The following is a 127,114-nucleotide window of genomic DNA, read 5'->3' as shown; positions in this document are numbered from 1 at the left end:
ATGCATCGGCCGATTTCTTTTGGGGGTTTTAAGAAGATACTGTTTCTTTTCTCAATGGTCTCAACATTTTTTGTGTTTTTTCTTTTCAATTTTTTCATATTACTTTTTCATATGCTAATTCATGATTTTTTTTAAATAAAGAATGTTATAAAGGAATATGAATATCTTTTTAGAATTCATGAGTATTTTTACAATTCCTAGACATATTTAAAGTCCTAAAAAACTCTTCATGCCTTTTCCAAAATTGTGCACATGTTTTGAAATTTATGAATATTTTCAAAACTTACACAACTAATAATTTCTAGTTTTTTAATTTGCAACGGTTTTAAAATCCATGAAGGATTTTTCGAAATTTATAACATTTTTACAATCAAGGATTTTAAACTATGAGAACTTCCTTTGACTTAATATAAACTCCTTGAAAAAAGACTATAATCGATTTTTTCCATGCTTGCAATGGAGGGAGCGAAGAAAAAGGTAAGCAAGCAAGCGGACTAGGGAGCCGAGATCAACGAGCTAGAGCTTCATGAACCGTTGGCATGATTCTTAACTATGCAGTGATCTATTAATAAAGAGATAATCTACCAGATCGCTGACTAGGTGTTTTTCCTATGAGAATGCCCATCACGTATCTCTATGTTTTATGTGTTGTACTTTCAACATAGAACTGACTGGTTATATTTTCACCCTTCTATTAGTGGCTTATATGCTGAAAATGCCAAATGGACACCGAGCTCCATTGAGACCTTAATATGAAAACTTCAACTGTCAAACTTTCTAGTGTCAATAAATTCTGAAAACAAAGATACACATACACCTAAGACATAATGTACGTGTGTGAAAAAATTAAGTCAAAATGTGTTAAAATGATAGCTACAAAAAAAAACAAATCAGGTGCTTGTAAGCATAGGTACAGTTCCTCAAAGTCCTTGATTTTGATCCTTTTTTGCTGCTCGCAATTCATGTTATTTAATCCTGTAATTTTACATGTATCACATTACATCCTTGTACACATGTGTATTATTTTTATATTCTTTTAAACTTAAAATTTGCAATTTGGATTTTTTAAATTATGGCTTTCGTGGAGCTCGGTCTCCCAAATGCCTCACTTAAAACTTAATAATTCAGATTTCAATTCCAATATTTACTTGACCCCTTGCATAAGATTTTGGAGCTGGCAACGCGGACAGGGGTCCTTCATACAATCTGTGGTCGGGGAGCTACGGTACGTACCTCTCTCCATGCGGAACGATGCGACGGTCTTCGTTTCCCCCATCAAACGAGATATTGACAACCTTGCGGCCATCCTCATAGGCTTTGGGGAGGTTACAGGTCTCTGCTCCAACTTCCAAAGAAGTTCGGTTGTAGCCATCCGTTGCAACCATATTGACCTTTAGCAAATCCTTCAGAGCATGCCTACTACACGTGTCAGTTTTCCGATCAAATACCTGGGCCTGCACTCTCGGTGTGGCAGATGAAAAGGCTAGACTTTCAATACCTTGAGGACAAGGCGGACGGAAAATTAGCTACTTGGGAGGGGCAGAGCATCACTATCATCGGACGTACGACGCTTGTCAGATCGATCATCTCCTCACAAGCGGTGTTCTCCATCACTTCCCTCATTGTGCCTCAGAGTTCGCTGGACAACCTTAATAAAATTGAGAGAGCTTTCCTTTGGTCCGGTTCGGACAAAACAACGGGTGCTAAGTGCAAGGTAAACTGGAAGGTGGCCTGTCGACCAAAGGAATATGGTGGACTGGAGGTACTCAATACAGAAATGTTTGCCCGTGCCCTCAAACTTCGGTGGCTACGGTATGAACGGAACGAGCCGCGTAGACTATGGGTTGGTCTTGGAAACCCGTGCACCAAGGAGGACATCGACTTCTTCTATGCCTGAACGACTATGAGCATGGGGGATGGCGCCAAAACACCTTTCTGGGATTCCCCTTGGCTCCTCGGGCGCAAACCCAAGGATATTGCACCACTCATCTTTGAGGCTTTGAAACGGAAAAATTGGAAGGTCTGTGAGGCTCTGGCGGGGAGCGCGTGGATTTTCAAAATAAAGCATAACACGGTTGTTTCCATCGATCACATTCGAGAACTTTTCATGCCCTGAACACTCCTCAATGATGTCCACCTCGAGGACAAGCTTAAGATGTCATCATCTAGAAGCACGCGAACGATAGAATCTACACGGCGGACACTGCTTACAAGGCCCAATTCCTTGGAATGACCCTCTCCCCCTTGGATCGCATGGTGTGGAAGCCTGGGCACCTTCAAACGTGAAATTCTTCGCATGGCTCACGTTGCAAGATCAAATTTGGACCGCCGATCGTCTGGAACGTCGTGGGTGGCCAAACTGTGGCGTGTGCATGTTGGGGAACGTCGCATGGGAAACAAAAATTTTCCTACGCGCACGAAGACCTATCATGGTGATGTCCATCTACGAGAGGGGATATTCGATCTACGTACCCTTGTAGATCGCACAGCAGAAGCGTTAGTGAACGCGGTTGATGTAGTGGAACATCCTCACGTCCCTCGATCCGCCCCGCGAACCGTCCCGCGATCAGTCCCACGATCTAGTGCCGAACGGACGGCACCTCCGCGTTCAGCACACGTACAGCTCGACGATGATCTCGGCCTTCTTGATCCAGCAAGAGAGACGGAGAGGTAGATGAGTTCTCCGGCAGCGTGATGGCGCTCCGGAGGATGGTGGTGATCTTATCTCAGCAGGGCTCCGCCCGAGCTCCGCAGAAACGCAATCTAGAGGTAAAACCGTGGAGATATGTGGTCGGGCTGCCGTGGCAAAGTTGTATCAAATCAGCCCTAAAACCTCCGTATATATAGGGGGAAGAGGGGGAGCCTTGCCTTGGGGTCCAAGGACCCCCAAGGAGGTCGGCCGAGCCAACGGGGGCAGTCCTCCCCTTCCAAACCGAATCCTACTAGGTTTGGAAGGAGGAGTCCTTCCCCCTTTTCCCACCTCCTCTTTTTTTCTTTTCTCTTTGATTTTATTCCTATGGCGCATAGGGCCTTCTTGGGCTGTCCCACCAGCCCACTAAGGGCTGCTGCGCCACCCCCAAGGCCTATGGGCTTCCCCGGGGTGGGTTGCCCCCCCCCCCCCGGTGAACACCCGGAACCCATTCGTCATTCCCGGTACATTCCCGGTAACTCCAAAAACCTTCCAGTAATCAAATGAGGTCATCCTATATATCAATCTTTGTTTCTGGACCATTCCGGAAACCCTCGTGACGTCCGTGATCTCATCCGGGACTCCGAACAACATTCGGTAACCAACCATATAACTCAAATACGCATAAAACAACGTCGAACCTTAAGTGTGCAGACCCTCCGGGTTCGAGAACTATGTAGAGATGACCCGAGTGACTCCTCGGTCAATATCCAATAGCGGGACCTGGATGCCCATATTGGATCCCACATATTCTACGAAGATCTTATCGTTTGAACCTCGGTGCCAAGGATTCATATAATCCCGTATGTCATTCCCTTTGTCCTTCGGTATGTTACTTGCCCGAGATTCGATCGTCAGTATCCGCATACCTATTTCACTCTCGTTTACCGGGAGTCTCTTTACTCGTTCCGTAGTACAAGATCCCGCAACTTACACTAAGTCACATTGCTTGCAAGGCTTGTGTGTGATGTTGTATTACCGAGTGGGCCCTGAGATACCTCTCCGTCATACAGAGTGACAAATCTCAGTCTCAATCCATACTAACTCAACGAACACCTTCGGAGATACCTGTAGAGCATCTTTATAGTCACCCAATTACATTGCGACATTTGATACATACAAAGCATTCCTCCGGTGTCAGTGAGTTATATGATCTCATGGTCATAGGAACAAATGCTTGACACGTAGAAAACAGTAGCAACAAAATGACACGATCAACATGCTACGTCTATTAGTTTGGGTCTAGTCCATCACATGATTCTCCTAATGATGTGATCCCGTTATCAAGTGACAACACTTGCCTATGGTCAGGAAACCTTGACCATCTTTGATCAACGAGCTAGTCAACCGGAGGCTTACTACAGACAGTGTTTTGTCTATGTATCCACACATGCACTGTGTTTCCAATCAATACAATTATAGCATGGATAATAAACGATTATCATGAACAAACAAATGTAATAATAACTAATTTATTATTGCCTCTAGGGCATATTTCCAACAGTCTCCCACTTGCACTAGAGTCAATAATCTAGTTCACATCATCATGTGATTCTAACGAATCCAACACCCATATAGTTGTGGGGTCTGATCACGTCTTGCTCGTGAGAGAGGTTTTAGTCAACGGTTCTAAAACTTTCATATCCGTGTGTTCTTTACAAATCTTTATGTCATCTTATAGATGCTGCTACTATGTGCTATTCGGAAATACTCCAAACATCTACTCTACTATACGAATCCGTTTCACTACTCATAGTTATACGGATTAGTGTGAAAGCTTGCATCGACGTAACCCTTTACGACGAACTCTTTAACCACCTCCACAATCGAGAAAAATTCCTTAGTCCATCAATTACTAAGGATAAATTTTGACCGCTGCTAGTGATTCAATCATGGATCACTCTCTATACCTCTCAACAGACTTTGAGTCAAGGCACACATCAGGTGCGGTACATAGCATGGCATACTTCATATTCTACGGCCAAGGCATAGAAGACGACCTTCGTCTATTCTCTTTATTCTGCCGGGGTCGGGTTTTGAGTCTTACTCAAATTCACACCTCACAACGCAACCAAGAACTCCTTCTTTGCTGATCCATTTTGAACTTCTTCAAAAACTTGTCAAGGCATGCATCTTGTTGAAACTTCTATTAAGCGCTTTCGATCTATCTCCATAGATCTTTGATGCTCAATATTCAAGTAGCTTAATCCAGGTATTCCTTTGAAAACTCCTTTCAAACAACCTTGTATGCTTTACAGAAATTCTACATTACTTCTGATCCACAATATGTCAACCACATATACTTATCAGAAATTCTATAGTGCTCCCACTCACTTCTTTGGAAATACAAGTTTCTCATAAACCTTGTACAAACCCAAAATCTTTGATCATCTCATCAAAGTGTATATTCCAACTCCGAGATGCTTGCACCAGTCGATTGAAGGATCGCTGGAGCTTGCATACTTGCTAGTATCTTTAGGATCGACAAAACCTCCTGGTTGTATCACATACAATGTTTGCTCAAGGAAACCGTTGAGGAAACAATGTTTTGACATCCTATGTGCAATATTTCATAAATAATACAGCAACTACTAACACAATTCTAACAGACTTTCAGCATCGCTACGAGTGAGAAAATCTCATCATAGTCAACTGTTTGATCTTGTCGGAAACATCTTTGCGACAAGTCGATCTTTTCTTAATAGTGACTTATCACCATCATCGTCTGTCTTCCTTTTAAAGATCCATCTTTACTCAATAGTCCTATGACCATCAAGTAGTTCTTCCAAACTCTACACTTTGTTTTCATACATGGATCCTCTCTCGGATTTCATGGCTTCCAGCCATTTGTCGGAATCCGGGCCCACCATTGCTTTCTCCATAACTCGTAGGTTTACTGGTGCTCAACAACATGACCTCCAAGACAGGGTTACCATACCACTCTGTAGTAGTATGCGACCTTGTCAACCTACAAGGCTCGTAGTAACTTGATCAGATGCTCGATGATCACCATCATCAGCTTTCACTTCAATTGGTGTAGGCGCCACAGGAACAACTTCCTGCGCCCTGCTACACACTGGTTGAAGTTATGGTTCAATAACCTCATCAAGTTCTACCACCCTCCCACTCAATTCTTTCGAGAGAAACCTTTCCTCGAGAAAGGATCCGTTTCTAGAAACAAACACTTTGCTTTCGGATCTGAGATAGGAGATGTACCCAACTGTTTTGGATATCCTATGAAGATGCATTTATCCGCTTTGGGTTCGAGCTTATCAGACTGAAACTTTTTCACATAAGTGTTGAAGCCCCAAACTTTCAAGAAACGACAGTTTAGATTTCTCTAAACCTTAGTCTATACTGTGTCATCTCAACGGAAATATGCGGTGCCCTATTTAAAGTGAATGCGGTTGTCTCTAATGCATAACCCATAAACGATAGTGGTAATTCGATAAGAGACATCACAACATGCACCATACCAAATAGTGCGTGGCTATGACGTTCAGACACATCATCACACTATGATGTTCCAGGTGGCATGAACTGCGAAACAATTTCCACATTGTCTTAACTGCGTACCAAAGCTCGTAACTTAGATATTCATTTCTATGATCATATCGTAGACAGTTTATCCTCTTGTTACGACGAACTTCACTCCGAAACAGAATTGAACTTTTCAATATTTCAGACTTGTGATTCATTAAGTAAATACTCTTGTATCTACTCAAATCGTCATTGAAGTAAGAACATAATGATATCCACCGCGTGCCTTAGCACCCATTGGACTGCATACATCAAAATGTATCACTTCCAACAAGTTACTATCTTGTTTCATCTCAATGAAAACAAGGCCTTGCTCATGTGGTATGATTTGGATGTCACTAGTGATTCAAAATCAAATGAGTATAAAGATCCATCGGCATGGAGCCTCTTCATGCAATTTATACCAACATGACTCAAGCGGCAGTGCCACAAGTAAGTGGTACTATCATCATTTCCTCGTATCTTTTGGCACCAATATCATGAACATGTGTAACACTACGATCGAGATTCAATAAACCATTGAAGGTGATTATTCAAGCAAATAGAGTAACCATTATTCTCTTTAAATGAATAATCGTATTGCAATAAACACGATCCAATCATGTTCATGCTTAACGCAAGCACCAAATAACAATTATTTAGGTTTAACACCAATCCCGGTGGTAGAGGGAGCGTGCGATGTTTGATCATATCAATCTTGGAAACACTTCCAACACGTATCGTCACCTCGCCTTTAGCTAGTCTCCTTTTATGTCGTAGCTTTCATTTCGTGTTACTAATCACTTAACAACCGAACCGGTATCCAATACCCTCGTGCTACTAGGAGTACTAGTAAAGTACACATCAACATCATGTATATCAAATATACTTCTTTCGACTTTTGCGAGCCTTCTTATCTACCAAGTATCTAGAGTTGCTCCGCCTCAGTGACCGTTCCCCTCATAATAGAAGCACTTAGTCCCGGGCTTGGGTTTAATATGGGGTCTCTTCATTAGTGCAGCAACTGCTTTGCCGTTTCACGAAGTATCCCTTCTAGCCCTTGCCTTTCTCGAAACTTAGTGGTTTTACTAACCATCAACTATTGATGCTCCTTCTTGATTTCTACTCTCGCAGTGTCAAACATCGCGAATCACTCAAGGATCATTGTATCTATCCTTGATATGTTATAGTTCATCACGAAGCTCTCACAGCTTGGTGGCAGTGACTTTGGAGAACCATCACTATCTCATCTGGAAGATTAACTCCCACTTGATTCAAGCGATTGTCGTACTCAGACAATCTGAGCACACGCTCAACGATTGAGCTTTTCTCCTTTACTTTGTGGACAAAGAATCTTGTCGGAGGTCTCGTACCTCTTAATAAGGGCACAAGCATGAAATCACAATTTCATCTCTTTAGAACATCTCTTATGTTCCGTGACGTCTCAAAACGTCTTCGGCGCCTTGCTTCTAAGCCATTAAGTATTTTGTACTGAACTATCGTGTAGTCATCAGAAACGTGTATGTCGGATGTTCACAACATCTATAGAGGACGCTCGAGGTGCAGCACACCGAGTGGTGCATTAAGGACATAAGCCTTCTACGCAGCAACGAGGACAATCCTCGGTTTTACAGACTCAGTCTGCAAAGTTTGCTACTATCAACTTTCAACTAAATTTTCTCTAGGAACATATAAAAACAGTAGAGCTATAGCGCAAGCTACATCGTAATTCGCAAAGACCATTAGACTATGTTCATGACAATTAGTTCACTTAATCATATTACTTAAGAACTCCCACTCAAAAAGTACACCTCTCTAGTCATTTGAGTGGTACATGATCCAAATCCACTATCTCAAGTCCGATCATCACGTGAGTCGAGAATAGTTTCAGTGATAAGCATCTCTATGCTAATCATATCAACTATACGATTCATGCTCGACCTTTTGGTCTCATGTGTTCCGAGGCCATGTCTGCATATTCTAGGCTCATCAAGCTTAACCCGAGTGTTCCACGTGTGCAACTGTTTTGCATCCGTTGTATGTGAACGTTGAGTCTATCACACCCGATCATCACGTGGTGTCTCGAAACGAAGAACTGTCGCAACGGTGCACAGTCGGGGAGAACACAAATTTCGTCTTGAAATTTTAGTGAGAGATCACCTCATAATGCTACCGTCGTTCTAAGCAAGATAAGGTGCATAAAGGATTAACATCACATGCAATTCATAAGTGACATGATATGGCCATCATCATGTGCTTCTTGATCTTCATCACCAAAGCACCGGCACGATCTTCTTGTCATCGGGGTCACACCATGATCTCCATCATCATGATCTCCATCAACGTGTCGCCATCGGGGTTGTCGTGCTACTCATGCTATTACTACTAAAGCTACATCCTAGCAATATAGTAAACGCATCAGCAAGCACAAACGTTAGTTTAAAGACAACCCTATGGCTCCTGCCGGTTGCCGTACCATCGACGTGCAAGTCGATATTAACTATTACAACATGATCATCTCATACATCCAATATATCACATCACGTCGTTGGCCATATCACATCACAAGCATACCCTGCAAAAACAAGTTAGACGTCCTCTAATTTTGTTGTTGCATGTTTTACGTGGTGACCATGGGTATCTAGTAGGATCGCGTCTTACTTACGCAAACACCACAACGGAGATATGTGAATTGCTATTTAACCTTATACAAGGACCTCCTCGGTCAAATCCGATTCAACTAAAGTTGGAGAAACTGACACTTGCCAGTCATCTTTGAGCAACGGGGTTACTCGTAGCGATGAAACCAGTCTCTCGTAAGCGTACGAGTAATGTCGGTCCAAGCCGCTTCGATCCAACAATACCGCGGAATCAAGAAAAGACTAAGGAGGGCAGCAAAACGCACATCACCGCCCACAAAAACTTTTGTGTTCTACTCGAGAAGACATCTACGCATGAACCTAGCTCATGATGCCACTGTTGGGGAACGTTGCATGGGAAACAAAAATTTTCCTACGCGCACGAAGACCTATCATGGTGATGTCCATCTACGAGAGGGGATATTCGATCTACGTACCCTTGTAGATCGCACAGCAGAAGCGTTAGTGAACGCGGTTGATGTAGTGGAACGTCCTCACGTCCCTCGATCCGCCCCGTGAACCGTCCCGCGATCAGTCCCACGATCTAGTGCCGAACGGACGGCACCTCCGCGTTCAGCACACGTACAGCTCGACGATGATCTCGGCCTTCTTGATCCAGCAAGAGAGACGGAGAGGTAGATGAGTTCTCCGGCAGCGTGACGGCGCTCCAGAGTTTGGTGGTGATCTTATCTCAGCAGGGCTCCGCCCGAGCTCCGCAGAAACGCGATCTAGAGGTAAAATCGTGGAGATATGTGGTCGGGCTGCCGTGGCAAAGTTGTATCAAATCAGCCCTAAAACCTCCGTATATATAGGGGGAAGAGGGGGAGCCTTGCCTTGGGGTCCAAGGACCCCCAAGGAGGTCGGCCGAGCCAAGGGAGGGAGTCCTCCCCTTCCAAACCGAATCCAACTAGGTTTGGAAGGAGGAGTCCTTCCCCCTTTTCCCACCTCCTCTTTTTTTCTTTTCTCTTTGATATTCTTCCTATGGCGCATAGGGCCTTCTTGGGCTGTCCCACCAGCCCACTAAGGGCTGCTGCGCCACCCCCAAGGCCTATGGGCTTCCCCGGGGTGGGTTGCCCCCCCCCCCCCGGTGAACACCCGCAACCCATTCGTCATTCCCGGTACATTCCCGATAACTCCGAAAACCTTCCGGTAATCAAATGAGGTCATCCTATATATCAATCTTCGTTTCCGGACCATTCCGGAAACCCTCGTGACATCCGTGATCTCATCCGGGACTCCGAACAACATTCGGTAACCAACCATATAACTCAAATACGCATAAAACAACGTCGAACCTTAAGTGTGCAGACCCTGCGGGTTCGAGAACTATGTACACATGACCCGAGTGACTCCTCGGTCAATATCCAATAGCGGGACCTGGATGCCCATATTGGATCCCACATATTCTACGAAGATCTTATCGTTTGAACCTCGGTGCCAAGGATTCATATAATCACGTATGTCATTCCCTTTGTCCTTCGGTATGTTACTTGCCCGAGATTCGATCGTCATTATCCGCATACCTATTTCAATCTCGTTTATGGGCAAGTCTCTTTACTCGTTCCGTAATACAAGATCCCGCAACTTACACTAAGTCACATTGCTTGCAAGGCTTGTGTGTGATGTTGTATTACCGAGTGGGCCCTGAGATACCTCTCCGTCATACAGAGTGACAAATCCCAGTCTCGATCCATACTAACTCAACGAACACCTTCGGAGATACCTGTAGAGCATCTTTATAGTCACCCAGTTACGTTGCGACGTTTGTTACACACAAAGCATTCCTCCGGTGTCAGTGAGTTATATGATCTCATGGTCATAGGAACAAATACTTGACACGTAGAAAACAGTAGCAACAAAATGACACGATCAACATGCTACGTCTATTAGTTTGGGTCTAGTCCATCACATGATTCTCCTAATGATGTGATCCCGTTATCAAGTGACAACACTTGCCTATGGTCAGGAAACCTTGACCATCTTTGATCAACGAGCTAGTCAACTAGAGGCTTACTACGGACAGTGTTTTGTCTATGTATCCACACATGCACTGTGTTTCCAGTCAATACAATTATAGCATGGATAATAAACGATTATCATGAACAAAGAAATATAATAATAACTAATTTATTATTGCCTCTAGGGCATATTTCCAACAGTCTCCCACTTGCACTAGAGTCAATAATCTAGTTCACATCATCATGTGATTCCAACGAATCCAACACCCATATAGTTGTGGGGTCTGATCACGTCTTGCTCGTGAGAGAGGTTTTAGTCAACGGTTCTGAAACTTTCATATCCGTGTGTTCTTTACAAATCTTTATGTCATCTTATAGATGCTGCTACTATGTGCTATTCGGAAATACTCCAAACATCTACTCTACTATATGAATCCGTTTCACTACTCATAGTTATTCGGATTAGTGTGAAAGCTTGCATCGACGTAACCCTTTACGACGAACTCTTTAACCACCTCCATAATCGAGAAAAATTCCTTAGTCCATCAATTACTAAGGATAAATTTTGACCGCTCCTAGTGATTCAATCATGGATCACTCTCTATACCTCTCAACAGACTTTGAGTCAAGGCACACATCAGGTGCGGTACATAGCATGGCATACTTCAGATTCTACGGCCGAGGCATAGAAGACGACTTTCGTCTATTCTCTTTATTCTGCCGGGGTCGGGTTTTGAGTCTTACTCAAATTCACACCTCACAACGCAACCAAGAACTCCTTCTTTGCTGATCCATTTTGAACTTCTTCAAAAACTTTTCAAGGCATGCATCTTGTTGAAACTTCTATTAAGCGCTTTCGATCTATCTCCATAGATCTTTGATGCTCAATATTCAAGTAGCGCAATCCAGGTATTCCTTTGAAAACTCTTTTCAAACAACCTTGTATGCTTTACAGAAATTCTACATTACTTCTGATCCACAATATGTCAACCACATATACTTATCAGAAATTCTATAGTGCTCCCACTCACTTCTTTGGAAATACAAGTTTCTCATAAACCTTGTACAAACCCAAAATCTTTGATCATCTCATCAAATTGTATATTCCAACTCCGAGATGCTTGCACCAGTCGATTGAAGGATCGCTGGAGCTTGCATAGTTGCTAGTATCTTTAGGATCGACAAAACCTCCTGGTTGTATCACATACAATGTTTGCTCAAGGAAACCGTCGAGGAAACAATGTTTTGACATCCTATGTGCAATATTTCATAAATAATACAACAGCTACTAACACAATTCTAACAGACTTTCAGCATCGCTACGAGTGAGAAAATCTCATCATAGTCAACTGTTTGATCTTGTCGGAAACATCTTTGCGACAAGTCGAGCTTTTCTTAATAGTGACTTATCATCATCATCGTCTGTCTTCCTTTTAAAGATCCATCTTTACTCAATAGTCCTATGACCATCAAGTAGTTCTTCCAAAGTCTACACTTTGTTTTCATACATGGATCCTCTCTCGGATTTCATGGCTTCCAGCCATTTGTCGGAATCCGGGCCCACCATTGCTTTCTCCATAACTCGTAGGTTCACTGTTGCTCAACAACATGACCTCCAAGACAGGGTTACCGTACCACTCTGTAGTAGTATGCGACCTTGTCAACCTACGAGGCTCGTAGTAACTTGATCAGATGCTTGATGATCACCATCATCAACTTTCACTTCAATTGGTGTAGGCGCCGCAGGAACAACTTCTGCGCCCTGCTACACACTGGTTGAAGTGATGGTTCAATAACCTCATCAAGTTCTACCACCCTCCCACTCAATTCTTTCGAGAGAAACCTTTCCTCGAGAAAGGATCCGTTTCTAGAAACAAACACTTTGCTTTCGGATCTGAGATAGGAGAAGTACCCAACTGTTTTGGACATCCTATGAAGATGCATTTATCCGCTTTGGGTTCGAGCTTATCAGACTGAAACTTTTTCACATAAGTGTCGAAGCCCCAAACTTTCAAGAAACGACAGTTTAGATTTCTCTAATCCTTAATCTATACTGTGTCATCTCAACGAAATATGCGGTGCCCTATTTAAAGTGAATGCGGTTGTCTCTAATGCATAACCCATAAACGATAGTGGTAATTCGATAAGAGACATCACAGCATGCACCATACCAAATAGTGCGTGGCTATGATGTTCAGACACATCATCACACTATGATGTTCCAGGTGGTTTGAACCTCGGTGCCAAGGATTCATATAATCCCGTATGTCATTCCCTTTGTCCTTCGGTATGTTACTTGCCCGGGATTCGATCGTCAGTATCCGCATACCTATTTCAATCTCGTTTACCGGAAAGTCTCTTTACTCGTTCCGTAATACAAGATCCCGCAACTTACACTAAGTCACATTGCTTGCAAGGCTTGTGTGTGATGTTGTATTACCAAGTGGGCCCTGAGATACCTCTCCGTCATACAGAGTGACAAATCCCAGTCTCGATCCATACTAACTCAACGAACACCTTCGGAGATACCTGTAGAGCATCTTTATAGTCACCCAGTTACGTTGCGACGTTTGTTACACACAAAGCATTCCTCCGGTGTCAGTGAGTTATATGATCTCATGGTCATAGGAACAAATACTTGACACGTAGAAAACAGTAGCAACAAAATGACACGATCAACATGCTACGTCTATTAGTTTGGGTCTAGTCCATCACATGATTCTCCTAATGATGTGATCCCGTTATCAAGTGACAACACTTGCCTATGGTCAGGAAACCTTGACCATCTTTGATCAACGAGCTAGTCAACTAGAGGCTTACTACGGACAGTGTTTTGTCTATGTATCCACACATGCACTGTGTTTCCAGTCAATACAATTATAGCATGGATAATAAACGATTATCATGAACAAAGAAATATAATAATAACTATTTTATTATTGCCTTTAGGGCATATTTCCAACAGTGCAAGCTATGCAATAGGGAGAATGAGACGGGCATCCACCTATTCTTCAATTGTCGATACACAATCAGGATTTGGAAGTCTATCATTGAAATGCTGCGGCTTGCTCACATGGACACCTCCATATGGCTCTTGGATGATACAGTGTATGAGTGGTGCGATAGGAGAACAGACCATCGCAACCCCAACCAGCAGGCGATGGCCTTCCTCACCATGCTTGTTTCGTGGACCATTTGGAACGAAAGGAATGCAAGGGTGTTCCGCCACAAGAGCTTCCCACCGACTACCCTGCTTTCCTCAGTTATTGAGGAGCCCAAGCTGTGGATATCCGCGGGTGCGAAAAAATTAGGAAAAAATTTCTCGTGCGAGTAATTGTTAGGCCGAACGTTTGCATGTGTTGTAAAACACTTAACTATATTCCTCCCTTATTTAATTGATGAGACAAATCTTATACCTTCGTTTCAAAAAAAATCTAATATTTACTCAAGTCACTAAAGACAAGGCGGGAGAAAAGAAGATAATTGTACATGTATAATTACACAAATACTTGTCTTTTCTTGCTATATGAATATACAATCGCTACTCAATCTTGCGTCCGTTTTCAAAAAGAAATTCAATATTTAATCAAGTCACTAAAGACAAGCGTGCTGCCCTGCGGTACACGCGCTGGGGCTTGTCGCCGTCGCTCCTCTGTCACGAGACAGAGGAGTATGACCGCGCGTGCGGCCGCCTCTTCTCTGGCAGCTCCTCCGAGGCGTCGAGCTCGCGCTCGTCCCCCCCCCCCCCCCCCCCGGTGAAGAGGGAGCTAGAGGAGCTCCCGTCGGTGAAGATGGAGTCGGATGCCGAGGCGGGGCCGGAGCGATGTGCCAGGGGCATCGTCGGACCGGAGGACTTCCTCCCCCAGGCGGAGGCGGACACCCTTTTGCCCGCGCTGCTAGCGCGCAGTGCGTGGGAGGTGGAAAAGGACCGGCAGCGCCGCCGAAGGGACGAGGAGATCGACATCGTGCTCTACGAGCAGGGTGTCGCGTCGGGCCTCGCCTTCGGCGACAAGGTGGAGAAGTGGCGCGGCAAAGCCACTGCTCAGTACCGTATCTACGTCGAGCTCTCCTCCTTCTGCAATGATGATCGAGCGCTGCCGCATGTACTACTGCACTGGTGAGCTTAATTTTGCGTAGTGCAGTAAGGTCGTTATTAGCTCCGGTGAGCTCCGGTAGGGTTAGCTTAGCTCTACCCCATCTACTAGACGTGCAGAATAGAATGTAGTATGTATGATCGTGTAGTATGTGATGAACTATGAATTAGTGTGGTTGCAATTTTTTCCGCAATTTTTTTTAAATTATATAGTTTCATATAAAGGTTTGTTCTACGGTGTAAGATTTCGTTCCGCAAAACCCCGCCTTGTCGAACTATAAACGACTTTTCCGGTCGTAAAAATATGGAATTTGCTAGAGATGTTCTAAGGTTCCCCGCTACGGAGATAAAAGCCTTTATTCTTGTACAGTACTATTGTTCTCGAATCACGCTTTCGTTTCCACTACTATTGTTCTGTGTTACGAGACACTGCATGCTTGCCTTTATTCACTGGCCATTTCAGTTGTTAGATGTATGGAATATGATTCTTTCGACCAAAGGGTAAAGTGTGATTCTTATCTTAGTTTGGGCAAATTGACTTTTGTTCACGACTTCCTTCACGCAGACCTTTACACATACTTTTACCGTCAAATAAAACAAGATTTTGCAGACCTTACTTGTATTTATTTTATTTTGTGAGATTTGGTGTAGGTTATACTCAAGAAGCGACAGCAACGGATGATACTGGCCAGAGCCACTGAGCCGTGTCTTCTCTTTAGAAAAAGGCAAGAGATACAACTTGAAACTAATGAAAACACTTTAGGCAGGCATGTTAAATCAAATGTTTTCCACGTTAACTTATATTGGCGCGATGATGTTAAATTTAGTTTGCAAGCACGGTAATTTTGAGTTATCATGCTTGTTAATTAAATTTATTATCCTTGACAAACGTAATTTTATCATAAAAATGTACGATTTTTGCTATGCTAAAAGAAATTCTGACATCAGATTTCTGCTGATGTCTAAAGAAACAAATGTAAGATTTATAGATGGCCATGGCGCTAGTACGGCCACGGGAAAAGGCGATAGCAACCAACAATTGAAAGAATAGTACAACATATCTTTTCTAATTTAGAAGGAAAAAATCCTCTTTGACGTCTATGCTGCATATGACATCTTTTATCCAAATTTAACAATATATAATACATGTTCATAATATTATACCAAAGTTGAACATACCGTGCGTCCCCTGAATCTAGTATGATGAGATATAAGTTTTTATCCATCTAGATGCTGCCATCACACTTGTCTGATTTGTGCTTGCACAGTGGACACTACGAATGAATACCCTCGAATCAGCTACAAGAAAAATTTATCGCCCACCATTTCCCCTGGGTGATTGACAGGGACACACGAAGTGAGATAAGTGATGCTCAAATATTTCACAAAATTAATTACCTGGTTCTTCATTAGAAAAAAAAACAATCAAGCATCATCGAGAAAGTCGACACCGATAGGCATCCGCGAGGGGATGAAACAAAATGCAGTCGCATTTTTGTGCAGTACTATTGTTCTCGAAACAGGCTTTCTCCCGAGTACAATTGTTCGGCCAAGAGACAATGCATGTTTGCCTGATAGGCATCCGCGAGGGGATGAAACAAAATGCAGTCGCATTTTTGTGCAGTACTATTGTTCTCGAAACAGGCTTTCTCCCGAGTACAATTGTTCGGCCAAGAGACAATGCATGTTTGCCTTTATTCACTGGTCATTTCATTCAGTTGGTAGATATATGGAATGTGATTCTTCCGACCAAAGTGTGAAGTGTGATTGTTATCTTAGCTTGGGCAAATTGACTTTTGTTCACATCATCAAATAAAACAAGATTTTGCCATTCACGGCTTTCTTTGCACAGACCTTACTTGTATTTACTTTATTTTGTGAGATTTGTTCTAGGTTATACTCAAGAAGCGACAGCAACGGGTGATACTGACCACAGCCACTGAGCCGTGTCTTTTCTTTAGAAAAAGGCAAGAGATACAACTTGAAACTAATGAAAAAGGCAAGATTTCTGCTGATGTCTAAAGAAACAAATACAAGATTTATAGATGGCCATGGCGATAGCAACCAACAATGAGCCATGCATGTCATTCAAGGTCTCACCATGTGACATCAGGAGATCACGGTCACGGCAGCATCACCACGTGATTAACACATACATTAGCTTTACCCAGTAGGGCTATAAATTCACGTAGAGAGGCCGCTTGCAGCTTACATACGTCCGGAAACAACATAAACTATTAAATCATTCCGAGAGATGGCCTTGTTGCTCGTGTTCATGTCCTCGCTTCTCTTCATGCTCCTCTCTTCCTACGCGCTCCAGCTGCTTACCGACGTCCGGCGCCGCCTTCCACCTGGTCCGAGGCCGCTCCCGGTCATCGGCAACCTCCTCGACGTCCTACTCGTAGGCAAGCTCCCGCACCGCTCCCTTGCGCGTCTCGCCGAACAGTATGGCCCGCTGATGACGCTCCGGCTGGGCACGGTGGTTGTCATCGTCGCCTCCTCCGCGGCCACGGCCCGGGAGGTCCTCCAGACGCACAACACCGCCCTGTCCGGACGCAACCCGCCGGACGCGTGGAACGGCATGGGGCACGCCGCCAACTCGGTCTTCGTCCTGCCTCCGCGCAACAAATGGCGCGCGCTGCGGAGGATCGGCGCCGAGCACCTGCTGTCGCCCAGGCGGCTCGACGGGGACGCGCTGCGGCCTCTTCTGCGGGACGCTGTCCTCGGCATGCTCCGCCGCGTGTCGGAGCTGGCGGCGTCCGGCGCGCCCGTGGAGGTCGGCCACGCGGCGTTCGCTTCCGTCATGGACCTGCAATGGCGCGCCATGTTCTCTGTCGGCCTGGACGAGCCGACGTCCCGCGAGTTGCACGGCTTCGCGCGGGAGGCCGTGGCGCACTCCCTCAGGCCCAATGTCTCGGACTTCTTCCCGGCGCTCGCCGCTGCCGACCTCCAGCGCGTCCGGCGCGGCTTCGCGACACACTTGGCCAGGGTTTACCAGCTCATCGACCAACAGATCGAGCGGCGGAGGGACGCTCGGCAAGCCGGCGACGGCGATGCGCGCAAGGACGACCTGCTGGGCGTGATGCTCGACATGTCGGAAGAGCAAGGGAAAGACGCCGTCGACGCCTTGGTTAACCAGGATTTCATGAGGGCCTTTTTCACGGTAAGCAATTTTCTTTTTGCATGGCAATATTGTCTTAGATTAGTACTCCCTCCGTTCCTAAATATAAGTCTTTTTAAAAATTCCACTAGTGAACTATATACGGATGTATATAGACATACTTTAGTATAGATTCACTCATTTTGTTCCGTATGTAGACGATTAGTGAAATCTCTTAAAAGATTCATGTTTAGAATCGAAGGGAGTATTTATCATGAGAATTACACACCGACGCATAATCAAATCTCGTATTCCCAAGCGCATGTGTCGTTGTAGTACAACTTGTCTCTTCGCTTCCAAATACTTGTCGTAGTTTCAATTTAAATTTGAACTAAAAACACAATAAATATTTTAGAACTCAGGGACCGAGGAAGTATTCCTTCGTTCTTAAATATGAGTTTTTTTTAGAGATTTCACTAGATAACTACTCCTTCGTCTTAAATTTTTTTGTCTTAAGTTTGTCTAGAAATGAATGTATCTAAATATTAAATCGTGATTAGATATATTCATATTTAGACAAATCTAAGACAAGAATTTTGGGACGGAGGGAGTACAGACGGAACAAAATGAATAAATTTATATTTTAAAATATGTCTATATACATCCGTATATAATTTTCTAGTGAATGAAACCTCTGAACTTATACTTAAAAATGAAGGAAGTATATTCTTTTTTTTGAAACTCAACGGAGGGTGTATATTCTTTGTGGTACTTCCATATGTGTGCATGTTACATTTTTTTCAAATTTATATGCTCCCGCTGATTCTTCTCGCTCAAACGGATGAGCGGAAGATAATATGGATCGGAGGGAGCAAAACACGCATGCATAATTGAATCGCCTAAGTGGTATTACCTGTGAACTAAAACCACGTTAAATATTTCCGAATTGGAGTAATAAACACATGTGTATAGTTTAGTAATTTTTTGTCTAAAAAAAGTTTATTACTTTGTTTCGGGTAGGTGGAAGTAATTGATCTTATATTTCACGCGTGTGCACATGAAATTTTTCCGGATTTACTAATCTTTTGATATATATTTACAACTGAGTTAACAGAAAGATACCTCTCTAATTCAAAACACAAATTTAAGCTACTTCTTTGTGTGTTGTTAATTTGTTTTCATTTCTATATAATAAAATATACTATTATTTTTGGCACATTGGATATTTAAATGTTCAAAATTGTAAATGAAACCTATAAAGTCCGTATCTAGTTTAAACGTAATGAGTGAAATATAAATAAGCGCATCCAGTTTTAGTTAATATTTTTTACTACTCCCTCTGTCCCAAAATTCTTGTCTTAGATTTGTCTAGATATGAATGTATCTAGTCACGTTTTAGTATTTAGATATATTCATTTCTAGATAAACCTAAGACAAGAATATTGGGACGGAGGGAGTATTTAATAGTTTTGTATAAGGACATAATTTACTTTCATATTTATAATCCAAGTAAATTATTTGTAGTTTAGATATTGACATAAATCCAGTAAATATTTTATCACTGATTTTATATGCTAATAGGAAATTTAACATGATATTTTTATACCACCAATTTTGTTTATTCTTAAGTTAATTCTTCCTTTTAAAAAATGTTAATTAATCATTGTAAATAAAACATAGAAAGTCCAAACATGTGGGTTAAGAATAAGAGCAACCAGTTAATTAAAATAGAAAGTTGTATAGAATAGTTTTGTATAAGGACGTAATATAGCTATATAGTCCTAGCAAATTAGTTGTACTTTCAGGCGTTGACATAGTTCCAGTAAATATTTATACCATTAATTATATATTTTAGTAGAAAAAAATCAAAGCATAACTTTTGGTTTACTAATTGTGTGTATTTATAGTTTGGCCATTATTGGTCTTTTCTTTATAGTAAATAAATATATTAGTGTTGGCAAGTTGGAAATTTAAAAGTTTAGTATCGTAAATGAATAGTATGAAGTTCAATGATGTTGTCTAAACGTAGTGGATGAAATAAGAATAAGCATGCCAATATTAAATTAAAAGATTGTACTACAGAATAACTTCATACAAGGACCCAATATTGCTTTTATAAATATAGTCCATGTTGTTTGCGTGAAAACTAATAAAATCCCTCCTTCTATAAAATTATCGTTTTAGGCACTGGCATAGAGATCCGGCACTGGCATAGAGATCCAGTAAACATTTTAATCATTAATTTATATATGTTAATAGACAATTATAAAAAGGACATAAATCCAATACTATATAATAGTGTTTGCAAATTTCAGGACATATTTCTTGCGGCCAATGACACCATCTCAGGTACAATCGAGTGGGCAATGGCAGAATTGCTACAGGACCCACAGGCCATGACAAAAGTACAACAAGAACTCAAAAATGTCCTTGGCTCAAAGATGCACGTTGAATACTCTGACATCAACCAGCTCCCGTATCTCCAAGCAGTTATCAAGGAGACACTCCGTCTGCACGCGGTGGTGCCGCTGGTGCCCAACAAGGCCGAGGCTACGGTGAAGATACATGGCCACACCGTCCCCAAGGGGAGCACCGTGTTGGTGAACGTGTGGGCGATCCACCATGACGCCGAGCTGTGGCCGGAGCCGAACAAGTTCATCCCTGAGAGGTTCCTGAAGCAGCAGGAGGAGGTGAGTTTCCAGGGCGCGGTGGACTTGAGGTTCGTCCCGTTCAGCGCTGGGAGGCGCACCTGCCTCGGCCTGCCGATGGCGACCAGGATGATTCACACCATGCTCGGCTCGCTACTGCACCGTTTCAAGTGGACGCTACTACGCGAGGTGGAGGGAAGTGGTGTAGATATGTCGGAGAAGGTTGGGATCACGATGGCCATGGCTAGTCCCCTCCAAGCTATGGCTAGGAGAATCTGAGAGCTTGGCATTGGGTGTGCTTTGCTGTTTCGTCCGCCGAATATGCATGCATGTCTCTTGTGCATATATAAACGATCGAATAAAGTAATGGGAAGCAGATATATACTTCTAGAATTTTATGTAACCTCCTCGGTGGAGATTATATGCTTTCTAAATGCATGTAAGTTACGTAGGTGATTGTGATAGGATCGGTAGATGGTGTAGGCTAGGATCCCAGTAGTGTAGACGGTAGATTTACCTTGTCCTGTAATTGAGGAGCTCCGACCGGCTTGTCCTGCACTTGAGGAGCTCCCACCGGTCTCCATCAGTGAGGTGGTGACGGTGGCGGCGACAGAGAGAGATGTCGTGGCGGTAGTGCTTTCCATGAGCACCGCACTAACCCTAGATCCATAGAGCGTGTAGGTGGGGAAAGTGGCGGCGGGGAACCTCGTGTCTCGTGCCCCGGCCCCACCTCTGTTAATATAGCGCATGTCATAGGGGCCCACCAACCATAATGGGTTGGTCGCCCTAGATCAGGGCGCATGGATCAAGGGTCCGGTGGGTCGTTGGGCCCACGCGGAAGAGATCAACCTAACATTCTCCCCCTTGATTTCAACTTTTACTTTAACTTTATATTTCTAGTTTATTTGTTCCATCACATATTAGTACATAGAGCATGTCTCATCGTCACAGCATAATTGCCGATAGAATCATACAGGTACAACATACGTTTTGTTCAGAAACAAATTTCGTTCCTTTTGGGCCTCTTATGATCCAGGAATCATAGGCTTTTCATTAACCCCATGCCGGCTAAGTGTTCCTTGAACACATTGGATGGTAAGCCTTTCGTTAGCGGATCCGCAAGCATATCATTTGTCCTTAGTTGCTCGAGACTTATAGTGTGATCCTGGTTTCTATCTTTCACAACATAATATTTTATATCTATTGTCTTGGTAGCATTACTCGACTTGTTGTTGTGAGCATAAAATACTGCGGGCTGGTTGTCACAGTACATCTTTAGTGGCTTGTGAATACAATCTACCATTTCAAGTCGGGTATAAATTTCTTTAGCCATATCACCTGCCTGGTGGCTTCAAAACATGCTATAAACTCTGCTTGCATCGTGGACGATGCAACTAGAGTCTGTTTGGAGCTTTTCCATGAAATAGTCCCTCCAGCGACAGTGAACATGTATCCTGACGTGGATTTTCTATCATCTCTATCTCCCGCAAAACTGTGTCTGAATACCCTTTTATCTCTAGGGAATCAGATCTTCTGTATGTTAGCATGATATCCTTTGTGCCTCGTGCATAGCGCAATGCTTTCTTTACCATCTTCCAATACTCTAGGCCTGGATTCTCTTGATATCTACCGAGTATCCCGGTGATAAAGGCTAAGTCAGGACGGATGCACACTTGTGCATACTGTAAACTTTCAACAGACGATGTATATAACACTGCTTTCATTTCATCGTTCTCGTACTGGTTCTTGGGACATCGGAATTTCCCAAAACTGTCGCCCTTGACTATAGGAGCAGGCGTGGGCTTACTCGCATGCATATTGTACTTTTTAAGAACCTTCTCTAAATATGCTTTCTTCGATAGTCCTAAGACTCCATTTTTTCTATCTCGGTGAATTTCAATGCCCAAAACATATGAAGTATCACCAAGATCTTTCATATCAAAGTTTGAGGATGAAAAGTTCTTTGTTTCTTGTAGTAGACTAACACCATTGCTTGCAAGCAAGATATCATCCACATACAAGATTAGGAAAATGTATTTCCCATTTTTGAACTTTGCATAAACGCAGTTATCCGCAACGTTTTCTTTAACTCCAAATCTTTTAATAGTATCGCTAAACTTTAGATACCACTGTCTAGAGGCTTGCCTTAGTTCATAAATGGATTTTTTTAGGTGGCATCCCATATCTTCCTTTCCTTTCATGATAAAACCCTTGGGTTGTTTCATGTAGACATTTCCTTCTAAATCTCCGTTTAGAATGTCACCTTTACATCCATTTGATGCAACTCTAAATCAAAATGTGCAACTAATGCCATTATGATTCTGAAGGAATCCTTACATGAGACTGGGGAAAAAGTCTCATTGTAGTCTATCCCTTCTCTTTGTGTAAATCCTTTTGCCACGAATCGTGCTTTATACTTTTCTATATTCTCATTAGAGTCATACTTTATTTTGTAGACCCATGTACAGCCTACTGTTGTGGCTCCTGTAGGAATAATTTCTAAGTCCCAAACATCGTTGGAACTCATCGAGTTCATCTCGTCTTCCATTGCCTCCAGCCACTTTGATGAGTGAGGGCTTCTCATGGCTTCTTCATATGAAGTGGGATCACCTTCCATATGAACTAATTATGTGTTATAAACTTTATAATCAGCTGAAATAGTTGATCTTCTAGTTCTGTTAGACCTTCTAAGTGCCTCATTCGCTGGCAAATCCTCTAAAATTGGCTGTTGTACCTCCCTTTCATGTTCAAGAACAGGTTCAGTCGGATCCTGAAGGACAGGTTCCGGATCTTCTCCCATAGTTGTCATGGTTGGAGTTACAACGGGTAGTACAAAAAATAGCTCTTGAATCATCGGATTAGGTGCATGCACCCTCTTCCCCTCAAGATCAATTTTTGGAGCTACCATGCTCCCCCTCATCATTTCGTCTTCTAAGAAGACCGCATGTCTCATTTCTACAAACTTTATGTATCTTTGTGGACAGACGAAACGAAAACCCTTTGATCTATCAGGATAGCCAATGAAGTGGCAACTCACTGTTTTGGGATCTAACTTGCAATGTTTGGATTAAACATCTTGGCCTCAGCTGGGCACCCCCACACTCTAAAGTGTTGCAAGGATGGTACTTTTCCTGTCCACAGCTCGTACGGTGTTTTGGGCACTGGCTTGCTTAGTACTCTATTGAGAATGTGAATGGTGGTTTTAAGTACCTCCATCCATAATCCTAATGGCAGGTTGGAGTAGCTCACCATGCTGCGCACCATATCCATAAGGGTACGGTTACGCCTTTCAGCTACTCCATTTTGCTAAGGCTCGCCCGGCATTGAATACTTGGCTACTATGCTAGTCTCCTGCAGGAACTTTGCAAAAGGTCTAGGGACTTGGCCATATGGAGTGTGTCGACCGTAGTACTCCCCCCATGGTCAGATCTCACTATCTTTATTCTTTTGTCAAGCTGATTTTCAACTTCAGCTTTGAAATTTTTGAATTTATCCAATGCTTCATTTCTTTCTTTGATTGGATAAATATAACCGAAACAGGAGTAGTCATCTGTGAATGTTATGAACGAGTCATAGCCATCCACGCTTTTCATAGGAAATGGTCCACAAATATCAGTGTGGATGATTTCTAGTGTTTCGGTGCTTCGTTTGCACCATTTTAAAAAAATACATACTTTCCTTTAGCGCAATCAATGCATTGTTCTGAATTTGAGAACTCTAGTGGAGGAAGTATCTCACTTTTAATTAATCTTTCTATCCTCCCTTTCGAAATATGGCCCAAACGACAGTGCCATAACTTCGATGAGTCGTGAGTTCTCTTTTTTTCTTTTGTTCTTTGTTCGACGAGGAATCTTGCTCATTCACATTACACACGTAATGCTCCTTTTTACAAAGTGATAACAAATAAATCTCATTGTGAAGTAAAGCAACACCAACATAAGCATTATTATACCATATGACACACTTGCCATGTTCAAAATAACATTCATAATTGTCTTTATCTAAGCAAGAAACACTTATTAAATTTCTATTACATGAAAGAACAAACAGGACGTTTGTAAGAAAAAGATTGAATCCTTCAACCAACTCCAAGGAGATGTCGCCGACAGCTTCAACTTCTGTTTCGACACCATTTGCGACTTCAATACTTCTTTCTCTTCTCTCCATAGTCCTCGTCGAACGGAATCCATGTAAAGAGTTTGCAACATGAACAGTTGCAGCTGAGTCAATCCACGAAGTAGATTTCAAAAAATGTGAATACAGGGATTCATTAACAAAGGAAACGATGTCGTTACCTTTCTTTGCCATGATGGTCGTTAGCTAGTCGGGGCAATCCTTTTTGTAATGCCCTGTCTTCTTGCAGTGGAGACAAGTGTCCCTGTCCACTGGAAGAGGCTTTTGCTGATGCTGAATATGCGAGGGGCCTTTATCATGTGGCTTTGAAGGAGAACCCTTGTTGTTTTGACTGAAATTATTTTTCTTATTGTCCTTCACATAGTTGATTGAACCACCATGTGAGGCTTTCAGTCTGTCCTCTTCTTGGACACACATTGCTATTGTCTTTGTCCCATGTTTCAGGTGACAAGTTATAGTTTACAACAAACGTTTCAAACTCCTTTGGCAGTGAAGCCATGACCAAGTGGACTAGGAGTGCTGGTTTGATTTCCAGGTCCGTGTCCATTGGCTTGAGCTTTGCTGTCATGTTTCTCATCCGAAGGATGTGCTCTCTAATGCCATGGACACCGTCAGTGTAGTTCTCTATAACCAGTTGTTTTATCAACTGGGTGGCATATGTCTTTGAAGAACCAGTGAACTGACTCTTTTATCTTTGTAAGTATCTCCCCTGCGGAAGTGCACTCTGCAATTGAGCCCACAATGGCGTTCTCAATTGTATTCTTTATAAATGCCAGACACTTTTTGTTGGCGTTGATCCACTTTTGATTGCTGAAGCTGTAGGACATCTCCACTGGAGCATGATCCCTCTACTTTTTCTCCCATACAACATCAGTGTATTTTGCATCTCTCACTGGCTCTAGAAATTTAGCGGGATGTGGTTCCTCCAGAAGCCAGTCCACCTCAGCACAGACAAAAGTCATGTCTACTTTCTTCCTCCACTCAGAGTAGTTATCACCTCTGAGTATCGGAACATCTTTTAGGCAACTCATCACGTGGAAGCCTCCTGAAATCACAATTTAAGTGAGATCAGTATGACAATTATATGCTTTAATCTAACATTGGTCAAATTAAACATACAACTGTCTATGCAATTAAAACTATATTACCGTTGGGAAAAAATAGAAATAAATGCACCTTTAGTTCTAATTATGATAAAACATGATTATGTTATTAACAACGTTGGTTAGAAAATAACAGAATTGTATTCTCTTTTAATAAACAATCACTTTAATGTGCTCTTTTGATTTTAGTTCTTTCTTAACTTTTATTTTCTTTGTTAAAGAGCACTAAAATAAGTACTTTGCAGCGGAAAGCGTGAATATAAAATTCATGTACTTTTTTTACTTTGCAGAAAAATTTTCTGTTACTAAATAAAAAATTCATGAACTTTATTATCCTCTTTATAAAATCCATGAACCTTTCTTTTTATGAAAAATCTCTATTTCTATTTTCAGAAACTTTTATTTTTCTTTGGAGAAAAATTTCTATTTACCCACTGGAGGCTAGGGTTTCCCCGGCCGCTTGATCGGGGCTGTCAGATCTAATCCGACGGTTGCCCGCCTCTTTCGCTTGGGACAAAAAGCCCTGCAGCCACCAATGGGGAACCCTAGGGTTCATTTTCCCCCACCGCGCCGCTCTGCTCCCGCGGCTCTCTCTCTCTCTCTCTCTCTCTCTCGCCGGAGCACTCTCTCTCTCTCGCGGCGGCTGCTCTGCCACGCCGCCGAGCTCTAGGGATGGCCGCCAGCAACGGCGACCAAGGGCCACCACACCGCGCGTGCCACCCTCTTCCTACCCCCGCGTCGCTCTCCTCCTTGGCCCGAGTTGCGGCTCCCTTTTCCCTTCCCTTCCTACGACCACCGCGACCAGAGCCTCCATGTGACGGCGTCAGGAAGCAACCCCCTCTGCTCCCCTTGCCGGTGCGCGCGAGCTCCCGAGGGAGAGCGCGCCGCCGTCAAGCGGTGTGGTGGAGTGCCCTTTTGCTCGCCTCCTATTCTGTTATAGAGAGAGGGACTCTGCTTTGTATGCCTTCGCGTCGTTGCCTCCCCTTCGCGGGTGGCGCGTTTCCCTTAGCGAAAGCGCACCGCCGTCGAATGGCGTGGCTGCGGTGCCTTTTGCCTTGCAGTGGTGTTCTTTGCCCCCGGAGGGGTTGGTCTCTCTGCAATTCTTTTTCTTTTCGGATTTGATCCGATCTGTTCTTTAGGTAGCCGAGGCCGCGCTCCCATATATAAATGTGCATTAGTCATGTAGGGTTGGTCCAACCCCCTAAATTTAATATAATTTATACAAAAACTTTTACATTTCTTCCCACTTTATTTTGATAATAGTGCAATGTTAATGAGTATAATTATGTATTGCATAACTAGTATATGGTTAATAACATAATAATGTTTGTAACATATTAATTATAGTATTTTCTTATACATATGTAATGTAATCACTGAAAATATAATCGCACTTTTCTAAATTGAAGTTGTACTTTATTCTAAAAATATATTGGTTTTATCCTCTTTCATGTTGTCTCCGAAAAGGTCTTGACGCTGTTAAATATACCAAGAATAAATAACAAAATATCTGCTCCTTATTACACTATATGTATGAGTATGTATATTTGAAGCGTGTACATTTTAATAGCCATAAATATCTTGTTAGAGATATTTAAGGCTAGTCATAGTGTGAGTAACTTAGCTAGTAACGTAGTGCACCTTACCGTAGCATAGTGCTGAATATGAGTCTACAAACTAACAAATGAAGCCACTACTACTATGATACTTTGCACTATCGAATCCTTGGGGTGTTTGGATATTTACAATTGCATGTGCATCCATTGACCACTCCTCAAGGCGCTAGATATTCCACGGGATACTGACATAAAAAAATCCAATGAAAAAAATAGCATGCTATGACAAAATAGAGAGGACCTTAAATTACGATATTATCGTGCTGTATTGCGCTATAGCATTGCTATTAACAAGGCATTATACATCAATTTACTTAGCAAGACATTGCGCAGAACGCTATAGCGTGCTATTTCTTTCACTGATAAAATCTGAAACCTGGTTGAACCCGCAGTTTCTTTTTAGTTTTATCAGTAGGAAATCATGTCCGCACGGTATCCATGGATCACGCCAAATTCTGATTGAAACGCCATCTCCCACCCTCCACAAAATTCCTTTCTTCACTAACTCCAGGCCATGAGCAATTCCCCTCCAAATTGCAGAAGTATTACCAGAAAACACCGTGTCATGGATATGAGCATTTGGATAGTATTTGGCTTTAAGAAGCTAGGAACATAAACTAGCCGGGGTAGCAATCAAACATGAAGCCCATTTGACCAATGGGACCTGGTTAAAAGCCAGCGCTCGAAACACATACCACCTTTGATTTAGGTAGTCGCATTTTATCCGAGTCGAGCCAAGCCATATTTTTTTTCTTCACTCCACACTCCATCAATGTTGCCTCATTAAACGAATAAGATCATCACATATTGAAGCCGGTATCTGAAACACACTCATCGCATAGGTGGTTATAGCCTGCGCAACAGACTTAATCAAAATCGCTTTGTTGCCTCTCTTTTTTTTTTTTTTGACTAGGCGCTTTGTTGCCTGATGAAATGTAAACTGATTGAGATCATTCCAGAAACTGCTTCGATTCCAGCACCTCACAAACCAAGCACATTTCGTTGGATCATACCTAATTTTTCTTTTAGAAATCTTCCATTGTTATATTTGACAAATTTGGTTGTTGGCTTCTCAACCCACGCCATACGATTCATCATTTGTATAATCATCCGAAATATTGCGGCATGGAGAATACATTGCTAGGCTTATTAGGGTACCATAAAACGTTTGGAGCGGATAAAATTCAACAGACAAAAGAAGTGTGTGTGACCTAGGACAACCACTAGTGTTGTTACACATATGGTGGCGACTAGCACGAGATGTATCATTCAAGTTGAATGATTAGAGAACAATGGCAAAATAATGATGATTGAATTATATATAAATATAAACAAACAAATAAGACGATAGTGCGTGGAAGGTATTGCATTCCGGTCTGGTGGAGTTCAGGCAACATGTTGAATTGTAGTGGAACAAAATATGTGCTGCGCCCATGGATAAACAAATGGCCAACAAATAATGATTATTCAAGATGAACAACGTAGACGCTATAAAAAATAATCTACATACCAAAATATGCAAGGCACAAGCATAAAAATATTGTATCCATGTGCAAAAAACTGCTCTTACATAAATTAATTTGAAACTTAAACAAGGAATAGTAAATTAGTAATTTAAATCTTATGTAGTATATGTAATAGACATACAATATACATTTAAAATATAAATGTAGCAAAAACATATCATATCTAGCGGCCCAAATACACAGGTCATCCAACTAGTTTTTCCTTAACATATAGGAGCCAGATAATATTTCTACATTTTGACTTTTTTGACGGACTCCTTGTAGATATTGATTCCCTGAGTAAGCAACCAAGACTTTTTGACCAGTGACACAAAGTACATCAGCTCTTAGAACAAAATGAATTAAGTAAAATCGATAATGATCTGAGAGCAGTGATTTGGAGCCCAGGCTCAGATGCTCCCGTGCATGAACAATAAAACTGGTAAAAATAACAACAACAAAAACTGAAATCTATTTGGCGTGCACAATGGTCGAGTGCGCAAGGTGCATGCAAATTTCCGTCATATTTGGGCATTCAACGGGCTCTCGGCAAAATAAAAATAAAAAGTAGTTTCAGGTCTCTACGAAATTTTGAAAAAGTGCAATGTTGAGAGCATATATATTTTTATTTTTTTGCATGTGCTCCTCGAATATCCGAACACCACAAAAAAGTTGCACAAATATTGTACTCCCTCCGTTCTTAAATATAAGTCTTTCTAGATATTTTACTAGTAGGCTACATACGAATGTATATAGACATACTTTAGAATATAGATTCACTTGTTTTGCTTCGTATGTAGACTTCTAGTAAAATATCTTAAAAGACTTATACTTAGGAACGGAAGGAGTACATCCGAGCATCTTGCATGCCAAAAATGTACATATTTGTTTTTTATTGAATTTATTGTTTGTCAGAAGCAGATGAGCTTGGGTTCAGATGGCAGCTACCGACAAAAAGGGCATTTGCATGATGATGACTATCAAGGAACAGTGTGTAGTATCCTGTCAGGTAACATCTTTTAGTCCATTTCAGCAAAAAAAAACATCTTTTAGGCCGGCCATAAGGGGTGTTAAACATGTTTGCACGTATGTAGGTTCAGATTTATATGTCGTACATGTAGTGTCTATCTCATCTCTGTATTTACCTCTTTCTTGGGAGACAAGACACCGATCGCAAACCCTTATACCTATATATGTGCCTGTTGCACGATCAATAAGAATTATCGATGCACAATTCCTTCTCTCGAAAACTAACATGGTATCATTCACCGTATCGATCCTACCCTAGCTTCCGCAACCCTAGCCGCCGCCTCGGGCCGCCGCCGCTCCATGCCGCCGCCATCTACCCTAGCCGCCGCAGCCATCTGTTGCCGCCACGGCCGTCCCACGCCGCCGTCATCTTCCCCATCACACGCACCGCGTCGCATCTGCCACGCCACCTCTCCCAGCCGCCGCGCTCCTCCACTACGCGCCGACGCCCTTCTCTCCCTCCAACGCCGCCATCATGTCCATCGCCTCGTCCCGCACCAACCCTTTCGCCGGCCCTGATCCCGCTGCTATCCGCGACATCAACATCAAGGATAACCTACTCCTCACTTCTCTTCCGCAAGGAGAACCTTGTGGATCACACCGACGACACCCTCGACTCGCGTGCCATGGGAGACGATCCTGATTGGACCGCGATCGAAGCCACGCTCATCTGGTGGTTCTTCACTACCATCTCCAAGGACCTGTTCTACACGGTCGTGAGTGATGGTGATGACGCTCGCACCGTGAGGGGAAAGCTCAACAGACTCTTCACCGACAGCAAGCTTCTGCGTCGTGTTTTCCTGCAGCAGGAATTCTTTTCCTGTCATCAGGATGACAACAAGCTTCAACGTCATGTTTTCCTGCAGCAGGAATTCTTTTCCTGCAGCAGTACTCTTCACCGAAGATTACTGTCGCCGTCTCAAACAACTTTTCGATGAGCTCCGCGACATTGGTGCCAAGGTCGATGATGATCTCCTTCTCAGCACGCTCACCGTCGGCCTTAACGAGGACTTCGGCAACGCTGCCGGTAACCACACCTTGATGTCGGATCCCTCCTTCCCCAAGTTTGTCGCATACTTGAAGTTGGAGGAACGCCGGATGAAAGGCGTGAAGAAGCGGGTGCAAGACCAAGCTCTCGCCGCTGGCACCACCCGCGGCACACCGCCGTATCCCGCCCCTCCCGCGCCACGCCAACAGCCTCCCCACCCACCTCCGGGGTTCTACCCTGCGACTCCCCCCCCCCCTCGTTCCACAACAGCAGCAGGGCGGTGGGCGGCGTGGCAACCGCCGAGGCGACGGTCGCAAGCAGCAGCAGCAGCAGCAGCCTGGGGCCGGTTCAACGTCCGAGTGGGCGCCTTGTCAGCATCAACCCTCTCCTCCCTGGACCTACGGCACCAGCCCATGGACAGGCGTTGTACACGCATACTCCATGCCGGTGTCGCGGGCCCCTACTCCGAGCCTCCTCGGGCCTCCTCCGCCAAGCCATCAAGCCTACCTCGCCGGACCAGGCGCCGCCCCTACTGTCGCGCCGTACCTGGCCCTCCCTGCATCGCCGGCTCCAGAGGCCTACGGCGCCCCCGCGTCACCATACGGCGGGTTCTACCCGCACCAGGTTCCGCCCCCATGGGACCCCTCCCTCCTCGCTGCTCTACACTCAGCACCGACGCCTGGTAACTATGGCGGTGGCGGCGACTGGTACATGGACTCGGGGGCCACTGCTCATATGACATCTCATCCCGGTAACCTCATATATGCTATTTCTGTCTCCACCCCCACCCACATCACCATCGACAACGACGCTTCCTTACCCATTACACATGTCGGTCATACGTCTTTTCCCTCTAATTCCACTCCCATTAGCATGTCTAACGTCCTTGTTTCTCCCGACTTAGTCTCAAACCTTTGTTCAGTTCGTTGTCTTGCTCGCGAGAATCCACTTACTATTGAATTTGACGTTGTTGGTTTTTTTGTGAAGTACGCCCGTACCCGGATGGTTCTACACCGATGTGATAGCCCCGACGATCTCTACCCGATGCATCACTCCACCTCCACCACCGCCACCCGTCTAGCCGTCCTCGCCGCCAGCATTGACCTTTGGAACGCTCGTCTTGGTCATCCCAACTCCACAGTTTTACGTCAAATTCTTCAGAGTTTTGCTTTCTCCTGTAATAAGGTTGACAATCATTCTTGTGAGGCATGTCGTCTCGGCAAGCATGTTCGTCAGCCCTTTAGCGAGTCAACAACTATTTCCACCTTTCCGTTTCAGTTATTGCATAGTGATGTTTGGACATCCCCTGTTGCTTGCAACAGTTATTGCATAGTGATGTTTGGACATCCCTTGTTGCTAGCAACACTGGTTATCTATATTATTTAGTGATATTGGATGATTTCTCTCATTACATGTGGACATTTCCTCTCCGTCGTAAATCCGACGCACTCGCCACACTCACCGCCTTTTATTCCTATGTCACTACACAATTTGGTCGTCCTATTCTCGCCTTGCAAACTGATAACGAAAAAGAGTTTGACAACACCGCCGTTCGCCACCTCCTTGCGTCTCACGGCACTGTCTTTTGTCTCACTTGTCCCTACACCTCTCAGCAAAACGGTCGAGCTGAGCGCGTTATTCGCACTCTCAATGACTGTGTCCACGCGTTGCTCTTCCACTCCAACGTACCACCTCGATTTTGGTCGGATGCTCTTGCCACCGCTAGCCTACTCATTAACATCCGCCCGTGTCGCCCTCGCTGGAACTGTGCTCCTCATCAACTCCTTTTTGGTGCGGCCCCATCCTATGATGGTCTTCGCATTTTTGGGTGTCTCTGTTATCCTAGCACCGCGTCCATCACCCCGCATAAACTTGCTCCCCGTTCGGTTCCTTGCATCTTTCTTGGTTACCCTCCCAACACCAAAGGTTACCAGTGCTATGATCCAGTGTCCCATCGTGTCTACACCAACACCAAAGGTTACCAGTGCTATGATCCAGTGTACCATCGTGTCTACACCTCGCGACACGTTTACTTTGATGAGTTTGTGTTTCCATTCCAGCATGTCCCGCCACCGCCCGAGCTACCCACGGTGCCTTCCGCGGCCAGGCTCGCCCCTACCATCACCTTTGGCGAGTCTGCTACCCCGCCGAGCACCACTACAGCCCCGGTTGCGCCTTCCTCCTCTGGGGATTTGGTGGCCCGGGATCGGCTGCTCCCCCTCGCGGCCCCGCAGACGCAGTCGTCCTCCTGGACGCCCCTGTTGCCGCCCCCGCCGACGCCTCGTCAGTACCCTTGGAGCTCGGCTCGACATCCACCTTGCCGGGCTCCCCCTCTAGTCCGTCGACAGCACCTGCACCTCTCATCGGTGCGGTCACTCGGGCTTGGACTCGGACTTTTCGTCCCAGCACGCGCTACCCCGATACCGAGTACGCCTGCACAGCGACTACCTCGGCGTCCACTTCGACTACCTCACCACTACCCACCTCTGTTCGCGCAGCCATTCAGGATCCGAATTGGCTCGCTACGATGCATGAGGAGTTTGATGCCCTACAGCACAACCGTACGTGGCAGCTTGTCCCGCGGCCTCCCCATGCCAATGTCATCACCGGCAAGTGGGTATTCCGTCACAAGACTCGACAGCGCGCAGGTCTGGACTTCACCGACACCTTCACCCCGGTTGTAAAACCAGGCACGATTCGCGCAGTGCTCCAGCTCGCTGCTTCTCGTGCTTGGCCGGTTCATCATCTTGACGTGTCCAATGCATTCTTGCATGGCCACCTCGAGGAGCATGTGTTCTGCCAGCAGCCTACCTGTTTCGTCGACGCCACTTCTCCAGACCATGTGTGCCTGCTCTCCCGTTCCCTTTACGGGTTGAAGCAAGCTCCTCGGGCTTGGTACCAGCGGATTGCAGCCTTCCTTCAGGAACAGGGGTTCCGGTCCACACGATCTGATGCTTCTCTGTTCGTTTACCTCCAGGGAGCCGCTACTGCGTACCTTCTTCTGTATGTCGACGACATCATCTTGACTGCATCATTGCCGGCCCTTCTGCAGCAGATTACAGCACGTCTTGGCACTGAGTTTGCTCTCAAGGATTTGGGGGCTCTTCACTTCTTCCTCGGTATCGAGGTTGTTCGCACTGCCTCTGGATTCTTTCTGCATCAGCAGAAGTACGCTCATGAGCTGTTGGAGCGAGCGGGCATGCTTAACTGTAAGCCCGCTTCTACGCCTGTCGACACGAAGGCAAAGGTGTCCGCCATCGAGGAAACTCCGACGTCCGACGCCCCCTTCTATCGCTCCATCGCCGGTGCTCTCCAGTACCTCACGCTGACGCGGTCGGATCTTCATTATGCAGTTCAGCAGGCGTGCCTTCACATGCACGCCCCATGTGACACCCATTGGTCTTTGGTGCGTCGCATCCTTTGGTACATCCGTGGCACCACGACTATGGGTCTCACCCTGACGGCTGTTGGGGAACGTCGCATGGGAAACAAAAATTTTCCTACGCGCACGAAGACCTATCATGGTGATGTCCATCTACGAGAGGGGATGAGTGATCTACGTACCCTTGTAGATCGTACAGCAGAAGCGTTAGAGAACGCGGTTGATGTAGTGGAACGTCCTCACGTCCCTCGATCCGCCCCGCGAACAATCCCGCGATCAGTCCCACGATCTAGTACCGAACGGACGGCACCTCCGCGTTCAGCACACGTACAGCTCGACGATGATCTCGGCCTTCTTGATCCAGCAAGAGAGACGGAGAGGTAGAAGAGTTCTCCGGCAGCGTGACGGCGCTCCGGAGGTTGGTGATGATCTTGTCTCAGCAGGGCTCCGCCCGAGCTCCGCAGAAACGCGATCTAGAGGAAAAACTATGGAGGTATGTGGTCGGGCAGCCGTGAGAAAGTCGTCTCAAATCTGCCCTAAAAGCCCCATATATATAGGAGGAGGGAGGGGGACCTTGCCTTGGGGTCCAAGGGATCCCCAAGGGGTCGGCCGAGCCAGGGGGGAGGACTCTCCCCCCCCCCCAAACCGAGTCCTACTTGGTTTGGTGGGAGGGAGTCCTTCCCCCTTCCCACTTCTTCCTTTTTTTTTTCTTTCCTTTGATTTTTTCTTTCTTGGCGCATAGGGGATTGGTGGGCTGTCCCACCAGCCCACTAAGGGCTGGTGTGACCCCCCAAATACCTATGGGCTTCCCCGGAGTGGGTTGCCCCCCTCCGGTGAACTCCCGGAACCCATTCGTCATTCCCGGTACATTCCCGGTAACTCCGAAAAACTTTCCGGTAATCAAATGAGGTCATCCTATATATCAATCTTCGTTTCCGGACCATTCCGGAAACCCTCGTGACGTCCGTGATCTCATCCGGGACTTCGAACAACATTCGGTAACCAACCATATAACTCAAATACGCATAAAACAACGTCGAACCTTAAGTGTGCAGACCCTGCGGGTTCGAGAACTATGTAGACATGACCCGAGAAACTCCTCGGTCAATATCCAACAGCGGGACCTGGATGCCCATATTGGATCCTACATATTCTACGAAGATCTTATCGTTTGAACCTCAGTGCCAAGGATTCATATAATCCCGTATGTCATTCCCTTTGTCCTTCGGTATGTTACTTGCCCGAGATTCGATCGTCAGTATCCGCATACCTATTTCAATCTCGTTTACCGGCAAGTCTCTTTACTCGTTCCGTAATACAAGATCCCGCAACTTACACTAAGTTACATTGCTTGCAAGGCTTGTGTGTGATGTTGTATTACCGAGTGGGCCCCGAGATACCTCTCCGTCACACGGAGTGACAAATCCCAGTCTTGATCCATACTAACTCAACTAACACCTTCGGAGATACCTGTAGAGCATCTTTATAGTCACCCAGTTACGTTGCGACGTTTGATACACACAAAGCATTCCTCCGGTGTCAGTGAGTTATATGATCTCATGGTCATAGGAATAAATACTTGACACGCAGAAAACAGTAGCAACAAAATGACACGATCAACATGCTACGTCTATTAGTTTGGGTCTAATCCATCACGTGATTCTCCCAATGACGTGATCCAGTTATCAAGCAACAACACCTTGTTCATAATCAGAAGACACTGACTATCATCGATCAACTGGCTAGCCAATTAGAGGCATGCTAGGGACGGTGTTTTGTCTATGTATCCACACATGTAAATGAGTCTTCATTCAATACAATTATAGCATGGATAATAAACTATTATCTTGATACAGGAATTATAATAATAACTATACATTTATTATTGCCTCTAGGGCATAATTCCAACAACGGCATCCCCGGACATCAGCCTAGTCGCCTACTCCGACGCCGACTGGGTTGGGTGTCCCGACACCAGGCGCTCTACCTCTGGCTACTGCGTCTACCTTGGCCCCTCTCTGATCTCGTGGTCGTCTAAACGACAACCCACGGTTTCACGATCGAGCGCCGAGGCAGAGTATCGCGCTGTGGCTAACGTCGTCGCCGAGTGTTCCTGGTTCCGACAGTTGCTCCAGGAGCTGCTATGTGAGGTTCCCAAGGCCACGTTGTCTACTGCGACAACGTCTCCGCGGTCTACCTCTCTGCTAATCCTGTTCACCATCGACGGACGAAGCACATAGAGCTTGACATCCACTTCATTCGGGAGCACGTTACGCTTGGTCGTGCTCGTGTTTTGCATGTACCCATCGTTCAGCAGTTTGCCGATGTGATGACGAAGGGACTTCCTACCTCGACATTCGAGGGGTTTCAGGTCCAGTCTTTGCTTCACAGGCAACGCTTCGACTGCGCGAGGGGGAGGGGGGTTAAACATGTTTGTACGTATGTAGGTCTGGGTTTGTATGTCGTACCTGTAGTGTCTATCTTCTCTCTGTATTTACCTCTTTCTTGGGAAACAAGACACCCATTGCACCCCTTGTACCTATATATGTGCTTGTTGCACGATCAATGAGAATTATCGATGCACAATTCCTTCTCTCCAAAACTAACAAGGGAAATAACTTAGCTAGTAACATAACATACCCCAAAACAAATTTGTTTATGTGACAAGTAGTTAATGAGGAAAGTGGTGTTTGTGATAACATAATTTTTTGCAACAAAATAAGTCTACGTCTAAATAAATGAAGACTTACATGATACCACAACCAATTACGAAGGTGCATGTTACTAGTCTAAGTAACTTCCCCCTGAGACTAGTCTTATCAATCTTATGGTAAACATGCCATCTACTTTCTTTGTTTTTAAATATAAGTCTTTTTAGAGATTTCATTACAAGACTACATATTGTATATAGACATACTTTAAAATGTACATTCACTCATTTTGTTTCGTACGTAATATTCTAGTAAAATCTATAAAAAGACTTATATTTAGGAACGAAGGGAGTAAGTGACTTCCCACTTTACTAGTGTAAGAGCATTTCTAGAAGACCCCGTATAAAGTCAATCCGCAAAAGTCGTTTATAGTTCGTCGAAAAAGGGTTTTGCGCACCGGCGCAGGCGTGGACAGAGTCAGATCCCGTAAATCGGACCCGTAAAAAAGGATATTCACAGAAGATTTTTTTTACGATTGGCAATGCGGGGTCTGCTCGGGAGGCACCGCCTCGACCCCGCAAACTGAAGACCCCGTAAATCAGAATTACTAATGTGCAATATAAGTAGAATGTTAATATTACAAATACAGTAATCATCCAAAATACATTAATCATACGATACCTTCTGCGAAAGAGGTGCGGCGGGTATGTTGGATTGGCGACGAAGTAGTCTTGCATCAACATATCGTTTCCGAGATGGCGATTTCGAGGAATGCAAAGACGGCCGACAGTCGATCCTCGCCGCCTCTTTCGGTGCTCGTCTTCGTGCTCCTTCACGGCAAGGGCCATCACCAAACTCTGCTGGCAAAATGTGAGAAGCATCGTCTCAACATCTGAGTCATCCGAATCTGATGAATCCTCGAGTAGAAACTTCTCGCACATGCTCAACTCCATCTCCGACGGTGGCTCTCCCTCCGCGGTGGATTGGCGAATCCAGAGGAGACGTTACAGCGGCTCGACGGAAGAAGGCAGGGGCGCCCCAGCGGCGTGATTCACCCCGCAGATTTGGCGGGATCGCCGACGACGGACTGGCGGAACCAATGGCAGGGCGGCAGCAGAAAGGGCGCGGGCTGAAATGTTCATCCCGCCAACCGCTTCCCCGGGATACAGGGCATCATATAGGTGAGGTGGAAACCTGTGTTTTCGCAGGTCAGGGGGGAATTTGCTGCGCCCCTCAAAAAAATTACGGGTCAAACGTGTTTATGGGGTTTGGTCTAAGCAGCATTTTCCGTGCAAACTCTTACTTTGGCGATTATTTTACAGGTCGGGGCATTATATGGGGTCTGCTAAAGATGCTCTAAGTATTTGGGTTTTCTTCTTTCATTTACAAGGAAAGATTATGGTGACTTCTCCCTTACTTTGGCGATTATTTTGCAGGTTACTGAGTCTGCTAGAGATGCTCTAAGTATTTAGGTTTTCTTCTTTCATTTACATGGAAAGATTATGGTGACTTCCCATTGTAACTAGTCTATGTTACTAGTCTAAGTGACTTCCAACTGGTCTAAGTATTTGAGTTTTCTTCTTCCATTTACAGGGAAAAATTATGGTGAGCACGCCATCTGCAAAATTAAAGCTTTCTGACAAAACAAGAGAATAAGATGAACGAGGCTCGCTCGATAACTGATCATTTACAACGTTCACCTGCCCTACACAAGTACACAGTAGTGCTCACTCTGAATCAGAACCAAAAGAACAGAAGAAGAAGAAAAAATAGTTCATATATAGTAGATCTGGCCTACGTTGAGAAGGCTTTCATGAGGAACATTGAATATCACGCTGTGTTCTCTACAGACCTTCCTGAGGAAGGCATACAGGTGATCCACAACAATCCTCTTGATGATCCCTGAATCCCTGCGGGCACGGACAATGGTGTTGCCGAGGATGTGCACGACACCCGCGTCCTTGCAGCTGTTGAGGAACTCCAGTTCGTCGCCGAATGTTTGGCTGGAATACCTTGTTAGGCTGTTGTTCCCTGTTGGCGGCGACTTGGCCAGCACAATGGAGGAATCATGTGATGAGTAGCTCAGGTCGCTTCCAGCCTTTTCGCTCATCAGCAACGCATTGGTGGATCTCTGGACCTTTCGCTCCGACATGGTGAAGTCCTCAGAATCAGAATAGCCATCCATCATGCTCTCAAGTCTCACAAAGATCAGGAGCCTGTCAAGAAGCATCTTCTCGAAGTCATCATGCTTCTTGTGAATGTCTTTGTACCCGTACCTCGTGACACAGCGGAACATGTGAAAGTTCTTTGGCCCGATCCTCTTCATGATAAACCGTTCTTCAACTGGGACAGTGTACACCGGAAGGTACTTGACACACACAAAGACGACAACAGAGTGGATGGCAGGGAGGTTGGTGATGAAATGGGAGAAGATATGTGGAACACCACTTGCCAACTCGGTGTATACGAAGCCGATCCCAGGAACCCTAACAAGACCGAGGCTCGGCCCGAGTCCTAGAATCCAGGCCATGGAAACCTTGCTGTGCATCTCAAATTCATAGCGCTTCACGGTGCAGAAATGCCACACGTACATGATGATAAAGAAGGTGATTGCAACGGCAAGTGGGACCCAACCACCTTCATCCACCTTATTGATGCAGGCTATGAAATATGGAAACTCCACCATCAATGAGAGCACAAGAAAAGTGACAACAAGGATCCAGTGGCTCTTCCATACTAGCAGCATTATTGGGACCATGAGGAACGTTGTTACCAGCATAACTATCACAACTGCTGTGCCTGTTCAGATAGCATGACATGCAAATAAGTAGGGCGTAATCTGCGGAATGCGGAGTGCATTATAAAGGTTCAGCTCCACGACATGTGGATGCTACCGCTCAGTAGTTGATGCTGGCCCACTTCACTTTTCAGCAAGGTAACCTAATTTATAGACCAAAGGCCATGACCGTCTTTGTCAATGAGACACCAGGTCAGGCATACCAACTTAATGAAGGGGAGAATAGAAATTCAAAGCATAACACGTTAACAGAGAGAAACATAGAAACCTAATTTAGCTTAGACTAAGCTTGCAATGGAAACATAGTAAATGTTAGGCTAGCCTGAATCAAACATTACAATCCATAGTGATTGAAAGTCCATTTAGGATTCTCCAGCTATCAGTTCTCGCTTTAGTCGTTTCTTTTATTCAATTGTTATTGTAAAATCGGATGCACTGGATCATATTATGTGACAAAGTTCTGGCATGTTGTTAAAAAATGCTGGTTCTGTTTGTCCAGAAGATACGCTAGCTATCCTCTGTTTCACAGTAACGTGAAAACTTGATTAACTTACAAACTGAACCGAGTAGCATAGAAAAGAGAAATAACAAACCTTAAGTTTCCTTATTCCGTTATATGTTCAGAGATGCAAAAGAAGCTGTGAAAAGTAAAGCTCACCGTATGCATTTCCGATCTGGATTTGGTTCTTAAATCCAGCAGTCACAGCAATGCAAAGAATCATAAGTACCCAATTAATGTCAGGGATGTAAATCTGCCCAAGGAATTTTTTTGAGGTGTGCACAACACTGACACGGGGAAAACAGCCCAGAGCAAGAGCCTGCTTTATAATCGAGAAGGTAGCAGAGATGGTGGCTTGACTTGCAACTATTGCTGCAAGAGTTGCAATGATGAAGGCTGGCCAATATATGGCATCTGCAGTGATCAATCATCTTACCATGAGCATATCATATTGCAAACAGCACTAGTAAACAGAAAGAATGGTGAGATATGCACTATGTCAATCTGCATATCGTGTAATGATGCATTGATATTGTTTCTTGACATAAGATGATATTTTTTGTGTGGGGACCTGGAATGGAGCGATAGAAGGCATCAACCACATGATCCTTGTGGACAATAATATAAGCAGCCTGCCCAGTGTACGCAAGGAGAAGGCAAGGGAACACCACTAGCGTGAAAGCAATCTGCACATAGAAATCATTACTTTGTCCAAGCAATATACCGATCATAATTGATCTAATGAACGTGCTCGTTACCTGAATAGCCAATACAGGGAAATGACATAGGTCAGCAAATAATGCTTCGGTCCCTGAAAAGGAAGGTGATACAGGTAATTCTCCTGTTTCTCATGATCACTCCAAATGTGATTAATAAATGGAATGGATATGAGAATTGCCAATGACCTGTGATGCTAAGCATAACTCCTCCAAGAGAGGTCCAGATCTCAGACTTCCCTCGTCGGAGAAACCGGTAGATATAGACTGGATTATATGCTTTTAGAACTGAACTGTTATACTTGTGGATGTTGAATGCCCCGAGGCTCCCAATAAGAATAAACCAAAGGAACACTAAAGGCGCAAAGAGCCACCCAACTTTATCTGTACCATAGTGTTGCATGCTGAATAATCCGATTAATATGGCCACCGCGACGATTACAACCACATCTGTCAGATATTGAAGAAACAAATATCAAATGATTTGACAACCATACGAGAACAACGGCTAGAGCGTTCCTCACTAGATCACAAGAAAAATGATCAGATCAGGCCAGCTACTGAAATTTTCAATGTTTGCCTATGGATCTTTTTAGATATATTACAGACACTGATTTCTTCCTCTCATTATGCTCAAGTTGACGTTGTTATATAATATCACTATGCAAGCTCCACTTAAAGAATTAAACAGAATTTTCACACAACACTTGCGCAAAGATAACCATATAAAAGAGTAGAATTACCTGTACTCATCTTCGGATTCTGAACTCGTATTCCACCTGTTGCAGAGAGAACTGCAGAACATGAACATAAAAGTTACGATCCAAGTTCCAGTTGTATTACTTGGGAAAAACTGCGTCTCCAAATACCTGATATAGCAGGAGTAAGGATCCCATCTCCAATGGCAGTACAGGTACCGATAAGAACAAGAATAAGAACACAGTTCTTTTTATATCCATGCCCCTCTAGCCATCTCTTCACTTTTGCTGCAAGTGAATTCTCCTCATAAGTTTGTCGGCTATATGTTGTTAGTTCTTCATCGGTCTTATGTTGGTTGGGTATAGTGCTGACCTTTGCATGCCGGCAAAGTAGAGAATAAAGAGCAAACGTGCCACCTATAAATAGAAACAAAGTTGTTACCTTAAAGTTGTGCAAAGAAATTAAAAAACCCAAGGAGGCAGTTAAGTATCTGTCGCCCCAGCACAAAATAAAATGTACTCCGGACTTCGCCTCTAGAGATATTCATGATTAGTAGAGTTTGTATTCTTGCAGAAACCTGAACAATCATAAAGATAATGAATATGGATAAGCTTGCGAGAATGCGAGATCTCACCTTGACCATTATCATTTGCCCGTAAGACAACAAAAACATACTTCATCAGAGGAATGAGCGTGAGGGTGTAAATGATCAATGAAAGAGCTCCAATAACATCCTCGTCATTGTCGACCCCGTGCGGAAATATATTGTAGAAAACATACAATGGCGATGTACCTAAGTCACCAAAGACTACACCAAGGCTCTGAAATGCAAGCCTTAGTAACAAAACTGATGAAGACTTCTGCATGAACAAAAACGAAGAGTCGTTTTAGGTTCAGAAAGGGCAAGAACATGACAGAGATACAGAGGAAATCACAGTTTACACCAATTAAGACCATCCAACATATGGTCCCTGGTCTTCTTCATATTAAAAACATTCACACCAAAGAAGCACTCAACTTTGTTTCAGATGGATACAAAAAGACATGTGAGATACTCTGCACTCACTAAAGCAGAGTTTGCAGAAATATAATATTAAACTCAGCATGCATATACCAATATCCAAATGTACTACTTGCAGACCTTTTCTATGTACATGTTCTTGAGCCTGCTAGCCTCCTCATCCATGGGCACATCAAGATCCTGATCCAGCTCCCACAAGCTCCCGGGGTTGGTCGTCTCGATGTCCGATATTGATGCCATTTGCCTCCTTCAGGCTCAAAACACCAGGAACTTTCCCAACGGCCCAAATCGGTCCTTGCAGCGGCACAACAGAATAAGAGCCTTTTTCAGGCCCACCAAAAGAACTCCAGAGTCAATGTCTCGCTCTCGATTCCACCTCAAATCCTGAAAATACGAGAAGGGGAAGTCAGAATGCCACTTGAAATCTCTACAGCAAGCTCGGCACATCGGAGGGTCCAATCTGTGGACACATTGCTCACGAATCAGTGAACAATGGAGGACAGGTGGGTAACAGGAGAAAGGGCATACCTCGAACCCTCAGCTCGGTGCTCTGCCCCGGAAGGCCGAGAAACAGCGACCCCGCACACCGCGATTGGGGAGAAGCAGCCCCACCCCCACCCCGTCTCAGCCGTCTGGCGCCCGTGGACTCGAGCGGCGGCGGCAGCTGGCGGAGGTGAGGAATCGAGCGGGGGCGGCGAGGAGTTGAGCAACGCGCGGCCTCCCGTGGGCCCGAGCGGTGGCGGGAGGCGATGGGGAATCAAGGACGGCGATCCGTGGACTCGGCACGCGGGCTGGCGGCGGCGGGGCCGGCAATGCTGGGATCGGGTCTCAGGTGGCGGCGGGCATTGGGAGGAACGGAAGCAGAGCGGCTCGGAAACCTAGCTCGCGGTGGCTTTCTTTTCTTTTCTTGCTTCCATCGGTGGGTAGAGTCGAGTCAACTGAGGGCGACCGCGGGTCCGCCGCTCGGTCTGAGCAGCGGCTATTGCTGTGGGATTCGTGCCATGAAATGTTTTGAGTTCATTTCATACAACAACTTCAAAATCGGGACAAATGGGTTTCTATGCTTGCACTGCATGGCGAACCAACCCGTGGTTGGATGGTTAGGGGGATTGTGGTATTCCCTGCCTGTCCGAGTTCAAATCTCATGTTTAACATTCGGTGCTTACTTTCGAAGATGTGCGTTCAATGGGAGGAATCATTCCCGTCTCGGAGGTGCTCGCATGGGTAATGTGTGCGTTCTTAGTGGTGGGTGAAAGTGCGTTATATCAACTAGAGGGGGGATGAATAGACGATTTTTACAAATTCGTCGTTGAGGAATTGCTGCTGGAGGAACTTGCTAAGTGACGAAATACAAACGGCGGATAAAGTACTCGAGTGCATGCATAACATGGCAGTGGCATAGCCATCATGATGAAATGAAAGATACACATAGCACAAGTAGCGTGTAAACAGGATAAGCAGGCGGAAGACAAGATCTATTCAAGACCAAATATAGGCTTACTAAATGGGACATCATATGTAGACCAAAGGACCAATGGGGGTTTAGGGATTGAGAATTTAGAGGTTAAAAACATATGTTTGCTAAGTAAATGGCTCTTAGAATCTCGGTGGAAACCGAAGGTATGTGGATACAAATTCTTAGAAATAAGTACTTGCAAAATAAGACATTAGCTCAGGCGACAGTTAGGTCTTCTGATTCGCCTTTCTGGAAAGGATTGATGCGATCTAAAAACGCCCTTTTCCACAGGACTAGGTTCATCATTGGTAATGGAGAATCAACTAAATTCTAGGAAGATACATGGCTAGGGGAAACACCCTTAGCTATGCAGTATCCGCAGTTATACAATATTGTATAACGTAGACAAGCGTCCGTTGCGACAATATTAAGGGAGACGCCTCTAAATATCCAGTTTCGTAGATCCTTGATTGGCCAAAGATGGGTAAGCTGGCTTCACCTTGTTAGAAGGTTAATGAATGTCACTCTCTCCGATTCACCGGATTCTATTCGATAGAAACTGGCTAAAAACGGAGCTTTTACGGTAAAATCTATGTATCTTCATCTCATAGATTTGCTGCCGATTCCAATATCCAAGCATATTTGAAAGATCAAAGTTCCGCTGAGAATAAAGATCTTCCTCTGGGTTGTCCACAAAGAAGTTATTCTAACTAAGGACAATTTAGCTAAACGTAACTGGAAAGGCAACCAAAGATGCAACTTCTGTCAGGACAAAGAAATTATTAAGCGCCTCTTTCTTGATTGCCCTATGGCTTAGCTTCTATGGCGTTCGATTCACAGTGCATTCATAATCAGCCCCCCTAACAGTATCAACACGTTATTTGGGACGTGGGTAGAGGGTGTTGATTTTCATTTGGCAAAGCTTATTCGTGTGGGAACCTGTGCATTGTTGTGTGCTATATGGAACTGCAGGAATGATTTAGTATTTGATAGATGCAACTGGATCAATTTTTTGCAGGTTATTTTCAGGGCTACTTCCTTGATCCGCACGTGGTTATTACTGGGTGTGTTCGATGGGAGATGGTAGCTCAGGGTATCTTCAACCGGTTTAGATGACGGCACAAAAATAGGATAGGTGGATAGTCATCTAGGTTATTATCATTACCGGTTGGGCGCGGATGGCGCTTTGTATCTTTTTTTTTTGTTTTCTCAGATAGATGTACTTGTTTTGGACTCATTTTACTTATTGAGTTAAAAGGATGCATGCATCACTCGATGCAGAGCCCGGGGCGATGCCTCTTTTTCTAAAAAAAGGTCATTGCACGGTTTACCTTGTGAAAAAGCATGTGATGCAATCAATTTTTTTTTTGTTCCATGTATCAAGAGAAAGAAGAAAAGAAACGGGTGGTCGTGTATGTGTGGATGAGGATGTTTTGTCGTGTGGTCGGGCTGGAGAGCATTGACTCTTGCCTCTTCGCCATGTAAAATCGATCATAGCCTCGTAGGGACGCAAAGTTTCTGCTTCGGAGCTCAAATGAGCTATGTGAAGAGTAAACTGAAAAACAAACAAAAAAGAAACCAAAAATATCTAATTTTATTTTGTGAACAACGTTGACAAATGTTTCAAGTGCGTGCAAAAACTGGGCATGTAATGATATTCCTACAAGGCATTTTTTTAAAGAAAGAAGGATGACCATCGGCCTCTGCATCTGGAAGATGCATACAACCATTTTATTAATTATTCATAAATATCTTACAAAGCAATACATCAATATATCTGAAGCCGCCCTCTTGACAATATTTGTCGCTACTCCTATCCAATGATGAAGGGGTGCAGAAAGTGTGAGCCACATACCCAGACCTCTCGCCTAGCCTAACATCTAAAGCCGGAGGTCCCGATCGAGCCACATACCGGGTCAGGAGGACAAACCGGTCCAACGCACCCTCATAGGTCGTCGCCGTCGCTTTCCATCAATCCATCTTCAGAAGAGTTACTGATGCATCGACCTTGCAAGACCTGCCGTCGATGCCCCCACGGCGCCAGACAGCGCCTCCTCCCTACGCGCGCTCATCATCACGCATCCGTCGCCGAGACTTCGCTGCGCCTCGCCGCCGAGACTCCACGACGTCGATGTGTCACAAGGAACGTCGCTCCACCGTAGATGCCGACCAATGATCCCTCGAGCCCGTGTGTACCTCCATGAATGGCGCCCCTAAAAGGAAAACGACACCAGAGAGTCGCCATCATCCGATCTACTGATCTAGGGTTTCCCCCGAAGGTAGCAAAGAGTGGCCTTGAAATTTTTCTCGGCGATGCCTTCTGGAAGGGAACGACGTAGACAACGCCGCCATCGCCGGCTTTGGCAGTAGCCGAAAGCAAGCTTTTACCCAGATGTGTTCGAAGAACCCATCTCTCCTGCACGGGCCACCACATCCTGCGACGTCCCCGGGAGCGGGATCCCAAGATCCGCCGCCACCGGCAACGCCACAAGGACCCACCACCTGACCATCATCCCTGACGAAGGGGATGGCGCCACCACCTTGTTCAGATCCAGCATCATCCGAGGAGGAGAACAGATCTGGGGTTGTGAACCCCAGATCCGCCGGCAGCCCCCGCAGTGTCGCCAGGATCCCATCGGGCCGCCGCCCGAGCGCGCCAACTCCGCCTCCATGCCGCATGCCCAGGGAGTCCGTCGCATCTCAGCCAGAGGATCCCTTCGTGAAGAAGGGAGGAAGGCCCGCCGTCCGCCGTCCGTCGAGCGAGCTTCGCCCGCCGGCCTCCTCCGGCGGCGGCGGGGAAGCAGGGGAGGAGGGAGGTCGAGGACGGCGACGGCTAGGGCTACGACAAGGCATGGCAACAATAACTAAATCGATACTCGAAGAATTATTCTAGTGTACAATTTGGAAGTGCTAGACAATAGAAAGAGTTTGTGATGATTGATTTCTACATGCCTCCATGGTCTTCTGGTTCCAAGCGGAAAAAACTCGGCTGACGGTGACATTTACAGGTCGGTAGACCACCAATTAGCATAACGCTACATTATTCCATCGCGTGCCTGCACTACATGTACGCACCCGACATGAACATAATATGATTTGCGAGCATTTCTTTCTCCTGCTGTAACACACGGCCACATGGGCGCAAGCAATACATTTGCTTATAGTATTATAAAGCATTTGCTCATATGTATTCTTTTGTAGACCACCTTCTTCCTCCCCTAACAATATTATCTATCAACGTAGTTCAATGGGAACAGGCTGGTAAACCGATGATCAAGAATAAGGAATAAACCGTCGGCACCCGCAGGATTGAACATAGAAAATCCAAAGTAGTAGATGGATGCTTGTGAAAGCCCATCTCAGGTTCTGAGATCAAAACTTGGCGATGAAATCGTAGATACGGTCGCTGACTTCCTGTGCCCTCTCCTGCTGGATGAAGTGGCCGGCGCCAGGAAGGACGACCACCTCCTCCAGCAGCGGCACATTCTCCTTGAACCCGCCCCCGTGGATGTACTCCTTGACCCCCTCGAAGTGATACGTGATGTCACCGTCGCCCACCACGTACTTGGTCGGCACCTGGACCTTGGCGTCCGCCGACGCCGCAGCAAGCTCGCAGTTCCTGTCCACGTTGCGGTAGTAGTTGATGCCGCCGGTGAATCCGGTCCTCTCGAACTCGGCGCCAAAGTAGCTAGTCCATGTCTTCCTCGGTGAGCCAAGGAGGGAGCGTCGCCGTCGGGTACTTGTCGTCGTGCATTTCCTCGTCGCACTCCACGCCGTGGCTGAAGCAGTGGCACATGATCTGGCGTAGGAGCCGCCGGGCCTGCGCCGGCGCGAACTGCCGCGCCTCCGCGACCCCGGGCTCCTGGAAGCGGCATATGTAGTAGTCGGGGCCGTAGGTGCTGTTGAAGTAGTCGGTGGGCTTCACGAAGTCGGGTCCGGTGCGTGCCATGATGTTGCGCATGAAGGCGAGGCTGATGCTCACGAGCGCCGTGACACGGTCCGGACGGAACAGACAAAGGTACCATGCGATCAGCGCTCCCCAGTCATGCCCCACCACAAACACCTGCAATGGCATATGCAGGCGTTTTTTTTATAAAAAAAGGCATTTTAAACACGTTTGAAATGTCAAAAAATGCAAACATGTTCGCAAATGTGTGTGTCTGTGGTATAAAATTTGTGAAGAAATGTCATTTTGTTTTGTCTCCACAAATGATAAAATTTCACTGCTTCCAAATAGCGTTTCACGACACTTTTTTTTTTTTTTTGCACATGGCACAATTTTTTTCCATGAAACTTTATGCACTCACATAAAACATGAAGACGTACCCATGCAACTTTTATTAGATATTTTTAGCATTTAGAAATGTGTTTTCAGAAATGGGTTCATAAGTACTCGGATTGTATCGATGCACTTCGCCAAGGCTCATTGTATATGCATTGGTTCTCGTTTTGAACCGGAGACGTTGCCAAGTTATAGTAGTTCAAAATTAATTAAGGCTTCGTTTCCACATTCATACTTTTACCTCCAGCCATTATCCATATTTTCTTTGCAATAACGGTCGCTTTCATTTTTATCACTAAATTTGCAGAATTCATAATGTAAATGACATATCATTAAGAGATCTTTCCCTCTATCTGGAAAACAAAACTGATATCGATGTAAGGGATATGTATAATTCTACAATATAAACAATTGAAATATATGAATAGAAACATTACTATATCTATGTTTGAATTTAGCAAAGTTTGATCAACAAAAGTAGTTTGGCTGATGTTTTTGTCCAATCTACTTAGCACACGAGCATGTTCTTTGTTTGGTCAATAGACCAGAAATCTTGAGAGTTTTTACGGTACATCATACTACACAAAATAATGCGTAGTATTTAGTTAATCCAATGGTTAATATAGGTTGGTGAAACTGCTGAGAACGGATATGTTCTTTCTTACTTCAATTTAACCATAATGATTAATCTAATTAACTAATCACATCCCGTCCGACGCCGCGTGCGTGTGTTCTCGACGAGATAGGATCAACGGGCTCAACGTGCATCTTGTTTGCATCTCTGGCGGGCAAAATCAATACGTATGTGTAGTGTGTGTGGCAATCAAAAGAATCCATCCAACGCAAATGATAGGATGGTTAGAGGTACTCAAAATCTGTTGGAGTATTGGCCTGAAAAGTAAAACAAGAAAATGCAGTATTGCGTGACTAGATCTGCAACATGTTGGAAATTATACGGACCGAAGAGCGATCGGTCCACTGAATGGTGGCTCGAGAATTTCATACGAAGCCAAGTGTAAAGCATACTTTGGAGTCAAAGATGTACAGGAGAGTCAGCTTTCAACCCTGTGGAACTTTGGGTTATGGATCCACCATGTGGGCAGGGAGTATGCAGAGGGGTGACATATTATACGGTCTTGGTAGCAAGACATGCCAGATGATAACCTGCTAGTTATGTCGGCAACAACATCGGTACCAAGGGCGGGGAACGAATAGAACCATTTTCCTGCTCGTTGAAATGAGGCGGACCAATAGGCAAGGTTCTCGTCCACCGACGGCTACCGGTATGTTATCCACAATAGTAACAGGGTCTTACTGACAGAGTTGTATACCAAGAATTTTACCTAAGCAGGGAATTAACACTGCTTAGATAAGTTATGCCACAAGAAAGGTTAAAGAGACCAATGGGAAGGAAAATGTGTTCACACACACAAGAATTTAAAATATACCATTCCTGAGGAGAACATAGAGTATGGTATACATGATATGTCATCAAGTACTTGACCATTTAGATAAAGAGGCAAGAAGAATCATAATGTTTATCCATACCATGCGGTTTGGATAATTGATCAGGAATAATTTAGCGTCGCGCTTTCAATGTTCCTGTTGAAATTTAAAGTACAACATCCGAGCTTTGGGTTAGTCTCGACATGGCCATCAGCTAAGGGCCAGACCAATAGGCACACAAAGAGGATCCATGAGGAACAACTTGTGAAATAAGTCATATAGTTTCTGAATGAAAGGATGGCAAATCTTTCATATGGAAGAATTTATAACGATAGGTCCTTCGGCCCGATGTGCCAGACAAGACACCACCGTACCGGGTTACATAAGACCAAAGTTATAATTATTGAAAAAAATGTTCCAACCATCATATCTGTCCGGGATTCAGATCTGGTTGGTGTTAGGATACCTCAGACTCAAGATGCCTGAGAAAAAAAGATGAAGATGCAAGATTCTCATGATATGAACTACACAGGCAATTCTTGAATCATGAGTTCGACTTTAAGACATATGAACACAATGTCAAGACATTCGTGCCCACGTGGAATTCTTACGTCAAAACGCAACTGAGTTCTCATTTTGGGAACCATCATCGAGGATGACAAGGTTCCATATGTAAGTCTGGATTAGTTCTTATGAAGGAACTTCTTTTCCTTTGATCAAATCAGTTAGTGGCTTGGTGTGCTAAGAGAAGTTATATGAAGTTAAGATAACAAATCTTCATAACATATAACACTTCGCACATGCATGAATGATTTGGTATTTCACGAGAGGAAGCGAAACAAAACTTTCACATATTCACGGCGGAAAGAGTGCACATGAACTTTGGGAAATACACTTCTACTATCCACATATTCTTCATGAGCTAGGCACAAGGATAATGATTCCAAGAGCTTCATCGTGAACCATGAATATGTTGAGGGTGTGGTCGATGTGCTCAGCATCAATCCCTCAAGATTTTGACAGGGATGAATTTCCAAAGTTATAATATCAAGGAGATAGCATTTTTCAAATCAAATGGTATAATGTCGTATGCTCAAGGGAACATCAACAATTAAACATTGGCCGAAGGGTGCACTAAAAAATATGTAATGAGTAGCACGACCAATGCTGGAATGGTGAGTCAACAACCAATACTCCAAGAATGAAATAATTAGTCGTTAACCTCAAGGCAATAGGGTTGCCAGAAGTATTGGGATCACACATCAGAGTTCACCTGTTGGTATTCCGGTCTGAAACAACACATGACCAATAGATGAATGATGAGGGCGAGAAGTATTATTATATCAAGAATTCTTAAGACGTGTGCGACATCCTTGACATACCAGATAGTGATACTCCAAGGTAGAAGATAACATAAGCTGAATTAGCAAGGAGCTCAAAGTTCAACACTAAACATGAACACGTTTGTGTTGGAGGGAAGGCAAACAAGGATGTCGATGATGATACTATTCATCGAGGGGGAGGGATGGTATTTGTCATCATGCATTCGATTGATACCCTGCAAGAGCTCAGAATGCTGATGATGATCACGACACATTTGTTGAGAAATTTCATGAAGATGTAATCATTTAGTGACGACATCAAGCAAGGGAATTGATGAAGCAAGAGGTTGTCGGAAACACAGATAAGACTGCTAGCTTAGAATTGAGATTGCCTTTCAAGAAAACCAACATGATGTGGAAAGCTCGATGCAAGCTTAACGCACAGTTGGAATTGTGTTCCAGGGATGAAGGGTATAGATAGCATGGTCGAGCTACAACATGACGATGATGATGTAGCTTAACAGCTTGGAATGACAGTATCGAGTACAAACTCGTAAACAAGGAAGATTACTAAAAATTGTTGAATCGCAATGCGTACTCGATTCAGTTATCGATGTACTCTCGTATCCAACAACTCAAACACGAGGTAACTGGAATTAAGGAAATTATCATAGTTGATGAGGAGCTCACAAGAAGTTCCATAGCTCCGCGATATCCTCGAGCTACAAGGGATAATACTCGGAGGTAGATCAACTTTAAGGTTTGTACCGGCGTGTTGATCTGAAAAAGACAAGTACTTTGACTCGTCCGAGAATGAAATCAAGGTAGGACAACATGGTCGGAACCACGATTGCAAAGGATAAGATCATAGATACCAAATTTAACCAGAGAGGAATGATTATTGATATGAGAAGCTTCTATGGTAAGATCAAGGTCGTTTCCATGGGCATGAACACAAAGTTCAAGGTCGACTCCCACTTCATCAATGCATCACCTGCCATTTATTCCTCGCCTTTGATCAGGTTGTAGCTTTGAAAGAATATCCGTCATAACACCAGAAGAGTAAGACTCGTGAAAACTCTTCGGGTCATATTGATTTAGGAAGGCATAGGTTCAACCCATCGGGGCATCTTAGGAACATATACCACAAACTTCAAGAGTAATTAACACATGCTTGAAGGCCATGGTTGACAAATCGTATGGTACAACTTATAAAAGGGAGAAGACAAAATTTACCAATGGCATCATGTGTGAGGGGAAGCAATCACACGAATTTTCTAAAGCAAAGGATGTCGTCGGATAATAACTCAGAATGAGTCTGGCAATCAACAAATGATCTGATGTGAGTATTGGTACTCAATCAGAGGGAGATAGGATGCAATGCATCGGGTTATAGAACATCTGAAAAATATCGATACTTAATCACCAAAGGAATTATGATTTCCAGGTTGGCGTATCATAATCAGATGCTCCGATCAAATACAAGTAGGTTGAATGGACTTAGATGGACAACCAACCAAAAATTGATTTGTCGAGAACCAGCTCGGTCTGGAAGGACGTCTGAGCCGGCAGATAATTTATGAGTCACAACAGATGATTGTGTGCATTGACACAAAGGTAGAATCAATAAGACCATAGGAAAAAAACAAAGGATTTTAATGAATGCTGCTAGACATATGGATTTAACCATAATGCAAGTAGGTGAGAAAGGTCATGAACATTAGGCTACGGAGGATTTCGGAAGACTGAATAGTAAGTCGAAGAACTTTCGAAACCCATGACAACTGATGATGGACGAATCCCCGATAAAATAATTCGTTGCATCTCGTAAAACATGAGAAATTGGAGAAGAAATTATGAACGACATTTGTATGCAGTCATCCACAGGGGTTGAAGGAGGAAGGGAACTCGCAAGAGCGATGGGCACAAGTTCTCGAGAGAAACATCGGAGAGTACTATCGAAGTCTTCTGACGGATTAAGCCATCGTCTGGAATTACGGGGCTCTCCGGGTAGATATGATTTTGAGAACCTAATGTTAGAGTTAGTAAAATATTTAACCCGAAAGAGAAGAGAGAGTAGAGCCCAGAGTATAGGAAAGGAGTAAAAGATACTAATATCACCCAATTGAGATGTGTGCCCGTAAGCCACAACATCAGTGTTAGTACAGTTTTTCAAACACTAGACTCAACTTCGGCCAAGGAGTTGGAAAGGGGGCTACCTACAGGCAGTCGGCTCTGATACCAACTTGTGACGCCCTCGTTTTAATCGTACGCTAATCATACACGCAAATGCGTACGATCAAACCCAAGGACTCACGGGAAGATATCACAACACAACTCTAGACACAAATAAAATAATATCAGCTTCATATTACAATCCAGGGGCCTCGAGGGCTAGAATACAGAAGCTCGATAAACACACGAGTCAGCGGAAGCAACAAATATCTAAGTACAGACATAACATGGGGTGCCTTAGAGAAGGCTAGCACAAAAGAAACACGATCGAACGAGGCGAGGCCTCCTACCTGGGAACCTCCTAAACTACTCCTGGGCTTCAGCGGCCTCCACGAAGATGACACTATTGGGGCGGCAGGCGTCGGTAGGAAACTCCACTCCTAGGCACCACCATCTGGTCACAGCAACGGATCAAGGGGACAAAGGGGGAGCAAAGCAACGGTGAGTACTCATCCAAAGTACTCGCAAGTCTTACATCAGAACTATTATAAGTATGCATCAGCATCAAAGAAGGGGGATGGTTATATGTGGACTGACTGCAGCAATGCGAGAATAGATAGAGAAGGCCTAGTTCTATCGAAGACTAGCATCTTCAGGGTCTTGCAGCAATAGACAAGAGTAGAACAGGTGTAACACAGTTAATAGCCATATTGTTGCAGCATTATTAAAGTGAGGTCACGCCCAAAGATCCTCCCTCGACTCCCTGCGAGGAAGCAATCCCGAGGCAAACTAATCCCAATTAAGTAACAATTGTAGTTGTATAAGATCAGGGCACAACTCCAAGTCGTCCTGTAACCGTGGACACGGCTATTCGAATAGTTAATTTTCATCCCTGCAGGGGTGCACCACATGTCCCGTCACGCTCGATAACACTCTAGCCGGACACCCTTTTCTGGGTCCTGCCCGGCCTCGGAATATCGACACATCGTAGCCCCACCTAAGACTAATCAGAGAGGCCAGGCCGCCGGTCTAACTCCTAAGCACAAAGGGTTCGTGGGCCCAGTTCCCCTTTGCGCTCCTGCACGTGGCGTGGGCGGCCGACGTCGGTCCTAGCATCCCTTAATCACAAGCACGATGCATCTTGGGACCACTCGAGCGCGCGAAGCTACATTGCAGACATCTGAAAAGCTTCGGCTGATACCGCGACGCCGAGTACCCATAATTCTTCCCGCGTAGCCGGTTAGTGCGAAAAGGTCTTCGACCAACCAAGATCAAATACCCAAATCCATTAATATTTTAATTAGGCCATCAACAGAGTCTCGCGGGAATCCACCCGTCTTAACAACTAAATCACCTATGATCCCAGTAACATGGTCGAGTAGCTGTGTGGTTGTAACATCGTGGGGAATCCGAGGTATCACCCTTGTTGGATTCCGAATGATGTATCCGTCAAGGCGGGCTTAGAGGAATCACCCTTGGGGGTCCCACACTTGAGGGGTTGTTCGACGGAGGCATCGTCGGGAATGGTGAACGAGGAATCACCCTCGATAACCACGACCGACTAGCTATACTACAGAGATATCATCAGGAGTACTTAGCGAGGTGTCACCCTCGGTACCCGATAGTATCTCTGTAGCGTCGTACAACTAAGGGGGGTGTATGTGTTGTGTCGGGTCTGGCTCGTCGATCAGGGATCGAGATTTGAAAGCAAGCGGGGCAACTGAACTACGGGGTCAGAGGGGATGATTGCTCCACCTATACTAAGCATATTAAAGGTACAAGACTGAAAGTAGCAGTTCATTAAAAATAGGCTATGCATCAGATATAGGAGCTAACTACAATAGTAGCAAAATACTAATGCAAGCAGTAGGAAGAAAGACATAGGCGATATAGGAATGATAAAGGGGGTTTGCTTGCCTTGCTGCTCTGCGGCAAAGGACTGATCGGCAGGGTCGTAGGTGTACCCGGTAGCAGCGTCAGTCTCGGGGTCTACCGGTAAGAAGAGGGGGAAGAAACAATAAATAATAGCAACGGTGCAACAAGGCATGACATGGCAAGATGCAGGCTAGACATGAGCTAACGCAGCAACATCCGTGATAGACGGGTCGGAAGAATATCTGACGATATTTTCCGGGTCTCGGGCTACTACCGGTAAGACTAGAAACGATGAAAATGTTCCATGTTTGCTATGCTAGGGATGCGTGACACACGAATGGACCGTGTATCCGGGTTCTTCTCGTTCAGCTGATCAACTATCATGTTAAAAATATTTTGATCTGACTTACGGATTATTTTATATTAATTTTTAAAGTTTTATCCAATAATTAGGAATTAAAAAAGATTTAAATAATTTAATAAAATGTTATATTGACATCAGCATGATGTCATGCTGACATCAACTAGCTAGTGGGTCCCGAACTTCGTAGGCACAAGTTTTAATTAAGATTAAACATTAATTAATGAGATTAATTTAGTGGGGGACCCAGGTGTCATACTCTAATTATTCTAATTACCAAATTAATTAATTATATAATATATCTATTTATTTATTTAATAAAAACATTATTTTTATTTTATATTTTAATTTTTCACTTTTCTTTAAAAGAGGGTGTTGGGCCTCCCTGTCATAGACAGCAGGGTGCGCTGGCTCCACCGGTAAGTGGCTTTAGGCCAAATACACATTTTTACTCACAGATACATAAACAAACAATTAACGTATTCTCCATATACCTATATACGCAAATACATACATCGTGCATCTCATACATACAAAATACATACGACGTTTATACATACATACATACGCAATACAACATTTATTTTTATTTCTCCTCACATCTCACATCTGACATATCCCACCTCCCTGTTAACACAGAGAACTTCACGGAGAGAGAGCTATATCTCCACGATTTCCTACACGAACCTAACGGCGTCGGATCGGAACATCGTTTGCCAGAACGGAACCGGGACGGCGCAAGGAAGGAGATGGTGGGAGGAGCACGAGGAGGGGCTCACCGACGTTGATGAGAGGGCCCGATGAAGCCGGAGTTCTCGTGAGGCGGAGGTGACGGCGAGGAGGAAGACGAGGCGGTGACGGTGGTGGCGCGGTGGTGGTGATGCCGGTGAGGACGGTCGCCAGAGAGGCCTCCCGGAGATGGCCAACCGGCGTGACGAGGAGGAGGGTTCTCCCTGCCCGGTCCCTCCTGGACCAAGCGGGAGGAAGGGGCCGGCGAGACGGGGTGATGTTCGTCGGCCGGCGGGGCTCCTTGGGGGCCTCGGCCGACGGGGAGAAGACCAGGAGGCCTCGGTCGACCTGGGAGGCAGGAGGGGCCGACGGGAGGTTCTTCTCGGCTCGAGGTGGGAGGAGCCGAGGGAGGAGGGGTAGGGGGGCCGCCGACGGGAGGACCTGGAAGGGAGACCGATGGGGGAGGGAGTGAGAAGCCGATCTGGGGGAGGGAACGAGAGGTTGTCGGTGGAGAGAGGGGCTCGGTCCCGACGAGGGGAGCGCAGGGAAGGGGGGACGAGCTCGGTCAGGGGGGGGATCTGGCGGTTGCTGGAGGTAACGAGAGAGAGGGATATTTCTCATGTGCGGGGGGATAGTTCCGAGAGGTGAGGCAAGGAATCGTGGGGAGGGGCCCCCCTCAAGGGTTGGGGGATCGAGGCGGGAGCCCGTGGCGGCGGCTGGGAACGATGGGGGGAACCGGGGTTCCTTAGGGTTTGGTGGTCAGGGAGGGGGACTGGTGGTTGCGGGAGGGCTGTGTCGTGGCCGGCTGGGCCACTAGGCCCAGTTGGGCCAAGGGGTGGGGGGTTCTTTTTTGCTTCTTTTTTTAAAATACTTTTTTTATTAATTCTTACTTTATTTTACAATTTACTATATACACTCTTAATACTTTCTTTTGTTTATTTCTTTTACATTTACCATATTTCTCTTTACTCTATTTTATTTAAGGATCCACTTTTAAATATATTGGGCTTACCAATATTTGCGTGATTGAGTTTTATACTTCGCTAGGGAATTTTTATAACTCCCCGACGTTTGACTTAATCTCAAGGTTTCGAATTTTGATTCGGTTTCAACCAACATGACAACGATGACGTGGAATCATTAGGGCGGGATCACTCATGCTTAATTACAATCATCACTGTAGTTAAAGTCGAGGATGTCACAATCATCGTGTTGTTTTTGAGTGCTGAAACAAGTACTGAAATATTGACGTGGTTAGTCACTATACTCAATTTGAATTCTGTAACTATTGATATAACACTCAGTTGGGTGACTTTGGTGTTGTTTTTCAGTACTCAAATCAGTATTTAAATATTAACGTGTATACTCACATTTTTATATTTTAGTACCGAGATTACTGATATAGAACTGAGTCAGGTGATTCTTGTATTCAAATAAATACTGAATTATAGAACTAAGTCCGGTGATGGTGGGGATATTTTTCAGTACTGAAATCAGTATTGAAATATCAATCCAAACAATCGCAATACAAATTTTAGTACCAAATGTAGTGATATAGAACAGACTCAGTTGATAGTGGTGCTTTTTTCGAGCACTCCAATCAGTATTGAAATATTAACGTGGATAGTCACTATACCGATTTTTACTACCGAAACTACTCATACAGAACTGAGTCAGTTAATCATGGTGTTTTTTCAGTATTGAATAGTTAATGAATTTTAGTACCCAAATTAGTGATATAGAACTGAGTCACGTGATCGTCGTACTGAAGTATAGAACTGAATTGGGTGATCATGGTGCTATTTTTCAGTACTGAAACTAGTATTAAAATATTAACAAGCATAATCGCAATACTGAATTTTAGTAAAGAAACTAGTGATATGCAACTGAGTAGGGTGACCGGGGAGCTAAGTTTTAGTACTGAAATTAGTATTGAAATTTTAACGTTGATAATCACAATATTGAATTTTAGTACTTAAAGTAGTGATATAGAACTAAGTCGGGTTATCTCGTGTTTTTGAGTATTTAAATATTAAGGTGGACTATACTAAATTTAGTACCAAAACTATTGATATAGAATCAAGTCGGGTGATCGTGGTGCTATATTTTAATACTGAAATCAGTATTGAAGTATTAACGTGCATGACCGTAATACAATTTGAGTACCGAAATTAGTGATATAAAACTCAATCGGGTGATTGTGGTGTTTTATGTGTGTATTGAAATCAATACTGAAATATTAACATGGATAATCGCAATACCGAATTTTAGTAATGAAATTAGTGATATAGAACTGAGTCAGATAATTGTCGTACTCAAATCAATACTGAAGTACAGAACTGAATCCGTTGACCGTGCCGTCGTTTTTAGTACTGAAATAAGTATTGAAATATTAACATGGATAGTCACGGTACTGAATTTTAGTACTAAAACAAGTGGTATAGAAGTGAGTCGGCTGATCGTGGTACCATTATTTGTACTGAAGTCAGTATTGAAATATTAACATTGATAATCAGAATACTGAATTTTAGTATCAAATGTAGTGATATAGAACTAAGTCAGATGGCCATGGAGTTGTTTTTGAGTACTGAAATGAGTACTGAAATATTAGCGTGGATAGTCACTATACTAATTTTGAGTGCCGAATCTAATAATGTAGAACTAAATCGGATCATCATGGTGCGATTTCTCAGTACAAAAATTAGTATTGAAATATTAACATGGATAAGCGCAATACTAAATTTTAGTACCAAAAGTAGTGATATAAAACTGAGTCAGTGCGATAGCGCTGTTGTTTTTGGGTACTTAAATCTATATTGACATATCAACGTGGATAGTCACTATACTAATTTATAGTATCAAAACTACTGCTATATAACTGAGTCGGGTCAACATGCTGTTTGTTTTCAGTACTTAAATCGGTATTAAAATAATAATGAATTTTATTACCCAAATTAGTGATATAGAACATAGTCAGGTGATCGTCGTACTGAAAGGGGATAATTAGAATACCGAATTTTAGTACCGAAACTGGTGATATGAAACTGAATTAGATAATCGTCGTACTCAAGTCAGTACTGAAGTAGAGTACGGTGATCGAGGGCTTTTTTCAGTACTAAAATAAGTATTGAAATATTTATGTGGATAATGAGAATACCGAATTTTAGTACCAAAACTAGTGATATAGAAGTGAGTCACGTGATCGTCATGCTATTTTGTAGAACTGAAATAAGTATTGAAATATTAATGTGGATAATCGCGATACATAGTTTCAGTACCAAAAGTCGTGATACAACACTGAGTCGGGTGATCATCGTGTTGTTTTTGAGTGCTGAGACAAGTACCCAAATATTGACGTGGTTATTCACTATACCGAGTTTTAATTCTCAAAACTATTGATATATCACTTAGTTGGGTGACTATGGTATTGTTTTTCAGTACTGAAATCGGTATTTAAATATTAACGTGTATACTCACAATTTTATATTTCAGTACCGGGATTACTGATATAGAACTCAGTGAGGTGATTCATGTACTCAAATAAATACTGAAGTATAGAACTGAGTCCGGTGATGGTGGGGATATTTTTCAGTACTGAAATCAGTATTGAAATATTAATCCGAACAATCGTAATACAAATTTTAGTACCAAATGTAGTGATATAGAACCGTCTCGGTTGATAGTGGTGCTTTTTTCGAGTACTATAATGAGTAATAAAATATTAACGTGGATAGTCACTATACCGATTTTTATTATCGAAACTACTCATAAAAACTGAGTCAGTTAATCATGGTGTTTTTTCGAGTATTGAAATGTTAATGAATTTTAGTACCCAAACTAGTGATATAGAACTGAGTCAGGTGATCGTCATACTGAAATATAGAACTGAATTGGGTGATCGTGGTGCTATTTTTCAGTACTGAAATTAGTATTAAAATATTAACATGGTAATAGCAATACTGAATTGTAGTAAAGAAAATAGTGATATCGAACTGAGTAGGGTGACCGTGGTGCTAATTTTTAGTACTGAAATCAGTATTGAAATATTAACGTTGATAATCACAAGACTGAATTTTAGTACTGAAATTAGTGATATATAACTGAGTCGGGTTATCTCGTGTTTTTGAGTATTTAAATATTAATGTGGACTATACTAAATTTAGTACCAAAACTATTGATATAGAATCAAGTCGGGTGATCGGGGTGCTATATTTTAATACTGAAACTAGTATTAAAGTAATAACGTGGATAACCGCGGTACAATTTTAGTACCAGAATTAGTGATATAGAATTGAGTCGGGTGATTATGATGTTTTACGTGTGTATTGAAATCAATACTGAAATATTAACGTGGATAATTGGAGTACCTAATTTTAGTACTGAAATTAGTGATATAGAATTGTGTGAGATAATTGTTGTACTCAAGTCAATAATGAAGTTTATAACGAGTCCGTTTATCGTGGAATAAGTATTGAAATACTAAAGTGGATAGTCAGAGTACCGAATTTTAGTGTCGAAACCGGTGATATAGAACTGAGTCGGCTGATCGTGGTACCATTTTTTGTACTGAAGTAATTATTGAAATATTAACATGGATAATCGCAATACTGAATTTTAGTACCAAAAGTAGTGATATAGAACCGATTGAGGTGATCGTGGAGTTGTTTTTGTTTACTAAAATGTGTATTGAAATATTAGTGTCGATAGTCGTTATACTAATCTTTAGTGCCGAAACTACTAATATAGAACTAAATCGGGTGATCATGGTGCTATTTTTCAGTACAAAAATCAGTATTAAAATATTAACGTGGATAAGCGCAATACAAAATTTTAGTACCAAAAGTAGTGATATAAAATTGAATCGGGGAATAGTTATATTATTTTTGGGTAGTGAAATCAATATTGACATATTAACCTAAATAGTCACTATACTGAGTTATAGTATTGAAACTACTGCTATAAAACTTAGTCGGGTCAACATGGTGTTTGTTTTCAGTTCTTAAATCAGTATTGAAATATTAATGAATTTTATTACCCAAATTAGTGATATAGAACAGAGTCAGGTGATCGTCGTACTGAAAGTGGATAATTGCAATACCGAATTTTAGTATCGAAATTAGTGATATAGAACTAAATTAGATAATCATCGTACTCAAGTTAGTACGGAAGTAGAGAACTCAGTCCGGTGATCGAGGGTTGTATTTCAGTATTGAAATTAGTATTGAAATATTAACGTGGATAAATAGAATACCGAATTTTAATACCAAAACTAGTGATATAGAACTGAGTCACGTGATCGTGGTGCTATTTTTTAGAAATGAAATCAGTATTGAAATGTTAATTTGGATAATCGTGATACATAGTTTCAGTACCAAAAGTCGCGATATAGAACTACGTGTGGTGATGATCGCGTTGTTTTTTAGTACTGAAATCAGTATTGAAATATTAACATGGATAGTCACTATAATGAAATTTAGTTTCGAGACTATTGATATTGCACTGAGTTGGGTGATCGTGGTGTTGTTTTTAGTACTGAAATCAGCATTTAAATATTAACGTGTATACTCACAATTTTAGATTTTAGTACCGAAATTACTGATATAGAACTAAGTCGGGTGATTGTGGTACTTAAATCAATACAGAAGTATAAAACTGAGTCCGTTGATGGTGGGGCTATTTTTCAGTACTCAAACTAGTATTGAAATATTAATGTGAACAATCGCATTACAAATTTTAGGACCAAATGTAGTGATATTGAACGGGCTCGGTTGATAGTGGTGTTGTTTTTGAGTACTTCAATCAGTATTGAAATATTAACGTGGATAGTCACTATACCAATTTTTAGTACCAAAACTACTCGTATAGAACCGAGTCAGGTAATCATGGGTGTTTTTTCAGTACTGAAATCAGTATTGAAATAATAATGAATTTTAGTACCCAAATTAGTAATATAGAACTGAGTCACGTATTCGTCATACTAAAGTATAGAATGGAATCGCGTGATAGTGGTGCTATTTTTTAGTGCTTAAATTAGTATTAAAATATTAACAAGGATAATCGCAATACTCAATTGTAGTAAATAAACTTGTGATATAGAACTGAGTGGGGTGACCGTGGTGCTAATTTTTAGTACTGAAATCAGTATTAAAATATTAACGTTGATAATCACAATACTGAATTTGAGTACTGAAAGTAGTCATATAGAACTGAGTCGGGTTATCTCGTGTTTTTGAGTATTTAAATATTAACGTGGACTATACTAAATTTAGTACCAAAACTATTGATATAGAATCAAGTAGGGTGATCGTGGTGCTATATTTTAATACTAAAACTAGTATTAAAGTATTAACGTGGATAACCGCAATACAATTTTAATACTAAAATTAGTGATATAGAACTGAGTCGGGTGATTGTGGTGTTTTATGTCTGTATTGAAATCAATACTGAAATATTAACGTGGATAATCGCAATACCTAATTTTAGTACTGAAATTAGTGATATAGAACTGTGTGAGATAATTGTTGTACTCAAATCAATAATGAAGTATATTACTGAGTCTGTTGATCGTGGTGTTGTTTTTACTACTGAAATAAGTATTGAAATACTAGCGTGAATAGTGAGAGTACCGAATTTTAGTACCAAAACCGATGATATAGAACTGAGTCGGCTGATCGTGGTATCATTTTTTGTACTGAAGTCAGTATTGAAATATTAACATGAATAATCGCAATACTGAATTTTAGTACAAAAAGTAGTGATATAGAACCGATTGAGGTGATCGTGGCGTTGCTTTTGTTTACTGAAATCAGTATTGAAATATTAGTGTCAATAGTCGTTATACTAATTTTTAGTGCCGAAACTACTAATATAGAACTAAATCGGGTGATCATGGTGCTATTTTTCATTACAAAAATCAGTATGGAAATATTAACGTGGATAAGCGCAATACTAAACTTTAGTACCAAAAGTAGTGATATAAAACTAAGTCAGGGAATAGTTATACTGTTTTTTGGGTAGTGAAATCAATATTGACATATTAACCTAGATAGTCACTATACTGATTTATAGTATCAAAACTACTGCTATAAAACTTAGTTGGGTCAACATGGTGTTTGTTTTTAGTTCTTAAATCAGTATTGAAATATTAATGAATTTTATTACCCAAATTAGTGATATAGAAGAGAGTCACGTGATCGTCGTACCGAAAGTGGATAATTGCAATACCGAATTTTAGTACCAAAATTAGTGATATATAACTAAATTAGATAATCGTCGTACTCAAGTTAGTACGGAAGTAGAGAACCCAATCCGGTGATCGAGGGTTGTTTTTAAGTATTGAAATTAGTATTGAAATATTAACGTGGATAAAAAGAATACCGAATTTTAGTACCAAAACTAGTGATATTGAACTGAGTCACGTGATCGTGGTGCTATTTTTTAGAAATGAAATCAGTAATGAAATATTAATTTGGATAATCGTGATACATAGTTTCAGTACCAAAAGTCGTGATATAAAACTACGTGTGGTGATCATCCCGTTATTTTTTAGTACTGAAATCAATATTGAAATATTAACATGGATAGTCACTATAATGAAATTTAGTTCCAAGACTATTGATATTGCACTGAGTTGGGTGATCGTGGTGTTGTTTTTCAGTACTGAAATCAGCATTTAAATATAAACGTGTATACTCAGAATTTTAGATTTTTATACCGAAATTACTGATATAGAACTAAGTCAGGTGATTGTGGTACTCAAATCAATACAGAAGTATAGAACTGAGTCCGCTGATGGTGGGGCTATTTTTCAGTACTGAAATTAGTATTGAAATATTAATGTGAACAATCGCATTACAAATTTTAGTACCAAATGTAGTGATATAGAACCGGCTCGCTTGATAGTGGTGCTGTTTTGAAGTACTTCAATCAATATTGAAATATTAACGTGGATAGTCACTATACCGATTTTTAGTACCAAAGTCGGGTGTTTGTGGTGTTTTTGTGTGTATTGAAATCAATATAGAAATATTAACGTGGATAATTGCATTACCGATTTTTAGTAATGAAATTAGTGATACAAAACGAGTTAGAGTACCGAATTTTAGTACCAAAACTAGTGATATATAACTGAGTTGGCTCATCGTGGTACCTTTTTTGTATTAAAATCAGTATTGAAATATTAAAATGGATAATCGCAATACTGAATTTTACTACCGAATTTAGTGATATAAAACCGAGTCAGGTGACCGTGGACTTGTTTTTGAGTACTGAAATCAGTATTGAAATATTAGCATGGATTGTCACTATACTAATTTTTAGTGCCGAAACTACTAATATAGAACTAAATCGGATCATGGTGCTATTTTTCAGTACACAAATCAGTATTGATATATTAAATTGGATAAGTGCAATACTAAATTTTAGTACCAAAAGTAGTGGTATAAAACTGAGTCGGGTGATAGTGCTATTGTTTTGGGGTACCAAAATCAATATTGAACTATTAACGTGGATAGTCACTATAGTCATCTTTAGTACCAAAACTACTACTATAGAACCGAGTCGGGTCAACATGGTGTTTGTTTTGAGTACTTAAATTAATATTTAAATATTAATGAATTTTATTACCCAAATTACTGATATAGAACCGAGTCAAGTGATTGTCATACTGAAAGTAGATAATTGCAATACCGAATTTTAGTACCAAAATTAGTAATATAAAACTGAGTTAGATAATCATCGTACTCAAGTCAGTAGTAAGTAGAGAACTCGGTGCGGTGTTCGAGAGCTGTTTTTCAGTACTGAAATAAGTATTGAAATATTTATGTGGATAATCACAATATCGGATTTTAGTACCAAACCTAGTTATATATAACTGAGTCACGTGATCGTGGTGGTATTTGTTAGTACTAAAATCAGTATTCAAATATTAACGTGGATAATCGCGATACATAGTTTCAATACCAAAAGTCATGTTATAGAACTGAATCGGGTGATCATCACGTTGTTTTTTAATCACAATACTGAATTTCAATTCCGAAACTATTGATATAGCACTGAGTTGGGTAATCCTGGTGTTATTTTTTAGTATTGAAATCAGTATTTAGATAATAACATGTATACTCACAATTTTAGATTTCAGTACCGAAATTACTGATACAAAACTGAATGAGGTGATTGTCGTATTCAAATCAATACTAGAGTATAGAACTGAGTCCGGTGAAGGTGGGGCTATTTTTCAGTACTGAAATCAGTATTGAAATATTAATGTGAACAATCGCAATACAAATTTTAGTACCAAATGTAGTGATATAGAACCGACTCGGTTGATAGTAGTGCTTTTTGTAGTACTACAATTAGTATTGAAATATTAATGTGGATAGCCACTATACCGATTTTTAGTACCGAAACTACTCATATAGAACTGAGTCAGGTAATCATGGTGTTTTTCTTCAGTACTAAAATTAGTATGAATATTAATGAATTTTAGTACCCAAATTAGTGATATAGAGAACTGAGTGAGGTGATCGCCGTACTGAAGTATAGAACTGAACCGAGTGATCGTGGTGCTATTTTTCAGTACTGAAATTTGTATTAAATATTAAATGGATAATCGCAATACTGAATTGTACTAAAGAAACTAGTGATATAGAACTGAGTTGGGTGATCGTGTGCTATTTTTTAGTGCTGAAATTAGCATTGAAATATTAATGTCGATAATCACAATATTGAATTTTAGTACTGAAAGTAGTGATATAGAACTGAGTCGGCTTATCTCGTGTTTTTTTAGTATTGAAATATTAACATGGACTATTCTGATTTTTGTACCAAAACTATTGATATAAAATCAAGTAGGGTGACCGTGGTCTATATTTTAGTACTGAAATCAATATTGAACTATTAATGTGGATAACCGCAATACAATTTTAGTACCAAAATTAGTAATATTGAACTAGTGATATAGGACTGAGTCGAGGTTGTTCTCGCGGAAGAGCAGTGAGAAGTATGTTTTCCACGCGAAGTACGAGGAGTCGATGGCGTCGAGGATGACAGGGACGTGCTCGCGGATGGGGATGTCACGGATGTCAGCAGGGTCCGGCCCGACGAAGGGGTTGGAGTAGGTGGAGGCGGGGGAAGACATGACGGCGGCGCGGTGGAGGAGCGGCGCGGCAGGGGAGGTGGGGGCGGCGCACGGCGGGAGGAGCGGCGCGGCGGGGAGGGGAGGCGCGGCGCGGGTGAGGCCGTCCTGCAAAAGAATAATGTGTATCCCTCGAGCGGGCTCCGTTTTGGCAAAACCGTGTCTTTCATAGGTCCAGATCCACGATCCATCATATTCTACAGGAACCATCATAGGCAAAAATATGGCGAAATATTGTTCATCATCACATGACGTATCCCCAACAAAAGCAAGAGCAAACATTGCGGATAGACACAGAGGTTGGATGCGGGTACTCATGGGGAGGGAGATGCGGCTTTGAGCGCTTTGGCAAGAGACGGCGCGTGACACGGACGCGGCCGGAGAGCGGAAGGTAGTATTCCATGGCCGTCTTCTCCACGAGGCCTCTCCGACGGGCCCGGAGTCTCATGGGTCGGAGCATCTATGCCACGGTTCCGTTGTCCTACCGGAGGCTGTCATGCGTCCCCCGGGAGAAAAGGAATGAATATTTTGCCCCCAATTTTCGACACCATACCGGAGTTGGGGGCCAACAAACTTCGTCCTACGTGCCTACAACAGTTTTTGCACCTCCAGGAGCGCGCTTTGGGATGCTCACCGTCATGGTCAATTTTTCGTCATTTCGGGCGGGAAATTTTATCCGTGATACCAAAAAAAAGATGCCATTGTTTACGATGGGATCCAAAAAAATAATGATTCGAATGACGGGAGCGAGTCGAGTTTTCGAACGGGAGAAGGAACTTTCGATCCGAAACTAAAAATCCATACCATGCATGGTGTGATTGGTCGGGTCGGCACATGGATCGAAACCCGACGAACAGGAGTCGCCCGTTAGGCAAAAAAAGACGTGTACCCTCGTGCGGGCTCTGCTTCGGCGAACCGTGTCCTTCATCGGACCGGATCCATGATCCTAATATAACAATTAGAAGATAATTTTAAAAAATAATTATGTACCATAACCTCCAACTAAAAAATGAAAGGTGACGATAACGTCGAAGGCATATGGCCGACCAAGTTTACAACAACAAAAATTACAGGTATAAAACATATCAGTCTGGAAACAAACCCCAACATATATATAATCAATCTTGGAATAGAGAACAACCACCAAAATATACACTCACGCTACCATGGCAAAAGGTCTTTTTTGGCGGGAAAAAATTGCAGTACTACAATTGCAGCAGGTACCTTGATGTCAAAAGCTTTGGGTACTCTTCCCCTAAAGATCACCTGGTTGGCTATGTGTCATCCATTCTCATCTAATAGAACCTACATAAAATTACTAGTGAGACCTACATAAAATTATGAATTGTGTAATTTTTCTTGTGCATGGTTCACGTGAGATGACAGGGCCCCGTCACGACATAGGTTCGACGAGCCTACCGGCTGGCAAAGCATGAAGCATGCACGTGCAAAAATCCAATGAGATGCACGCACCACTACAGGCTGGGTACTACTCCCGACAGATCCCGATCCGACCCTAAACCTCCACGCATACACGCCCTTCGCACACGAAGCGCTCCATGCTGCCATCCACCCGTGCCCACCACCACAGGGAGAGGCAAGGAGGAGCCGGTCCCTCGTCGCGCACCTCATCCGCGCGCCGTCCTAGCGCATGAGAGCCGCCCCGAAGCAGCACCCCTGAGCGAGGAGAAGAACCCCGCCGCCGTCGGTGCCGGCCGAGCTTTGCCCGGACGCGCCCTCTCGTAGAGACGGGGGAGGGGGCGGGGTAGAGGTGGACAGGCGACGGAAACCATCCCCATCACCTCCGGGGAGAGGTGGACAGGCGGAGGAGGGGTGTGGTGTCAGGTCCTAAAATCCTTTGTCCCATGTTTGGTCTCTTAGTGTTGCTTGGCAAGCGTTTCGTCGGTCATCCTCTAAAAGAAGAAAAAGAAAATACCAAGGTAGGAGGGTAGGAGGGCGGGCGACGTGCCAAGCGTCGCGTACAATACGCGAATATTCACGCGAGCACACGCGCTACATATGCATGTGTGTTATCCCTCAACGGGGTTATACTACCATTTAGAAAATAGTGGTTACCCTACCTTTTAAGCTGCTCACAACCTCCTCACCCAGGCGAGGTGGGACTAAAATTAACATGCCTTTGGGCAATGTACGTACATGCTCCTTGGGTTGGGCCCGTTTGGCTGACTGGGAAGGAAACGCGTACACAGGGGCTTAGCTAGCTAGTGTGCGCCCCCTAAAATAAAGACAGCTTGTGCCTCTCTCATGCTAGCTTTTCTTGCGTTCTATCATTTTTTTTCTTATGAGAGAGACCTAATGTGTTCCGTTTCATGCGCGTATTTCTTCCTCCACCTATAGGCCTGTCACAGAACATTTTCCTGCGCGGGTTAGCGCTCATCAGGGACGGTGGGTGGCCAATTTGTGGTAGCGATATTGTCATCTTCTTCCATCGAAATGTTGACAGAGAGGCTTATGATGGCAAGGTAAAGATTACCTCGGGCGTGTTTCGGTACAACATCGGAACGAATACAGCCGACTAAGTTACATTGGAGAACTTTGACGCCATGACTCCAGCAGCCATCAACGAGACCAAGGTGGTCGTGGCGACCATTCGCTAGAACTCCATGGAAGCTGTGTTGACAGCGGCTCGCGTGGGTGATCAACCCGATCGCTCGCAATGTAACAAAGCAAAAGAAAATAGAAGGGAGGAGGGCGGGCTCTGAGAGGCCTCCATGCTAGTTCTGCATGCATGCATGTATGGTCGACGTCTTATCCTAAGATAGAGTAGGGTAACTGGATGGCCCCACGTGGATTCTTGGCGATACCGACGGCCTTTGTCGGTACCCTGTATCCACTCAATGTCGAGGATTCGAGACTACCAGAGGGGGGTAACTATTAGATAAAATAAATAATTCGAATAACGGAAGCGAGATGAGTTTTCGAATAGGAGAAGGAACTTCAGTTGGGAAACAAAACCTGTACCGTGTGTGGTGTGATTGGTCGGGTCGGCATGGGGATCGAGACCCGGCAAACATGAGTCACCCGTTAAGGCCATCCTGCAAAAGAACAACGTGTATCCCTCGAGCGGGCTCCGTTTCGGCAAAACGGTGTCTTTCACAGGACCAGATCCACGATCCGTGTATTCCTGTAAGTAGGTCGTAACAGCCCGGCCGATGGACATGATGAATGGAGAATGTATGCATGCAGGAGCGGGAGAAGAACGTGCTGATGATCATCATACCGCTGCAAGTGATCGAAAACATCGCGTCAGCGATGATCGGGGTGACGGGGCCGGCGGGAACCAGATCTTCCTGCTGGTGGACGTGGTCTGCTGCTGTGCCGTCTTCTTTACCAACATCTGGTCCATCCGCAACCTGCGCGAGGCGTCCTAGACGGACGGCAAGGCGGCCAGGAACCTCAAGAAGCTCACCCTCTTCAAGCAGTTCTACCTCATTGTCGTCGGATACCTCTACTTCACCAGGATCCCCGTCTTCGCCTTCGCCACCGTGCTCACCTACAGGTACCAGTGGGTGGTCAACGTTTCCGTCGAGTTCGCCTCCGTCTCTAAATAATGGCGCCAATTATTTAGAGACGGAGGAAGTACCAAATTGGACTATGATTGTACATGTTGCCTCACCTACACACGCATTTCAATGCTGCATGGCATAACTGACTTGACATCGGTGAAAATGCTGGAAGTTGAACACCCTGTCACGTCACTTTCAGAATCGATCTCAATACAGCCAACATGTTCCAAATTGACGATCTTTGCATGTAGCACTGCGCCATTGTGTTCACGTACGATACCACTCTCCAGTCGCTGGAACAGAAGGAGCATAAACATCCATCCTGCCAGCGGCCTCACCGAGAGTGTAATCATCTAGGTCATCCTGCATCCAGCGTTACTTGTACATGTCCCAGTAAAGATCAAACAGCAGAAGCAAAAATTTCCTTGATCAAAGCCTGAACACCAGTTCATCAAAAGTAAAACACACAGATCAAACAGCAGAAACTAAAATAGTATAACCATAAAAAACGCCAACAACAGACAACAGAGGCTCTCCTTTTGCCGTCCATGCATATCCATACTCTATTTCCTAACGACTACTATGGACGACCCACAAGTCGTGGTCTCGTTGATTGAAATTTGTTTACGCTCTCCTCTCCTTGACTGGTAAGTTAACACGGTAGATGCTGAGCATGCGACGACCGACCGAGGGGTTGACGCTGACATGCAACGAAAATCGCGATCCCCAGCTGCACCCACCACGTACTCCCCAATGGAAACATCCCTTTAATTTATGTGCCTCTTTTTTGTCCGACCTGGCGACAACGCCTTGTTAAAATCATGCTTGCCGGTGCAGCTGTCACGCTAGCATGTCTCGACTTGTTTGGAATGCAAGAATGTAGCAGTTTGTTGATTACCATTTTCTACTGTTTTATCAGCAAAGCAGCAAAGTATATGCAGCAACAATTTTCTACTGTTTTATCATTGGTTATCGTGCGTGCAATTTTACTAGTTTCCTTGGTCTGAAAGCCTTACTATCATTTTCTTTTCGCAGGAGGCAATGGCAAGAGCATATTGTGCAGAGGAAGATGATGAACCTTAATGCGTTGAACCTTGTATACTAGAACCTTGCAGGTTTTTTGCAGAAGTATTTTATTGTGCACATGTAAAATTATTTTGATGTGTCCTTGTCAGGCGTTGAACCTTAATGCGTGGAGTCGGTGGATGATGTATTGTATTTGATGTGATATGTTACTGAAATGAAATATATATTTTATTTACAATCTTTTATTCTGTTGTACTTATTTTTAATGGGCCTATCCTGAGATATGTGTGCTTTTAGCAAAAAAATATGCTTCAACCCAAACAAATCAGACATTTTCAATAGTAAAATAGGCATTGGGCCAGGCCCATGTAGCTAGATTGGTGGACAGGGATCTGAAATTTATGATGATTTCATTTGGTCACTAGCAATGCCACGTCAGATCCTACGTGGCTCACACAAATAGGTAATGATCAAACCAAAATTTTGCTCGATAGAGACCTGCGACCAAAATTTTAGAAAGGTCATGTTTGTTCATTCTTGACGGCCAACTGTTGACGTTGTAAATTTGGTCAAAAAAGGTCAATAGACAACAACAATGACGAATCAGTGACCAATATAGGAAGTCATAATTGACCTTATTTCTTGTAGTGCGGTGATGCTGAAGGCGAAACATACATCACAATGGCCACAACTCTACCATCTTCCACGAGCTACCTGCTCATCATCCTAGCCCTAGCCCTAGCACTAGCAGCCTCTGCCGTCACTGGTGGAAGTGGAAACGGGAGCTGCATCCCGGCAGAGAGGGCGGCGCTGCTCGCCTTCAAGGCCGCCATGGAAAGCGACCCGGCGAACCTCCTCGGCTCATGGCATGGCCACGACTGCTGCCAATGGGGCTGCGTGAGTTGCCACTTTTTGTAACAACCCTGCTTCTGCCCGGCTTAACAGAATTGATAGACTATCCATACTAATAAGGTGCACCTTTTTGTTTTTTAAAGCTCATCACCAAAGAACTCTCAGGTCAAGCATGCTGGATTAATAGTAGTGAATAGTTTTACTGAATTATCTCACACTGGATAGAACTACGTACTACTGCTAATGGTCATGTACGTCTGGTCCACTCTGAAAATGGCAGTGCACATACAAACATCACAAACCACAGCAAGCCAACTGCAGAGAGCTGAAACGTACCACAAATGAAGCAGTTTTGCTTCGCTTTTGAACCAAAGGGCTGCGCCATCCTTCACAGTCTTGCCATGCCTACTCTTGTGATTACCTCTTCATTGCTTTCCTGAAACGTCAAATTTCAGCACCGAATCGACAAAGACACGAACTCGCGTGCGAGGAAATGTCAGAGGGACACAAGTGCTTTGCGCTGCTCAAATTTCCACAGCTTTTCTCGTCTTTTCTCTTCTCTTATTTGAATCTAGCAAACTTAACCGAGAGAACGGTAAACATGCCCTGGTGTGAGTCGTGCCATCCCACGACTCCAGGATCATGCATGCGCAGCTCAAGGCGACGCAAGACTTAGACACCGCACGAACAAACTCATGGAGCGGTCCTCACTATGACATGGTGATCACACAACTCGTGTCAACCATATCGACCATTATTTCAAAACCAGAAAAGGAAATCAACAATTGACTGGACAAGGTGCTAGATTTATTTAATACACAGGACATGAACTAGGAGAGGGTCACTGGATGAGTGTTTGGTATGCCTCCTGCATGGTTGGCCTTGCTAGTGGAGAAGATTCCAAGCAAGAAAAGGCCAGCTTGATGAGCAGAGCTAAGCTTTTATTTTCTGTTGTTGTTGGTGGTGTTGGTCGTTGGTCCAGAATATCTTTCACCAACATAGCTTGTTCCACGCTTGACATACCATTTAATAGATCCCTTGGGTGCTTGCCCATCACTAGCTCTAGCGCAACCACACCAAAGCTATAGACGTCACATTTCTCTGTCACAACAAACGTGTACGCCAGTTCTGCACAAAACCAAATAAACATTAGAATTAGGATTAAATGTATAGAGATGAATGCTTCTCACATGAGAAGAAAGGTTCTACTAGTACATACCAGGAGCTATGTAGCCATATGTTCCTGCTAGTTCAGTCCAGTTTGATGAATCGGGCTTAAGAATCCTTGCTGTGCCAAAATCTGAGACAAAAGCCTTGAAGGTTGTATCAAGTAAGATGTTGTTGCTCGTGATATCTCGATGGATTATAGGTGGACTGCATTCATGGTGCAAATAAGATATTGCCTGAGCCACATCATTTGCAAGAGCAATTCTCTTTTGCCAATCTAATTCCTTTGCAACTTCGTCATTTTCCAATGTCACGTGGAGGCTTCCGTGCTGAATGTAGTCATAGACAAGAAATTTATACGCTGAATGGGAGCAGAATCCATACATTTTGACAATGCTTCGTTGTCGAATCTGTGATAAGATTTCCATTTCATTGTGAAATCTTCTATCGTCATTAAACTGCTCTTCGCTCTGATGCAGCTTCTTCACAGCAACTATCTGCCCGTCTTGGAGTTGTGCCTTATAGACTTTCCCGTATCCTCCTCTTCCAACAATGTACTTATCATTGAAGTCATCTGTTGCCCTTACAATATCGTCAAATGCTAATCTTCCATCAAAATTCCAAACTGAGAATAGGTCCCTTCCTTCAACATTTACACTTTCTTGTGGTTTTCTCTTGTTACGACTAAGCATTATTATAACAACAATGCAGAAAACCGCCACCATAACAATTGGCAAGAGCAAATCAAGTGTCTTCCGTTTATGGTGACCAGCTACTGGAGTTGAATAACAAGGTGGCAGGCCATAGAGGTAGCCACACATACCTTTATTGGGAATAAACCAACTTGGTGAAGCATTTTGGAGTAACCATGTTGTTGGGATTGGTCCTTCCAAGTCATTGTAGGACACATCGACTGTTGAAAGGCTCAGCATGGTTGAAAAGGATGATGGGATGCTGCCCCTGAACTGGTTATGCGATAAATTCAGAAACTCTAGCATCTCCAACTTCCCAAGTTGCTGCGGTAACACACCACTGAGGTTATTTTTGCTCACATCTAGCATGATCTGCAAACCTGCTAAATTTCCAATCGCACCAGGCAAACTTCCACGGAAGTTGTTGTCGTTCATCTTCAAGGATTGTAGTTTCATGCAGCCCCCTAATTCCTCGGGTATTAATCCACCCAGTCTATTTCCAGATATATCAAGGTATCCCAGATTGCTTAGCTTTTGTATCTGTATGGGTATGGATCCAGATAGTTTGTTGGATGATAGGTTCAATATATATAGATTTCCTAAAGTGCCGATTTCTGGTGGAATCTCACCGCTGAGATGATTAGAATCAAGTGTTAGTTCTTCTAGGTTGGACAACTTAGAAAGGACTGGAGGTATGGAACCCGTGATCATATTTTGTGATAGAAGTAGTACCGTTAGTTGGGTACATGCAGCTAGATTTGGTGAGATTTTCCCAGAGAGTCTATTCGAGGCCAAGCGCATGCCTTTTAGTTGTGGGTACACACCGAAATGCTGAGATAAATCTCCTGTTAGTTGGTTCCGCTGAAGGTCGATTTCAACTAAACTCGTACATGTCTTTAAACTCTTTGGAATTAGGCCATTGAACATATTATTAGATATACCAAGAAACTGAAGTCTTCGCCTTGAGCATATATGTTCCGGCAAAGGTCCTGAAATTGTGTTGTTAGATAACCCAAGTTTAACAAGGCTTGTGAGATGTCCTATTTCTTGAGGAAGAAGACCGGATAGACTGTTATCAAAGAGTTGCAATTCTTGGATGCTTTGCAACTTCCCAAAAGTTTTTGGTATTGATCCCGAAATTTGGTTAAGATACAAGCCTAAATACTTGAGGTTCATCAGATTGCCAATTTCTTGGGGAATGGAACCGGTTATTTGATTATCAGAGATGGATAATGCTAGTAGCTTGGTAATATTTCCTAAGCTGTGAGGAAGAGAACCAGATATTTGGTTCTCGGATAAGTATAATCCTTGGAGGTTTAGCAAGCCGCCAACTTCCGAAGGCATTGGGCCCGTGATTTGATTTGTATAGAGAAAAAGCTGATTTAGTTTAGTGAGGTTCCCTAGTCCTGGAGGTATTGAACCTGCTATTTGATTTCTATAGAGACAAAGTATATTCAGCATATTAAGATTTCCTATTGTCGGGGGGATGGAACCTGTGATTTGATTATCATAGAGAAAAAGTGTGTTCATCTTAGTGAGATTGGTTATGGAGACTGGAATTGAACCTGAAAAATCATTTGAATTAAGCTCAAGTTCTTGCAAATGGACTAGCCTGCCTAGTTCTTGGGGTATAGGCCCTAAAAGTTGATTACCAAACAGGTATAGAATATTTAGTTTGGTCAAATTTCCAATGGTTTTCGGTATCAACCCGGTTAGGCTGCTGTTGCTTATTTGTAGAACTTGTAGGTTCACAAGCCTTCCAATATCTTGAGGAATGGGGCCTGATACCATGTTTTGGTGAATGCCAAGTTGAGTTAGCCTTGTTAGGTTACCCAGGGACAAAGGGATATGTCCTGTGAGTCTATTAAATGAGAGATCAAGCAGCTTGAGACTTTGTAGGTCACCAATCTGACAAGGAATTTCCCCTGTGTGCTGGTTCTGCTCAAGGTTGAGTTCTAAAAGTACTGACAGGGAGCTGATACTAGCTGGTAGTGCGCCATGGAGACTATTGTTATGAAGGTCGATATATGCGAGGAATGGAAGAGCCGAGAAGTTGAGCTCACCAAGCTGGCCATGGATGCCAGCATCCGGCAGGGTGATGTTGCTCACGACCCAAGGCATGCGACGACCATGGCGAATAGCCATGCACATGATGCCCGTCCAGTTATAGGGGATGGTATTCTCCTGCCAAGAGATCATCTGCAGTGGCGGGCTCGCAAGACTAGCTTTCCAGTGAAGGAGGGCAATGTGTTGGGACCTGAGTGAGATTCCTCCATGCCGCGCCGCATGTGCTTCTTCGAGGAAAAGAAGACACGGCAGGAGCAGCAGGAAGAGATGGAACAGAGCTCGCATTTTGCAGCCTAGCCTTTGCATGTTGTGTTTGTTTTGGGATCTGATTTCATGCATATGGCAACTCTATTTATGTTTAACCAGCGTGTCTTCGATTGTTACGAAGTCCCCTAAGTCAGTCAACACACATCAATTGATTCGAAACTGCCGGTGCTATCATTTATGTGCCCATCAGCTGTGCAGCACAGTGTGTTGCATGGCAATTGCAAATATACTTCCTCCGTCACGGTTTAGAAGGCACGTTTAGAAAATCTCTGGGACCAACTAATGCGCATTCAACTGAAAAATCACGGTTTAGAAGGTCTCGCATTTAGTCATCGATTGGTTGTAAGATGTAGCAGGTGTAGATGCTAATGCGCCTAATCAACTGAAAAAATATTAGTACTAATGCGTGAGCAGCAAATTAGAAGGGCGCATGCAGAAGTAGTACTAGTACTAATTAATAGGAGTAATTGTTTTCGCGCCTTAAACCTTGTCTATTTTAAAAACGCACACAAGTTTAATTGTGTCTTCTAAACCGACCATGACGGATGGAGTAGCTATCAAATAATGGTGAGCCCTCTATCCAGCGCATCAAATAATGGTGATCTGCCAGCCTGCATGAATGCCATGACCAGACCATGCATGATTAAACCTCCCTTAAGTCTAGGTCCATCCCACACACAAGACTACAAGTCGTGCTAGCTGCATGACCAATGTCCCGTCTTTTCACACCAGCACCAAATGGTACCACCCCAAGTTTCTTCTCACTGCACTTCAACTTTTTATAGAAAAAAAGATGATGCATACAATCTCGATCATCAGATTTATTCCCGCAAATTATAATCTATCTATTATATTTTCTGTTCCGGTCCAGTCTACCTTGTATCGATCGAGCATTTGGCTTCCTATTACTGCAATTTAACTTGGACGAGTTTACAGTATGTGTATAGGCAGTGGAGAGTTGCCATCTGATAGGTACAACATGGCAATGCTTTCTTCATTGGATTAGCTTTCGTACCTACTCCCTCCGTTCCTAAATATTTGTCTTTATAGAGATTCAACTACGTACTACATACGGAGCAAAATTATATATGTAGTCTATAGTAAAATATCTAGAAAGACAAATATTTAAGAACAATTTTTTTTTAACATAGCCTTCTTCAGATTAACTGCACAGAGACAAATATTTAGGATTAGCTTTAAGAAGGCTTTGTTAAAAAAAACTCTCCTTCCTTCTCTTAGTTATTCGAGAGGACGCAGAGAGAGAAGGGATCACATCTCCTCCACGTTACCCTAGCCGCCGCCTCCTCCTGTAACCCTAGCCGCCGCCTCCCGTCGCCCCTTCCTGTCCCCCCTAACCCCCTCCCGTCGCCCCCGTGGGCGACCAGGGGGTTACCCTAGGCGCCGCCGCCGGTCCTCCATCGCTCCTCCTTCGTCCTCGCCACCGCCAGCAGCGCCGCCGGGCGAAGCCTGGCTGGCAGGGGCGGCGGCGGGGATATTCTCCCCTTCACGCGACATGGCTGGCACGGGACGACCGTTCGTGAGGAGGCGCCGGACTAGCGCGCGGTGCGGCGGAGCTGCATGTGCATCCTAGCGGCAGCGTGTGGAGCGCGTCCACGACTGGGGTTCGTTCTTGCGGCGCGGTGTGGCGGCCGCAGGAGGGCAAGACATGGTGGTCGCCTGCCTCGTCGAGTTCGGGTCAGATCCTTCTGGATCCGGCGCCCGGACGTCGTCGGCCAGCGCAAGGTGGTGGTACTCGTCACTGTTCAGATTGGATCTTCATTGATCCAGATACCCGCGGTGTGCTTCTCTCCTGCGGTTTCCTAGCGTTGCCGGCGTGGACGCGGATGAAGCTGGTGGAGGAGATTCAGATAAGGGGAAACCCATTGGTCGGCCCTGATGTCAGCTGTGCTTCCCTTGCAACGGCGCCAGATATACTTCTGCTACCTCAAAAAGATCTCCGGCAACGGCGCCAGAAATTGTCGTGTCGATGGCACCAGGAATCCTTCAGCTGCGGCTACGCCTTAAGGGACTTCCTAGGCAAGTATGCAAAGGATTCCCCCCGTGGCCTTGGAGCCTTGCGTTGGTGTTCCCTCGAAGCGGAAAGGATGATGTAGCACAGCGGTGGTAAGTATTTCTCTCAGTTTGAGAACCAAGGTATCAATCCGATGGAGGAGTATCTCAAGATCCTGCACAAACACAAACGCTTGCTCCCAACGCTATGAAAGGGTTGTCAATCCCTTATAGATTGTTTGCCAAGTGAGAACTGAAAGCAACAAAGTAACAAAGAAAAGTAAAAGCGGAGGTGTAAACAATGGATGTGAATAGACCCGGGGCCGTAGTGTTTACTAGTGGCTTCTCTCATGAAAGCAAGTAGACGGTGGGTGAACAAATTACTGTCGAGCAATTGATAGAACCACGCAAAGTCGTGACGATATCTATGCAATGATTATTTCTATAGGCATCACGTCCAAAACAAGTAAATCGATAATGTCTGCATCTACTACTATTACTCCACACGTCGACCGCTATCCAGCATGCATCTAGTGTATTAAGTCCATAAAAACAGAGTAATGCCTTAAGCAAGATGACATGATGTAGAGGGATAATCTCAAACCAATGATAAAACCCCCATCTTTTTACCCTTGATGTCAACTACTTGATGTGTGCCTTGCTGTCCCTACTCTCACTGGGAAAGGTCACCACATGGCAGAACCCAAAACCAAGCACATCTCCCATTGCAAGAATCATAGATCTAGTTGGCCAAACAAAACCCAAGACTCGGAGAGACTTACAAGGATATCAAATCATGCATATAAGAAATCAGCAAAGACTCAAATATATATCATAGATAATTTGATCACAAATCTATAATTCATTGGATCTCGACAAACACACCGCCAAAGAAGATTACATCGGATAGATCTCCATGAAGATCATGGAGAACTTTGTATTGAAGATCCAAGAGAGAGAAGAAGCCATCTAGCAACTAACTACGGACCTGTAGGTCTGAAGTGAACTATTCATGAATCATTGGAGGGGCGAGACGAGACGAGACGAGTAGATAAAAAAATCAAATAACGGGAGCGAGACGAGTTTTCGCATAGGAGAAGGAACTTCGGGTGGAAAACGAAAAATCCGTACAGTGCGTGGTGTGACTGGTCGGTTCGGCATGGGGATCGAGACCCGGCACACATGAGTCGCCCGTTAAGGCCGTCCGACAAAAAAATAGCATGTATCCCTCGAGCGGGCTCCGCTTCGGCAAAACCGTGTCCTTCACTGGACCAGAGCCACGATCCATAATATCCTACGGAAACCATTGCAGGCAAAAATATGACCAACTATTGTTCATCATCACATGAAATATCCCCAACAAAAGCAAGAGTAAACGTTGCGGAGAGAGACAGAGCCTGGTTTCGGGTACTCATTGAGAGGGAGATGCGGCTTTGAGCACTTTGGCATGAGACGACGCGTGGCACGGATGCGACCGGAGTGTAGAAGGTAGTATTTCAGGGCCGTCTTCTCCACGAGGCCTCTCCGACGGGCCCGTAGTCGCCTGGGTCGGAGCATCTATGACACGGTTGCGTTGTCCTACCGGAGGCTGTCCTGCGTCGCCCGGGAGAAAACGAATGACTGTTTTGCCCTCAATTTTTGACACCATACCGGAGTTGGGGGCCAACAAACTTTGTGCTACGTGCCTACAACCGTTTTTTGCACCTCCGGGAGCGCTTTGAGACGCTCGCCGCCGTGGTCAAATTTCTGTCATTTCGGGCTGGAAAATTTCTCCGTCATACCAAAAAAAGATACCATTGTTCACAATGGGATCCAAAAAATAATGATTTGAATGACAGGAGCATGACGATTATTCGAACGGGAGGAGGAACTTTGGGCCCGAAACGAAGAATCCATACCATGCATGGTGTGATTGGTCGAGTCGGCACACGGATCGAAACCCCACGAACATGAGTCGCCCGATCGAAACCGGACACCCGGATTCCCAAAACGTTTGGATCACAGCAGACCCAAAATCGGTGACTCATAGCATACAAAACTGACGAGAATAGGCCAAAAAAGCCAGTTTTGACGAGTTCCTTGTAACCGGACTGCGAGGTTCGCGAAATTTTCGGATCAGAGCGGGACCCAAAATGAGTGAGTAATAGCATACAAAAGTGGCTTTGGAATAGGCCAAAACTGCGAGTTTTGACGAGTTCCTCGTAACTGGACCTCGGGGTTCCCAAAACGTTCGGCTCACATCTGCAACCAAAATTAGTGACTAATAGCATACATAACTAGCCGGAATAGGCCAAAACTGCAAATTTTGACGAGTTCCCCGTAACCGGATCCCGGGGTTCGCAAAACGTCCGGATTGCAACAGGACCCAAAATCAGTGAGTAATAGCATACAAAACTGGCAAGAATAGGCCAAAACTATGAGTTTTGACGAGTTCCTCGTAACCGGACCCCGGGGTTCCCAAAACGTTCGGATCAGAGCGGGACCCAAAATCAGTGAGTAATAGCATACAAAACTGGCCAGAATAGGCGAAAACCACGAGTTCTGACGAGTTCCCCGTAACCGAAGCCCGGGGTTCCCGAAACTTTTGGATCGCAGCAGGACCCAAAATAAGTGTGTAATAGCATACAAAATTGGCTGGAATAGGACAAAACTGCACGTACTGACGACTACCCCGTAACCACACCCAGGGTTCCCGAAACGTTCGGATCCCAGCGGACCCAAAATCAGTGACTAATAGCATACAAAATTTGGCCGGAATAGGCCAAAACTACGAGTTTTGACGAGTTCCCTGTAACCGGACCTCGGGGTTCCCGAAACGTTTGGATCACATCGGCCGGCGGGGCTCCTTGGGGGCCTCAGCCGATGGGGGGAAGACCAGGAGGGCTCGGTCAACCTAGGAGGCAGGAGGGGCCGACGGGAGGTTCCTCTCGGCTCGAGGTGGGAGGAGCCGAGGGGAGGAGGGGTAGGGGGGCTGCCGGCGGGAGGACCTGGAAGGGAGACCGACGGGGGAGGGAGTGAGGGGCCGATTTGGGGGAGGAAACAAGAGGTTGTCGGTGGGGAGAGGGGCTCGGTCCCGACGAGAGGAGCGTAGGGAAGGGGGGATGAGCTCGGTCACGGGGGGGGGGGGGGGGGGCTCTGGCGGTTTGCTCGAGGTAACGAGAGTGAGGGATATTTCTTTCGTGCGGGGGGATAGGACCGAGAGGTGAGGCAAGGAATCGTGGGGAGCGGCCCCCTCGAGTGTCGGGGGATCGAGGGGGGAGCCCCTTGTGGCGGCTGGAAACGATGGGGGGAACCGGGGTTCGTTAGGGTTTGGCGGTCACGGGGGGAGGGGGGGGGTCTCGCGGTTGCGGGAGGGCTGTGTCCTGGCCGGCTCAGCCACTAGGCCTAGTTGGGCCACGGGGGGGGGGGGGGTTCTTTTTCCTTCTTTTTTTTGAATACTTTCTTTTTTTATTAATTCTAATTTACTTTCTTTTACAATTTATTATATACACTGTTAATACTTTCTTTTGTTTATTTCTTTTACATTTACCATATTTCTCTTTACTCTGTTTTATTTAAGGCTCCACTTTTGAATATATTGGGCTTATCAATATTTTCAAAAGTGCCTGATTCATTTTTATACTTCGCTAGGGAATTTTTATAACTCCCCGATGTTTTTATTTCACCAACATAAAATCTTTTCTCGTTTGACTTAATCTCAAGGTTTCGAATTTCGATTCGGTTTCAACCAACATCACAACATTGATATAATCCACAATGACGTGGAATCATTAGCCCGGGATCACTGTCGCTTAATTACAATCATCACTGTAGGAAAAGTCGAGGATGTCACAATTCTCCCCTACTAACAAGAATTCTCGTCCCGAGAATTAAGAGGTAGAAGGAAAGAACCCGGGGTATTCATCACGAAGATGATCCTCGCGTTCCCAAGTGGCCTCATCTTCAGAATGATTTGACCACTGCACTTTAAGGAACTTGGTGACTTTGCAACGAGTCTTACGTTCAGCTTGGTCGAGAATGCGGACCGGATGCACTTTAAGACCATGATATTGAAAAGCATTTGAAATGAACTCTGAAAAGGTTCCAAGTTGGCATGGTATCATTATTTCACCGACATAGCATGTGCGAGAAAGTTGAGAGGGTTACGGCAAAAACTGGATGCACTTCGTGTACAAAACGGACAATCTATTTTGAAATATCAGGGTTTCATACGGAAACTCGTCTGTTACAAAGGGATTTCATTTTTTTGAACTTATTTGAACTCCATAGTTTTTCTATGTTCAAAATGCACCATTCAAAGCCACATCATCAATTTACAACCCTATCTGACTTCATTTGTTATTTTTCATGCATTTACTGATTATTTTGAGCTATAAGACCATGAAATTGAAAAGCATTTGAAATGAACTCTGAAAAGGTTCCAAGTTGGCATGGTATCATCATTTCACCCACATAGCATGTGCGAGAAAGTTGAGAGGGTTACGACAAAAACTCGATGCACTTCGTGTACAAAACGCACAATCTCTTTTGAAGTATTAGGGTTTCATACGGAAACTCGTGTGTTACAAAGGGATTTCATTTTTTTGAACTTATTTGAACTCCATAGTTTTTCTGTGTTCAAAATGCACCATTCAAAGCCACATCATCAATTTCCAACCCTTTCTGACTTCGTTTGTTATTTTCCATGCATTTACCGATTATTATGAGCTATAAGACCATGAAATTGAAAAGCATTTGAAATGAACTCTGAAAAGGTTCCAAGTTGGCATGGTATCATCATTTCACCCACATAGCATGTGCGAGAAAGTTGAGAGGGTTACGGCAAAAACTGGATGCACTTCGTGTACAAAACGGACAATCTCTTTTGAAGTATCAGGGTTTCATACGGAAACTCGTCTGTTACAAAGGGATTACATTTTTTTGAACTTATTTGAACTCCATAGTTTTTCTGTGTTCAAAATGCACCATTCAAAGCCACATCATCAATTTACAACCCTTTCTGACTTTGTTTGTTATTTTCCATGCATTTACCGATTATTATGAGCTATAAGACCATGAAATTGAAAAGCATTTGAAATGAACTCTGAAAAGGTTCTAAGTTGGCATGGTATCATCATTTCACCCACATAGCATGTGCGAGAAAGTTGAGAGGGTTACGGCAAAAACTGGATGCACTTCGTGTACAAAACGGACAATCTATTTTGAAATATCAGGGTTTCATACGGAAACTCGTCTGTTACAAAGGGATTTCATTTTTGTGAACTTATTTGAACTCCATTGTTTTTCTGTGTTCAAAATGCACCATTCAAAGCCACATCATCAATTTACAACCCTTTCTGACTTTATTTGTTATTTTTCATGCATTTACTGATTATTTTGAGCTATTAGACCATGAAACTGAAAAGCATTTGAAATGAACTCTGAAAAGGTTCTAAGTTGGCATGGTATCATCATTTCACCCACATAGCATGTGCGAGAAAGTTGAGAGGGTTACGGCAAAAACTGGATGCACTTCGTGTACAAAACACACAATCTCTTTTGAAGTATTAGGGTTTCATACGGAAACTCGTCTGTTACAAAGGGATTTCATTTTTTTGAACTTATTTGAACTCCATAGTTTTTCTATGTTCAAAATGCACCATTCAAAGCCACATCATCAATTTCCAACCCTTTCTGACTTCGTTTGTTATTTTCCATGCATTTACCGATTATTATGAGCTATAAGACCATGAAATTGAAAAACATTTGAAATGAACTCTAAAAAGGTTCCAAGTTGGCATGGTATCATCATTTCACCCACATAGCTTGTGCGAGAAAGTTGAGAGGGTTACGGCAAAAACTGGATGCACTTCGTGTACAAAACGGACAATCTCTTTTGAAGTATGAGGGTTTCATACGGAAACTCGTCGTTTACAAAGGGATTTCATTTTTTTGAACTTATTTGGACTCCATAGTTTTTCTGTGTTCAAAATGCACCATTCAAAGCCACATCATCAATTTACAACCCTTTCTGACTTCGTTTGTTATTTTCCATGCATTTACCGATTATTATGAGCTATAAGACCATGAAATTGAAAAGCATTTGAAATGAACTCCGAAAAGGTTCCAAGTTGGCATGGTATCATCATTTCACCCACATAGCATGTGCGAGAAAGTTGAGAGGGTTACGGCGAAAACTGGATGCAATTCGTGTACAAAACGGACTATCTCTTTTGAAGTATCAGGGTTTGATACGGAAACTCGTCTGTTACAAACGGATTTCATTTTTTTGAACTTATTTGAACTCCATAGTTTTTCTGTGTTCAAAATGCACCATTCAAAGCCACATCATCAATTTACAACTATTTCTGACTTCATTTGTTATTTTGCATGCATTTACTGATTATTTTGAGCTATAAGACCATGAAATTGAAAAGCATTCGAAATGAACTCTGAAAAGGTTCCAAGTTGGCATGGTATCATCATTTCACTGACATAGCATGTGCGAGAAAGTTGAGAGGGTTACGGCAAAAACTGGATGCATTTCGTGTACAAAACGGACAATCTATTTTGAAGTATCACGGTTTCATACAAAAACTCGTGTGTTATAAAGGGATTTCATTTTTTTGAACTTATTTGAACTCCATAGTTTTTCTGTGTTCAAAATGCACCATTCAAAGCCACATCATCAATTTACAACTATTTCTGACTTCTTTTGTTATTTTTCATGCATTTACTGATTATTTTGAGCTATAAGACCATGAAATTGAAAAGCATTTGAAATGAACTCTGAAAAGGTTCCAAGTTGGCATGGTATCATCATTTCACCCACATAGCATGTGCGAGAAAGTTGAGAGGGTTACGGCAAAAACTGGATGCACTTCGTGTACAAAATGCACAATCTCTTTTGAAGTATTAGGGTTTCATACGGAAACTCGTCTCTTACAAAGGGATTTCATTTTTTTGAACTTATTTGAACTCCATAGTTTTTCTGTGTTCAAAATGCACCATTCAAAGCCACATCATCAATTTTGAACCCTTTCCGACTTCGTTTGTTATTTTCCATGCATTTACTGATTATTATGAGCTATAAGACCATGAAATTGAAAAGCATTTGAAATGAACTCTGAAAAGGTTCCAAGTTGGCATGGTATCATAATTTCACCCACATAGCATGTGCGAGAAAGTTGAGAGGGTCACGGCAAAAACTGGATGCACTTCGGGTACAAAACGGACAATCTCTTTCCAATTATCAGGGTTTCATATGGAAACTCGTCTGTTACAAAGGGATTTCACTTTTTTGAACTTATTTTAACTCCATAGTTTTTCTGTGTTCAAAATGCACCATTCAAATTCACATGATCAATTTACAACTATTTCTGACTTCATTTCTTATTTTTCATGCATTTACGGATTAATTTGAGCTATAAGACCATGAAATTGAAAAGCATTTGAAATGAACTCTGAAAAGGTTCCAAGTTGGCATGGTATCATCATTTCACCCACATAGCATGTGCGAGAAAGTTGAGAGGGTTACGGCAAAAACTGGATGCACTTCGTGTACAAAACGGACAATCACTTTTGAAGTATCAGGGTTTGATACGGAAACTCGTCTTTTACAAAGGGATTTCATTTTTTTGAACTTATTTGAACTCCATAGTTTTTCTGTGTTCAAAATGCACCATTCAAAGCCACATCATCAATTTACAACCCTTTCTGACTTTGTTTGTTATTTTCCATGCATTTACCGATTATTATGAGCTATAAGACCATGAAATTGAAAAGTATTTGAAATGAACTCTGAAAAGGTTCCAAGTTGGCATGGTATCATCATTTCACCCACATATCATGTGCGAGAAAGTTGAGAGGGTTACGGCAAAAACTGGATGCACTTCGTGTACATAACGGACAATCTCTTTCGAAGTATCACAGTTTCATACGGAAACTCGTCTGTTACAAAGGGATTTCATTTTTTTGAACATATTTGAACTCCATAGTTTTTTTGTGTTCAAAATGCACCATTCAAAGGCACATCATCAATTTACAACCCTTTCTAACTTCATTTGTTATTTTTCATGCATTTACTGATTATTTTGAGCTATAAGACCATGAAATTGAAAAGCATTTGAAATGAACTCCGAAAAGGTTCCAAGTTGGCATGGTATCATCATTTCACTCACATAGCATGTGCGAGAAAGTTGAGAGGGTTACGGCAAAAACTGGATGCATTTCGTGTACAAAACGCACAATCTCTTTTGAAGTATTAGGGTTTCATACGGAAACTCGTCTGTTACAAACGGATTTCATTTTTTTGAACTTATTTGAACTCCATAGTTTTTCTGTGTTCAAAATGCACCATTCAAAGCCACATCATCAATTTCCAACCCTTTCTGACTTCGTTTGTTATTTTCCATGCATTTACCGATTATTAAGAGCTATAAAACCATGAAATTGAAAAGCATTTGAAATGAACTCTGAAAAGGTTCCAAGTTGGCATGGTATCATCATTTCACCCACATAGCATGTGCGAGAAAGTTGAGAGGGTTACGTCAAAAACTGGATGCACTTCGGGTACAAAACGAACAATCTTTTTCGAAATATCAGGGTTTCATACGGAAATTCGTCTGTTACAATGGGATTTCATTTTTTGAACTTATTTGAACTCCATAGTTTTTCTGTGTTCAAAATGCACCATTCAAATCCACATGATAAATTTACAACTATTTCTGACTTCATTTGTTATTTTTCATGCATTTACGGATTAATTTGAGCTATAAGACCATGAAATTGAAAAGCATTTGAAATGAACTCTAAAAAGGTTCCAAGTTAGCATGGTATCATCATTTCACCCACATAGCATGTGCGAGAAAGTTGAGAGGGTTACAGCAAAAACTGGATGCACTTCGTGTACAAAACGGACAATCACTTTTGAAGTATCATGGTTTCATACGGAAACTCGTCTGTTACAAAAGGATTTCATTTTTTCGAACTTATTTGAACTCCATAGTTTTTCTGTGTTCAAAATGCACCATTCAAAGCCACATCATCAATTTACAACCCTTTCTGACTTCGTTTGTTATTTTCCATGCATTTACCGATTATTATGAGCTATAAGACCATGAAATTGAAAAGCATTTGAAATAAACTCTGAAAAGGTTCCAAGTTGGCATGGTATCATCATTTCACCCACATAGCATGTGCGAGAAAGTTGAGAGGGTTACGGCAAAAACTGGATGCACTTCGTGTACAAAACGGACAATCTCTTTTGAAGTATCAGGGTTTCATACGGAAACTCGTCTGTTACAAAGGGATTCCATTTTTTTGAACTTATTTGAACTCCATAGTTTTTCTGTGTTCAAAATGCACCATTCAAAGCCACATCATCAATTTACAACCCTTTCTAACTTTGCTTGTTATTTTCCATGCATTTACCGATTATTATGAGCTATAAGACCATGAAATTGAAAAGCATTTGAAATGAACTCTGAAAAGGTTCCAAGTTGTCATGGTATCATCATTTCACCCACATATCATGTGCGAGAAAGTTGAGACGGTTACGGCAAAAACTGGATGCACTTCGTGTACAAAACGGACAATCTCTTTCGAAGTATGAGGGTTTCATACGGAAACTCGTCTGTTACAAAGGGATTTCATTTTTTTGAACTTATTTGAACTCCATAGTTTTTCTATGTTCAAAATGCACCATTCAAAGGCACATCATCAATTTACAACCCTTTCTAACTTCATTTGTTATTTTTCATGCATTTACTGATTATTTTCAGCTATATGACCATGAAATTGAAAAGCATTTGAAATGAACTCTGAAAAGGTTCCAAGTTGGCATGGTATCATCATTTCACCCACATAGCATGTGCGAGAAAGTTGAGAGGGTTACGGAAAAAACTGGATGCAATTTGTGTACAAAACGGACAATCTCTTTTGAAGTATCACGGTTTCATACGGAAACTCGTCTGTTACAAACGGATTTCATTTTTTTGAAATTATTTGAACTCGATAGTTTTTCTGTGTTCAAACTGCACCATTCAAAGCCACATCATCAATTTACAACCCTTTCTGACTTCATTTGTTATTTTGCATGCATTTAATGATTATTTTGAGCTATAAGACCATGAAATTGAAAAGCATTCGAAATGAACTCTGAAAAGGTTCCAAGTTGGCATGGTATCATCATTTCACCGACATAACATGTGCGACAAAGTTGAGAGGGTTACGGCAAAAACTAGATGCACTTCGTGTACAAAACGGACAATCTATTTTGAAGTATCAGGGTTTCATACAGAAACTCGTGTGTTACAAAGGGATTTCATTTTTTTGAACTTATTTGAACTCCATAGTTTTTCTGTGTTTAAAATGCACCATTCAAAGCCACATTATCAATTTACAACTATTTCTACTTCATTTGTTATTTTTCATGCATTTACTGATTATTTTGAGCTATAAGACCATGAAATTGAAGAGCATTTGAAATGAACTCTGAAAAGGTTCCAAGTTGGCATGGTATCATCATTTCACCCACATAGCATGTGCGAGAAAGTTGAGAGGGTTACGGCAAAAACTGGATGCAGTTCGTGTACAAAACGCACAATCTCTTTTGAAGTATTAGGGTTTCATACGGAAACTCGTCTGTTACAAAGGGATTTCATTTTTTTGAACTTATTTGAACTCCATAGTTTTTCTGTGTTCAAAATGCACCATTCAAAGCCACATCATCAATTTCCAACCCTTTCTGACTTCGTTTGTTATTTTCCATGCATTTACCGATTATTATGAGCTATAAGACCATGAAATTGAAAAGCATTTGAAATGAACTCTGAAAAGGTTCCAAGTTGGCATGGTATCATCATTTCACCCACATAGCATGTGCGAGAAAGTTGAGAGGGTTACGGCAAAAACTGGATGCAGTTCGTGTACAAAACGCACAATCTCTTTTGAAGTATTAGGGTTTCATACGGAAACTCGTCTATTCCAAAGGGATTTCATTTTTTTGAACTTATTTGAACTCCATAGTTTTTCTGTGTTCAAAATGCACCATTCAAAGCCACATCATGAATTTCCAACCCTTTCTGACTTCGCTTGTTATTTTCCATGCATTTACCGATTATTATGAGCTATAAGACCATGAAATTGAAAAGCATTTGAAATGAACTCTGAAAAGGTTCCAAGTTGGCATGGTATCATCATTTCACCCACATAGCATCTTCGAGAAAGCTGAGAGGGTTACGGCAAAAACTGGATGCACTTCGGGTACAAATCGGACAATCTCTTTCCAATTATCACGGTTTCATACGGAAACTCGTCTGTTACAAAGGGATTCCATTTTTTTGAACTTATTTGAACTCCATAGTTTTTCTGTGTTCAAAATGCACCATTCAAAGCCACATCATCAATTTACAACCCTTTCTAACTTTGCTTGTTATTTTCCATGCATTTACCGATTATTATGAGCTATAAGACCATGAAATTGAAAAGCATTTGAAATGAACTCTGAAAAGGTTCCAAGTTGTCATGGTATCATCATTTCACCCACATATCATGTGCGAGAAAGTTGAGACGGTTACGGCAAAAACTGGATGCACTTCGTGTACAAAACGGACAATCTCTTTCGAAGTATCACGGTTTCATACGGAAACTCGTGTGTTACAAAGGATTTCATTTTTTTGAACTTATTTGAACTCCATAGTTTTTCTATGTTCAAAATGCACCATTCAAAGGCACATCATCAATTTACAACCCTTTCTAACTTCATTTGTTATTTTTCATGCATTTACTGATTATTTTCAGCTATATGACCATGAAATTGAAAAGCATTTGAAATGAACTCTGAAAAGGTTCCAAGTTGGCATGGTATCATCATTTCACCCACATAGCATGTGCGAGAAAGTTGAGAGGGTTACGGAAAAAACTGGATGCAATTCGTGTACAAAACGGACAATCTCTTTTGAAGTATCACGGTTTCATACGGGAACTCGTCTGTTACAAACGGATTTCATTTTTTTGAACTTATTTGAACTCGATAGTTTTTCTGTGTTCAAACTGCACCATTCAAAGCCACATCATCAATTTACAACTATTTCTGACTTCATTTGTTATTTTGCATGCATTTAATGATTATTTTGAGCTATAAGACCATGAAATTGAAAAGCATTCGAAATGAACTCTGAAAAGGTTCCAAGTTGGCATGGTATCATCATTTCACCGACATAACATGTGCGACAAAGTTGAGAGGGTTACGGCAAAAACTAGATGCACTTCGTGTACAAAACGGACAATCTATTTTGAAGTATCAGGGTTTCATACAGAAACTCGTGTGTTACAAAGGGATTTCATTTTTTTGAACTTATTTGAACTCCATAGTTTTTCTGTGTTTAAAATGCACCATTCAAAGCCACATTATCAATTTACAACTATTTCTACTTCATTTGTTATTTTTCATGCATTTACTGATTATTTTGAGCTATAAGACCATGAAATTGAAGAGCATTTGAAATGAACTCTGAAAAGGTTCCAAGTTGGCATGGTATCATCATTTCACCCACATAGCATGTGCGAGAAAGTTGAGAGGGTTACGGCAAAAACTGGATGCAGTTCGTGTACAAAACGCACAATCTCTTTTGAAGTATTAGGGTTTCATACGGAAACTCGTCTGTTACAAAGGGATTTCATTTTTTTGAACTTATTTGAACTCCATAGTTTTTCTGTGTTCAAAATGCACCATTCAAAGCCACATCATCAATTTACAACCCTTTCTGACTTTGCTTGTTATTTTCCATGCATTTACCGATTATTATGAGCTATAAGACCATGAAATTGAAAAGCATTTGAAATGAACTCTGAAAAGGTTCCAAGTTGGCATGGTATCATCATTTCACCCACATAGCATGTGCGAGAAAGTTGAGAGGGTTACGGCAAAAACTGGATGCAGTTCGTGTACAAAACGCACAATCTCTTTTGAAGTATTAGGGTTTCATACGGAAACTCGTCTATTCCAAAGGGATTTCATTTTTTTGAACTTATTTGAACTCCATAGTTTTTCTGTGTTCAAAATGCACCATTCAAAGCCACATCATCAATTTCCAACCCTTTCTGACTTCGCTTGTTATTTTCCATGCATTTACCGATTATTATGAGCTATAAGACCATGAAATTGAAAAGCATTTGAAATGAACTATGAAAAGGTTCCAAGTTGGCATGGTATCATCATTTCACCCACATAGCATCTTCGAGAAAGCTGAGAGCGTTACGGCAAAAACTGGATGCACTTCGGGTACAAAACGGACAATCTCTTTCCAATTATCAGGGTTTCATACGGAAACTCGTCTGTTACAAAGGGATTTCATTTTTTTGAACTTATTTGAACTCCATAGTTTTTCTATGTTCAAAATGCACCATTCAAATCCACATGATCAATTTACAACTATTTCTGACTTCATTTGTTATTTTTCATGCATTTACGGATTAATTTGAGCTATAAGACCATGAAATTGAAAAGCATTTGAAATGAACTCTGAAAAAGTTCCAAGTTGGCATGGTATCATCATTTCACCCACATAGCATGTGCGAGAAAGTTGAGAGGGTTACGGCAAAAACTGGATGCACTTCGTGTACAAAACGGACAATCACTTTTGAAGTATCAGGGTTTCATACGGAAACTCGTCTGTTACAAAGGGATTTCATTTTTTTGAACTTATTTGAACTCCATAGTTTTTCTGTGTTCAAAATGCACCATTCAAAGCCACATCATCAATGTACAACCCTTTCCGACTTCGTTTGTTATTTTCCATGCATTTACCGATTATTATGAGCTATAAGACCATGAAATTGAAAAGCATTTGAAATGAACTCTGAAAAGGTTCCAAGTTGGCATGGTATCATAATTTCACCCACATAGCATGTGCGAGAAAGTTGAGAGGGTTACGGCAAAAACTGGATGCACTTCGTGTACAAAACGGACAATCTCTTTTGAAGTATCAGGGTTTCATACGGAAACTCGTCTGTTACAAAGGGATTTCATGTTTTTGAACTTATTTGAACTCCATAGTTTTTCTGTGTTCAAAATGCACCATTGAAAGCCACATCATCAATTTACAACCCTTTCTGACTTTGCTTGTTATTTTCCATGCATTTACCGATTATTATGAGCTATAAGACCATGAAATTGAAAAGCATTTGAAATGAACTCTGAAAAGGTTCCAAGTTGGCATGGTATCATCATTTCACCCACATATCATGTGCGAGAAAGTTGAGAGGGTTACGGCAAAAACTGGATGCACTTCGTGTACATAACGGACAATCTCTTTCGAAGTATCAGGGTTTCATACGGAAACTCGTCTGTTTCAAAGGGATTTCATTTTTTTGAACTTATTTGAACTCCATAGTTTTTCTGTGTTCAAAATCCACCATTCAAAGGCACATCATCAATTTACAACCCTTTCTAACTTCATTTGTTATTTTTCATGCATTTACTGATTATTTTGAGCTATAAGACCATGAAATTGAAAAGCATTTGAAATGAACTCCGAAAAGGTTCCAAGTTGGCATGGTATCATCATTTCACCCAAATAGCATGTGCGAGAAAGTTGAGAGGGTTACGGCGAAAACTGGATGCACTTCGTGTACAAAACGGACAATCTCTTTTGAAGTATCACGGTTTCATACGGAAACTCGTGTGTTACAAACGGATTTCATTTTTTTGAACTTATTTGAACTCCATAGTTTTTCTGTGTTCAAAATGCACCATTCAAAGCCACATCATCAATTTACAACTATTTCTGACTTCATTTGTTATTTTGCATGCATTTACTCATTATTTTGAGCTATAAGACCATGAAATTGAAAAGCATTTGAAATGAACTCTGAAAAGGTTCCAAGTTGGCATGGTATCATCATTTCACCCACATAGCATGTGCGAGAAAGTTGAGAGGGTTACGGCAAAAAATGGATGCACTTCGTGTACAAAACGGACAATCTCTTTTGAAGTATCAGGGTTTCATACGGAAACTCGTCGGTTACAAAGGGATTTCATTTTTTTGAACTTATTTGAACTCCATAGTTTTTCTGTGTTCAAAATGCACCATTCAAAGCCACATCATCAATTTACAACCCTTTGTGACTTCGTTTGTTATTTTCCATTTATTTACCGATTATTATGAGCTATAAGACCATGAAATTGAAAAGCATTTGAAATGAACTCTAAAAAGGTTCCAAGTTGGCATGGTATCATCATTTCACCCACATAGCATGTGCGAGAAAGTTGAGAGGGTTACGGCAAACACTGGATGCACTTCGGGTACAAAACGGACAATCTCTTTAAAAGTATGAGGGTTTCATACGGAAACTCGTCTGTTACAAAGGGATTTCATTTTTTTGAACTTATTTGAACTCCATAGTTTTTCTGTGTTGAAAATGCACCATTCAAAGCCACATCAACAATTTACAACCATTTCTGACTTCATTTGTTATTTTTCATGCATTTACTGATTATTTTGAGCTATAAGACCATGAAATTGAAAAGTATTTGAAATGAACTGTGAAAAGGTTCCAAGTTGGCATGGTATCATCATTTCACCCACATAGCATATGCGAGAAAGTTCAGAGGGTTACGGAAAAAACTGGATGCACTTCGTGTCCAAAACTGACAATCTCTTTTGAAGTATCACGGTTTCATACGGAAACTCGTCTGTTACAAACGGATTTCATTTTTTTGAACTAATTTGAACTCCATAGTTTTTCTGTGTTCAAAATGCACCATTCAAAGCCACATCATCAATTTACAATCCTTTCTGACTTCATTTGTTATTTTTCATGCATTTACTGATTATTTTGAGCTATAAGACCATGAAATTGAAAAGCATTTGAAAAGAACTCCGAAAAGGTTCCAAGTTGGAATGGTATCATCATTTCACCCACATAGCATGTGCGAGAAAGTTGAGAGGGTTACGTCAAAAACTGGATGCACTTCGTGTACAAAACGGAAAATCTCTTTTGAAGTATCAGGGTTTCATACGGAAACTCGTCTGTTACAAAGGGATTTCATGTTTTTGAACTTATTTGAACTCCATAGTTTTTCTATGTTCAAAATGCACCATTGAAAGCCACATCATCAATTTACAACCCTTTCTGACTTCAATTGTTATTTTGCATGCGTTTACCGATTATTATGAGCTATAAGACCATGAAATTGAAAAGCATTTGAAATAAACTCTGAAAAGGTTCCAAGTTGGCATGGTATCATCATTTCACCCACATATCATGTACGAGAAAGTTGAGAGGGTTACGGCAAAAACTCGATGCACTTCGGGTACAAAACGGACAATCTCTTTCGAAGTATCAGGGTTTCATACGGAAACTCGTTTGTTACAAAGGGATTTTATTTTTTGAACTTATTTGAACTCCATAGTTTTTCTGTGTTCAAAATGCACCATTCAAAGGCACATCATCAATTTACAACCCTTTCTAACTTCATTTGTTATTTTTGATGCATTTACTGATTATTTTGAGCTATAAGACCATGAAATTGAAAAGCATTTGAAATGAACTCTGAAAAGGTTCCAAGTTGGCATGGTATCATCATTGCACCCACATAGCATGTGCGAGAAAGTTGAGAGGGTTACGGCAAAAACTGGATGCAATTCGTGTACAAAACGGACAATCTCTTTTGAAGTATCACGGTTTCATACGGAAACTCGTCTGTTACAAACGGATTTCATTTTTTTGAACTTATTTGAACTCCATAGTTTTTCTGTGTTCAAAATGCACCATTCAAAGCCACATCATCAATTTACAACCCTTTCTGACTTCATTTGTTATTTTGCATGCATTTACTGATTATTTTGAGCTATAAGACCATGAAATTGAAAAGCATTCGAAATGAACTCTGAAAAGGTTCCAAGTTGGCATGGTATCATCATTTCACCCACATAGCATGTGCGAGAAAGTTGAGAGGGTTACGGCAAAAACTGGATGCACTTCGTGTACAAAACGGACAATCTCTTTCGAATTATCAGGGTTTCATACGGAAACTCGTTTGTTACAAAGGGATTTTATTTTTTGAACTTATTTGAACTCCATAGTTTTTCTGTGTTCAAAATGCACCATTCAAAGCCACATCATCAATTTACGAACCTTTTCGACTCGGGCATTAGTCCCGGTTTGTAATGTACTCCAAAGTGCGTCGGTCACCGTACATCCATTGGCGGTTCATCTCTATTATGAAATTAAGTATATATAAAAAAACCATTGCAGAACAAAATGAATAGAGAAATGACCAAATTAATACAAGTTCATCATCACATTAAAACCAAAGCACAATAGTGATCAAATGTTATTATTGAAAAATAAATACACAAAGTTCTCTCATAAAACAACATACAACTATGTAAAACATTTAAATGCAACAACAAACGCGATCAAAATCGCTAGTAAGGTAACAATTGACCGAACAGCATAATGATACCAAGCCTCTTTATCAATGGCATATTTTCTAATATTCCTAATCTTCAAGCGCATTTCATCCATCTTCAAGCGCATTAAATCCATCTTCAACTATTGGAAATATGCCCTAGAGGCAATAATAATTAGTTATTATTATATTTCTTTGTTCATGATAATCGTTTATTATCCATGCTATAATTGTATTGATTGGAAACACAGTGCATGTGTGGATACATAGACAAAAACACTGTCCCTAGTAAGCCTCTAGTTGACTACCTCGTTGATCAAAGATGGTCAAGGTTTCCTGACCATAGACATGTGTTGTCATTTGATAACGGGATCACATCATTAGGAGAATCATGTGATGGACTAGACCCAAACTAATAGACGTAGCATGTCGATCGTGTCATTTTGTTGCTACTGTTTTCTGCGTGTCAAGTATTTGTTCCTATGACCATGAGATCATATAACTCACTGACACCGGAGGAATACTTTGTGTGTATCAAACGTCGCAACGTAACTGGGTGACTATAAAGATGCTCTACAGGTATCTCCGAAGGTGTTCGTTGAGTTAGTACGGATCGAGACTGTGATTTGTCACTCCGTGTGACGGAGAGGTATCACGGGGCCCACTCGGTAGTACAACATCACACACAAGCCTTGCAAGCAATGTGACTTAGTGTAAGTTGCGGGATCGTGTATTACGGAACGAGTAAAGAGACTTGCCGGTAAACGAGATCGAATCTCGGGCAAGTAACATACCGAAGGACAAAGGGAATGACATACGGGATTATATGAATCCTTGGGAGTGAGGTTCAAACGATAAGATATTCGTAGAATATGTAGGATCCAATATGGGCATCCAGGTCCCGCTATTGGATATTGACCGAGGAGTCACTCGGGTCATGTCTACATAGTTCTCGAACTAGCAGGGTCTGCACACTTAAGGTTCGACGTTGTTTTATGCGTATTTGAGTTATATGGTTGGTTAACGAATGTTGTTCGGAGTCCCGGATGAGATCACGGACGTCACGAGGGTTTCCGGAATGGTCCGGAAACGAAGATTGATATATAGGATGACCTCATTTGATTACCGGAAGGTTTTCGGAGTTACCGGGAATGTACCGGGAATGACGAATGGGTTCCGGGTGTTCATCGGGGGCGGGGGGGGGGGGGGGAGCCCATCCCGGGGAAGCCCATAGGCCTTGGGGGTGGCGCACCAGCCCTTGGTGGGCTGGTGGGACAGCCCAAGAAGGCCCTATGCGCCATAGATAGAAAATCAAAGAGAAAAGAAAAAAAAGGAGGTGGGAAAGGAGAGAATGACTCCACCTTCCAATCCTAGTTGGACTAGGATTGGAGGAGGACTCCTCCTCCCTTGGTGGCGCAGCCCTTGGGGCTCCTTGAGCCTCAAGGAAAGCCTCCCCTCCCATCCTCCTATATATATGGAGCTATTAGGGCTGATTTGAGACAAGTTTTGCCATGGCAACCCGACCACATACCTCCACGGTTTTACCTCTAGATCGCGTTTCTGCGGAGCCTTGCTGAGATTAGATCACCACCAACCTCCGGAGCACCGTCACGCTGCCAGAGAACCCATCTACCTCTCCTCTCTCTTGCTGGATCAAGAAGGCCGAGATCATCATCGAGCTGTACGTGTGCTGAACGCGGAGGTGCCGTCCGTTCGGCACTAGATCGGAGCGGATCGTGGGACGGATCGCGGGACGATTCGTGGGACGGTTCGCGGGGCGGATCGAGGGACGTGAGGACGTTGCACTACATCAACCGCATTCCTTAAACGCTTCTGTTGTGCGATCTACAAGGGTACGTAGATCGGAAATCCCCTCTCGTAGATGGACATCACCATGATAGGACTTCGTGCGCGTAGGAAAATTTGTGTTTCCCATGCGACGTTCCCCAACATCAACCGCATCGCATCGATCTTCATCTTGCGATCGTCAATGACCTTGGCAACATGCAAATCCATTTCCATATTCTTATCCTCAATTATTTTCAATTTTTCCCTCAAGTATTTGTTTTGTTTTTCAACCAAAGTTAACTTCTCGAGAATCATTTCGAGGTGGGTTGGAATTTCCAGTTCACATACCTCCTAGATTAAAAATATATGTCACGTTGGTCATCATAATTGTCATAAACAATAAATGAACCAAATAGTTATGAAAAGATAATATATACCACATCTGAATCATAGACAGGACGAGGGCCGACGGGGGCGGATACCAAAACCATCGCACTATATAATAACAAGGAATAATAAATGTAAGAAAATTAGACAAGTATCTATCTGAAGTAAGAATTTTTTTTCTTTCAGAAAGAAGATAAGAACAAGAGGCTCACCACGGTGGTGCCGGCGACGAGATCGGCGCGGGCGATCGACGGCGGTAAAGACGGGGCGGGGACGGGGCGTGATGGACCGCTAAATCTAGACGAGTCTCGTTGAAAATGGAGCTCGGAGGTCGAGTTTCGAGAGGAGAAAGCTTAACTAGTGTGGCTCGGGCATTTAATCGAACACCTCATGTGCATAGGAGGTGAACTAGAGCACCCAAATGCCCTCCCCTCGCCGGCTCGACAAAAACAGAGCACTGTGGAGTGCCCTGCCACGGCGGTGGGTATATATGTAGGCAAGTTATTTGTCCCGGTTAGTGGCATGAACCGGGACTAAAGGTTGTGGGCCAGCAGCGAGGACCATTGGTCCCGGTTCGTGGCTCGAACCGGGACAAATGGTTCCACACGGACCGGGACCAATGCCCACGAGGCCCCGGCCGGCCCCCTGGGCTCACGAACTGGGTCTAATACCCCCCATTGGTCCCGGTTCTTGAAGAACCGGGACTAATGGGCTGGCCAGGGCCGAACGGTGACCCTGTTTTCTACTAGTGGTCTCAGGTTCTTTTTTAAATTTTTTTGCAAGCCGTCCTTGCTAGATATCAAAGACCATGAAAATTATGGAAGATGAGGTGACCGTGATGATTGGAGTGTCCTCGCATCTTTACAAGTTGCAAGGAAACATTATTGCACGTGGAGTCATGGAGACTAGAGTTGCAGGAGTAGTAGCGGGACGGTTCCCATGGAGGCGGCGAGTCTAGGGCAGACTCGTCGGGTAGCTCTCGGTAAGCTATGAAGAAGAAAACACAAGTCCGGAATACATGGAAGTTTGACGCGTGGACAAATTCAAAGTGGTAAAAAATATTCGCCAAGATGGAGTTTGTTAGAGTTGTGTCGAATATTATGTACGAGTTGGGTTACATATGGACTTGGTGTTGTAGTGTGGCTAGGATACGTGTAGTGTTATAGTCGGACACGTAGTACCCTTGGCTTCTTATATATGAGGAGGCACCCATGTTGTAACCTATGACGACTAGATAACGACAGGATCGAAAGGGAGAGTCGGCGGCTTGTGCCGGCGCCCGGATGGCCGGTGTTGTTGTATCTCGGTGAGAAGCGCCCGTAGTCATTGCCCCGGAGAGTAGACGAGTTCGCTGAACATCGATAACAAATCTCGGTGTCGTCATCATGTTGTGATTGCTTGTTCCTTGAACTTATTCTAAGAGAGGCTATCCTTTTGCCGTCCATATCCATACTTTATTTCCTAACGACTACTAGGGACGACCCACAAGTCGTGGTCTCGTTGATTGAAATTTATTTACACTCTCCTTGACTGTGAACACGGCAGATGCTGAGCATGCGACGACCGACCGAGCAGTTGACGTTGACATAAAACGAAAATCACGTTCCCAGCTGCAGTCACTACTCTCCAATAACCAGTACGCTATGAACTAAAGCCATGGTGTTAGCTCGCTCCTGAACCGAGTGCTGAGCAGCATTTATGTACTTCTTTTTTATTTTACTCTCCTGAGAAGAGAAATCATATATATTGCACACTAGAGAAGAGTTTATGACGGCATGCATCTCCCAGATACAGAGATCGGGGGTCATTCTCCTTTTTTTTTAAAACCTAGAAAAGAGTTCACACAACTCCTCGAACACTCTCCAAAGACAAATCACCCAAATACTTAGTCATTTTACAGTGCATCCGGTCGATATGGACCGTCCGTCGGAGGAATTCGACGGTCCAGATCCGATGCAATACGTTGATGTCACATGTATTATATCGGATCCCGAGGGGCATTTTCGAAAGAAAAAATATTTCGAACTGCTCATCGGCACCGGCTGGTCCTTCCTGAAGCCATACCTCTAGGTCCGTACCTACATACAAGTATACGTGCAGTGCATACCTCTAGGTCCGTAACAATCGATCAACGCATGACATGAAAGACCACACATTCGTGTATTCCTGTAAAAACGTAGTAACAGCCCGGATCCCCGTCTCCTTTTGCCGTCCATATCCATACTCTATTTCCTAACGACTACTAGGGACGACCCACAAGTCGTGGTCTCGTTGATTAAATTTAGTCTCGTTGATTGAAATTTGTTTACGCTGTCCTTGACTGTTAACACGGCAGATGCTGAGCATGCGATGACCGACCGACGGGTTGACGCTGACATGCAACGAAAATCGCGATCCACAGCTGCAGTCACTACGTACTCCCCAATGGAAACATCCCTTTTAATTTCTGTGCCTCATTTTTTGTCCGACCCGACGACAACGCCTTCTTAAAATCATGTGTGCCGGTGATGCTGAGGGCGAAACCTACATCGCAATGGCCAAAACTCCACCATCTTCCACGAGCTACATGCTCATCATCCTAGCCCTATCCCTAGCACTAGCAGCCTCTGCCGTCGCTGCTGGAAGTGGAAACGGGAGCTGCATCCCGGCAGAGAGGGCGGCGCTGCTCGCCTTCAAGGCCGCCATCACAAGCGACCCGGCGAACCTCCTTGGCTCATGGCATGGCCACGACTGCTGCCAATGGGGCGGCGTGAGGTGCCACAGCCGGACAGGCCACGTCGTCAAGCTCGACCTCCACAACGAATTCATCAAAGAAGATTACGGTTCTTTTTGGTTCCCTGGTAACCATTCGCTGCATGGCCAGATAAGTTCTTCGCTGCTCGCTCTGCCCCATCTCAAGCATCTGAACCTTAGCGGGAATATGGTTCTCGGAGAAGGAAGGCCTATACCAGAGTTCATGGGTTCCCTCGGGAGATTGACACACCTTGACCTATCTTCCTTGAATTTTAGTGGTAGAGTGCCTCCTCAGCTAGGCAACCTATCCAAACTCCTATATCTTGACATAAACTGTGGTAGGACCTCTGATATGATGACATACTCAATGGATATTTCTTGGTTAGCCCGTCTCCCCTCGCTGAAGCATCTCGACATGGGCGGTGTGAACCTTAGCGCAGCGGTAGACTGGGTTCAGACACTAAACAAGCTTCCGAACCTGGTTGTGTTGGAACTCAATTATTGTGGCCTTAATGATTATAGTAGTACGTCTCTCCTACTCCATAACCTCACGGTTCTTGAGCAACTTGATCTCTCAAACAACCATTTAATCAGTCCATCTGTAAAGAATTGGCTTTGGGATTTAACAAGCCTCAAAAGGCTAATCATATACGGTGCTCAATTAGGGGGAACTTTTCCTCACGAGTTGGGAAATTTTACATTATTAGAGACCCTTGACCTGTCATACAACCACATCAAAGGGATGATACCGGCGACTCTGAAAAAAGTCTGTAATTTGAGATATCTAGACCTCGCAGTGAACAACATCGATGGGGACATATCAGAACTAATTCAAAGGCTACCGAATTGTTCTTCTAAGAATCTGCAAGTCCAGACTTATTTGGGAGAGACCAACATCACAGGGACAACATTACAATCACCTGTAAACCTATCCAGCTTAAACACGCTTGAACTTAGTTTCAACAACTTGAGAGGTTCCGTGCCCGTGGAGATTGGGACACTTATAAATTTGACCAACTTGTCCCTTAAGTTTAACAAACTTACTGGTGTGTTGTCCGAGGATCATTTTGTTGGTCTGACGAATTTAAAACAAATTGACTTGTCTGATAATGATGGTTTGGCAGTCATCGTGGATTCGGATTGGGAACCTCCCTTCAACTTGGAATTGGCAAGGTTTGCATCTTGTCATTTGGGCCCCCGGTTCCCTAAATGGCTGCGATCGCAAAAAGGCACTGTACTTCTTGATATTTCAAACGCAGGTATCATAGATAGGATCCCATATTGGTTCTGGACTACCTTTTCGGATGCGCAGTTTTTAAATGTCTCATTTAACCAAATTAGTGGTGAGCTGCCACCTAATTTGGACTTCATGTCAATGGAAGTACTTTTTCTCCAGTCAAATCATCTAACTGGTTTGGTACCACGATTACCAAGAACAATTGTATTCTTCGACATCTCCAGAAATTGTTTAAGTGGGTTTGTGCCATCAAATTCACAAGCTCCATCTTTAGAGACTGTCGTTCTCTTTTCCAACTGTATAACCGGGGCTATTCCAAGGTCATTTTGTCAGTGGTCAAATCTGGGGCTCTTAGATCTTTCAAACAATCAGCTTGTAGGGCAACTTCCTGACTGTGGCAGAAAAGAACCGAGACGATGGCATAACACAAGCAACACCACTTCAAGGGTCAGAATCACAAGCCATTTCGGTTTGGAAGTCCGTACTCTCCTTCTAAGCAACAATAGTCTTTCAGGTGGATTCCCTTCACTCCTACGACGGTGTCGCAATCTTCTTTTCCTCGACCTATCTCAAAATAAATTGAGTGGAGACCTACCTGCATGGATTGGTGATCGAATGGCAGCTTTGATCATGCTACGCTTAAGATCGAACAACTTCTCAGGTCACATTCCAATTGAAATAACCGGACTTCTTGCTCTTCGCATCCTTGACCTAGCTAATAACACCTTTTATGGGGATATTCCACAAAGTTTAGTGAACTTCAAAGCTTTGACTACCATTAATGAAGCTGTAGATCCAGATAACAATCCTTTCACAGAAGAATATATTGGAGCGATGTCGTACGACAATATGGGGCTGACTGATGATAGTTTATCAGTTGTCATAAAAGGCCAAGTGCTTGCCTACAGGGAGAATAGTGTATATTTGATGAGTATTGATTTATCCTGCAACTGTTTAACTGGAGAAATCCCAGAAGATATTAGCTCTCTTGTTGGACTCATAAACCTGAATTTGTCATCAAACTTCTTGAGCGGAAATATCCCATACAAGATTGGAAATCTGCAAGCACTCGAGTCTCTTGATCTCTCAAAGAACCAGCTTTCTGGTGAAATTCCTTTGGGCTTATCAAATCTGGCATCATTGAGCTATATGAACTTGTCATATAATGGTCTATCAGGTAGAATACCATTGGGGCGTCAACTAGATACCCTTAAAACAGATGATCCAGCTTCTATGTACCTTGGAAACCCTGGTCTTTGTGGACGTCCCCTTCCAAAGCAATGTCTTGGAGATGAACCAACTCAAGGAGATTCAGTAAGATGGGATAAATATGGTCAATCTCAAATGGATATTTTGTTTAGCCTCATTGTGGGGTTTGTGGTAGGACTCTGGATGGTATTTTCTGGCCTTGTGTTCATGAAGAAATGGAGGTACACTTATTTCAGGTTACTTGATAAGTTATGTGACAAGGTCTATGTCATCTCTGTTGTTACTTGGCACAAATGGTCCAGAAACGTTGGGGAAAATTAAGCTACTTAGCTACACAAATAAGGAGGATGCAGAACTTAATAGTATACATATTAATTTTCTGTGTCCTGCTTTCTCATTGAGAATACCATCACTATAAGGTGAAGTCAATGTATCTCGTTACTGGTTGAATGTTAAAGTTTGCTTGTTGTGCTTGTTAGATGTTATGGTACCAACCAGAGTCATGTAACTTGTGTACGGTGTTTTATAAACCTACACGTATCTAGATTGGGTGTTTATTAAGTTTAGTAACCAACTTAATCTAGAGATTTGAGTCGGTTGTAACAATGTAAATCTCTTGACCAGAGTTATGGGTCCCCTTCAATAAATTCCACGCGGCCTCTCCCCAGAGGTTACAACGCTTTACCAAATGACGACCGTGGGCTACGGTGGCCGTCCTCCTATTCCTCGCCATCGCTTGTTCATAGACGACCTTACATACAGTTTCACCGCGCCAAAAGGCGGTTTGCTCATCCTGGACGGCGGCGTTCTCAGCGCTTAGTGGACCCATGGCTGCTGGGGAGTATACAACTTCGGCGGACATGCAGCGTTCGACGTCACGCACACCAAGCTCATCACGACGTTGCTAACAACATCACTGAAGGCGACAAAATATTGTAGTATATCTCCAATGGATAATCTGCAGGATTTCGTTTACCAATCATGCATGTAAAGGTTGGCGCGTGATTGGTAAACGAAATCCGGCAGATTCTCTCCAATGTAAACGAAATCCAGCAGATTTATAAGTATACTGCAGTATATCTCCAATGTAAAGGTTGCCCAAGCATATCATAGCAAATCATGCATGTAAAGGTTGATCTCGCCAAAAAGTAATGATACTACTAAATAGATTTCATTCATGGGTTTGTCTAGATATGCCTTAAGAATTGCACATCTAAGTGACTCAATCAACATAAAAAGAAAAGAAAAAGGGAAAGAAAAAGGGAAAGAAAAAATACCTCAACAAATCTTCACGTAAATTCAATGGTATAAGTGCAATATTTAGCAAATCCGTTCATTTATTATACCGAAATCAGAATTGACGAGGGCATGAATCCGGAGAATATAAATAGCACGACAAACGAGTGTTAGACGACCCACACCGAGAGAGAAGCACACTTTGAGATCATGGCTCGTGTCGCTGCACGAATGGCCCTTCTCATCCTAGTTTCGCTGGTTGCCTCAGCGAGTAAGTTCTATCATTTTTTGTGCATGAGTAGATGATATGCATGATCTTTAATATTTGACTAGTGACTAACTCTAGATGATGAGCATGATTAATTTTGCTCCAGTGTCGTCGGAGGAACTGCATTGCTGCACAGACCATCATGACTGGGGCAATGGGTTGAAGAACAAGGGTTGCAGGCTGCCGGAGCAGAACGTCGAGTGCAACACGTGGTGCCAGTCGGACTGCCGTGGTGGCGAGTGTGTAATGCATGCCCGGCTGCACTTCTGCCATTGTTACTGTTGAGGAGGCGCGGCGGTATTTCGCCGTTCGAATTTGTATGCAACGAGCTATAGCTATAGCTAGATCATACCCAAAGCGGTGAGAATTGATTGTGGTATAATTAAATTTGATTTGGTTGTATGGAACAAGGATATTTAGATTAATAATATGAGAACAGAAATTTAAAATAAATATGTTTTATCAGCGGTGAGTCACTCCTCCTTATACTTTTGTGAAACGGGCCTTGTATACATTGGAAAATTCTCAGTTTCAGCCTTTTTGCTTCTTCTTTTACTACAAGGGTGAAACTTGTATTACTCAATCAGAATATTTTTACACTCACTAAGGGCAAGCTCTAAAACTTCAGAAGGACCCGAACCGATCCAAGTCATAGTCCTATTCTCTATTCTAGCAAAACTAGCCACACGATGGCTGGCCTCATTTTTGGCACGAGTTACATGAGTAATACAAAAATCAAGGAGTCCGTCCAAGTACTTGATTGCCTTAACAATGGACGCATAGACTCACATCTCTACCTCATGGCTATGTATCATAGCAAACATAGTAATCGAATCCATCTCAATGTTGAAGGAAGGTCACTCCTTTGGATAGCAAAGGAGAGTCCTTTAATACAAGCACACAATTCTGCCTCTAGTGCATTGACATGAGTACAACTTCCTACATGCCAAGAAAACAATGGCCCCTACTTCGATCCGCGGTATCATACCAGCACCGGTCTGTCCACCCGTGACATAGGGGCCATACAAATTGAGCTTCACACAACCATACTTAGGTGCATACCAGTCAGGTGCAACTTTTGAAGATGGAATCCTGCAAGAGGTTGTCAGCTATATCATATGATAGGATCATCTTCCCTTTGCAAGGGTGAGTGTTATAGTTTAGCTTAATGCCAACCAAAGAGTCAAGGTAACTCTGACGAAATATGCAGGAGACGTCCAAGAGAGGAGCTAGTTTGTGATGTACTAACTTATTACGAACATGCAAACACCTCCATAAGGTCATGAGCATCATGCAACACTCAATATCATCCATGTGAGCAAGAGCATGGAGCAACTGTTCTTTCCCAGTATTTAGAGTGATATCCATATTTGGGAGCCGTCAAACTTTGGGCATGGACATACACAACCACTAGTTGAAAAAAGGCCCATTTGTCCCGGTCCCAGAGGCCCATTAACCCCGGTTCTGGAACCGGGACTAAAGGGTCGGGACAAAAGGCCCAAACCTTTAGTCCCGGTTGGCTTACGAACTGGGCCCAAAGGGTCTCCACGTGGCCGTTGCAGGGAGCCCAGGGAGGAGGGCCTTTAGTCCCGGTTGGTCACACCAACCGGGACCAAATGGCATCCACGCGTCAGCATCTGGCCGGAGTTGGTTTTCTTTTGAATGGGGGTTGGGGGGTTTTTGGAGGGTTAATTTACTGGTTTCATATTATGTTAGCTACCTAATAGACAGAAGTGTCCACTACTAGAGAAAAGCCTAGTAGTAGCACGGGTTTAGTGCCTACTAGTAGCGCGGGTTACCGCGCTACAACTATTACTTACCAGCAGCGCGTGTAAGGCACGCTATTGCTAAGACATATAACTGTAGCATATATCATACCAGCGCTACTGATAAGACAAATATTAGTAGCGTTCTTGCAAACCCGCGCTATTAGTAATCGGTTTTTCATTATTTTTAATTTTTAATGTATTTATACGTCGTGATACAAATTTTGATATAGTACCAATTAAGAGGTTGTTATATCATTATGTTCATGATGAATTATTATATCATTGTGAGGAAGAAACATGGATTTCATTCATCCAAATGAATCAAAAGTGATCAAAAGTGATCAAAAGTTGAATTAGTAAGAGACATCATATAACAAAAGTTGATCACTAGTCATAATAACAACTCCTCCTCCTCATCATCATCAACTATAACACATTGTAGCACATAATAACACATTGTACCTAGGACCTACTCCTCTCTCATAAGACCTACTCTACCCTCTCTTAGGTAGAATATCATAAAACAAGATAGGCCCCTGACTCTCCATTATGAGGAATGGAGATCATCTCGTCTCCAATTCTTGTCCTACGCACAATGTTGCTTCCAAGTAGCTCTCTACGATTGACCATATCGATCATGAATTCGCCGAGGTACTTGCTCGCATAGTCATGATGCTCTTTGCAAACTTCCAAGAAGCCCTCATGCATATAGTATGGGTACGCGGCGCAGATATATTTGATGATCTCCATATTGATGATGGAGTTGAGATACAATGCATACATGCGGATGAACTGGAAATCTAGCTTGGTCATGTGGAACATGTTGTAGATGTAGTCAAATCGCAGGAGGAATTGATTCGTGGGCCAGGTATCGACGTACAACTTCCCACCCAGCACATGAGCAGCGTAAAGCGGGTATCCTGGATGCTTCATGACCAGAAGGCTTTTCTCTCTATCCAGCACATCTTCATGGAGTCTCTTTAGATCATTGCTCAGTATGTGATCTAGCGCTTTGGCAGGTAGGATCGGCTCGCGGGCGATGTGGAAACGCTGCTTACCATCGACATGTATTCTGGCTACCACGAGGGGTTTCAGAGTCGGATGGCTGCTTGAAGCACCTATGGCGACTTTAGGGCCTTTCATGGCCGGTATCTTCCTTTGCTTCTTGGGGGTGGCGGTAGTGAGCCCACCATATCTTCCCTAACCACCACCCCACTGTCCTCGGTCTAAACAGTGGACGGGCCTGGGGGGGGGGGTTGCTGGGTAGAGGCGGCATCTGGAGGCGTCTCCTGTGAGGATGGCTTGAAGAGAGACTTTTTGCATTCCTCCTTAGGACGTTCCGGCTCTGGCAAATTAGGCAACATCAAGTCATCATCTCCACGGCCATACCCTGAGTCTTCGGCGTCCTGAGCCATCAATCCATCATAGGTATTGAAATACTGGTTCGGGTCCTCATTATCATCCTCCATGTCATCATCAACATTTGCTTCTTCGACAGCGGGGGCGACATGATCTAGCACTAATGGAGGCTCTCCCTCGCGTCGTACGCTACCATCATCCGCCACGACAGGTGCAGGTAATTTGGTAGGTGGAGTGGTGTTCACACCTTCTTGAGAAGTTGGCGTTTGCGTGATACTGGGCTCCTCGAGATGAAGAAGAGATTTTGGTCAAGTCAAGAACCAATTCTTGTATGCGCTAATCGTCTTAGGGGTCTCGTCGTCACTGACTGGTATCGAAGGAGACAATGCTCAAAGCCCGCTAAGACACTGGCCATGTTAACCATGAAGACGCCATCGGGCATCTATCGGTTGTGGAACATGCGGTCCTTCGGCTTCACGATGGTTGCCTTTCCCACAACCACCTTCTGGCCCTTGATGTCGTAGAGTAGGGTGCACGGGGTGTCGTCGGCCTACGAAGGAGACATGTCTGCGACATCAAACATCAGAAAGGCAACCGAAACGGAAGACTACAGACATGCTGGTGAAAAGGGTATGATGCGTAATTAATTACCGTGAGGGCGTCGAGCTCAGCCATCAGGAAGGCCCGCCGAGCATGCCAGAGACGGAGGTCGGGCTGCTATGAACAGGAACGGGACCTTTTGCGGTAGCTTGGGCAGGTGTTGGTGTTGCGGTGTTCGCCGAGTTGCTCCCGACAAAGCTGGGAATTGGAAAGTCCTCCGGCCGTGCATTTGGATTGCTCTTCGACCGATGGAAAATTGCCAGAATCAAGTTGGCCACCGCGTCAGTGACCAACCCACTTACTACGTCGACCAACTCTTCACTTATGGGTACTGGTGATTCCTTCAGGTTTCGGAGTGTGGTCGGAGCACTTCAGTATTTAACACTCACATGTCCCGATATATCCTTGGCTGTGAACAAGGTGTGTCAGTTTCTATCTCAGCCTACATAGGTGCATTGGGAAGCTGTTAAGCGCATTCTGAGGTATGTAAAGGGTACGCTAGACACAGGGCTTCAAATTCGCAAGTCACGGTTTACTGGAGTCAGTATTTTCACTGATGCAGACTGAGCAGGCTGTGTTGATGACAGACGCTTCACAGGTGGCTTTGCTATATTTGTTGGACCAACTCTTATATCCTGGAGTTCAAAGAAGCAGCCTACAGTCTCAAGGTCCAGCACTGAGGCAGAGTATAAGGCATTAGCTAATGGAGTGACAGAAGCCATTTGGATAGACTCAGTTCTCAAAGAACTTGGAGTTACACGGCAACGCACCCCTATTCTATGGTGTGATAATTTAGGGGCAACTTACCTGACTGCAAATCCAATGTTTCATGCTCGAACCAAACACATTGAGATTGACTTCCACTTTATGAGAGAACGAGTAGCTGCAGGTGCATTGGATGTGAGGTTCATTTCAACAGATGATCAGCTAGCGGATGTGTTTACTAAACCCGCTACACGGCAGATGCTAGACCGTTTCAGGACCAATCTGAATCTCGTATGTAGTTCAGATTAAGGGGGCATGTAAATTAGGGTTTAGTTTACATATTGTATATGTTTACATGTAGGGACTCGTATGTAATTATACCACCCTGATCATGTATATATATATATGAAGACGTGAGAGGTTGTAACCCTCATGCAAAACCCTACACCCTTCGCTTTAACTACGACTTGACGACGTTGTCGGCGAGTGGCATCTCAGCCAGCTCGATGTCGGCATAGGTGAGTGCGGTGATGGAGACCTCCATGGCGGCATCGACGATGGGCAGCATGATGGCGGGCTCTGTGTCGTCGACTTCCACGGTGCCGTTGTAACGAAATGGGCGCGTGTGGTGATGGCGGTATCCGTGCCGTTGACATTCATGGCTCCGGCTTGACGACATCGACAATGGATGGCGTTCGTGGCGTGCTTCATGTCGTCGTCTTCCACGGACCCATATGATGAAGTAGACGCGAGTGATGATGGAGAACTCATTGCCGTCCAACTACATGGCACCGGCTTGATGACGGTGTACTCAATGTCGTCATCCTCCATGGCTCCATGGTGCCGTTTGGACGAAGCGGACGAGAGCGGTGACGGTGGCCTCCATGTTGTTGACCTCCACGGCTGGCTTGACGACGTAGACGATGGGCGGCATCTCGGTGTGTCATCGTCCTTCACGGCCCCGGTGGCTGCATCTCTGTCCACAGGCTGCATATCTCCGTCGACAGGCCAGAAGCCAGTGCGATGCGATAACTTGATAAGCATAAGCATACCGTGGGCTGACGAAGTGCTGAACAAGCATAAGCATGCATTACATACCCAACTGATTAAGTAGCCCAACATAATCAATCAAATTCGACGGTACTGCCAACATTATTACAGATCAGAAACAGTACTGAATAATTTTACTGAATTCAGCCCGACTGAATACTACTACTGGTACCACTCAGAGTGCAACTGGACGATATTATTACAGATCAGAACTACTACTACTGGTACTGATGACAAGTTTTACTGAATTTCGTTGCGCTGAATAATACTACTGCTAGTAATACTGCCCACGGTCAGATTATGCAGCAGCACAGCCTTATATGTCTGGTTTCACTCTGAAAATCACAGCGCAAAGGCAAACACGAATATGACGAACACGCACGAATCTCACAACCCCCGGCGTCCTGGCCTGGCTCTTCCAAATTGGAACCCACCTCTCTCAAACCTAACCCACCTTCCCTTCTTTCATTCCGGTTTTGGATCAACAATCACATTGTAGCTAGGCTTCAGACACGTGACAAGGGCCTTCTTCAGAGTCGTCACAAGGGCCTTCTTCAGAGTCATCACAAGAGCCTTCTTCAGAGATTAAATCGTCACTGCACAAAAATAAGCAGAGTTAGCAACAGACTGTAGTAATCACGGAAAAAAAAGGCAGCAAAGAGGAGGGTTACAGGCTTTACAAGCGTGGGTCAAAATCCTTCTCGGGGATATGCTTTATCTTATGCCAGTTTGGATCTCCTTCTGTTTGACAACCCTTCATCAGCTCGTCATCGCAGTAAGAAATATCAAACTCCTTTGAGAGACTGGGGCAGTGTTGGAAGCGACCGGATATTCTTGCATCCGTGGATCTTCAGTGTATGGAGCGAAGTGAGGTACTCCATGTTGCCTGGTAAGGCGTCCCAGCTGTAACGAAACACAAACCCCAACAACACGGCTCAGTTTACAAAAATATGAAATGCAAAACGAAAACGCAAATGCATATGGAAACAAGAAAACGCAAAAAAATTTAAACGTTTGTTGGAGGTATGCATAAATCTTGTGTGGTTCATATGACCTCTATCAGTACTCAGTGTTGGAGTATTACCCTCCAACCACAAAAATGATAGGCCTGAATAGACTTGATGTACCCCGAAAAAACTCAGCCCCACCTCCCCTCTCCCCTCTCAAAAAAAAAGAGAACTTTGTAGCTATGAACCACACAAGCATGCTTATCAAATAATCAGTCCTTCGGCAGATGAGAATGGCCGGCCTCAACAAGCACTTATGAACAAAAACCATACCTTTGCGAGCCCGAGAGTATTGAGAAGTGCGACGATGTCCCCGACGATATGAAAGGCAGTGTAAGATTCCACGTCGGACAGGGCGGTGGTACCGCCATAGCCGCGAAGATCGGGCGCGACACAATGGTAGCCACGGGTTGCCAGATTCTCCATTTGGTGGCGCCATGAGTACCATAGTTCCGGAAAGCCATGTAGGAACAACACAGTCCCCTTGGATTGCCCCTCTGGGCCGGCTTCTGCCACATGCATCGAGATGTCATTCACCGCCACAGTCCGGTGCCTGATCACCACACTCTCCATGCTCGCCATCTTTCTCTCCCTCTCTCCCTCTCTCCTTCTCTTTGCGTGTGTGGATGTGTGTTGCAACTTCAGCTTCTAAGAGTAGCTACTTAAAGACAAGAAAGTCTGTATATCTACACTGACGTAGATTGGATGGCTGTGATCCATCATGCTAGGCAACTTTTAGTCTTGTATTGGTTTATCGCATTATCTTTTTATATAAAGCACTTTATATGCGGTAAATCGCGTGTGTACGTAGAGCCACGCTAGGTCGTTATCAGAACCACTCGTGCCCACATGATTCGTGCTACTACGATACGTCGTTGCCGTAGAACCTTTTCCTTGTCAGCATACACCAGCTGGTATAGTGCTCGTATTGGCACTGTGTCCCAATAAACGGCTGACATTGGAGCCTCACGCATTGAAACGATAGACGCGTCGACGGGAATTGGTTGCACGGCATTAAAGCCTCATAGTGATGATCACCATTCCGCTGCTTTCATCATGCTGCAGCACATCTCTTATTTGCTGTCCCTCTCATGTTCATCTCCTATCTCTCTCTCTCTCTCCCCTCAATGCCTCACGACAGCTCTTTTGGCTCTTCCAGCACCTCTACTCTTCTAAGGCGGCGTTTGGTTCACTGGTTATATATCCTTGGATGGGCTGGGGATAGCCAGTTTTCCTAAGGATGCCACTTGTTTGGTTTGTGGATGGGGCCTCGGGGTGGCCGTGCAGCTGAGCAAGGGCACCAGCGCACACGCCGGCTCATCAAACGCTAGAGCGGTGGCCGGACTTCAGCGGCAGTTGATGGTTCCAGAAGCGAGCCACAGCACGGCGGCGATGGCGCATGGCGGCGTTTCCAGCATGTGCTCCATGTGCGCTCCCTGTACGAGGGGCGTCAGTTTGCTGTAGCTCCCCGACGGCATGCATGGTTGTTGGGCACTAGTGGATGGGGCGTGCCATTGGCACACCTCCTGATTGTTCATGTGCGTACTTATCTAGCTTACGCACTTCTACGGGTATACGTTGATCCTTGATGGCAATTATATATAGCAAAACGGATTTTCAAAGAAGTGAAAGCCTCGATGCTTATGTGCTGGGAGAAGATCAGTCCCATAAATTACGACTTGATACTTTTGGATGAACACAAGTTCATGTACAGGCATGTGACTGAAGTCGATTTGATAACACATTCATTAAGAACAATAAACGTCTTCTGCTACTCTTATGATGAACTGTCGCGCAACAAAGACTCATGTGAGGAGTCACCAGGTCTAGGATAGACACCATAGCAATAGACAAAAGGGCAAGGCTAGTATTCGTTGTACATAGGACTACACAATATGGTAAAGACCTATAACTTTTAAAAGATAGAAGTATAAATAACAAAATATACTCTGTACATTACCATACATGAAATTAATAAATAATAAGGTCATGTTGTTGATGATTAAATTTGTTTCAAGCACAAACACAATAACTGAACCATTTGACAGTCTCATATCAGGTTTGATCATAAGTTTGCTTTCGTAGTTCAGGGCGAGTTGTAACATCATCCTCAACGTGTGCTACCAAGTTCTCCCAACTTTCCTGCACCAGAAGCACAAAAAACAGCTTTTCAGTTTTCTAGTATAATGCACCTTTTAAGTCTATAAACCTTTTACAATCTTATCAGAGAAGCCTGGTGTGGCAGAGCTGGCTATAAATAATCAAGAACTTGTGAACTTATAGTAAAATCGTAAACAAAAATTACTTTTTGAAAAGAAGAAACAATTTGACCTTTGCCAGGCTAAACAAAAGGTAAAAGATCATGATAATATTTAAATGACGACAGGGATGGTTAGGTACATACATTTTTTGATAGGTCACTGCCCATCTCCATGGTACGCAAGCACAGAGGAATTATTTCAGTTTGCAGGAGAAATCCGATAACCTCAGTATCATCAACATGCATGCATAATACTCCCTCCGTACCTAAATATAAGTCTTTTAAGATATTTCACTAGGTGTCTACATACGGAGCAAAATGAATGAATTTATACTCTAAAATATGTTTATATACATCCGTATGTAGTTCATTAGTTAAACCTCTAGAAAGACTTATATTTAGGAACGGAGGGAGTAAGAGGGTCAAAAGACTTCTTGCAAAAGTAAGAAGAAAACATTTGGTATTTAGAAACACATGCAGCTATTCCAAAATCAAGAAGAAAACATTAGATAGAAAATTGCTTATTTATAAGTCAATTGTAGTAAGCAGCATCAAACCATTAGTATGCAATAGAAATATGATTGACAATGGAAGGTAGGTGAAGCACAACTATACGTGATGGACCAAGAAGGCATGCACGGACAATGGTATGGAGAAGTTGATTGTTAGTTGATGATGCAGGACCTGGTAGATCTTGTTCATCCGGACATCGAAAGCTGAAGCAAGCACATGACAACAAATATTCCGAAATTACAAAGTAGAAGTGGCTAGAAAAGTAAATCAGTCTCAGATGCTACATCAAACAAACAAGTACGAAATCAAGATTTGCTCTAGTTGAGCCTTGAATCGGTAGCCTTCACACCTACCTTGCTCTAAATTAATGAAAATAAATAGGTATATGTGCAACATGTGAATGTAGCATATCTTAAAACATCACCTAAATCTTTGATGGGAGGTCCAAACATTAGAACTCATGTACCAGGAGCATGGGTCCAGGAGGGGAAGATTGGGCCAGATATCTAAATCCTGATGCACCGACATTTCACCGAGCTTTTCATGGTAATGAATTCGCGACTCAGAAATTTGGGGTTGTCGATATACAAAACAATTCAAATATATCACAATCATATAACAGTAATGTCGTGAATGTATCTAACATGTAAAATAGTATATATCCTCAAGCATGGCGGTGTGAAAAATAAATATGATGGATGATCATATTCTTATCTTATTATGTGCACTAAATACATAATATATGTTAAAACTATGCACCATTGTCTTTTTGAGCCTGTACTTTCAGAATTCAGGATACTGTTCTAAAAATCTACATGTTGTACATTATCTGCACTGAGTACAAATTTTTGAAGACACCATTGTTTCCTAGTTGCACAGACTTGAGCACAAAAGCAAGCTCACTAAATTTCCTACAAACCTTGTGGAAGAATTTCAGCAAAAAAAGATCATACCAGTTTAGATTCTTTGGAGGCTACGGTTGCTATATATTGATTATTCCCATTTTACGAAATATGGTCCAACACATCTTGCATAGTTCATATGTGCAGCTCTGTCAGAGATACGGAGGGCCCTTTCCTTCAAAGATTGTGTAGATGCTCCCATTTGACAAAATGTGGTCCAACACATCTTGCATAGCTCACATGTGCAGCCCTATGAGAGATACAGAGGGCCCTTTCTTTAAACGATTGTGCAGATGCTGAATTATCCACATGAAGGCCAAATTTAACGAAGCAACGAGCTCATATTCTCTCACCCATCTTTTTATATCATCCTGTAGTTTTCTGCCGAAGATAAGAACTTGATTATTCTTTAACATCTCTTTCTTGGAGCTAACAAGATGAACCTTTACAATAAGATCCAGAGCAAGACAGAGATGACTAAATATTTCGAAGCATGTACACAATGTTTGTAGTCGATAAAACCAATAAATATAATTTAAAAGGGCTGCAAGTTCTTATAAGCTTTAAACATCAAATAGCTTCCCAATTTTTGCATGCACTAAGGCAAAAGAGAATCAAAACAAGAATTTATACCAACCTCACTTCCAACATCTTTATTCTACCTCAGAATGTTGTCATCATACTTCTAAATGTAAAGGCCTACTCCTATCATAAGCTGCAGGGGTAAGTTTCACGTGTACCATATGCACATGGAGGAGTTAAAAAATATGAGATAATCAAATACAAGATAGAGGTTCCAACTGAATCCTTGTGATTAGCAGTTCCCCGAAGATATATGAGGAGCAAGAACGTAAAGAGTAATACTAACACGCTCAGTGCACCGCCTCCCTTCGCATAACCATACAATTTCATGACAGCTACATCACCAAGTGAAGCACGTTCTTTGAATGCTTATGCCTAATCAAAAGCAGCCTGACCTATGCTGCCATCCATCACCAACATCACCAGATCACGTTGCTGTTGGAAACCCATAAAAAGGTCAGTGAAAATTACAATAAAAAAGATAACAATAACAGTACAAGACTATGATAGTGTACATATCGTTGCTTCAGCGACTTGACACATTTCCTCGAAAAGCGCAGCGTCCTACTTATTGCTCCCGTTGGTGTCGACAATGATGAGAATGAGATAATATTTCACTTCCCTGAACCTTTCCAGGCCTTCAATGGAAATCTTCTTCATAGTATCTGATTCCATGTAGCTGCAAAGGCGACAATTTTATTTAGCGCAGATCTTGTGGAGAAGCTTTTAATCCATATGAGTAAAAGATATCCTGACCTTGGTTGCATTCTGCTTCAACTGATCAAAACTACCTTTAAAGGTTGTGTGTGATTGCATAATAACCAATCAGTTGCTAATTATTTGTGATTGATCGATCACACGTATAAATTTTGGGTGTTTGTACTGACGTGGGTACAGTCAGATCTTAATCTGGCCATGAATCCTAATCTGAATATGCCACGCGATTTACATAAGAGCTGGATTAAAAACACATATCATCTGACGAAGAAAATCGACGACGGAACAGACTGACCTTGTGTTGGTGCTGCAGTAGTCCAACTGTCTGCCGGCGTTGTCGAAGACGAGGAGGTCCACTTTCGCTTCGCAGAGCACGGAGAGCTCATGCGCGTCCCTCAATTGCCTGTCGTTGTGCTCGCTGAAGGTGGCCAACCACGAGGTGTCGTCATCGACCATCTCGCGCCCTATGATGAGGTGCTTGTTGGTGCTCGCGATCTGGTACCTCTTTTTGTCGGCTACACCCTCGTCGTCGACCTCCTGGCGGCGGTGCTGTCGCCCCTCCTTCTCCGCCGATGCAGATGCGCTGGAGGGGTAGGAAGCCGATCGGGGCTGGGGAGGAGGTCAAGCAGCTACGGCTTGCAACAAGGAGGTGAGGTAGCTCCGAGGTAGACGCGAAAGAAGGCGAGACGGCGGCGGCGGCAACCTAGAAATCCATCCGAGGAAGGAATGGAGAGAATTTTAGGAGAGGAAAGGGATCGCGTGAGTGGACAGAGAAGGAGCTCGACGTTTTACCTTGCGTGCCATGGTCGACACTGCTCCAAGGGGTTCGCTCTTCCATCTGAGGGAGGTGTTACTTGGGTACAGTAAAATCGCCACGTGGATAGTCCCACTGGTCGCACTTCATGCGTGTTCATGCGTGATGGATGCATGGATGTGTAGCTAAATCCGTAAATGCACCTTTGTGTTGACCTGTGCATGGATGTTTCTTTATAGATATATTTTAATGGAAAAACATTTTCACAATAACTGATTTATTTCATATCCATCCAATCAAACAAAAAAAATGCTATCCAACCAAACAAAAAAAGATGGCTATCTCATCAAACAAAAAAAAATGGCTATCCCACCTTAGTGAACCAAAAAAGAATCAGGGATATCCCCAACCACGTGGTTGAGGATATGCTTAGCCAATCCTTCACCGCCCTTAATCCAAACGCCACCTAATACGGGCACGGCCATGGTGCTGTGTTTCTGTAGCAAAAATCCTAATCTTGTGCTGTCCTGCGTGAGAGTAAACCACTAAGCTTGGAAGCTGCCGAAGACTGTGAGCTGCTGTTTTTTTCGAGGTTCCAAACCTGGCTAGAAAAGAAGTAAAAAAAAACGTATGCATTGTATCTGCACTCATAATGCAGTGGATGTGGGCGCAATATGTTTTATGTAAGCTTGCTAGTTGTTGTCGTATACAATGCATTTGCACCAATAATGCAGTGGATGTCGCCGCAGTTTGTTTTATGTGAGCTTGCTAGTTGTTGTCGTATATAATGCATTTGCACCAATAATGCAGTGGATCTCGTCGCAGTTTGTTTTAGGCCAGTGCTCTGCACCGGCGCGCCGGCCGAAACCGCGCGCGGGCCGCACGATCCGTCTACCCCGCGCGTCCGCATCTTAGATTTTCATGCAACATTTTTTCTCCGATGCAGCAAAATTTCGACGCGATGAGTCAATTTTCGTCAATGGTTGCAACAAAAAAAATTGTAGCAAAAAAATAACTACGTAATCGTCGCAAAAAAACAAAGCTGATGCTGCGTGATAGCAAAAGTCAAATGTCGGTTGTAGCAAAAATCTACGTGAACGTGTATACAACTTTTTTAGTGAACGGTTGCAGCAAAAAATGATGTCGGTTGTAGCAAAAGTCAAAACGTCGGTTGTAGCAAAAATCCAACGAACTCAAGTTGCAACCAACCGTGGATGCAGTTTTTTTAGTGGACAGATGTAACAAATGAAAAACGCTAGTAGCAAAATTAAACAGTAGTCGCAGCAAATTTACGCGGTATAAAAGTTGCATTCCCTGACCAGCGAAGCGCGTGCGTGCGAAAAATGTTGCATGCCCGCGCGAGCGAGCGACCGACCGACGGGTCGGTTCCGCCAGCGCGTCGTATGGAAACGTTTCCCTTGCTTTATGTGAGCTTGCTAGTTGTTGTTGTATACAATGCATTTTCACCAATAATGTTGATGCAGGTGGCGTTTGGTTGTGTGGCTATTCCAGGATGGGATAGGGATAGCCATTTTTATGAGGGATGACAATTGTTTGATGAGAGGATAGAGTGGTTGAGGACAGCCATGATTCCCGAATATTCCCATGAAAAACTGGTTGAGGTTGTGTGCGAAAATCTAGCAGATGGTCCTCGTTGGACTCTGATCACCTCCTGCAGCCCCAAAAACGTTTTCTTCCTGCATCTCACCCGATTAATAGAACCAGCCCCTTTCTGACCTCTGCACGATGATACGAAAGGTTGTCGGCATGTGGGCGATGACTGCGGGAAATCAGAGGACCAGAAAACATGGAACGGGTTGTGGCGGCGGCTGCGCTCAGTGAGCGACGGCGGCAGGTAATGGATAGCACCAGCGACGGGAAATCGGAGCATCTGACAGCGTGAAACTAGAAGCGGTGCCGGCTGGACTCAACGAGCGCCAACGACTTGGGATCGCAAGGCTTCTCACCTCTCCTTTGTTCTTGTCTAATCTCCGATCTGATCTTTCCCCTCGTTTCTATGCGTCCACCATGGAGAAGTAGAGCGCTCTTCTCTATTGTACTATGATAGTACGATCTGACCTACAATTTCTATTTTGGTTGACAAGCTTGTATTTTAACTTGAGCAAAAACTGCAGAAATATATGTCCATTTGTAACCTGACGTTACGCAAGTAAATAACCAAGAATAATCTTAGACCAGCAGTAGGAAGAACGCCCTTAAAAGCGGTTGTAATATGCACTTCCTGAAAATTCAATTTGTTTGACTTCTCAGATGGTGACAACACTGAGCATGAGGAGATTTTAGAAAAATCAGCCAAAATTCACATGTATGGATAATCTCACCTTCTTATAGCAAAGAGGTCACCACAACAACCTATCCAATTCTCATCATTTCACTCAAACAACAAAATGTGGTTATCCAAGACAACCAACCCCATTCAACCAAACAACAAAAGGTGGTTATCCCTAACCTGTTGGTTAGTAATATCCTCAGCCAACCCAGCCTTGCCCTCGAACCAAACGCCACTGCAGTGGATATTACGGTGGGTGAATGAATTACTGTCGAGCAATTGATAGAACCGCGCAAAGTCATGACGATATCCAAGGCAATGATCATACATATAGGCATCACGTCCGAGACAAGTAGACCGATACTTTCTGCATCTACTACTATTACTCCACACATCGACCACTATCCAGCATACATCTGGTGTACTGAGTTCATGACAAACAGAGTAACGCCTTAAGTAAGATGACATGATGTAGAGGGATAAATTCATGCAATAGATATAAACCCCATCTTTTTACCCTTGATGGCAACAACATGATGCGTGCCTCGCTACCCCTGTTGTCACTGAGTGAGGTCACCGCACGGTATGAACCCAAAACCAAGCACTTCTCCCATTGCAAGAATCATAGATCAAGTTGGCCAAACAAAACCCACAACTTGAAGAGAATTACAAGGATATGAAATCATGCATATAAGAGATCAGAAAAAACTCAAATAAGATTCATAGATAATCTTATCATAAATCCACAATTCATCGGATCTCGACAAACACACCGCAAAGAAGATTACATTGGATAGATCTCCATGAAGATCATGGAGAACTTTGTATTAAAGATCCAAGAGAGAGAAGAACCCATCTAGCTACTAGCTATGGATCCGAAGGTCTATAATCAACTACTCACGCATCATCGGAGAGGTCATGGTGTTGATGAAGAAGCCCTCCGTATCCGAATTCCCCCTCCGGCAGGGCACCAGAACGTGCCCCAGATGGGATCTTGCGGAGACAGAAGTCATGAGGATTTCGGCTGGAAATTTTGGTAGCATAACACGTTGGGTAGCCGGAGATTTGAGGATCATAACAATTATATATGGTATTATAACTAAGGTATCAGCATAAATGCAACTTGTGTGCTTAGGCTCCCACTCCTAGCATCAATACCAGGATTTTTCATCTCTAAGAGCTAGCTACTTGCTACTCCAATGTGTGAGCTATCATTTGTTTGCTATAATTCACAATTCTGAAAAGAACTAACTAATAATCAACCAACAGCTCCACCCGTCATCATGGCCTCAGGTTTCATGACCACGTTATATCCATCCTTCTCTTCTTCAGTCCACACCATAAGCTAAGGAGAGCTAGCCATCGGCAGCAACTAAGAAACATAGGACAGGCTCAGATTTACACCATCCGTCCTCCTCGCCTTCATGTGATTGTAGCTCCAGGACCCTACACAGGCAGAGAGACAAAGAGAGAGCAAGATTGATAAGTTAATCAACAGACAAGTTACAAGCTCTCTACACCATAATGACAAGCAAGCATACTATCAACAAAAACACAACCAAACAACTGCAGAGGCACCATAATCGACTCCTGCTCCTAACAAGATGCTACAACCACAACAAGCATATTGTTCTCAACATTTTAGGAAAAAAGCTACTGCCGCAAGAAGCTAGAAGACTATTATTCTGAGAAAAAGCTACTGCCACAAGAAGCCCATTCTTCTCGGAGCTACACCTAAATGATTATGATCCAGGTTTCATCTAAATAATAACAAACTATAGTTTTCATGAATTTTCAAACTATAGTTTTCATGATGATAGCCTCTTGCAGGAGTTCAATTCCCAGCTCAGCTAGACGGTTTGAGTACCAGACATTTTGAGCACGTGTTCACTGACAGACGAATTCTCCTCCATCTTACAAGCATAGAATTTATCGGAGGTCTCATACCTCTCGATCCGGGCGTTCTTCTGAAAGATAAACTTCAACTCCTGGAACATCTCATATGCTCCATGACGCTCAAAGCGACGTTGAAGTCCCGGCTCTAAGCCATACAAGACTGCACATTGAACTACTGAGTAGTCATCCTTACGTGTTAACCAAGCGTTCTTAACATCTTGGTCAGCCGTAGCGGGTGGTTCATCTCCTAACGCAGCATTAAGGACATAATCCTTCTTCCCAGCTTGCAGGAGCAACTTAAGATTACGAGCCCAGTCTACAAAGTTGCTTCCATCATCTTTCAACTTAGCATTCTCTAGGAACGTATTAAAATTCAGGGTGATTGTCGCGTGAGCCATGATCTACAACACAAATATATTCAAAGTGGACTTAGACGATGTTCAAGATAATTAGAATTTAACTTAATCAAGTTACTTGCTAAACTCCCAGTCAAAAAGTACATCTCTCTAGTCATTTGGTTCATGATCCAATTCCACTAGCTCAAGTCTGATCATCATGTGAGTTGAGGATAGTTTCAGTGGTAAACATCCCTATGCTAACCATATCCACTATATGATTCATGATCGACCTTTCGGTCTCATGTGTTCCGCGTGTGCAACCGTTTTGCACCCGTTGTATGTGAACGTTGAGTCTATCACACCCGATCATCACGTGGTGCCTCGAAACGATGAACTGTAGCAACGGTGCACAGTCGGGGAGAACACAATTTCGTCTTGAAAATTTAGTGAGAGATCACCTCATAATGCTACCGTCGTTCTAAGCAAAATAAGGTGCATAAAAGGATTAACATCACATGCAATTCATAAGTGACATGATATGGCCATCATCACGTGCTTCTTGATCTCCATTACCAAAGCACCGGCACGATCTTCTATCACCGGCGGTACACCATGATCTCCATCAACGTGTCGCCATCGGGGTTGTCGTGCTACTCATGCCATTAGTACTAAAGCTACATCCTAGCAATATAGTAAACGCATTTGCAAGCACAAACGTTAGTTTAAAGACAACCCTATGGCTCCTGACGGTTGCCGTACCATCGACGTGCAAGTCGATATTAACTATTACAACATGATCATCTCATACATCCAATATATCACATCACATCGTTGGCCATATCACATCACAAGCATACCCTGCAAAAACAAGTTAGACGTCCTCTAATTGTTGTTGCATGTTTTATGTGGTGACCATGGGTATCTAGTAGGATCGCATCTTACTTACGCAAACACCACAACGGAGATATATGAATTGCTATTTAACCTCATCCAAGGACCTCCTCGGTCAAATCCGATTCAACTAAAGTTGGAGAAACCGACACTCGCCAGTCATCTTTGAGCAACGGGGTTGCTCGTAGCGATGAAACCAGTCTCTCGTAAGCGTACGAGTAATGTCGGTCCGAGCCGCTTCGATCCAACAATACCGCGGAATCAAGAAAAGATTAAGGAGGGCAGCAAATCGCACATAATCGCCCACAAAAACTTTTGTGTTCTACTCGAGATGACATACCTAGTTCTGATACCATCGTTGGAGAATGTCGCATGGAAAACAAAAAATTTCCTACGCGCACGAAGACCTATCATGGTGATGTCCATCTAAGAGGGGGATTTTAGATCTACGTACCCTTGTAGATCGCACAGCATAAGCGTTAATAAACACGGTTGATGTAGTGGAACGTCCTCACGTCCCTCGATCCGCCCTGCGAACCGTCCCATGAACCGTCCCGCGATCCGTCCCACGATCCGCTCCGATCTAGTGCCGAACGGACGGCACCTCCGCGTTCAGCACACGTACAACTCGACGATGATCTCGGCCTTCTTGATCCAGCAAGAGAGACAGAGAGGTAGATGAGTTCTCCGACAGCGTGACGGCGCTCCGGAGGTTGGTGGTTGGTGGTTGAAGTTTCTTCACATAAGCATCGCAACCCCAAACTTTAAGAAACGACAACTTTGGCTTCTTGCCATACCACAGTTCATATGGTGTCGTCTCAACGGATTTTGATGGTGCCCTATTTAAAATGAATGCATTTGTCTTCAATGCGTAACCCCAAAATGATAACGGCAAATCGATAAGAGACATCATAGAACGCACCACCAACTTAAACAATTTCAGTAGCAAAGATAAACATAGTTCAACCAAAAGCCATTGAATCCAATAATTTCACCAACATAGCACATAGGTAATCAAACTCCACCAAATCATGCACTCCCACCACTACCAGCACTCACGTCGAACCTTTGATCTTGCAAGATCTTTCCGAGTGATTTACCAATATTGTCTCGTTGTTTCATCCATTATGCTTGCATCCGTAAAAATGATAACTTGGGGAAACATGTAAAAAACGGAGCCCTGCCGTCGGCAAGAGCTTAGGCCTTTTTAACCCTGTGCGGCTGCGTGAGGTGGCTGCTTCTTACCCTTGGTAGTTACGTACGTTGGTGTGGCATCCCTACATATTTCGTTCTCGGTCATGTTGTTGGTTGGCTCGATTAAAAATCATTGTTCGCGTTTGTGATTGTTGTGCATCCACACGGAAGAGGACATAGATAATTTATCAGTCGTGGAAAAAAAAGTTGAAGCCGGCCTGCTCTCACAATGGAACAACAGAAATTATTTCTCGCAATCATCTATGAGGTAACCAAAAGATGATGTTGGGAGTTGGTTGATTTATTAATTTTATTGCTATTTACTAGCACAAATAAAACTTTAGTCTACGAGTTCTTAAATGAATTGGCTTGCACATGTGAGCCTGGGGAGATTTTGGTCTTAGTGTTGTAAGTCAGATAAGAATTCTCCTAGTTCTTAAATAAATTGGCTTGCCCATGACGTAACACACACATCATAATGGTAGCAAAGAAACGATGCGAAATGTCAGTCTTCTTGAGGGTTGCTTTTCAAATAAGATCATTTGACTCGTTTGTATCCCTTTATCATGTCCAACTTAAGGGGAGCATGTGAGTTACTCTTCCTCTTCTTTTTGTCATAAAGTGAAGACATTCATATGAAAGCGGTCCAAACTTTCTCTTCAAAAAGCAAAAAAATGGAAAACAGTTTTTTTTTCTTTTTAAAAAAGGAAAACAGTTGAGACGCGAAGCACACGCAACCGGGCCGGGCCTTGGGCAGCTACATTTACAACCCGTTCCATCTTCCACGTACCTGTAAAGAAAAGAAAAGAAAAGTCCCAACTCAACACGCCGCCGCCGCCGTCGCCGCCGTAGCCAAGGAACCCTAGCGTGTTGATGGCATCGACGGAGGAGCAAGGCTTCCTTGCATCGAGGAACCTTTCGTATCACGGCGCTCACCACCCCGACGCTTGCGCCGATCGGGATTACCCGGAAGACCCAGGCGACCGGCAAAAGGGGGTGGAGGTTGCCGAGCTCCATGACCAGCCGGCGCGCATGAGCACTTGTGCGTATATCCTGCATCTCCACTCTTCACTGATCTTGTTTCCGCTAACTCAACAAGTCGCTAATCAAATATTTATTCATCTATTATTATAACTGAGCAGCAGATTCAGATCCATGTGAAATCGCCAGGCGTGCCTTGGACCTCATGTTCCCGCCGGAGGAGGACAGCGACGACGGCTGGAGCACCTGGAGCGCACGGGAGGAGGGCAGTGATTATGACGACGACGTTGATGATGGACAGGGTAGCCAATTCTCCCTTCAGGCGTCTTCCATAAGTAATTGCCTATCCTTAGATCCTACATTTACATTGATTGATTCTGTAGCAGGGGAAGGAGTCGATGACTGTAGCACACAGGAGGGCAGCGATTATGAAGAAGAAGAAGACGACGGTAATGCCCAAGTGACACAGGTAGCCGAGACAAACTGTCCAGGTAGCTGCTGATTCTCTCACCAGATGAAACAAAAAATACATATATATATTTCACAGCTGAGCTGTTGTAAATCAATTATACAGGAAAGTTCTACCCCGAGAGCGAACCAGAGGCCATAGATAGCAGATGGGCATATAGTTACTCCAAACGGATTAAAGAATACTCGAAGCTGTGCGAGGAGATTATGGCTCTGGGAGATGACGATCATACTCTTTTCCCCCCCTATCCCATGAGGGTGCTCCCTGACGCAACAGGTGTATGCATCCTTGGGGCCAAATCCTGCTACCACCGTGTCTACAAGACCCATGACACTTCTACCAGTAAGTGATGTTTGCCATTCTTTCATTCCTAGCCGTTGTGATATACTCGTGTATATATGTATTTTGGTATCAACTTGCTTTTGTTTTCACTAAAATAATGACTTGCTTTTGTTCACACTAAATAATTGCAGCCCCATCAACTCTTGGAAAGCGCACACCAAGTAATATGCTACAATTATTCTCCATGCGTCTATCAATCTTTGAACCCACGTATCCCATTAGTCTGTATGGAATATTCGCCGTTCGGGATTACTTGGACCCGCGACGGAACTACGTCTTTAACCGTCCCAGGGATGACGCTGTCACGATTGATAAACAGGTAATTAAGACCTCCTTTCCTCGTGAAAGATATTAAAACACTGTTATTTATGTCTGTTTGGTTCTTTGATTTGTTTCCTTTATCAGTGTTCAAGAAAGTGTTTTTAAGCGATGCTTAAGCGCTGAGCGATGGCAAACCGCCTCGCTTTTGCCCTAAGCGGTAGATTAAGCGTTTTTTTAAAATTTGGCCAGAATTTGACTGTTTTTGAACTACTTTTGCTTGTTTGCTTGCTCAATAATGGCAATATCCCATTTATCTTATTATTACGCTCTGTTTGCGAACTATGTCCTTCATATGCTGGCAAATTTATGGCCACATGATCTCTATTAGGCTATGACTATTTGAACTGAACTGCATTTTAGTTGTTATTTTGCTTGCCATATGAACTTAATGTGTATTCGCTATGGTGTGAACTGTATTTTAGATGGCTATTCAATTACACGTGTGCCATGTTTCCTATTTTCCTGTGTATATTATTCAAAATCTGTCAAATTCTAGCCAATTTTAAAAAAACGCTTAAATGCGGTTAAACTGTGCTTAAACGTCCATTGCTCTAAGCGGTGGCCTTCCGCTTCGCTTACGCTTTCTGCTTTTTTGAATGTTGTCCTTCATTGCTCGCATCTATTAGAAGATGTGTGAGAGGTCAGGTTAATTTATTTCTCCATGTTCAAAAGATCTGCTCTTTATGTTGTTAAGCATTAGATAGATGATCACATCAACCCATCAGACCAGTTCTGGAAATTGGATATGATTATACTTTTACCACCAAGATACAAAACTGGTCATCTTGTTAATATTAGGCACTTACTCTATTTCTTTGTCGATTTTTGATTAGACATGTGCAATTAAGACGGTTATAACTCCCAATCAGCTGGATAGTAAAGGGGCATTGGGTAATTATATTGTGATGTCCATAGTGATAATCTAATCTGATATGTCATAAATGTTGAGCAATTGGTTAGATAAATCAGGGTAAAACGGACACAATTGCATTAACGTGCAGATCTTACATATGGAAACATATGTAAAAAAAACACCCTCAAGATGAAGTGAGTATTACTCAATAGTTAATTTGAACATGTGCAAGTATGTCTTACTCAGTTTGTTGTGTTGATGCATGCTAATGTATGTGGAAGTGGATATTCGTTTATTAGTTCTAACAAGCTGTTAAATCGTAGGATTCCTTTGTCATGCCACTTTGTAGCCCTTGTCGAGGAATGTATATATTGGATCAGGCTTTAGTAGAAGTTGATCTTTGGGTAAAGAAGGAAGGGGATGAATCAGATGACAAGCAACTACTTTCTGCATATGCTGATATTGAAATCCGGAATGAAACTGATATGATGTTTTATGAACGGATTTCTGGTGATAATTGCAATTTGGACTTGAAATATGAAGTCCTTTCCAAAAGTGTTGAGGCTGTAATACAAGTATATGCAAAGGTTGACCATCCTCACCACGTGAGGTTCACTGCTTTTAGCACCGAATATGATGACCATCCTCATCGTGGAGTTGTGCTGTTTGACGACAAATTATTTGGGAAAGAAAAACTATTCCAGCATATTGTCGCGGTGAAAGAAAATGAAGAGCTGGATGTCATTTTAGAAGTGGGCGATTCAATGTTCAAGTGGACATTTCAAGATGAATGCATCGGAGCTGTTGTTTCTCCCGATGACTCAATCTTGGACTATGGACAGTTCTTCGTGAGGGTGTTGTTTGCTCCAAAGGATTGTAAGTGAAGCTCA

At 43.2% G+C, this 127,114-nt stretch overlaps 6 protein-coding genes and 1 pseudogene across 8 annotated transcripts in view; 3 read left to right on the top strand and 4 right to left on the bottom strand.

Annotated features, from left to right (window-relative positions):
* Positions 1 to 16,986: 16,986 nt before the first annotated feature.
* LOC123405209 (geraniol 8-hydroxylase-like) lies at positions 16,987 to 21,053 on the top strand. The gene is made up of 2 exons (XM_045098990.1): positions 16,987 to 18,061; positions 20,314 to 21,053. The coding sequence occupies exons 1-2, from the start codon at positions 17,153 to 17,155 to the stop codon at positions 20,923 to 20,925; spliced, it is 1,521 nt and encodes a 506-aa protein (XP_044954925.1). The 5' UTR covers positions 16,987 to 17,152; the 3' UTR covers positions 20,926 to 21,053.
* Positions 21,054 to 38,707: 17,654 nt separating this feature from the next.
* LOC123395947 (putative potassium transporter 12) lies at positions 38,708 to 43,685 on the bottom strand. The gene is made up of 10 exons (XM_045091002.1): positions 43,315 to 43,685; positions 42,907 to 43,170; positions 42,400 to 42,625; positions 41,936 to 42,181; positions 41,810 to 41,860; positions 41,256 to 41,516; positions 41,109 to 41,161; positions 40,922 to 41,036; positions 40,510 to 40,764; positions 38,708 to 39,853 (listed from the first exon to the last, which is right to left on the bottom strand). The coding sequence occupies exons 2-10, from the start codon at positions 43,024 to 43,026 to the stop codon at positions 38,829 to 38,831; spliced, it is 2,352 nt and encodes a 783-aa protein (XP_044946937.1). The 5' UTR covers positions 43,027 to 43,170; positions 43,315 to 43,685; the 3' UTR covers positions 38,708 to 38,828.
* Positions 43,686 to 47,614: 3,929 nt separating this feature from the next.
* Positions 47,615 to 111,648, bottom strand: LOC123395850 (annotated as a pseudogene).
* Positions 72,814 to 75,952, bottom strand: LOC123395755 (MDIS1-interacting receptor like kinase 2-like). The gene is made up of 3 exons (XM_045090820.1): positions 75,740 to 75,952; positions 73,192 to 74,902; positions 72,814 to 73,100 (listed from the first exon to the last, which is right to left on the bottom strand). The coding sequence occupies exons 1-3, from the start codon at positions 75,950 to 75,952 to the stop codon at positions 72,814 to 72,816; spliced, it is 2,211 nt and encodes a 736-aa protein (XP_044946755.1).
* Positions 100,253 to 104,896, top strand: LOC123395660 (receptor-like protein EIX2). Its single transcript, XM_045090722.1, has 2 exons — positions 100,253 to 104,434; positions 104,538 to 104,896. Exon 1 carries the CDS (start codon positions 100,282 to 100,284, stop codon positions 103,246 to 103,248), a length of 2,967 nt encoding a protein of 988 aa, XP_044946657.1. The 5' UTR covers positions 100,253 to 100,281; the 3' UTR covers positions 103,249 to 104,434; positions 104,538 to 104,896.
* Positions 111,649 to 114,318: 2,670 nt separating the features above from the next.
* Positions 114,319 to 116,793, bottom strand: LOC123405197 (MADS-box transcription factor 2-like). Its single transcript, XM_045098983.1, has 3 exons — positions 116,688 to 116,793; positions 116,191 to 116,598; positions 114,319 to 115,857 (listed from the first exon to the last, which is right to left on the bottom strand). The coding sequence occupies exons 2-3, from the start codon at positions 116,349 to 116,351 to the stop codon at positions 115,743 to 115,745; spliced, it is 276 nt and encodes a 91-aa protein (XP_044954918.1). The 5' UTR covers positions 116,352 to 116,598; positions 116,688 to 116,793; the 3' UTR covers positions 114,319 to 115,742.
* Positions 116,794 to 124,067: 7,274 nt separating this feature from the next.
* Positions 124,068 to 127,114, top strand: part of LOC123395448 — a 3,306-nt gene continuing 259 nt past the window's right edge. Inside the window, exons 1-6 of one of the 3 annotated variants that reach the window (XM_045090548.1) lie at positions 124,068 to 124,300; positions 124,404 to 124,541; positions 124,623 to 124,730; positions 124,814 to 125,050; positions 125,182 to 125,369; positions 126,548 to 127,114. The exon at positions 126,548 to 127,114 is cut by the window's right edge and continues 259 nt beyond it. In XM_045090548.1, the coding sequence (XP_044946483.1) occupies positions 124,132 to 124,300; positions 124,404 to 124,541; positions 124,623 to 124,730; positions 124,814 to 125,050; positions 125,182 to 125,369; positions 126,548 to 127,108 (1,401 nt within the window). In that variant the 5' untranslated portion in view covers positions 124,068 to 124,131 and the 3' untranslated portion in view covers positions 127,109 to 127,114. Of the gene's footprint in view, positions 124,301 to 124,400; positions 124,542 to 124,622; positions 124,731 to 124,813; positions 125,051 to 125,181; positions 125,370 to 126,547 lie in introns of all 3 variants that reach the window. The other 2 variants (XM_045090619.1, XM_045090482.1) reach the window with 2 other exon arrangements.

Source organism: Hordeum vulgare, chromosome 1H (assembly GCF_904849725.1).
Source record: "Hordeum vulgare subsp. vulgare chromosome 1H, MorexV3_pseudomolecules_assembly, whole genome shotgun sequence".
Taxonomy (NCBI): Eukaryota; Viridiplantae; Streptophyta; class Magnoliopsida; order Poales; family Poaceae; genus Hordeum; species Hordeum vulgare.
Note: the sequence above shows the minus strand (reverse complement) of the source record. Positions and strands in the feature narration are given on the sequence as shown.

Coding starts and splice junctions, on each gene's coding strand:
- LOC123395947 (XM_045091002.1), bottom strand. CDS start 43,026: ATGGCATCAATATCGGACATCGAGACGACCAACCCCGGGAGCTTGTGG. Junction 42,182..42,399: donor GGCAAATGATAATGGTCAAG/GTGAGATCTCGC, acceptor TTCTATTTATAG/GTGGCACGTTTGCTCTTTAT. Junction 41,037..41,108: donor TCCCTGTATTGGCTATTCAG/GTAACGAGCACG, acceptor TTCTATGTGCAG/ATTGCTTTCACGCTAGTGGT.
- LOC123405197 (XM_045098983.1), bottom strand. CDS start 116,351: ATGGTCGATGACGACACCTCGTGGTTGGCCACCTTCAGCGAGCACAAC. Junction 115,858..116,190: donor TACTGCAGCACCAACACAAG/GTCAGTCTGTTC, acceptor TCGCCTTTGCAG/CTACATGGAATCAGATACTA.
- LOC123395660 (XM_045090722.1), top strand. CDS start 100,282: ATGGCCAAAACTCCACCATCTTCCACGAGCTACATGCTCATCATCCTA.
- LOC123405209 (XM_045098990.1), top strand. CDS start 17,153: ATGGCCTTGTTGCTCGTGTTCATGTCCTCGCTTCTCTTCATGCTCCTC. Junction 18,062..20,313: donor TCATGAGGGCCTTTTTCACG/GTAAGCAATTTT, acceptor TGCAAATTTCAG/GACATATTTCTTGCGGCCAA.
- LOC123395755 (XM_045090820.1), bottom strand. CDS start 75,952: ATGCCTTGGGTCGTGAGCAACATCACCCTGCCGGATGCTGGCATCCAT. Junction 74,903..75,739: donor CAGGGGAAATTCCTTGTCAG/ATTGGTGACCTA, acceptor CTCTTTGATAAC/AGTCTATCCGGTCTTCTTCC. Junction 73,101..73,191: donor ATATGGCTACATAGCTCCTG/GTATGTACTAGT, acceptor GGTTTTGTGCAG/AACTGGCGTACACGTTTGTT.